This window comes from Dermochelys coriacea, chromosome 1, assembly GCF_009764565.3.
Source record: "Dermochelys coriacea isolate rDerCor1 chromosome 1, rDerCor1.pri.v4, whole genome shotgun sequence".
Classification (NCBI taxonomy): Eukaryota; Metazoa; Chordata; order Testudines; family Dermochelyidae; genus Dermochelys; species Dermochelys coriacea.
In genome coordinates this window covers 31,686,104-31,807,999 of record NC_050068.2, presented here as the reverse complement: position 1 = coordinate 31,807,999, position 121,896 = coordinate 31,686,104, and the positions used below count along the sequence as shown (strand labels likewise).

The 121,896-nt window shown below is 41.5% G+C and overlaps 2 protein-coding genes and 1 long non-coding RNA gene across 3 annotated transcripts; 1 reads left to right on the top strand and 2 right to left on the bottom strand.

Moving 5' to 3' along the window:
- Window positions 1-1,489: 1,489 nt before the first annotated feature.
- Window positions 1,490-73,040, bottom strand: CEP126 (centrosomal protein 126). Its single transcript, XM_038387924.2, is given in 13 exon segments — window positions 1,490-2,132; window positions 5,632-5,675; window positions 5,678-5,695; window positions 10,532-10,741; window positions 11,261-11,348; window positions 13,234-13,358; window positions 14,551-14,709; window positions 17,567-19,754; window positions 44,964-45,162; window positions 49,329-49,440; window positions 53,752-53,897; window positions 66,080-66,199; window positions 72,748-73,040. Coding segments are annotated over 13 exon segments (3,675 nt in total). The 5' UTR covers window positions 72,906-73,040; the 3' UTR covers window positions 1,490-2,024.
- On the bottom strand, window positions 30,679-34,658 carry LOC122457886. The gene is made up of 3 exons (XR_006277587.1): window positions 31,445-34,658; window positions 30,935-31,231; window positions 30,679-30,716 (listed from the first exon to the last, which is right to left on the bottom strand). It is a non-coding gene; the product is annotated as an uncharacterized LOC122457886 (long non-coding RNA).
- A 7,899-nt stretch (window positions 73,041-80,939) lies between the features above and the next one.
- ANGPTL5 (angiopoietin like 5) lies at window positions 80,940-101,408 on the top strand. Its single transcript, XM_038419919.2, is given in 13 exon segments — window positions 80,940-81,734; window positions 81,737-81,792; window positions 83,743-83,890; window positions 84,671-84,774; window positions 85,200-85,293; window positions 85,882-85,982; window positions 91,033-91,156; window positions 97,163-97,304; window positions 97,306-97,346; window positions 100,184-100,291; window positions 100,294-100,326; window positions 100,329-100,340; window positions 100,343-101,408. Coding segments are annotated over 13 exon segments (1,158 nt in total). The 5' UTR covers window positions 80,940-81,694; the 3' UTR covers window positions 100,498-101,408.
- The last annotated feature ends 20,488 nt before the right edge of the window (window positions 101,409-121,896 follow it).

The following is a 121,896-nucleotide window of genomic DNA, read 5'->3' as shown; positions in this document are numbered from 1 at the left end:
CCTGCTAAGTAGACAAAACCGGTCAGACATTTCAGTTGAAAAAGTTTTCCACTGCAAAATGTTACTTTGACAAAACAAAAAATTTAACAGAATTTCTCACAAAAGAAAAAAAATCAAAACAAAAAGTGTTCAGAAACATTTTGAAATTTCATTTCAAAACTTTTTTTTTAATTTTTGTATTTTTATTTTTACATTATTTCATGCCTTAGTAGTAGTAATGCACAAGGTGACATATGTTAGGTCATAACAAGAATAAGTCATTTTGTTCTAATAACTACTGTAGTCATGACATATGACAAAATAGTTAAAATATTTAAAAAATTTTATACTATTTTACTTTTAAAATCATTAACAGTAGCAGCTACTTAGTACAAATCATATCTTACATCCCATTTTCTAGATCCTGTTTGTGTTGTAATGAGTGCTTACTTTCCTTTCTTCTTCAAAGGATCAGTTTCAATAGAACACAAACAGGAATACAAGAAAATAAGACTAAGTTTTGATTTCAATTTAATAGCAGGTGCCTTAATGAATTAAAAATGAAATAGAATATTTTCAATTCTTATGTCAATGACATCTTGTCATATTCTGACATGACCTGACAATGATGACGTGTCATGTTATGCACTACTACTATTACCATGTCATGCAATAATATAAAAATGAAAAAAATCAAAATGAATATTGTACTTTGAAACAATTTCAAAGATTTTAAATCAATTTTTTTTAATTGTCACTTTTGTGGGAAATTCAAATAATATTTGTTTTCACGGAATGAAAAATGTAGGAATATTGAAATTTCCCACGTAAGGGAAATTCTGAGTTTTAACCAGCTCTAATTGGGACATATTGAATCAGTTATAATGCACTATGGTAAATAAGGAAAGGTTGCAATGATGTAAGCTGGACAAATGCAACATACATGCTCTTCAGATTTTAGAGGGGCTTTTGGAACTGTACTAACAGAAACCATGACTAAATTATAACCAATTAAAATTATAGTTTTCACGTTCAAATCTTCAATGGATAAACCTCAAGCTATAGTTAGTTTGCTACCTATAATGTTTTGATCAATTTAAACCTGCTATTCTTTGAATGAGATAGGCCTGGAATAATTTTCCCTAGACATGCACATAAACTGTAGAACCCTGGGAGCCATAGTAGAAAACTGTCTTTATTATGTGAAACTGCTATTTTTCTTCTTTACTTTGTGGCACATACCATATCCATGTAATTGTGAACTACCCTGTGTAAGCTCTGTGTAAACTCAAAAGCTTGTGTCCTTCACCAACAGAAGTTGATAAAGATAAAAGATATTCCTCACCCACCTTCTCTCTCTAATATCCTGGGTCCCAAATAGCTGCATCAGCACTGCATACAACAAAGGTAAGTGTAATACAGTCAAGGAAATTCAGAAATTGGGAAGGTTCCAGCATTTTCGGTAGGAGCAGCTGGAAGATAAACCAAGAGAAGCATGAAGCTGACAGCATGGTCAGTTTTAGGGCCATCAAACAGAATTGTTGACCGAGAGGCATAGACAAGTCTGTAGTAGACTGGAGTGGGGCCATTGGATGAAGGATAAGAGATGCAACATTTACCTGGATTGTTGATAATCAGATCATTTTCTACAACATACCTTTTACAAATGTAACAGAATTTATTAGCAAATCTGGAAAGCCATGAAGATAGGAGATTAGTTTATACATAATCTTAACCTGAGTATCACAATAATCTTTTCCATGTCATTTTAATTAAATATACAATAAAATTACAACCAGCAATAGACTCATTAAAATGAGGTATTTCCATTCTTTTAAAAATGCAATATTTTACAGTAAAGTGCATAATAAAATATCTTAAATGTAAACTAATCAACTGACATTCATTACTTGTTTTACTGTTTACATCTTTACACTGTGGTTGATTTTATAGTGTGTAGTGTTTTGAATACAAGTATACATTATATAAAGAACATGAGGCTGTATTAAAATAAAATCCAGTGAAGCAGCCTTTGTTAGTCCATGTTAGTATCTTCTCTGCAGTCGAGACAGGATATCAGCTGACATACTCCGATACCTTTGCATGGCTAATGGAGGATCCACAGAAGCGGAGGATGCAGATTGCTGAATGTTCTATAACAAATTGAAGAAGAATGCTTTTTATGTGTAACATACTGCGGGGGATACCCAGAGCTGTGAGTTACTGTGTTATCCCTCTGCCTCAGAAAGAGTGAGTTTTGCTGGCTATAGACTGTGTCAGCTGCCTGCTACACCTGTCTGTCTTCTTCCCAGCAAACTCTTCAATGCTCTCCCAACCCAAACCTCGCCTAGCACGTAGCAATCAGTGAACTCCAGCCCCCAAGCTCCTCAGAGATATTTCTCTGCAATGTGCAGTCCTTACACTGTGCATTCACAGAAGATACTAAGTTTGCTGGTCTGTTAAAGAGTCAATCACATCTTATTAATTTAATTGGGGTAAATACAACCCTTCAAACATAGCACTGAATTGGTTTATAGTAAAAGTAAAACAAGTGTACTAACAAAAAAGCATGGATTAAGTGATACCAAATAAAAGAGACAAAGGTAGAGATAGTTACAAGCAAATAAGAGAAAACACACATCTAAAAGTCTAAAACTTAATCTAGCAAGATACAGTCTTTGTTCAAGATGGTTTCTCTGACCCCCAGTCTCCTTTCCAGCCTTATACTGGCTGACCTGGTCAGGACCCATCACAGAGATTAAATCACTTAGTTTCTTTGTCTCCGTAAGGTGAAGGTTCAAGATGAAGTCTCTTTCCGTTCCTTATATCCCCAAAGAGGTTGTTTTTGTCTTAAAAGATGGGGATGCCTCCTGGGGATTCAGTCTTCTGTCTCTTTGGATTGCAGGAACTATGTTAATTCTCTGTCTATCGAGTTCAAGATCAGGATAACACACTTTAGTTTAGCTTGATAGCTTTGTTCACTGCTAATATGCAAATTGAGGGAAACCCACATGACTTTGTCTAGGACAGACCTGTTTATCACCTTCCCCTAGGCTAGGCTCTCTTGTCTTAAACAGGTTCTAGTAACATCATACAGAGGGGATTCATAATTTCACATACAAGATTAACATGCATCTTATAAATAATATTAATGATCAGTGTGTTGCTAGCATTCATATGATACCTCACAAGGCATATTTTGTACAAATATTAATGCAGTAGTGTTTAAGGTGTGAATACAGGGGTGCCTAAGGTCACAATATGACAATTTATATTTTATGGTGTTTAACATAATACCAAAGAAACATCAATTGACAATATCATGTGATCTTCTATTTTCAGCTACATAAAAAAATGTGTCCCTATATCTTGAATTGGAACTTGTGTGTGAAAGGTGCTGAGCCTTTCCTCTGAGGTAATGAATGGCCCCTTCTCTCACTGAAATCCATGGGAATTGAAGAAGACAGAACTCTCCCACAGACTTCCATAGAGCAGGAGTCAGAGTGTAAACTCTTTAAAACAGGGAATATGCCTTATTATATAGTCTGTATACCAAATCACACTAGTATCCCTGGTAATAATCCCTCTGGTGGAGGAGAGGGGAATCTGACTTTTCAAATTCCACACATACTATCATGGCTAGAAGGAATGGAGGCAGTTGAAGTGTGCTGCCTTCTTTTACAGTTTTGCTTCTGGTATTATTGAATCAGTAGGGGTATGAGTGCTTCCAAAGGCACTGCTTTCAGAGATTTTAACTGTTATGCTGTACAACTGGTGCAACTCCCACTAGTGAGAATGTATAGACGTCTCTTGAAGAATGAGTAACTTCTTTCACACCAAATTTTTCTTTACACTCATTACACATTTTGGGGGTAATAGAACTGTGCGAAATATACAGTCGTCTATATTTTTTCTCAATATACATGTAGAGTAAAACAACAGAGAATACTGAATCACGCACAATATTTTTTGAATAACAGTGATAATTTAAAGTGTAAAATCTGTGCTTAAGGTACTCACTAGCCTATACAATCCTATATATACCTGAAACTGGTATTGTATTGGTTATACTATATTAAAAAAACAAAACTAAATAAAACAGGAAATAAAAATACTGAAAAAAAATTAATGCAGATTAGTTGTAGAACATGAAGTGATCTCTGCAGGTCATGAAAATATTTAATTATAGACTCGATTACCCTTCAGGTCACAATACAGCACATCTTTTTTTTCCTTCACATTATTAGGAAAAAATAACTAATGAAGGGCCTTATTTAGCTCAAATGAGCCTGCAAAGCCACTGTTCTTAGGAAACTTTCTAGGCTTTGTGGCAACTGCTCCAGATTCCAGAAGAGGAATGCTACATTATATTCTCACCTAAAGCCAAGGCTGACAGGCCAGATACTCAGCTGGTGTAAATGGATACTTAACGTAGCTCCATTAACTTCAAAGCCTGATATAAAATTCCGACAATACATTTAAAATTTAGGGCATAAAGCTCATTAATTTATTCTGTTAGGCACTGAGGGTCTCAAATCCAGGCCTGCGAGGTTGCTGAGCAAAAACCACTTCTGTGACACTGCAAAGAAGATCAGATGAACGAACTGCACCTAATGCCCAGCTAATGCCCCGCCTGCTAATTCACAGAGTCATGTGACTAGCAGCAGAATACTGGACACCACTGGGTACATAGGCGCTGATTTTTCTTTTTTCTAGTGGATGCCCCACACTGGCTCTGCCCCCAGGGCCCCGGCCCCACCCCCATTCCACCTCTTCCCACCCCGCCCCTCTCCCTGAGACACCCTCCCCTGAGCGCCTCCCACCCACTGCTTGCTCTTTTTTGCCTCCTCCTGCCTTAAGGGCAGTGAGGGAGGGAGGGGCAGAGAGGAAGCCAGTGGCAGGGCAGCCCTGCTCAACAGCTTATGGGCGGGACAAGGCTTGCTCAAAAGCTGAGGGGAGGAGCAGCCCCACTCAACAGCTGAAGGGTGGGGCAGCCCCGCGGAGAGCTGCTGGGAGCATAGGTCAGCAACTGAACAGCTGATTAGTGGCCAGCCAGAGCCACAGAGCAGGCAGCTCTGGCCAGCCCTATGGGTTCTGAGCACCCCCTATCTTTTCTCTGTGGGTGCTTGAGCCCCTGAGCACACCACAAAGTCTATGACTGGGGTGTAAAGTTTCCTGTACCCTGTTTTATCTTTTGTCTGAGCAACTAGTTGCTAGGCCTGTTGCTGCCTAGACCCCTGAGACCAAGTCTCTACTTCTTTGTTGGGCTCCCAATCCTTTTTCCTATCACCATGCCTTGTCCACGCTCCCACTACCAGGCCTTGCTCCTTCTTCCTGGTTCCTGCTTCCTTGCACTGATGCCAACTGCTGACTCCATCTTTGATCCTGGGTGTGACTTCTGACTCTGATTCCAGCTTAATCCTTGGTGTGGCTCTGACCCTTGTCATGGCTTCTGACTTCGGCTTTGATCTTTGGTGTGACTCCTGAGTGCAATCCCAACTCCACCTCTGGCTCTGACCACTAGGTCAGACAGCCCTGTTACAAACACTGTCCCACACAATGGCACTCTGAAATTCTAGCAACTCAGTTAATCCTAAAACAAACTAAAGTCAATAAAGTCTAAGTCAGAAAACAGTAAATCTGAATGCTTACCAAAGGAGAGATTAACTGTAAAACACTTGATGTGGATAGGTTTTGGCAATGGTTTCTTGGACATCTAAAAATAGTACAAAGCTATGATGCAATAATTATATAAAACACCTGCTAGAACAAAAACATGAATAATAGTCAACAAGTCAGTACCAACCTTCCTAAAGACTGGAAAATACAACAATTTAACAAGTTAACTATTTTTCTTTTGGCCTGAGGAAGGTTGAAACATCTACTTTATTGTATTTATAAATTTGGAATTGTAAATTAAACATGTAGCACCTAAAAAGAAATCCAAATCTGAAAAAGAGAAGGCCAGTTCCTCAGAGATGGGATAACAAAAACCAAACCAAACCAAACAAATAAAAAATAGCCCACTCAGAATGGGTTAGCCATTACATGGCCATGTTGAAGGCACACTGTCCTTGTAGTTAATGCCAGATTTATGTTTCTGTAAAACAAAACAATAAAGGAGTTGAGATGGTGAAGGTTTAACAAAATCCTGGCATTTCTGTCAAGAATGCTTTTTTGCCGGCTCTCAAATATAAAGGGAAGGGTAACAACCTTTATGCATGCGGTAACACAAAATCCCTCGTGGCCAGGTGTACTGAATCACTTTACCTGTAAGGGGGTTAAGAAGTTCAAATAACCTGGTTGGCACCTGACCAAAAAGACCAATAAGGAAAGATGATACTTTCAAATCTGGGGGGGAAGTTTTGTTTGTGCTCTCTTTGTTTGTTCCCCCTCCAGATAGAGAGAGAGACCAGGCAGGTAAAACATCTCCTGAAAACCTACCTGAAATGATTCATCTAAGATTACAAAAATTGTAAGTAAGGCAAGGAAATGCGTTAGATTATCTTTTGTTTTAACTTGTCAATTTTCCCTATGCTAAGAGGTAGTGTTTCATTCCTGTTTTGGTACTGGAAAGCAGAGTCAAAAGGGGAATCCTCTGTGTTTAAATCTTTTTATTTACCCTGTAAATTTACCCTGCATCCTGATATTGCAGGTGTGATTCCCGTACTTTATTTTATAAAAAAAAATTCTTCTTTTAAAGAACCTGAGTTGATTTTCAGTGTCCTAAAAACCAAAGGGTTTGTTCTGTGCTTGTATTGTACCAATTGGTTAGTAATATTATTCTCAAGCCTCCCCAGGGAAGGGGATGAAAGGACTTGGGGGGATATTTTGGGGGAAGAGGGACTCCAGGTGACCCTTTCCTGAATTTTTGTGTGAATCACTTGTGGTGGCAGCAATACTGCCCAAGCACAAGGAAAGAAATTTGTGCCTTGGGGAATTTTTTAACCTAAGGCTGGTAAAATATAAGCTTAGGGGGTCTTTCATGTGGGTCCCCACATCTGTACCCCAGAGTTCAGAGTGGGGGAGGGAACCCCAACACCAGATAAACCTGGCCAGAAAGTTGCCACCAGTTTTCTTTCAGATATGGATTTTGACATAGTGATCCATGTCTTTGACACCTCCACAGTGGATTACTGCAACACATTCTATATAGAATTACATCACTTGGAGCTAAGACCACTTGGAAACGTCAGCTGGTGATGGATGCTTGTACCTATACTGCAAAGTGGCTGGATTCTGGCTATAAATTGTCTTGGGATAATTCCTCTTGTGGAGATGACTTCTTTGCTGAAATAAAGCTGGCAGAGTCAACTTCTGCACCAGCCCACCCTCCCCTGCCTCTTTTGTAGGGGGTCCATCGGGGAGGAAAAGGGCATACTGTGGATGGTGCTGGGAGCTGTCAGCTACTTTACCTACCAACAATGTGGGTAGACTCAGAATTAGGGAGCCAGATCTGATGGCCACCCCCCTTGTTGCACCTAGTGGAACTTGGATAAAAGGAGAATTGAGTCCATGGTGTCTAATAAATTTGGAATACAATGTGCAGTAGTTAATTGCACACTAGCAATGTTTTACTTTAGTTTTTGTAATTGTATGGTTTGCAGTCATTACTTTTACATTTCTTTCATTGTTCCCTTAATATTCCTTGTTAGACTTTTCTTTTTACTTTCTAGTTTTCTTAAACTTTTTCCTCCATTTTAATTATCTTCTATCTGTTGCTTTGCTATCTTCTTTAGTTTCACTATCTCCTGTTCCTTTCCTGTCTCTCTTTTTCCTCTACAGTTCATAGATACTAAGGTCAGAAGGGACCATTCTGATCATCTAGTCCGACCTCCTGCACAGCGCAGGCCACAGAATCTCACCCACTCACTCCTACGAAAAACCTCACCTATGTCTGAGCTATTGAAGTTCTCAAATCATGGTTTAAAGACTTCAAGGAGCAGAGAAGCCTCCCTCAAGTCACCCATGCCCCATGCTACAGAGGAAGGCGAAAAACCTCCAGGGCCTCTCCAATCTGCCCTGGAGGAAAATTCCTTCCCAACCCCAAATATGGCAATCAGCTAAACCCTGAGCATATGGGCAAGATTCACCAGCCAGATACTACAGAAAATTCTTTCCTGGGTAACTCAGATCCCATCCATCTAATCATAGAATCATAGAATCATAGAATATCAGGGTTGGAAGGGACCCCAGAAGGTCATCTAGTCCAACCCCCTGCTCAAAGCAGGACCAAGTCCCAGTTAAATCATCCCAGCTAGGGCTTTGTCAAGCCTGACCTTAAAAACCTCTAAGGAAGGAGATTCTACCACCTCCCTAGGTAACGCATTCCAGTGTTTCACCACCCTCTTAGTGAAAAAGTTTTTCCTAATATCCAATCTAAACCTCCCCCATTGCAACTTGAGACCATTACTCCTCGTTCTGTCATCTGCTACCATTGAGAACAGTCTAGAGCCATCCTCTTTGAAACCCCCTTTCAGGTAGTTGAAAGCAGCTATCAAATCCCCCCTCATTCTTCTCTTCTGCAGACTAAACAATCCCAGCTCCCTCAGCCTCTCCTCATAAGTCATGTGCTCTAGACCCCTAATCATTTTCGTTGCCCTTCGTTGTACTCTTTCCAATTTATCCACATCCTTCCTGTAGTGTGGGGCCCAAAACTGGACACAGTACTCCAGATGAGGCCTCACCAGTGTCGAATAGAGGGGAACGATCACGTCCCTCGATCTGCTCGCTATGCCCCTACTTATACAACCCAAAATGCCATTGGCCTTCTTGGCAACAAGGGCACACTGCTGACTCATATCCAGCTTCTCGTCCACTGTCACCCCTAGGTCCTTTTCCGCAGAACTGCTGCCGAGCCATTCGGTCCCTAGTCTGTAGCGGTGCATTGGATTCTTCCATCCTAAGTGCAGGACCCTGCATTTATCCTTATTGAACCTCATTAGATTTCTTTTGGCCCAATCCTCCAATTTGTCTAATATCCCATCTCCGGGGATTAGTCCTATTTACCCTGAATATTTAAAGATCAATTACTTACCAAAATCACATTAACCCATCATACATCTCCTCCATAAACTTATCGAGTAGAATCTTAAAACCAGATAGATCTTTTGCCCCCACTGCTTCCCTTGGAAGGCTATTCCAAAACTTCACTCCTCTGATGGTTAGAAACCTTCGTCTGATTTCAAGTCTAAACTTCCTGGTGGCCAGTTTATACCCATTTGTTCTTGTGTCCACATTGGTGCTGAGCTTAAATAATTCCTCTCCCTCTCCTGTATTTATTCCTCTGATATATTTATAGAGAGCAATCATATCTCCCCTCAACCTTCTTTTAGTTAGGCTAAACAAGCCAAGCTCCTTAAGTCTCCTTTCATAAGACAAGTTTTCCATTCCTCGGATCATCCTAGTAGTCCTTCTCTGTACCTGCTCCAGTTTGAATTCATCCTTTTTAAACATGGGAGACCAGAACTGCACACAGTATTCTAGGTGAGGTCTCACCAGTGCCTTGTATAATGGTACTAAAACCTCCTTATCCCTACTGGAAATGCCTCTCCTGATGCATCCCAAAACCGCATTAGCTTTTTTCACAGCCATATTACATTGGCAGCTCATAGTCATCCTATGATCAACCAATACTCCAAGGTCCTTCTCCTCTTCTGTTACTTCTAATTGATGCGTCCCCAACTTATAACTAAACTTCTTGTTATTAATCCCTAAATGCATAACCTTACACTTCTCACTATTAAATTTCATCCTATTACTATTACTCCAGTTTACAAGGTCATCCAGATCCTCCTGTATAATATCCCGATCCTTCTCCGAATTGGCAATACCTCCCAGCTTTGTATCATCTGCAAACTTTATTAGCACACTCCCACTTTTTGTGCCAAGGTCAGTAATAAAAAGATTAAATAAGATTGGTCCCAAAACCGATCCCTGAGGAACTCCACTGGTAACCTCCCTCCAACCTGACAGTTCGCCTTTCAGTTCATAGAGTACCTTCTTTTCCTTTTTCTGTGTTTCTCATTTAATATCTCCTTCTGCCTAATCCAGAGGATATCATACCAAAACTACCTCTTAAAACAGAGAAGTCTGAACTGCTGTTTTTCTGGGATCAGTGACTCTGTGCTACAGCTAAGCAGATTCCCAGTGGCTGCAAAGTTCCTCTCGTCTGCTTCTACCACTCCTGTGGGAAAGGGGAAATCTGAACTCCTTTTCAGAAGTTGTGTTGATATGTTATTCAGGCTACCATCTCATTTGGGACCAGTGAGCATACACAAGTTTAACGGATTAAAAAAAAAATACAGGGACAAATCCAAAAATCTTACTTAGTTTTCACTCAGGCAAAACTCCCATTGTTTTACATTAGTTTTGTCTGAGTAAGGGTTTTGTACTTACTGTTTGGTAAGTTTACTAAACAGCAAAATGCAACAGGATGGAGAGGATGCACCTATAGGTCTTTATTGCCACATATATATCTATGTTTATATATGTCACTCAAACCATTATTTAAAATTTATTATTATGTTAATAAACTATATATTGTACTTACTCTGCAACCTTTGATTGAGACGATCAAGTGACTGAAGAATCTTCTGTTCTTCTAGTGACAGTGCACTCATGCCTCGTCGCTGGGCCTTGGTAAGCACCATGGTTTGTCTAGGTGGTTGCACTGTTTCCATAACAGCCAGGATTTCACCTTCTGTAACTGAGGTACCTGCTAGATTTTCTGCCAGCAAAAACTGGGCAGTGCTTTCTGAAACTAAAGATTTTACAGAGCTGGTCACAGTCTGAACTTTTTCAAATGAGAATATTTTATAACATCTAGACCTATTGCTCATTTTCATGGATATATTGCACACAAAAATCCACATTAAAACAATATTAATGTCACAAAGTCATGCATTCAAAAGTTAAGAAATACCAGAATTAAGGTTGCCTGTGCTCTTAATATGGAGCAGAGGAAGAGAGCTGGTGGAGGAGCCAGTCCTGCCAGCTTTACATCCAGCTCATAGTGACATACTGTGCCTGTACATGTAGCTGTCATACACTTAAATAAAACACTAGAGACATTTTTTCCCATGATGCTCTTCTAAATCTACCAATCAGATATAAGTGATATTGTGCTGCGCTGTATTAACTTTTAGTGGAAAAATCTTTATTTCCAGCCAACAGACCGTATTTTCTGATTCAGAATCATTGATGCTACAAGGCAACAGCTGATGTACAGTGCAACTATTTTATCTATAACAAAGAATGGAACTGAAATGAACTACTGTACCTTCATCAGAATTAGGGATGCCACTCACAGTTTGCACTGGCTCAAATGCACATTGAAATGGACTTAGCTGGACAGTATGTACTGTATTCTGTAAAAATTGATCACTATCAGAATAATTTTTAAATATTATTTAAAATCTTAACATTTCTGGAGCTTTTTAATGTTTTAGTTAAATAAGAGTTTATGTTACTGAAGTTTACCGGCTGTGTATTTTCAAGTTCAAAAGCTACTGTATTTTGAAAAATATGAGAAAATAAAGCTTTTTTAAAGCACACAAAAATGTCTATGTACACCTTTGTCTATATTGTGGTTGCTAAGCAACAGCCTGCGCGGGAGAAGTGTGGAGAGGATCCACAGTAGCAAGAGACCTTAGAGGCATTCTGATTGACTTTTTTCAGAGTAGCAGCTGTCTTAGTCTGTATTCGCAAAAAAGAAAAGGAGTACTTGTGGCACCTTAGAGACTAACAAATTTATTTGAGCATAACCGATGAAGTGAGCTGTAGTTCATGAAAGCTTATGCTCACATAAATTTGTTAGTCTCTAAGGTGCCACAAGTACTCCTTTTATTTTTTGGTTGACTTTTGTTTTACACTTTTAGTAGATTTAAATAGAAATTTCGGTAGGAACACTGAGGGTTCAAAAGTCCTTGACAGATACCCTTTTATATTCCTTCAAAATCTTCTCTATTTAAGGCTAAATAAGCATAGTCTTTGTAGTATCTCATATGTAAATTTTTCCATACCTCTAACCATCTTCACTGGATCTCTTTGATTTACGCTATTGCATTAATAGTTGCTGGCAATGATGGTGAAATTCACCATTGTGCAAAGGACCAGCAAGAAACCTTAAATCCCACATAAGCCCTCAAAACAGGAGTTAAATAGGAATTAAGGTCTGAATAAGCCTCATACTGGCTCTCCAAACAGGGCTGAATTTCATTTTGAATGAATACGGTTGTGAAAAATTACTATGATTCAAAATATGTTCCTAGATATTCAACAAAAAGTGTTCATATGAAAGTTATTTACAAAGCTTCTTAGATGTTGTATTAGTGCTATATACAAACAAGAAATTCCTGTACTAACATAGTTTGGTATTTTTATAGTCTCTTTATTGTCATCATTAGCAATTTTAAAATCAAGATTAGATGTTTTTTCTAATTGATAGCATTTATAGGAATTATTTTAGTGACGCTCTACAACCTGTGTTTTGCAGGAGGTTAAACTAGATAATCACAACAGTCCCTTCTGGTCTTAGAATCTATTAATCTCTCCCGAACGTGCATTTTGTAAAATCCTCAAATGACTGATTTTGTTTTTATTAACACTAATTCATTTATTTTACAAATATTAAAAAACAAGGAGCCCAGTGACTATTAGACATTTTATTTAAAAGTTCTAATCAAAACTTTGAGCATTTTTATATGCCTATATTTGTAATGTATTTAACTCTGAAATCAATGACAAGTAGGCTAGTGCAAGGAACAGCATCCATGATGTCAACCATATCAGATTACCTTAAACTACATCGGATTCCAGTAAGATGTCACTACCACTACAAGTTTTTACAGCTACAGCAATATTTAATTCTGCTATGTATACTTTATATGTATAAAATGATGAAAACAAAATGTTTTGATGCAAAGGAAACATTTATATTTGGAATAAACAATGATGATTAATGAATCTCATAACCGCTGTATGCCTTCTATAAAAATATTTGGTAACATTTAGTTTATGAATTTCTGGTGACTGGTTTATAGAAACAAAACCCCCAAAGAAAATAATACATTTGTTGTAAGGGTAGATAAAGTATTTTACTGTGACAATCGTTAAAAATTATTGAGAATGTGCAGAGAAACTGTTTTTATGTTTGCAGGAATGTTGGACAAGTATACAGCAGTAGGAGACTATTATTCTGTGATAACCTTTGACTGACATTTTCAGTTCAACGTTCCTGAAACTGATATTTACCTGTGCATGATGAGTGGGTCTCCTTCCTGCAGAGGTTACAATTTGTCTTCTCTGTTCTAAAAGATCTCTACGTTTATTTTCACTATTGTCGGAAATTTGTTTTAGTCTTATAACAGGAACAGCACCTAAAATGAGAAACAAAAAAACAACCAGTATGTAAAGGCATGCTAAATACAGAGGTGCAAAGATTATTGGCACTTTGATATTACAGTAGAACCTCAGAGTTAGGGACACCTCGGGAATGGAGATTGTAACTCTGAAATGCTCGTAACTCTGAACAAAACATTATGGTTGTTCTTTCAAAAGTTTACAACTGAACATTGACTTAATACAGCTTTGAAACCACTATGCAGAAGAAAAATGCTGTTTCCCCTCCCCTTTTTTTAAGTCTAACACAGTACCGTACTGTATTTGTTTTTGTCTCTGCTGCTGCCCGATTGTGTACTTCTGGTTCCAAATGAGGTGTGTGGTTAACTGGTTAATTCTGTTGTTCATAACTCTGAGGTTCTACTGTATAGTGACTGATCCTCTATAAATATGTAAAGGCTGATGAAAATTGAATAGTTAGCTAACTTCTGAGTTACCTTTGTGATACAGCAACGTTTAATGACATGCCAAACAATAATTCCATTTTGTAAGATAGGCAACTTTTAGGAAATAGCCTTAGGACCTGACTATCCAGGGTAATCAGCGCTTCCTACTAAGGGCTGCATGGTCTCAGCTCCCATTTGATTCAATGCTAATTAACAGAATTCAGCACATTGTAGGGGATGCTCACTAGTTCACAGAATTGAATTCACTTGACTAAGTTTCATCCCATGAGATTTTACTACCACTGCGGTACATATTAGAGCTCCTAGCTATATTTGTTTTTGCTTTGCTAATTTATGAATATTTGTATTCATTTTAATGTTTTTAAAACAAAAAACACTGCAGCAATTTTCTTCCGATACATAAGCTTAAACTAGATACTATACTGCAAATTTAATTCAGTTTTCGTCTGTGTTTTAATACATTTTTAAAACTCAGCCTCTAACCTACACCTGAGGGAAACATAAATCCACACATGGAATTTGCAGGTGAAAATCAGGAACTTGTATACCCAAACAGATACATGCTATGCTAATTTTGTACTTACAGTTACTTGATGTGAAAATGGGGGTTCTGCGTGTGCAATTATATATGTGCTTGACCATTTTTTGGGTGTACAATTTGGTAAGGTTTTGAAAATTTGCCCAAGAATGTCTTTTGGTGCTTTTAACAGCATTTTCTCTGTTTTTTTTACTAAAGCAATATCTAACATATAAGCTCTCTTACCATTTGATGATGAAGAGAAAAATCCATTCATTCTAGCTGATTTAAAACTGGTCAAAAGGTTGCCATCATCAATAGTAACATGGGATATGTTCGCTTTAGTAGGTTGCAAATTAGTGCTAGAGGAATTATTGTAATGAGCATCGTAATGTTGGAAATCACCTGAAAGGAAACTGAATGTAATGAAGTTGTATTCATTATATACTGAGGAACATTAACAATTTTAAAATGCTGAATTATTAATCAAGTAATACATTTCTGAAAAACAGTCAGTTAGAAGTGAGCTTCTTGATCTGCACCAAGATTAGTTTCATTGGTAAGTAAGCCAAGATGTATTTAGATCTATGAAGTAACTATGGACTAAAGTTTTAGTGAGACTTACCCAACACGGTAATAGAATATGTTAGGACTTGATCCTTCAAGGTGTTGAGGACTCTATCCTGATATAGCAAAGCACGTATGCAAGTGAGCATGTGAGTTAGTCCCACTGACATCAGGGGTACCATTCCAGTGCTTACTGTTAAGTATATGTTTAGTGCTTTGTTGGATAAGGGCTAGAGTGCTTAGCATTATGCAGGATCAAACCCTTAGGGAATACTATGCCCTTGGTCAGTAAATACACCACTTGATGCTTGCAGCTCCATTTAAAACAAGACCCTCATAGCTGATCATTTTGTTTCTGGAAATTAACATTTTGCTCCCTGACTGCCCTCCCTATTTTGTTTTTCTTTAATATATAGTAGGTTGTATGTTGGGGCAAATAATATTTTTTGTTTTCTAAGCTGCTCACACACACTGCTGAACTTCAGGATATTGTTGCAGCACTATATGTCACTGAAGAAGAACGAGTGCAGGATTTGCTCTCTCTTGGAAAGAACTTTAGGACAAGGATTGTGTCTTCTCATATGCTTGTACAGTGCCGAGAAAATTTTGGGCACTACTGTAATATAAATAATAAGTCACTAAAACCAAATTTGGGTATTTAATATAAATAATCTGACTTAAAGAATACAATAGACATAATGAATAGATACTGAAAGAATACCACTGCTGATTTTCAAAGAAAAGGGAATGTCTCCATTTATCCCTCCAGTACATAGGTATGTATGGGGGAGGAGGGCAGAGGAAGAAGTTTAAAATATTTGCATGTGATGCTTAAAATCTGTCTCTAAAAGTTACACTGCTCAGTTGTATGAAGACCCAGAAGGGTAGAGAAACAAACTCCTCTCTCTTCCTGCATCTTTTTAATACAAAATATATTCAAAGCACTCTGCTCTTCCCCAAAGTAGTTTTTGAGACACACAGTGTACTGTGACAAAGTTCCTCCTCTACCTTGGTGGGGTCTTGCACTTATTGGCAGATTTACTTGCCTTGGAGCTTCATGGCAGCCCTCAGTTTAGCCCTTTTCATGAGCCCACAGTCCAGGTCAACTCTTCCTGTGTCTGACCAGGAGTTGGGAGGTTTGGGGGGAACCTGGGCCCACCCTCTACTCCAGGTTCCAGCCCAGGGCCCTGTGGAATAGCAGCTGTTTAGAGTGCCTCCTGGAACAGCTGTGCAACAGCTACAACTCCCTGGGCTACTTCCCCATGGCCTCCTCCCAACACCTTCTTTATCCTCACCATAGGACCTTCCTCCTGGGGTCTGATAATGCTTGTACATCTCAATCCCCCAACAGCGTGTGTTCTCACTGTCAGCTACCTCTTGCTCCCAGCTCCTTACACACGCACCACAAACTGAAGTGAGCTCCTTTCTAAACCCAGATGCCCTGATTAGCCTGCCTTAATTGATTCTAGCAGCTTCTTGATTGGCTGCAGGTGTTCTAATCAGCCTGTCTGTATTAATTGTCTCCAGAAGGTTCCTGATTGTTCTGGAACCTTCCCTGTTACCTTACCAGGGAAAAGGGACCTACTTAACCTGGGGCTAATATCTGCCTTCTATTACCCTCCTGTAGCCATCCAGTCCGACCCTGTCACAGTATGTACTGTAAATAAAGTGGCCCAATTATAAAGGACATGGAAGCTCTTTATTTTAATAGAAGGGGGCTCTGCACCAGCCTGAGTGATCCTTAGGATGGTCACAACAGTATGATAGGAGGCACAGAATGGCTGCTGGTACATAAAGTGGAGTTGGTGCGGTCATGGACTCTGCCACTGGAAGAGGTTGTAAGGATGGAAAACCACACAGCAGCTCAGCTGGGCACAGTGTGGGGACACAGGATTCCATTACTGCTCCAAGGCATAGAACTTGGCTAGAGTACAAAGGGGTTACTTGGAAAGCATTTGTAAATATAAATTAATCAGTCTGAAACATGCTTTCAAAGTTAATTAGCAAGAAGATATGATTTATTCTTTTAAATTTTCTTGTGCATCTTTTGCTCTGTCTTGCCCATGGTTATTTCTACAGTAATGTTCCCAGAAAACAGTTTTGTAAAGCATGTAAAGATTCTAGAAATTCACTCTGATACAAATATTTGCCAGCACAGTGACATAGGGCTGTTAGAAATTTCTTCCACTTTCTTTACTCTATTAACATGGACAACTTTCTTTGAAACATTCCCTGTGTTAGTGAGACTTAGAGTCTTCGCAATACCAAATATTTACAGAGCAGTCACTTTAAAAACATGGCAGATTTATGGCTCTTTCATGAGATCCTGTCAAAAAACATTTTCCCAGATGACAGAGTCCTGCCAGCTGATAGTGGCTGGCAGGTGGTAAGCTATAGTTTACCATGTAAAACTCACTCATTTTACTGTTAACTTGTTCTCTGCCTTCCTCCTCCCACATGTATTTGTTTCATCCACTTGTCTTTGGGGCAGGGATTTTCTTTTATTTAATGCTTGTAATGTACCCAAGAAAATGGGGCCATCATCTCTGACTGGGGCCTCTAGGAGATAATAGATAATGACAAAAGTAGAAACTCTTCAAACTGCTGTGTGAAAGGTGAAAACAGTATTTGTAACTGAATGCAAGAGCCTGTTATTTTAAAACCCCTATTTTGAAAAAACAAGAATGGTTCTTACCAGCAGCATAATCCTTTTGAGCTAGGACACTATGCACACCCTGCCACAAAAGATTTATTTCTTCATCAGTTGGTGTATGATCAAGGCGTAGTCCATTTTCTGCACATACAGGTTTCCTTTTGGTACCAGTTATCAAGCTGTCTTGCAGGGCAATTGTCTGAATATTATTTACAGTATAATTTGTCTTTTCCAAAGGCTCACTTGGAGATACATTGTAGGAAGGTGGGGGTGCCAATGTCACAGTGACCAAGTCAGAACTGCAAGTAATACTCTTATTATTTTCTATAGTGGTTCTATTTAAAACCTGATCTGCTGGCAAAAGGCGTCTTGCATTTACATAGTTACCATTTGTAGTGTTGGATTGAAGTTTGGAAGAATTTACTGGTTGACATGTAGTGTCTGCTACATTTTGATCAGTCCTGTTGTTTAGTACAGGTTTAGGTGGTGGATGAGGTACAATGATTTTATCCTGAGCTTGTATAAACTTATGAACTTCACTAGCAGACTGTGGTCGGATTATACAGCCCTTTCTATTCTTAGATGTAAAACTTGACTGGGTTTTGGCAGATCTTGGTCTTCTGATTATCTTTGTCTTACCTTTATGCAGATTACCTTTCTGAATTTTAGAGTCACCACTATATGCAGGGGGTTTACTTTCATCACCCTTTGATGCCATCCAAGCTTGTTTAGCAAAGTGGTAACCTATAGATACAAAAGAACGCAGAGGCATACAGTCTCTTTCTGAGCCTCCAGCAGCAACAATTTTTGTGGATATCAAGGGATAATCCTGGTGATTTTCTGTGCAGACAGAATTTGGGGTACAAGCGGGAATACTTCTTAAATTATTGTTAGCAGGATTGAGTTTACTTTGAACATAAGATGGCTGCAACTGTGCCTGAGATATTCCTCTGGTGTTCTTTTCTGAACACTTTTCATCATCTTCTACTATTATTTTGCCAATTTCATCAAACCATCTGAGTTTCTTATTACTCTTTTGATTTTCTGCATCTTTCCTGTTTATTTTTGCCAATTCTAGACTGTCTCTGATAGAAGATGCAATTTGATTCCCAAAGCAGATCCTTTGGTTCATAACCACGGCTTTGAAACAAACATTTTCATATTTAGATTCTTTCTTTAAAATGCTTTTGGGCAATATCACTCCCTTTCGCTCATGCATGTTATTTCTCAGGTATCTGTGATGTTCAGACAAGTCACAATTAAATTTTGCATTGGACAAGGGTGACCTGGCTTCAGCCACATTTCCCTTTTCTTCTTTTTTGTTCTCTTCTTGATCAGCGTTGCACAAAATGGAAGCATTAGATATGTCTTGAAATAAAAATGATCCCTGATTAATACCTTTAAAATTTTTAATGTTTTCATCTTTTGTTTCTGACAAATTGTCTAGATCATCAGTACATGGCACTGTATTTGTATTTTTGCCCTTTTGTAAAGGATTAGCTGAGAAGGTACTGTTGTGAACACCAGCTGAATTCCATTGTCTTGGAGGTAAGATTGCAGGTGTTGCCATAGGCTGATTTGAAGTTTGTACTGATGAGGTGGTTCTTCTCTGTTGGGTAAGTTCAGAACTCTGCTCCTGTACAGAATCTGGAACTCCTTCTCTTGCAGTAGGATTAGAGATGGCCCAGGCTTTGCTGGATTTGAACACAGGGCTATCAGTGGCTAATGAACTCTCTCTACTAACCATTCCAGAAGATGGAACTTTCAACATATTGTTTTTTTCCTCTTTCTTATTTTGCATAAAAGTATATGGACTGTTTACAAAGGTTATTTGATTATCAGAAGTACATATCTCTGTTCTTTTTTTTGTTCCACTAGGAACAAATGATTTCTGTTTTGTATTGTGTACATTTTCAGCAGGAATTAGAACATTTTGTTTAGCTAAAGTGTCATGAAAAGGAGTGTTTGACTGGCTATTTTGGGTATTTAAATTTATCAGCCAATTATTTACATGCTGATTTTTAGAAAAAGCTAGTTCAGGTGTATCAAGGAAGCTCTTATTTGTAGACTGTGATTTTTGTAAATTGTAGAGTATAGAGTCATCCCACTGTGTAGTCAAAGATGTTTCACTAGGTGTTGTATAATTTTCATTTTGTTCTCCTGCCTCAAGACTGTCCAGGCTTGATGGGCTGTCATAATTTGTTATTTGGTTGACTTCTTGGTGAAAATTCTGAAACACAGAAGTAAAACAGGACTGCTTACATTCATAATATGCTATTGTATTGATTAGTACAGTTTTGTTCTTTTATATTAAAGCTTAGGTTAAAATCAGATAAATACTACTACACTTTCGCTAGAGTAACTGAAGTTATTTTCACTCTTATGTTCACAGCATCGTCAATTGATATCATTTATTACATTTATTACAAAAGAAAAGAATGAACTTTTGAGATCACATTCTAAGGAAACAGATGTATAATTCAAGGATTTTATTTCTGTGTTCTTATGTCAGTTCTTCAAGAGCAGAATTAAAAAAATATATTGGTGTAGTCATGGATCTATAGCCACTCCCTTAGCACCCAGGGAAGTTTTGAGGATAAGACACAAAGAGCATCCTGGAGATCTGGGCTTTATGGCATTCAAGGGACAATACGCATAGGTTTCCTAAATCCTGTTGCCATCCATGCAGTGAAATCACAATAGTTCTGCTGTGGTCAGGGACATCTACATCTGTGGGGTTGTGGGGCTTTAAAATTTTTAGTCTCCTGCACTGAACTGCTCTCATTTTGTTGACACACAAATTACATTACTTTCCAGCAAGATGGTTACTATCAGGACTAAGCAGTGAAATGCCAACAATTAGGCATTTTTATTTTTAAAGATATTTTATAGTCAATACATGGTGAGAATTGCAGCTCCCATGTGAACTTTCAAACTGGTCCACTTAATAAAACAGATGCATGTTATTTTAAATATTCAAGCCCTGATTCTCCACCATGTCTATGCACTATGCTGCCCCTGACAACTTTCACCTGGTACAGGGTTCCCCTACATGAAGGGAATGCTATACTTGCTATCTTCATTTAGTGGACAGGAGAATCCAATAATCATTTTTTTTCACAGTTTGCAATGAAATTCACCTTAAAAGTTTATTGCTAATACCAAATATCTGACGGTAAACCCTCATCACTTCTAATCCTCTGTAATTTTACCGGTTTCAGAGTAGCAGCCGTGTTAGTCTGTATTCGCAAAAAGAAAAGGAGTACTTGTGGCACCTTAGAGACTAAGCTTTCGTGAGATACAGCTCACTTCATCGGATGCATTTGTTAGTCTCTAAGGTGCCACAAGTACTCCTTTTCTTTTTGTAATTTTACCGTCTCTGCAGAGGTAGATAATTGGGTTGTGAATCAGGAACCATAACAGAAAAAAAACATAGCTTCTAACTTTTAGTATACTGTACTATATTTATGAGGAAATTGTTACTTAAGCTACCTTTCCATCCCCTTTACACTTCCGCAACAGCACAAAGAAGATGGAGTCAGGCCATGGCTATAACTCAAACTGGAATTTGTGCATAATATTGGAATGAATGCCCTTATCCTTATGCAAAGTGTCATGAGATCTTTTCTAAATACTAGGGGTTACAACTCAACCACCTATGATCTTATACAACGTTCATCACAAGAGTATCTTAACACAACACATTTTAAAAGAAATACATAGCATCTCGATTTCTTTCTTTTTGTCTCTCAGGAGAAAGGAAATTACATCACATCCAAAAGCATACAGTAGTGCAGTGCCATTCACTTCCCCAAAACACCTTAGTGAGACACTAACACAATAATATCTCAGAGGAAGGAGTGGCACCTACTGAATCATCAAAGTCATCTCTTTCAATACTTAGGTGTTCGGTGGATCTCTTTCATTCCAGTACTGCCCCAGCCTGAACATACCATTAGATATCATAAATTATGTATCATTACACAAGGCAGTATGTCTGAAACTGTACACAAACAATGAAAGAAAAATTGCATTTCAATTATTTTCCTATTTTCTCTCCATTTCTTTGTTATAGTTGTAATGCACTGCCTCAACGCTGTAGACTAGACAACTTATTTCAGAATCTAACGTGAATTAAATTTAGGGTTGCCAACCTTCTAATTGCAGAAAACCGAACACTCTTCCCCCGTCCTCCTGCCCCTTCCCTAAGGTCCCGCCCCTACTCACTCCATCCCCTCCTTTCTCTGTCGTTTGCTCTTCCCCATCCTCACTCACTCGCTTATTTTCACTGGACTGGGGCAGGGGGTTGAGGTGTGGGAGGGGGTGAGAGCTCTGAGGTGGGGCCAGGCATGAGAGGTTTGGGGTGTAGAAGAGGGTTCCAGGAGTGGTTCAGAGTGTGAAAGAGGGCTCTGGGCTGAGGCAGGAGTGTGGGAGGGAGTACGGGCTCTGGGCTGGAGGTGCGGGCTCCAGGATGGGGCCAGAAATGAGGGGCTCAGTGTGTGGGAGGGGGTGCAGGCTCCAAGAGGGAGTTTGGGTTCGGGAGGGGGATCAGGGCTTGATCGGTGGGTTGCGATGTGGAAGGGGGCGAGGGGTGCAGACTCTGGGTGGCTCTTACCTCAGGTGGCTACCGAGAAGCAGCAATATGTCCCTCCAGCTCCTGGAGGAGGGGCAACCAGGGGGCTCTGTGGGCTGTCCCTGCCCGCAGGCGCCGTCCCCACAGCTCTCATTGACCGCAGTTCCCAACCAATGGGAGCTGCGGAGCCAGCGCTTGGGGTGGGGGCAGCACGTGGAGCCCCCATAGCTATCCCTCTCTCTAGAAGCCAGAGGGATATGCCGGCCGCTTCTGGGAGTGGGGCAGGGAGCCTGCCAGCTCTGCTGCTCTGGCAGCACAGCCAACCGATCTTTTAATGGCTTGGTCAGCAGTGCTGACCAGAGCCACCAGGGTCCATTTTCGACCGGGTGTTTCAGTCGAAAACCGGATACCTGGCAACCCTAATTACATTCTGGTGAAAAAAATAGTAGGGGATACATTAAGAATAATAGTGCAAGCACTATTTTTTTTTTGGCTTGTCACTTTAAAGGGAAACATTTGCAAATTGGAAGAAACAGGATTAACTGTGGTAAGAATTATATCTCCTTTAACAATTATGTTGAAAGAGCTGAATTTCTGAAGGCTTATTAAAGAAACCACACACAAAAAAATCTGTTAATAAATAAGTACATCTTTCCCCAGCAGAATGCTATTTATTTTAATATTGTTATTGTTAAACTACAATATTGCATATTTTAAAGTTCAACGATTTTCAATTGCAAAATAAAAATTTTGAGACCCCTTTTGAAACAAAAGTATCTTGAAAGACTTTTTATGGTTGAATTAAACCTTATCTTACACTAAATGTTCAGATGCAGGCTTATATTATAGTTATTATCTGAGATGAAACCAAATACAAGAACAGCGAACCAAGTGTAGGCAAAGATCCCTTTAGGGAACATTTTCAAACTAAGACTATGCAAGCTGGTGTCTTTCTAGTAAAAGAGAATATATAGTTACTTATTAACCTTTCCTTTTAGCTAAATTATATTTTAACCTCTATTTGAGCTTTGCAGCTGAAGAAAGAAGGGAAAAAATTCCTCTCTAAATTTTCTACATAAGACCACACCTTGGGATTAGCTGTAGTGTTTCTAGCTAGTAAAAATGTACAAGAAATCAAGGACCTCATTCTTATTCTCATTTATATCCAGTCTCCACCTAAAGATAAGTAAAGCTGTATTTCTAAACTGATTTAGTTAAACGGAGGCAGAACTTTCTGTGGACTCTGCTATATCAGAAAAGGATTACTTGTGGCACCTTAGAGACTAACACATTTATTTGAGCATAAGCTTTCATGAGCTACAGCTCACTTCATCGGATGCATTCAGTGGAAAATACAGTGTGGAGATTTATATACGTAGAGAACATGAAACAATGGGTGTTACCATATACATTGTAATGAGAGTAATCACTTAAGTTGAGCTATTACCAACAGGAGAGCGGGGAACCTTTCGTAGTGATAATCAAGGTGGGCCATTTCCAGCAGTTGACAAGAACGTCTGAGGAACACTGGGGGGTGGGGGAAATAAACAAGGGGAAATAGTTTTACTTTTTTCCCCTTGTTTGTTCTGCCCAAAAATAACTTAATGCATCTTCTCTTTCTTATATACAAGTAGGCTTGGGAGAATTGGATTTTTTAAAAAATAATTTTGATGGATAGTATTAATTGTTTGAAGCATTTTCCTTGAGTTAAATTTTCACAACGGCAGAAAAATATGGGGGGGGGGAGAAATCAGACAATAATTATTTAATGACAATAGACAGCGAGACTCAAAAAGTTAAAGCTTTATAACCATTAAAACACTAGTTGTCAATATGTCAAAATATACAAAATAAATATTGGTAAATCAAACTCAAGTTCTCAAGCAGCATTATTCTTACTTTGCCCATCTGCAAAATTCAATGATCATTAGTGGAAATATTTTTTGTAAGTTTGTGTATGTCTGATGAAATCAAAGTTTACCAGTATTAACCAATAAAAACCTAATCCTTCCAAGCCTACGTATAAGCAACTTAGAAGTACAAAAACAGAATGTGAAAATATAAAAAAAAAAGAGAGACTGACTTAATATTTATTTTGATATTTGGAAAAGACATCTCGCAGTGGGGAAAAGTTTGATTTCAACTACAGCATTTTTCCTCTGAATAATTTCTACTAAGGTGAAACCAAATATTCAATCCCCATCATGTATGTTCTGGGACTGAGAATTTCATTAACAGTACTCAAATCCTAAATTCTTTTCTGTCTGGTTTGGAATTGAAAGAATCCAGTGTCCTTCCAGCCACTTTCTCATTTTTGTACTACTGATTATATAAGTAGGATGGCAACAAATACTAAAGGTTGGGTTTTAAAAAGCACCTATGTGAGGTAGGTGCATAACTCTCATTGAATGTTAATGGGACTTAAGTGCTTTTGAAAATTTTACCCCAAACCTAGATGTTTTCCCAGCTGTCACAAACACTGATATCCTGATGCTTCTGAATTGATCAGAGATTTGAAAGGCTTTGCTCAGACCCAGCAATTCATCTTCTACATCTCAGTTATCAGTATGCTTTTTATATTCGCTTTGCTAATACCCTTTGTGGAATATATTTAATCATGACAGTGTGTGATGTATATGCAAGTCTCAGAGGCAATGCCCCACTATAATTTAAATCTCACTTCAAAGACGACTGCCAGTAGTTTTAGACACTGTTACTATTAAACTCCATTGGTGTCCCCAGGAGTCATTCTGTGGCTCATGCTATTTGCTATTTACATATAACCATTTTCACAGTTATGCGAATTATTGATGTCTGAGGAGGTAAGGTAGTCTGTTTGTTGTCCCTGTGGGATAAGACCTGCTATTGGAAATGGCTGTGAATTTCCAGAAGCACAATATATTATCCAACATTTTAATATTTATCCATTTGTTTAAATTTAGCTTCATAACTTAAATATGCATTTCAGATGGAACCCTTAGGGAAAAGTCCTACAGAACAAGATGAAATAAATACAAGTCTTACAGAAATGTTTCTAAAATCCTATAACCCTGTCAAATCTGGTAGAGAACAATATCTCTCATAAAGGTTTTTGGAATTACACATAGCACATATAGTAACACCTATGGTTAAGGCTGCATAAAACTTCACATTATAAGACCAGAGGGGAGGCAGAGGGGCAGGAGTTGTGGAGTGGATAGGATAAAAGCAGATGCAGGGGGCAATGTAACTGAGTAAAAGATTGGGATGGGAGCACGAGTTGGACAGAGCCAGGACATGTAGAAAGAGGGGAAAGGATAGCAGCTGGGAGTTCGCCTGGAGTGAGCCCAGTGAGGCTTACATCTTGCCAACGTCTCTGAGGAAGCTCATAGTAGGTAGGTGATATGGAAGGGGGGGGGTTCAGCTGTTGTGACCTGCACTGGATGTGCCATGTTTGTCTTTCTTCCACAGGACAGAAGCGACTTTGTCTGTACAAAGTGCAAGCTGGTCTCCATATTGGAAGAGAAGATTGAAGGTCTGGAGCAACAGGTAACGACCCTGCGTTGTATACAAGAGACTGAGGATTTTCTGGACCAAACTCAGGATAGGCTTCTAGGGGCACAAAGCTCTAAAGATATAGAGCAGGTTGCACAGAGGAGCCAAGAGGCCAGTGAAGAAGCTTGGCAACATGTGACCTCCAGAAGAGGTAAGCGGAATGTCCGGGTTCCAGTAACACAGACACAGGTAACTAACCGCTTTCATGTTCTCTCCACAGGTACCATTGCGGAGAGTGGACCAGATGATATGTCTGGGGGGAGAAAGCAGAAGGAGACTCCGCTGGTTGGGAGGCATGAGATGCGATGTCCTGAGGTTGGGGGTTCCACGACCACCACTCCCAAGAGGAGAAGGCGGGTGGTGGTGGTCGGGGACTCTCTCCTCCGGGGGACTGAGTCATCTATCTGCCGCCCTGACCGGGAAAACCGAGAAGTCTGCTGCTTGCCAGGGGCTAAGATTCGTGATGTGACGGAGAGACTGCCGAGACTCATCAAGCCCTCGGATCGCTACCCCTTCCTGCTTCTCCACGTGGGCACCAATGATACTGCCAAGAATGACCTTGAGCGGATCACTGCGGACTACGTGGCTCTGGGAAGAAGGATAAAGGAGTTGGAGGCGCAAGTGGTGTTCTCGTCCATCCTCCCCGTGGAAGGAAAAGGCCTGGGTAGGGACCGTCGAATCGTGGAGGTCAACGAATGGCTACGCAGGTGGTGTCGGAGAGAAGGCTTTGGATTCTTTGACCATGGGATGGTGTTCCATGAAGGAGGAGTGCTGGGCAGAGACGGGCTCCATCTTACGAAGAGAGGGAAGAACATCTTTGCCAGCAGGCTGGCTAACCTAGTGAGGAGGGCTTTAAACTAGGTTCACCGGGGGAAGGAGACCAAAGCCCTGAGGTAAGTGGGAAAGCGGGATACCGGGAGGAAGCACAGGCAGGAATGTCTGTGAGGGGAGGGCTCCTGCCTCATACTGGGAATGAGGGGCGATCAACAGGTTATCTCAAGTGCTTATATACAAATGCACAAAGCCTTGGAAACAAGCAGGGAGAACTGGAGGTCCTGGTGATGTCAAGGAATTATGACGTGATTGGAATAACAGAGACTTGGTGGGATAACTCACATGACTGGAGTACAGTCATGGATGGTTATAAACTGTTCAGGAAGGACAGGCAGGGCAGAAAAGGTGGGGGAGTAGCACTATATGTAAGGGAGCAGTATGACTGCTCAGAGCTCCGGTACGAAACTGTGGAAAAACCTGAGTGTCTCTGGATTAAGTTTAGAAGTGTGTGCAACAAGAGTGATGTCATGGTGGGAGTCTGCTATAGACCACCGGACCAGGGGGATGAGGTGGATGAGGCTTTCTTCCAGCAACTCACGGAAGCTACTAGATCGCATGCCCTGATTCTCATGGGTGACTTTAATTTTCCTGATATCTGCTGGGAGAGCAATACAGCGGTGCATAGACAATCCAGGAAGTTTTTGGAAAGCGTAGGGGACAATTTCCTGGTGCAAGTGCTAGGGGAGCCAACTAGGGGGAGCGCTTTTCTTGACCTGCTGCTCACAAACCGGGTAGAATTAGTGGGGGAAGCAAAAGTGGATGGGAATCTGGGAGGCAGTGACCATGAGTTGGTTGAGTTCAGGATCCTGACGCAGGGAAGAAAGGTAAGCAGCAGGATACGGACCCTGGACTTCAGGAAAGCAGACTTTGACTCCCTCAGGGAACAGATGGCCAGGATCCCCTGGGGGACTAACATGAAAGGGAAGGGAGTCCAGGAGAGCTGGCTGTATTTCAAGGAATCCCTGTTGAGGTTACAGGGACAAACCATCCCGATGAGTCGAAAGAATAGTAAATATGGCAGGCGACCAGCTTGGCTTAATGGTGAAATCCTAGCGGATCTTAAACGTAAAAAAGAAGCTTACAAGAAGTGGAAGGTTGGACATATGACCAGGGAAGAGTATAAAAATATTGCTCGGGCATGTAGGAAAGATATCAGGAGGGCCAAATCGCACCTGGAGCTGCAGCTAGCAAGAGATGTCAAGAGTAACAAGAAGGGTTTCTTCAGGTATGTTGGCAACAAGAAGAAAGCCAAGGAAAGTGTGGGCCCCTTACTGAATGAGGGAGGCAAGCTAGTGACAGAGGATGTGGAAAAAGCTAATGTACTCAATGCTTTTTTTGCCTCTGTTTTCACTAACAAGGTCAGCTCCCAGACTGCTGTGCTGGGCATCACAAAATGGGGAAGAGATGGCCAGCCCTCTGTAGAGATAGAGGTGGTTAGGGACTATTTAGAAAAGCTGGACGTGCACAAGTCCATGGGGCCGGACGAATTGCATCCGAGAGTGCTGAAGGAATTGGCGGCTGTGATTGCAGAGCCCTTGGCCATTATCTTTGAAAACTCGTGGCGAACGGGGGAAGTCCCGGATGACTGGAAAAAGGCTAATGTAGTGCCCATCTTTAAAAAAGGGAAGAAGGAGGATCCTGGGAATTACAGGCCAGTCAGCCTCACCTCAGTCCCTGGAAAAATCATGGAGCAGGTCCTCAAAGAATCAATCCTGAAGCACTTAGAGGAGAGGAAAGTGATCAGGAACAGTCAGCATGGATTCACCAAGGGAAGGTCATGCCTGACTAATCTAATCGCCTTTTATGATGAGATTACTGGTTCTGTGGATGAAGGGAAAGCAGTGGATGTATTGTTTCTTGACTTTAGCAAAGCTTTTGACACGGTCTCCCACAGCATTCTTGTCAGCAAGTTAAGGAAGTATGGGCCGGATGAATGCACTATAAGGTGGGTAGAAAGCTGGCTAGATTGTCGGGCTCAACGGGTAGTGATCAATGGCTCCATGTCTAGTTGGCAGCCGGTGTCAAGTGGAGTGCCCCAGGGGTCGGTCCTGGGGCCCGTTTTGTTCAATATCTTCATAAATGATCTGGAGGATGGTGTGGATTGCACTCTCAGCAAATTTGCGGATGATACTAAACTGGGAGGAGTGGTAGATACGCTGGAGGGGAGGGATAGGATACAGAAGGACCTAGACAAATTGGAGGATTGGGCCAAAAGAAATCTAATGAGGTTCAATAAGGATAAGTGCAGGGTCCTGCACTTAGGATGGAAGAATCCAATGCACCGCTACAGACTAGGGACCGAATGGCTCGGCAGCAGTTCTGCGGAAAAGGACCTAGGGGTGACAGTGGATGAGAAGCTGGATATGAGTCAGCAGTGTGCCCTTGTTGCCAAGAAGGCCAATGGCATTTTGGGATGTATAAGTAGGGGCATAGCGAGCAGATCGAGGGACGTGATCGTTCCCCTCTATTCGACACTGGTGAGGCCTCATCTGGAGTACTGTGTCCAGTTTTGGGCCCCACACTACAAGAAGGATGTGGATAAATTGGAAAGAGTACAGCGAAGGGCAACAAAAATGATTAGGGGTCTAGAGCACATGACTTATGAGGAGAGGCTGAGGGAGCTGGGATTGTTTAGTCTGCAGAAGAGAAGAATGAGGGGGGATTTGATAGCTGCTTTCAACTACCTGAAAGGGGGTTTCAAAGAGGATGGCTCTAGACTGTTCTCAATGGTAGCAGATGACAGAACGAGGAGTAATGGTCTCAAGTTGCAATGGGGGAGGTTTAGATTGGATATTAGGAAAAACTTTTTCACTAAGAGGGTGGTGAAACACTGGAATGCGTTACCTAGGGAGGTGGTAGAATCTCCTTCCTTAGAGGTTTTTAAGGTCAGGCTTGACAAAGCCCTGGCTAGGATGATTTAACTGGGACTTGGTCCTGCTTTGAGCAGGGGGTTGGACTAGATGACCTTCTGGGGTCCCTTCCAACCCTGATATTCTATGATTCTATGATTCTATGACAGGACAGGATCTGTGGATGGGTGGGATGAGAGCATGACACAGACACATTTTTTTGTTCTACAAATAAAAGCACCCAACTCATATTTTAGAATCAGTAGTCTCACCTTTCTAATGCAATGGATGTGCTCTCTTTCCCCTGCTGTGGCAGCCCCCAAGCTAGGGCTGAGAAGGAGTGGGGGTCTTTCTCTCTCTCCCTTGCCACAGCAGCCCCCAAACTGGGGCTGGAAAGAAGGGCCATCTCTCCCCAGCAGCCGCAGCCCTGGAGCTGGGGAAAGTCGCCTCTTTCTCTGTCCCACGCAGCCCTGCATGTCCAAAATTCTCCACCCCCTCTTCTCATTCAATTGCCCCCTCCCATCTACCCCTTATTCCCCCAAGGCCACCACCTGACCTTACATGTGTGTCTTCTCCAGGATCCAGGCACCTAATTAGTGGAGTTTGAGAACCTCTGATATGGATGATAATGGCACTGTACTTCTACTAGATTCTCCATTAGCTCAAGTGGTGGAAGATTATGCTATGGATCTAAAGAAGCCAACCTTGCTAATGAGCCATAGTCACAATATGGGTCCACATGAAGACATTTATTTATTTATTTCAATTATGGAAAAATTTTAGGAAATCACATTAAATAAACTATATTAAAAGAACATTAATGTTGCAAAGTCAAGCACTCAAAAGTTAGGAAAAGCCAGAATTAAGGTTCCTTTGGAACCTTGATTTGGCTCTCTTGTGTGTATGTAATACTATACAGCAGAAGTTCTCAAACTGTGGTCTGCGGACCAGCAGTGGTCCATAAGCTGCATTCAGGTAGAAGAGAAAGAGGCGACTTTCCCCAGCTCCAGGGCTGTGGCTGCCAGGGAGAGACAGCCCTCCTTCCCAGCCTCAGCTCTGTGGCTGCTGTGGCAGGGGAGATATCCCCCTCCTTCCCAGCCCCAGCTTGAGGAAGGTAAAGACTATTGATATTAAAATATGAGTTGTGTGCTTTTATTTGTAGAACAAAAAAAACATTACGTTTTTTTAATATAGGACTTTTATCCAAAGTGCTTTGCAATAGTTAGCTAATGGTACAAACAACATCTGGAAAGATCATTTAAGTGGTCTGCCGAGACCCTCAGCAATTTTCAAGTGGTCCATGGAAAAAAAAAGTTTGAGAACCACTGCTATACAGTTTAAAAACAGAATCACATACTACTTTTTCAACAGAATCCTTGCCTCATTCAGTGCACAGCACGTACTGTACAGGGAATGAGAGTACTTGTGGCACCTTAGAGACTAACAAATTTATTAGAGCATAAGCTCTCGTGAGCTACAGCTCACTTCATCGGATGCATTTGGTGGAAAAAACCTAGCTCACGAAAGCTTATGCTCTAATAAATTTGTTAGTCTCTAAGGTGCCACAAGTACTCCTTTTCTTTTTGCGAATACAGACTAACACGGCTGCTACTCTGAAACCTGTACAGGGAATGAATCATGTGTGTGTAGAGAATGAGGTTATTGTCTGTAGGACCCCAGCGTCATTAGTTGCAAAAGTTGGAAGATGTGTGGTAAATGAGATAGGGAACAAAAAGTCTTAAGGTGTTTGAATTCTGCCCGGGAGAATTAGATCCCATCCTTGCCTTTGCCAGAATTATTATGTCACATGAAGCAAAAATTTCTGAGATGGCTACTGTGTGTTTCTCATTTTCTGGGCACCCAACGTGAGAAACCTGGTGTCTGATTTGCAGAAATGTGGAGTACACACAACTGCAACTGAGATCCAATGAAGAAAAGGAGTACTTGTGGCACCTTAGAGACTAACAAATTTATTAGAGCGTAAGCTTTCGTGAGCTACAGCTCACTTCATCGGTTGCATGATGTAGCTCATGAAAGCTTATGCTCTAATAAATTTGTTAGTCTCTAAGGTGCCACAAGTACTCCTTTTCTTTTTGCAAATACAGACTAACACAGCTGCTACTCTAAAACCTGAGATCCAATGGAAGCTCTACCCTGAACATTAGAAGTGCTGTAAAAACAATAAGTACTCAGAAAAATTACATCCTAGACTTCTCAAATTGGACAAAAATAGTTAACACTTTTGACAATTCTGATTTTAATCTTTGGGCCTCGGTTCCTAATGTGTAATATTGATTACACCTCACAGGAGTGTAATGAAGAAAAAATAATTAATGTATGTAAAGGACTAAGATACTATGATGAGAACACCATAGTAAAGTCCACAAGCAAATTAATAATTCTGTATTCAGTGCATAGTTTGGATGATGTGCTTTAAAAAAGTTTGCAATTATGTAATTGAAGACTGTATCATAATCCATATGGCATGGGCAACCTTAATTCTGATGTTCCCTAACTTTTAACTATCCTTCTGAATGCATCTCTTTATAAAATTACTGTCTCCCAACACAACCACTTCACCAAGCAAACACAACTATTAGTGCTGGGGAAATAATCATCTGGTAAATGGGAGTGTGCAGAAAAGCAAAAGGGATGAGGTGGTGATGCACAGTTAAAGTTGTGTTCATGGTAGTTGTAATGGTAAGGTGTGTACTTGTGGGTGGAAGAGTAGACGGTTATGTACTGTTAGGTGTCTTAACTTCTCATTTCCTTACTTTTGTGGTTTGTGCCAGGCATGTTATACGTATAGCAACCCTAACTTCTTCACAACAAAGTGCTTTTAGGTATTAATTAATTGGTGAAGCAGATTCCTTTCATTTGTGGTTTGCTATGTTGTGGCCCCTACCCTCATAAGTATCTGCTAAAGTGGACCGCTGTATCTATGCAAGGTGCCCTTGAAACCACAAACCCAGATTGCCAGATCTTGAATGAAGGTGTAATTCCATTCTATAGATCAAGAAAACACATGTGCTTGGAAGCAATTATAATTTCACTTATATTAGAATACTCTGACAAATACACTGGCAGCTATATTTTAATTTAATTGGGCAGCTATATTTACTTTGATAAGAGTTATAGCTAATATAAAGTTTACTTTAGTGTCACTTGGAATAGAAAAATAATCTGGATTATGTTGCTATATTGCAGGACTGAATGAGAGCCAACAAAAACTTGAGGTCATTGACTTTGCTAAGAGGAAACTTAATATAGAGGTCACCTGATTCTGTCATATGATCAACACATTCAATTTTAGCTATTAGCTTTAACCTATAAAAATGGCCATTTATGTAAATGTAATTCTTCATCAAAATTAAACTTGATTTCTATGCAAATTCCATGTACTCCTTAACAGTCCTTTTAAGAACCTGTTTTCCCTAATTAGCCCAAGAAACTATACAACTTCTTAGAAAGACAAGGTAGATGAGAAAATATCTTTTAATAGTAATATTAATAAATTAAAATTAATGTAATATTTAATATTTAGTCCAATACAAGTTATTACCTCACCCACTGCGTCTCTCTAATATCTTGGGACCAATATGGCTACATCAATACTGCAAACATACAACTTTTTGACAGGCTGACAAACAGTATAGAATGGAATGCTTTTTTTTTTAAATCTCAGTCACGTCTAGATGTCTGAACAAGGCAGCATGATAGAACATGCACTGAAGATGCAACTGACGATGCAGGTCAACTCCATCCACAATAATGCAAAGGTACTGCAAAAATGAATCCATTTTCCCAATGAATTCCATTAATTACCTTTAACATTTTAGTTTTGAAGAAGTATAGTTCAATTCTGCAAATACGCAGGAGAAACTTTGCTAATGCAGTCAATGGTCAACTCAAAGAGATGCCAGCAAGGTTACCCACATGCATAAGTGTCTGCAGGATTGGTCTTCTCAAGGTTGTATTTATTAACTCATCGTGAAATAAAAACAAAACACGTTTTTTCATTATTTCCCATATGTTTAATGCAATTAAATTTATATAGGTGTAGCACAGATCAGGTACTATTTTTTCTACAGGTTTCTGCCTTGTTCAGTAAATGGGGATTTAATTACTCAGTTTTTCTTTCTATTCCCCTCATTCAATGTGTGGACCACACCTTTATGCACACCATCCAAGCCTGAGTTGAATGCAAAATTACTGATTTCCTAAAGGGTGTTTTTATGATGCTCTCACAATTATATCTACTTCACAAACATTAATGAATTTATCTTCATAACATCTCTGAGTGGCATGGTATTATCTTAATTTTATAGCTCGCAACCCTGAGACACAGAGCGTTAAAGACCAAAAGTGTCCACTAATTTTGGATGCCCAAATTGAGACACCTTGGGCCTGGTTTTTCAGAATACTTAGCATTTTTATGGCACTGTGTGTGTTCCAACACAGAGCCAATGGAGTTCAGTTGCAGCTGTGAGTGTTCTGAGCACCAGAAAATCTCATGTGGAGCACCAGAAAAAATGAGGAAAACACAATTAGCGGCCAATTGTAAACATTTCGGTTTAAGAAACTTAACCATTGAAGTCTGTGGCAGAGACAAAGACAGGATCCAATTAATCAGAGTGACATAAATTTCCTGAACTATGGGGCCACTCCTATTTTTCCTGCAATCCCCTGCCTAATCCACTACACACCATCCAACTTCTGCAACGAATGAGGCAGGGTCCTGCAGACCATTCACTATGTACACATTTGATTGATTTCCAAGCCCCAGCCATCCTGTGCACTGAATGAGGCAGGGATCATGTGGAAAAAATAGTTTGTATTCATGTAATTGAAGTCTTTCTCATACATAATGCATATGCACAATCCTTAATTCTGGTATTTTCTAATTTTTGAGTGCTTCAATTGCCACCTACCATTCTTTTAACATAAATTACATTAAAATAAAATTTCTATATTTTAGTTAGTTTTTATTTTATCTACGTCATTAGGGAATGCACCATTACATACACAGCACAGACCTTTTCCATTTGAAGTAGTAGCCTATCATCCTCTCTGTGGACCACACTTTGCCACTGGGTTTCACAGCTATTTGCCACCAGCAGAGTAATGTAGACACTCAGGACTCTTGGGTTCAATTCATGGTCTCTGAGCGTGCTCTTTTTGTTTTTAGACCCCTTTGCCCAGGCTGTCTTTCCTCCTCTGCTCCTTTACACCCCGAATCTCCTTTCCAACCTCCTATAATTCCAGTTCTTCCCTCTTTCCCTTCTGCTGTCTCTTATGCTTTATTTCCCTGCTCCCATTCTCCCTGTTCCCCTCACCTCCTGCATTACTCACTCCTCTGCAGTCCAGTCACTGTTTCCTCCTCCTCTTGCACACTGCCTGGATTCGGCCCCAGCAGCATGAGCACTGAGAGCATGGGAGAGAAGTTACTCTCAGTTACTGTGCTCACATTAAAGTGTCCTCTGGCTGCCAAAAAGAGCAGTTGCAGGGAAAAGCCTGCTCAGCCTCTGCACTGGAGCATGCTATTACAGACGGAATATTTGGCGAATTCAACTGCCAAACTAAAGATTTCCGTAGAAAGGAACATTTACGAGTTTCTACCAATTTTAACACGTGTCCTCAAAGCAAGTGCGAACTGACAATTTTTAGAGGCTTATAACATGGACAGATTTTATGTGGACTGCAAAAGATACATTCCTGATACCTGGGCAACCTCCTTTCCAAGTTTCAAGTCCCCGCTAAAAAATTTGGCAGTGCTCGTTTATCTCAACTAAATGGCTGTAAGAATTTTTTAATGTGGGCAAAACAATGCATCTTCCCCCAATCTCATTCTTAGAAATGGCTGAACTGTTATAATAGAAACTTTCCAAAAAGTTCAGCCAGGCCTGGAACATTTCAGCACAAATAATTTAATAATCTTGGGTAATGGTGAATGGACCACTGCAAAATGCAGATTTATTTCTGGAACAATATTCATCTTTAGGGATAAAAATAGGAAACAAACACTGAATATTAGGGGCTAAAAGGAACTTTATTGCCCTGTAAGAAAGAAAATTAAATTTTAGGAATCTGAACCTGATCTTCTTTGAGAAGATAAGATTTTTTAGACAAAGGAAATGCAGTGGATCTAATTTACCTCTATTTCAGTAAGGCATTTGATACAGTTCCATATGGGGAATTATTAGCTAAATTGGAAAAGATGGGGATCAATATGAAAATTGAAAGGTGGATGAGGAACTGGTTAAAGGGGAGACTACAATGGGTCATGCTGAAAGATGAACTGTCAGGCTGGAAGGAGGTTACTAGTAGAGTTCCTCAGGGATCGGTTTTGGGACCAATCTTTTTATTACTGACCTTGGCACAAAAAGCTTGAATGTGCTAATAAAGTTTGCGGATGACACAAAGCTGCGACGTATTGCCAATACAGAGAAGGACTGGGATATGATACAGGAAGATCTGGATGACCTTGTAAACTGGAGTAATAGTAACAGGATGAAATTTAATAGTGAGACGTGCAAAGTCATGCATTTAGGGATTAATAACAAGAATTTTTGTTATAAACTGGTGACACATCACTTGGAAGTAACAGAGGAGGAGAAGGACCTTGGAGTATTGGTTGATCACAGGATGACTATGAGCTGCCAATGTATATGGCGGTGAAAAAAGCTAATGCGGTCCTGGCATGCATCAGGTGAGGTACTTCCAGTAGAGATAAGGAGGTGTTAATAGTGTTATACCAGGCACTGGGGAGACTTCATCTGGAATATTGTGTGCAGTTCTGGTCTCCCATGTTTAAGAAAGATGAATTCAAACTGGAACAGGTACAGAGAAGGGCTACTAGGATGATCCGAGGAATGGAAAATCTGTCTTATGAAAGGAGACTCAAAGAGCTTGGCTTGTTTAGCCTAACCAAAAGAAGGCTGAGGGGAGATATGATTGCTCTCTATAAATATATCACAGGGTAAATACCACGGAGGGAGAAGAATTATTTAAGCTCAGCACCAATGTGGACACAAGAACAAATGGATATAAACTGGCCATCAGGAAGTTTAGACTTGCAATTAGACGAAGGTTTCTAACCATCAGAGGAGTGAAGTTCTGGAACAGCCTTCTAAGGGAAGCAGTGGGGGCAAAAGACATCTGGCATTCAGACTAATCTTGATAATTTTATGGAAGGGATGATATGATGGAATAGCCTAATTTTGGCAATTTACTGATCCTCAACTATTAGCAGTAGATATGCCCAATGACCTGTGATGAGATGTTATATGGGGTGGGATCTGAGTTACTACAGAGAATTCTTTCCTGGGTGTCTGGCTGGTGAGTCTTGCTCACATGCACAGGGTTTAGCTGATCGCCATATTTGGGGTCTGGAAGGAATTTTCCTCCAGGGCAGATTGGCAGAGGCCCTGGGGGTTTTTCGCCTTCCTCTGCAGCGTGCAGTATGGGTCACTTGCTGGAGGATTCTCTGCACCTCAAAGTCTTTAAACCACGATCTGAGGATTTCAATCGCTCAGACGTAGGTTAGAGGTTTGTTACAGGAGTCGGTGGGTGAGATTCTGCGGCCTGCGTTGTGCAGGAGGTCAGACTAGATGATCATAATAGTCCCTTCTGATCTTAAAGTCTATGATTCTATGATAATCCTGTTAAGCCTATAAAAACAGAAACAAAAAGAAACATCCTTTATGAATGGAAAGGGGGAAGTCAACAGTGTGAGAACAAAGTGTGGTTTTGGCCTCCTTGACTTCCAGTGAAACTCACTCCACTCCACTTTAAGAATGTTCCCTCCATCAGACAGCTTCTGTTGAACACCTCTGTGAAGACTGCAAAACGCAGCTCTGTTTACCTGTTAGCATCAATGCCACAGACATCACAATATGGTGCTCAGCTGCATGTCACCTGTGCTGAGATATCAATGGACAAAGATTCTGACTAATGCATCTAGAGATTCCATGGCTCTGACCATTGTCAGTGTCAGACAGTGTTTCACTGAATCAGGGTTGATTCAAACCTAGGACTCCGATGGAGCAATTTTCTAGAAGGAAAACATCAGGTCTATCAATAGGGCCTGTTGTCACCAAGAATGTGAATTTAGGCATAAAATTTTTCAGATGTGCCTAAATGACTCAGAAATCTAAGCCTGATATTCAAAAGTTACTTAGGAGCCTACCTACCTAGTTTCTATTGATTTTCAATTAGCCTTAGGTTTTAAGTTCCGAAGTGATTTTTGAAATTGACTTAGGCAACATTGAAAATTTTACCCCAGCCTAAGGGTATAGATGTTCCTAAAGCTGGAATAACTGAATCCTGGAGGGGGGGATGGGGTAGGGGGATTGGGAACCAATATCAGGAGCTAAGCAGTCACAGATTCAGAAGTAATGAATCAGCATCAAGAACAACCAGTAGAGTATACCTACACAGTACAGCCTTGAGGCATTCTGGCAATAGTTTGGTCATGCTGGCCATTTTTATGGCTGAATCTCAAATACAAGGCCTGTTCCATCTGACTTGTGACATCAACGATAGTTCTGGCACAAAGACTTGATAGCCACTATGGGATTTCAACTCTGGCTGCTTTGAGGGTAGTCACCTTAGAAGATTTCTAGGCAAGTTCCATGTCAGAGGTAGGAGAAGAATCAGAAGAGATGAAGAGAGCTTTTGGGTGCTTTTCTGGACCTGTTAGCTCCCAGTATTTCATAGATCAGCTATCATGAGGCAGAGTACATGAGTTGCTTGTGCAGACCGTCATGATACAAAGCATGGTTGTACACTTTTAAAGACATTGCAACATTTCTTTATCTGGAACACAGGGGAAGTGAGGGGAAAATGGAAAAATGCTCCAGGGCGCAATGAAAAAAATGTGATGACTGCTGCATTAGTTAGAGTTCTGAAGCTAATGCTTGGGAACCAAGGATGGCCTGGCGAGGATGTGGGCAATGAAGCTTGAAGTTTTTCAATGACACACGTGTCAAGGTGAGTTTTAGGTACACAATGATGCTCAAAAATGTCAAGAACCTTATCATTGCAAATATGACAGCTTGGGAGATCGAGTAGGGAATGCAATCGTCCCAAAGATGGTTCATATGGGCCCAAAGCTGCCGAGTGCATTGAGGATCGAGCTGGACGATCATTATTTGTTTCAAAGGGAGTGAAAAGAGAACAAAAAATGCCACTGTGATTGATACAAGAGGCTCACAACTTCCCCAGGAGTCGATACCTATATGGAAATCATCACATATCTTTTTTTTTTTAAATGAAAGAACTGACAGACTTGTTAGAAGATTAAGCAGGGATTAATAGTGATATATAACATAATTATAGTGTTATACTGCTTTAATGCCTTGCGTTGAGTCAGGGCAATCAGCAAGTCATGGACCCAATTGTCAACCGCAGACCGAACAGATCTGAACTTTTGAATCCTCGGGGCAGGTCAAGATTCTCCCTGCTGGATCTAATAGTCAACAGTCCTACTTTGTCTAGGTACATATAGACCACATCAGCACAGTAATAACAGTTACTAACCTGTTCTGTAACTGTTGTTCTTCAAGATGTGTTGCACATGCCCATTCCATTTCAGGTATGTGCACGCCCAGTGCACTAGTGTCAGAGATTTTTCCCTTAACAGTACCTGTTGGAATGGCGCATGCGCTGTCTGCTGTCTCGTGCTGCAGTATGATGGTATAAAGGGCAGAGCTGTCCCCACTCGGTCACCTCTTATGAAGAGACTTAGATACAGAGGAAAAAGAAGGTGCATCATGGAATGGACATGTGCAACACATCTGGAAGAACAACAGTTACGGAGCAGATTAGTACCTGTTTTTTGTTCTTCAAGTGATTGCACAGGTCAAATAGCCTTGCAATCCCCCCCACAGCCCTCTTTTGGGTCGGAACCCCCAGGGTTATACCACCATGACATTTCAGCTGTAAATACTGAAACCATGACATGGATGATTTTTAAAATCCTATGACCATGAAATTGACCAAAATGGACCGGGAATTTGGTAGAGCCCTAATTATGAGTGCACAGTCCTGTTTGATTTTTAACAATACTGGGTAGGAGTGGAACTGGAGGGTATGCATATATGAGATTGTCTTTCCAGGGCAACAGGAAAGCATCTGTCAGAGACCCTGCACTTTGACTTGCTTGTGAACAAAACAGACAACACTTCCTGTTGTGCTGGGTTGAAAACAGGTCTATATGGTAAATGGCCCAGACTTGGACAAGGTATCTCACTGTATCTGGCTGAAGAGTCAACTTATGGTGACTGGTGAAAAATCTGCTCAATACATACAAAAATGATGGAGCAGGTCCTCAAGGAATCAATTCTGAAGCACTTAGAGGAGAGGAAAGTGATCAGGAACAGTCAGCATGGATTCACCAAGGGTAATCTAATTGCCTTCTATGACGAGATAACTGGCTCTGTGGATGAGGGGAAAGCAGTGGACGTGTTATTCCTCGACTTTAGCAAAGCTTTTGACATGGTTTCCCACAGTATTCTTGCCAGCAAGTTAAAGAAATATGGGCTGGATGAATAGATTATAAGGTGGATAGAAATCTGGCTAGATTGTCGGGCTCATCCGGTAGTGATCAATGGCTCCACGTCTAGTTGGCAGCCGGTATCAAGCGGAGTGACCAAAGGGTCAGTCCTGGGGCTGGTTTTGTTCAATATCTTCATTAATGATCTGGAGAATGGTGTGGATTGCACCCTCAGCAAGTTTGCAGGTGACACTAAACTGGGAGGAGAGGTTGATACGCTGGAGGGTAGGGATAGGATACAGAGGGACCTAGACAAATTAGAGGATTGGGCCAAAAGAAATCTGATGAGATTCAACAAGGACAAGTGCAGAGTCCTGCATTTAGGAAAGAAGAATCCCATGCACCACTCTAGACTAGGGACCGAATGGCTAGGCAGCAGTTCTGCAGAAAAGGACCTAGGGGTTACAGTGGATGAGAAGCTGGCTATGAGTCAACAGTGTGCTGTTGTTGCCAAGAAGGCCAATGGCATTTTGGGCTATATAAGCAGGGGCGTTGCCAGCAGATCGAGGGACGTGATCGTTCCCCTCTATTTGACATTGGTGAGGCCTCATCTGGAGTACTGTGTCCAGTTTTGGGCCCCATACTACAAGAGGGATGTGAAAAAATTGGAAAGCGTCCAGCGGAGGGCAACAAAAATGATTAGGGGACTGGAATACATGACTTATGAGGAGAGGCTGAGGGAACTGGGATTGTTTAGTCTGTGGAAGAGAAGAATGAGGGGGGATTTGATAGCTGCTTTCAACTACCTGAAAGGGGGTTCCAAAGAGGATGGATCTAGACTGTTCTCAGTGGTAGCAGATGACAGAACAAGGAGTAATGGTCTCATGTTGCAGTGGGGGAGGTCTAGGTTGGATATTAGGAAAAACTTTTTCACTACGAGGGTGGTGAAGCACTGGAATGGGTCACCTAGGGAGGTGGTGGAATCTCCTTCCTTTTGAGGTTTTTAAGGTCAGGCTTGACAAAGCTCTGGCTGGGATGATTTAGTTGGGGATTGGTCCTGCTTTGAGCAGGGGGCTGGACTAGATGACCTCCTGAGGTCCCTTCCAACCCTGTTATTCTATGATTCTATGATGTTCCAGACAGTTCTGGACACCTGGAAGAAGGCAGGCTTCAAGTGGACTGAGCTGATAAAGCCAAACTCCCAAAGCAGTACTGTATACAAGGAAATAGTGTGTAGGGACAAAATCAGGAAAGCCAAGGCAAAGAATGAGTTACAGCTGCCAAAAAAAGTTAGAGAAGGAGTTCTTCAAATACGTAAGACAAAAAAGAAAGATCAGGGACGGAGTGGGTCCACTGGTCAATGCAGGTGAGCTGATAACAGAAGATGATAGCTTGGCGGTAGCAGAACAGTTGAGAAGGATCTGGGAGTTGTGGTGGATCACAACCTCAACATGAGTCAGCAATGTGATACTGTTGCAAAAAAAAAAAAAAAAAAAAAAAAACGCAAATGCAATTTTAGGTTGCATTAACAGGTATAGTATGGAAGTCACAGGAGATGATAGTACTGCTCTACTGAGTGCTGGTTGAGCCTCAGCTGGAGTACTGTTTCAGCAATGTATAGAAAGGATGTTGAGAAACTGGAAAGGATCCAGAGGCAAGCAACGAAGATGATCAAAGGGATGTAATGCAAACCATATGAGCAAAGGCTGAAGGAACCAGGTATATTTAGTTTGGAAAAGAGGAGATTAAGGGGAGACATGATTGTAGACTTCAAATACTTGAAAGGCTGCCATAAAAAAAAAGAGGGAGAAAAGTTGTTCTTTCTTGCCACCCAGGGCAGAACAAGAGACAATGGGTTCAAAATAGGGCTGCCGATTAATCGCAGTTAACTCACTCAATTAACTCAAAAAATTAATCGCCATTAATCAATTTTACTCGCACTGTTAAACGATAGAATACCAACTGAAAATTATATATTTTGGATGTTTTTCTACATTTTCATATACCGTATATACTCGTTCATTAGCCCATTCATTTATAACCCCCCCCCCAAGATGGACAGGTAAAAAATAGTAAAAACTGTATGACCCTTTCATAAGCCGATCCTATATTTCAGAGGTTGGCAAACTTTGGCTCCTGGCCCGCCAGGGTAAGCCGCTGGCGAGTTGGGACGTTTTGTTTACCTGGAGCATCTGCAGGCATGGAGCCCCTCAGCTCCCTGTGGCTGCCGGTTCGCCATTCACAGCTCCCATTGGCTGGGAACAGCGAACCGCAGCCACAGGGAGCCGAGGGGTTCCATCCTGCAGATGGTCCAGGTAAACAAAACAACAATGTATTATATATTCAATTCAATGATTTCATAGAAATCATCAAATTTTGGTGTAGACCCATTTATAAACTGACCCCCGCTCTTTGATGCATCACTTTTTTACCAAAAATATTTGGCTTATGAATGAGTATATACGGTATATTGTATTCTGTGTTGTAACTGAAATCAAAGTGTATATTTTTTATTACACATATTTGCACTGTAAAAATTATAAAATAAATAGTATTTTTCAGTTCACCTCATACAAGTACTGTAGTGCAATCTCTTTGTAGTGAAAGTGCAATTTACAAATGTAGGTTTTTCTTTGTTACATAACTGCACTCAAAGACAAAACAATGTAAAACTTTAGAGCCTACCAAGTCCACTCAGTCCTCAGTCTTGTTCAGCCAATTGCTAAGTCAAATAAGTTTGTTTACATTTACAGGAGATAATGCTGCAGTCGTCTTATTTACAATGTCACCTGAAAGTGAGAACAGGAGTTCGCGTGGCACTTTTGTAGCCGACATTGCAAGGTATTTATGTGCCAGATATGCTAAACATTCGTATGCCCCTGCATGCTTTGGCCACCATTCCAGAGGACATGCGTCCATGCTGATCACGCTGTTGAAAAAAAAAAAAAAAGCGTTTTTATTAAATTTGTGACTGCACTTGGGAGAGAATTGTATGTCTCCTGCTCTGTTTTACCGCATTCTGCCATATATTTTATGTTATAGCAGTCTCAGATGATGACCCAGCACATGTTCGTTTAAAGAACACTTTCACTGCAGATTTCACAAAACGGAAAGAAGGTACCAATGTGAGATTTCTAAAGACAGCTGCAGTACTCAACCCAAGATTTACGAATCTGAAGTGCCTTCCAAAATCTGAGAGGGATGAGGTGTGGAGCATGCTTTCAGAAATCTTAAAAGAGCAGGACTCCGATGCGGAAACTACATAACCCGAACCACCAAAAAAGAAAATGAAACTTCTGCTGGTGGCATCTGACTCAGATAATGAAAATGAACATGCGTTGGTCCGCACTGCTTTGGATTATTATGGAGAAGAATCCATCATCAGCATGGACAAATGGAATGATGGTTGAAAGGACATATGAATCTTTAGCACATCTGGCATGTAAATATCTTGCGACATCGACTACAACAGTGGCATGCGAATGCCTGTTCCAGGTATTCCAGGTCCTGACTGAAAAAGGAGTTTGGGAAGGGTCGCAAGGTTATTTGAGAGTGGTTGCGGTATTGCCACCCTTACTTCTGTGCTGCCTTCAGAGCTGGGCAGACAGAGAGCGGCAGCTGCTTACTGAGGGCCCAGCTCTGCAGGCGACAGTGCAGCAGTAAGGGTGGCAATACCATACCATGCCATCCTTACTTCTGCACTGCAGCTTGCGGCTGCTCTGCCTTCAGAGCTGGGCTCCTGGGCAGCAGCTGCCACTCTCCAGCTGCCCAGCTCTGAAGGCAGCCCCACTGTCAGCAGCAGTGTAGAAGTAAGGCTAGCAGTACCACAACACCCCCTATAATAACCTTGCAACCCCCCCAATGCCTTTTTCAGTAAGGACCCCTACAATTGCAATACCATGAAAATTCAGATTTAAATAGCTGAAATCATGAAATTTATTATTTTTAAATACCTATGACCATGAAATTGACAAAAATGGACCGTGAATTTGGTAGGGCCCTACTCATCAAGCAAGGAGCAGAAACCCAAGGCTGGCTGAGGTGGTGCTTCCCCCAATTCCTTCAAAGAGTATATCAGTACTGAGTGAGATATCTCTTGAACCAGCAGAGAAATTGGCACGAAGAGACTCAGAAGATCATATGCCATGGCATATGCCTCAGGTTTTGACAGCACTGATACATTCTCTTGCACTGATGAATAAGATGGTGCTCCCTTACAGATTGGTCTCAACAGCACCACCTGAAGTGTTGTCTGCACCAGGGAGTGTCTGCTTCCAACCTTGTTTGTTGGACATTGGTGCCAAAGACCTCAATCTCCTGAATGACAGTTCCCTTGATGCAGTATACTGGCTTTTTCTTCGGTTCTGAAGAAGGAGATTGACACAGATTCCGCCATGTCAGGAGGAGTGCTCCTAACCAAAGCAGAAGTGTTCTATGTCCTCCCCAAGCAGGAAGGTTCCAAGGGTGGGGGCAGGACTGCCTCCATAAGAAAGTGCTTTATAGTTTGACCTCCCTGTATTTTTAGTCCTGGACTTAAAGTCCCTGTACATTTGGCACCTTCCCCTGATGTCAGCTTCTACAAGACACTTCAGGCACCTGGAGTGCAGGTTACTGAACTGCAACAGCTTCTTGCATTCATCACAAGGTTTGAAGAACAGGGACTGAGGCATGCCCTGGCATCAGGCAACAGTACCCAGAACCAGCGAGAACTGAAGAATACACTAAATACAATGGTAAAATAGGAAACCTACTAGGTAAAATACTACACTAAGACTATTAACAAGTACCAAATATATTCAACGGGAAAGAGTAGGAAAGAGGGAAACTCTCACAGTAGCAAAGTAGTACACTGCCACAGCCATCATGAGCAGTAAGAAGGAACTGGGGGGGCTGAGGGGCATGGGCGGATCTCTCCTTTATATCATTGTGCAGCAGCACAAAGGAGCAGACTGTGCACATGCTTTCCTGACTGGTACCATGAAGGGAAAATCTGATACTATTAGTATACTGGGCAGGCACACACCTAAAGTTGAGTGGACATGTGCAATCACTTGAAACAGAATCAGATTGTCAGGATGACAGCTGCCTATCTGACTTTTCATTTTTAGTAAGACACTTAAGAAACATTTAGTGAATAACTTCAAAGAATCCTACCGCCACACTGCTGAGATGCTGTTCTTCAAGGAGTCGCTGCATTTCTTCCAGATTTTGCTGGAACAGAAGTTGGTCACTATCCAAGTTTGTTCCACTGTTTTCTTGGATCATTTTATCATAGCCACCATTTGTGGAGATCTGCTTCCGATGTAAGAAGCTATTTTTAAATGCTGATGAATCAGAGGGAGAATCTGTAGTTCTTGGTGTGAGAAAATAAAAATTAAGCCAAAAATAACTAAACTATGGATTTCTTGATCTAACTATATACTTTACAATACATAGCTTTTAAAATAAGAAATATACTGAAGTGCATGGCAAGAATATAATATCTCCCAAATAAAGGCAACATAATATATACCTAATTCCTGGTAGGGCTGATATCCCCACCGATTATTAAGGCTGCACAGTTGCTTATAGCTTTGTCAAACTTTAACCATTTGTGCTGAAATTTTTCATGCTTAATGACTGCCTCAGGATGATTTTTTTTTTTTTTGGAAAGCTTCTGCCAAAATGGTTCAGCCTTTTCCAAGAAGGAGTCTAGGGTTTCTTTTTGCCCAGGTTAAAAAATACTGGTGATATTTTCTTTGAGAAACTCTAGTGTCCCCATGCCTTGGAAGAGGGATTTGAATTTGACATAGGGTGGAGGAGAGCTTTGTGTCAGGGATGTGGCTTTGCCATCCCACAAAAATTCACCCAAATTTGGCCAAGTTATCATAAGCCTTTGAAAAACTGGAGTTCACAAATGCTCAGTAGAGACTTGCTAGGGCTTTGCAACTGAACTCCCCAAAGATAATGTGTACATTGTACATGCTCCAGCCCATGGTTAAGCAAGATTTTCCCTGCAATCGTAGCTCTGGGCTGCAGCAGGCTGGGTCCCGGCACTGAAAAAGACAACAGGAAGCCTGTTTCTCCTGTCCTCCCAATGACCCCTGCTGGGCCCCAAACAGCGGGGAGGAGGAAGCTGCTTCATTTGAATGCAGAGAAGACAAAAACCAGACTAGGGGTGGGAATGGGGGAGTACATTAGGATAGAGAGCCAAGGAGGGACAGCTGGGATTGGAGGCTAGTGGGGAAAGAGGAAAAATGGGACTGGGAGTTGGGATGGAGGAAGACTGAGACCGGTTTGGCAAGGAGACTGGGAGAAGACACTATGACTGGAAGCCACGGAAGGAAACAGGTGGGAGATACCTGGGAGCCAGTGAATCGGGTGGAGTGGAAGACTGACGTCAAATGAGGAATTGACTGGCAGGGGTGGGGAGGAATGGGACTCAGAATCGGTGGTGCAGGGGGAAGGAGCAGGTAGTAGAGACAGCTTGGAGGAGGACTCATGGTGCATGAGAACTGGGATTGGCTGGGCAAAGACTGAGACACAAACACAATGGGGGGCAGGGACACACTGAGACTGGATGAGGAGTCAGGGAGGAAAACTGGAAGTCACTGAGGACAGGAAATGTGGGCAGGGGTGACAGAGAGAGAGAGAGAGAGAGAGAGATTGGGTGAGGAGCCGGGAGGGTATTTGGTCTGGTTGGGCAGGACATTGAGAACAAGAAACTGTGGGGGAGGGACAGGGAATGACGGGGCAATGAGACTGGGATGAGAAGCCTATGGAGTGGAGTGGAGAAATGACAGAACTGGGACAGGGGCAGGTAAAAGGGGGAGGGGCAGAGAGGATCATGCTTGGGGGGATTGGGCAGTAGAGTCTGTGCTGCCCTCTAAAACACAAACTCCTCTACAGCCTGGAATAGAACCAAAGGTTCCTGAGCCTCACCTTTCCTCTGCTGTCAGAAAATCATAGAAAAATCATAGAAGGTTATGGTTGGAAGACATCTCAGGAGGTCATCTAGTCCTACCCCTACTCAAAGTAGAACCAATCCCAACAAAAAGAAAAGCAGTACTTGTGGCACCTTAGAGACTAACAAATTTATTAGAGCATAAGCTTTCGTGAGCTACAGCTCACTTCATCGGATGCATTTGGTGGAAAAAACAGAGGAGAGATTTATATACCACACAGAGAACATGAAACAATGGGTTTATCATACACACTGTAAGGAGAGTGATCTCTAGGGTGCCACAAGTACTGCTTTTCTTTTTGCGAATACAGACTAACACGGCTGCTACTCTGAATCCCAACAAAATCATCCCAGCCAGGGCTTTGTTAAGCTGGGCCTAAAACCTCTAAAAATGGAGATTTCACCATCTCCCTAGGTAACCCATTCCAGTGCTTCACCACCCTCCTAGTGAAATCCAGGAAGTGTTCCATTCCCCTCTAGTGCTGGTCCACAGAGAGGACGACAGCCTACTACTGTTATCAGTTAGCCACTTAATTCAAGTGGGAAAAGTCTATGCAGTGGATATAAAGATTCCAGCCTTTCTGATGATCCATGTGGGTGTCAATATGGCGTCACACTATAGAGTTTCTATTTTTTCAGATTGCTTTTTTCAAAAAGAACCTAGGAAATCACACACAATAACTATATTCAAAGAACATTAAGATTGCAAAATCAAGCACTCATAAATTAGGAAATGTCAGATTAAAGTTGACTATGCAACCTTAATTCAGCTCCGTTGTTTTGTACATATTAGGATACAGTCTTTAATTAAAAAGAAAAGGAGAACTTGTGGCATCTTAGAGACTAAACAAATTTATTTGAGCATAAACTTTCGTGAGCTACAGCTCACTTCATCAGATGCATGTCTTTAATTACATGATCACATGCTATTTTTTATAGAAGTTGGAAAGTATATAGTGGATGAGGCAGAAGATTTCAGAAAGAGAAAGGATGGTCTCAGAATTAAAGCAGTTGAATGCTTTCCTGGCGAACTGACTCTGCCACAGAGTTCCTGTGTGATGCTGGGCAAGTCACTTAAACAAAACATTTCACGTGGGGTCAATAATTATGTGTTTCTCATTTTCTGGGTGCCCATCTTGATACACTGGGAATCTGATTTGCAGAAATGCTGTGCACTCTCAGCTGCAACTGAAGTCGATGGGAGCTGTGCTTTGACTACAGTAAGTACCGTACAATGCTAAGTACTCTGAAAAATCAGGTCTTAAGTGCTTCAAATACAAAATGAATAGATAGTCTCGACCTTAATCTTTGTACCTTAGTTCTCCATACATGAAATTGGAATAATACTGCTCATATCATATCTTCTTGTGCTTCAGCAATCCTGGGTAGAGCTGGGTGAAATTTTTTCAGATAATAGTTTATTCACTGAAAAATGCAATTTTGGATGACCCAGAATTGTTCACTAATATGTGTTGAGTTCGCTGAATAGCTTTGACCAAACTGAAATTGCAATGTTTCAGAATGGTCAAAATAAAATATTTTGTTTCAACCCAACTTGAAATTGTTATTATGAATGACCACAAAACGTTACTGGGAATGACAATGAATAGGCAGTGGGACAGGAAAAAATAGAGAGAGAGTGAGAGAGAGAGAGAGAGAGAGACTCTATACCCTAGTGGTTAGGGCACTCATTTAGTATCTGGGAAACCCAAGGTCAAGTCTGTGCTCCAGTGACTATTTAATTATTTATATCAAGTGGAAGAGTTTCAACAGGAAAAATTACAAAAGACCAATGCCACATATATCCCATAGCCCAGCGGCTAAGACACTCTCTTGAAACATGGGATATCAAAGTTCAAATTCCTTCTTTACATCAGGTAGGAGGAAAGCAGGGGAATTAAACCTGGATCTCCCACATCTCAGGGCTTTGTCAAACTGGGCTGTAAAACCTCTAAAAATAGAGTTTCCTAACCACTGGGCTAACACTCATAAGGAGGGTTCCACCTCCTTCTCCTCCTCATTCCTGCTGTTTGTAAAGCTATTCCTCCTTTGCTTTTGTTAAAATGCCCAAAATTGAAACAAAAAATTACAAGTTGGGCTGAAACAAAATGTTTCATTTTGATGAGACTTGAAATTTTTTCAACGTTTCAATTCAACCCAAAATGAAACCTTTTTTAAAAAATTTTTTGGAACTGCCCAGAAACAAAGAAAATTCATTATTCATCCCATTCTAATCCTCGGATGGGAGAATGGCTTTTGGCAGCCACTGCAACTGGTTCAGGCCAGAACAGTCCCGAGGCTGCTCTAACTGATGCTGGGCATTGAACTAGCTCCCAGGATTAGGGGAGTGCAAAGGTTTGCCTCCTTTCCTCTGCTTTTGTGCCATGTAGACAACAAACAATTTAAGGATATGACACAACATTTTCATTTTAATTGTACTCATAGCAGCATTTTTTGCCACTAGATAAGTTTCCCAAAATTTCCAGAAGAGTAGTGTTAATTATTTGCTGTATAATGCAATGCATTAACTAAGTAATTTAGTTTCTAAACACAATAGAATAAATAGAAATGTTTACCTGCAGCTACTTTTGTGCCTATTAGATGATGATAAATATAACCTTGATGTTAAAACTGATCCTTGAATTTGTTCAAGGGCCTCTTCTAATCGAGGAGCTGGTTTTCTCTGGACTATATGGGTTAAAGGGAAAGACATCATCAGGAAACATTCTATAAAACTTTATCATAAAACGTTTTGGCCAAAATTTTCAAATTTGGATACCTAAAGTCAGACTAACAATAAACAGAAATGGTTTGATCATCACTGGGAGCTGGGGTTTCTCAGTACCGCTGAAGACAAAAACCAGGCCATTTCTATTTAGATGCCTAAATATGGATTATTCAGGAGCCTGATCTGAATTTGACAATTTTGGCATTTGTCTTTAGTCTGTATTGCTAAAAGAAATATGCAATATACCACTCTTTTTTTTTTTTGTTGTTTTAGCCAAACCATATTATACAAGCTGATAAATGACTGAATAATTCTGTCCAGTATTTTCCCAGGATGAATTATGGCCTACTTCCCACATCATAGGTAGTAGTAAAGGAAGAGAAAGATGCTCCACAGAACTGCTACATTTCCCTTTGTGCAGGTGGGGGAACAGGGGACTTTCTCCACCTCCTTAACAAGCTAGGTGGTGTAGCTATTGACCACTGGCACCATTTATTCCTGCCTCGAAGCAGCAGGGAAACCACAAGAGTGTTTGCAAAAACAACTATGAGTCCTTGTGGCACCTTAGAGACTAACAGATTTATTTGGGCATAACCTTTTGTGTGCTAAAACCCACTTCATCAGATGCATGGAGTGAAAAATACAGAAAGCAGTATAAATATTACAGCACGTGAAAAGATGGGAGTTGCCTTACCAAATGGGGGGGGGTCAGTGATAATGAGGCTAATTCAATTAAGGTGGAAGTGGCCTATTCTCAACAGTTGACAAGAAGGAGTGAATATCAAAGAAGGAAAATTACTTTTGTAGTGTTAATAAGGCCAATGCAATCAAGGTGGACATTGCCAATTTCCAACAGTTGACAAGAAGGTGTGAGTATCAGCAGAGGGGAAAATTACTTTTTGTAGTGACCCATCCACTCCCAGTCTTTATTCAGGTCTTATTTGATGGTGTCCAGTTTGCAGCCTGACTCTCACTTTGGGCTCATGGCAAAGCCATGATTAAGTCCTAAAGTAGTACCATCGTTTTTTGTACTTTGATATTTGATCTTAAAGTCAGAGACATTAACTCACAGTTGATGCTGCTGCATTTGTGACAACAAATCTAACAAAAGATTATTTAAGTGATATACCACTTTTGGGGCTATGGCTATACTACACAATTTTTTTTGTTCAATACAGACGCACTCTTTGGCTGGATTAGAGTGCCCCCAATCCACTACTGCTTTCAGCTGGCTGTCTTGATAATACCATAGAATATTTGGAACAGCTAGTCCACCCTGTTTAATGAATCTGTACAAAGTATCTACTCTCACTCTTGGTTTTTTCTTATTCCATATACATTCTAACAGCATCCTCAGTATTCCTGCTACAGTTTTATCTAGGATAAACACAAAGATTTTAAAATAAGAAAGATATCCTTGTCTGAATATTCATTTTGACTGTGGCTATTCTTCCCAATCAAGAAACTGCATACTTTTTTCATTTGCTGAAGTAGTGGTTTGACATTTAACTCACAGAGTTCTTCTAGGTTGTCTGAGATTTGAATTGCCAAGTATCTTACAGAATTTGTACCCAAATGTTTTCTGGAGGAGTGACTTTTCAGAGTCTGGCAAACTGAAAGCTAACATTTGAGATCTGACGTAGTTTACTTTAAATCCAGATGCTTTCCCAAAGTCCTGGATTTCTTTATAAACTCATTTTAGGGAAATATTTGGTTTAGATAAAAATAATATAATACCATGTGCATGTAATACTATTTTCTAATGTGTTTCTGAACGTTTTAATCCCATGATAGATCCATTGTTCCTTATTCTCTGTGCAAAAGGCTTGATAACCAGTGCACGAAAAGTAAAGGAGACAATGGACATCCCTGCTTAGTCCGTCTGTGTAATTCGAAAAGGGGAGATTTAACTCCATTAACTTCCACAGCTGTTTTGGGCCGGTGTAAAGACAACTTATCTCTTTAATGAACTGGGGGCCAAAGTCCTTATGGGCTAAGTTCCCTCTAAGCTGTGCAGAAGGATATCAAGGGCTGTGCAGGTGTGCAGCAGGGAGAGGCACCTCTCCCCCAGCCCCGGGCTGCTGCAGCAAGAAAGGGCTGGGGGTACTCCTCTCTCCTCCACGCAGCCGCAGGGCACCCTGCACTCCAAACCCCTCATCCCCGACCCCACCCCAGAGAAGGCACCCTTAGAGCCCTCACCCTCCCATACCCCAACCCTCTGCCCCAATCCTTAGCCCCCTCCCACACCCCAAACCCCTCATTCCCGGCCCCAATCCAGAGCCCGTACCCGCAGCCAGAACCTTCACCATGCCCGCACCATAACCCTCTGCGCAGCCCTAAGCCCCCTCTCTCCACCCCTGCCACACATCAACTCCATATTGGTGCACATAACAAAATTCATTCCGCACATGGATGTAAAAAATTAAAGGAAACATTGCTTATGGGACAGGACTTGAAAAAGGAAGTTCCACCCTATTCTATCAAAGGCTTTCTCTGCATCTAGTAATAACAAGAGAACTGGATCTTTTTTGATCTTGTACTATGGATGATTCCAAGTACTCTCCAAATATTGTCTGACATTTGTCTCTCCTTAATCCAGTTTGAGCTGGATTTATATAAACCGAGTTGATTACAGTTTATGTTTTATTATTGTACAGATTGACAGAGCCAGAAGAGTACCCAGAAGTCACCTACTATAGGACAGGCCCAACAAAGAAAACAACAGAACGCCACTAGCCATCACCTTCAGCCCCCAACTAAAACCTCTCCAACGCATCATCAAGGATCTACAACCTATCCTGAAGGACGAGCCATCACTCTCTCAGATCTTGGGAGACAGACCAGTCCTTGCTTACAGACAGCCCCCCAATCTGAAGCAAATACTCACCAGCAACCACATACCACACAACAGAATCATTAACCTAGGAACCTATCCTTGCAACAAAGCCCGTTGCCAACTCTGTCCACATATCTATTCAGGGGACACCATCATAGGGCCTAATCACATCAGCCACACTATCAGAGGCTCGTTCACCTGCGCATCTACCAATGTGATATATGCCATCATGTGCCAGCAATGCCCCTCTGCCATGTACATTGGCCAAACTGGACAGTCTCTACGTAAAAGAATGAATGGACACAAATCAGACGTCAAGAATTATAACATTCAAAAACCAGTTGGAGAACACTTCAATCTCTCTGGTCACTCGATCACAGACCTAAGAGTGGCTATACTTCAACAAAAAAGCTTCAAAAACAGACTCCAACGAGAGACTGCTGAATTGGAATTAATTTGCAAACTGGATACAATTAACTTAGGCTTGAATAGAGACTGGGAATGGATGAGTCATGACACAAAGTAAAACTATTTCCCCATGGTATTTCTCCCCCCCACCCCACCCCCCACTGTTCCTCTGATATTCTTGTTAACTGCTGGAATTAGCCTACCTTGCTTGTCACCATGAAAGGTTTTCCTCCTCCCCCCCCCCCCCCGCTGCTGGTGATGGCTTATCTTAAGTGATCACTCTCCTTACAGTGTGTATGATAAACCCATTGTTTCATGGGGTGTGTGTGTGTGTGTGGGTGTGTATATAGAAATCTCTCCTCTGTTTTTTCCACCAAATGCATCCGATGAAGTGAGCTGTAGCTCACGAAAGCTTATGCTTAAATAAATTTGTTAGTCTCTAAGGTGCCACAAGTACTCCTTTTCTTTTTGCGAATACAGACTAACACGGCTGCTACTCTGAAACCATTTGTTTTATATGTAACCGTATCTGTTTCTATCATTATCCCTTTTCACTAACTCTTAAATCTTAGCCTTTAGACAAGAAACATGTTTGCTTTCACTATAAATATACCTCAGTGCTGCGAGGTTACATTGGGACTGATCCTCAGCTAAATCAAACAGGCTGGTGTGTGCACTGTTCCTTTAGAAGATAATTTATCTGGTAATTTCTGTGAGTATCCAGTGGTTAAGGGAACACTGGACACTGCAAGAGAACACTTTAAGGTGGCTCAGGGATTGGGGTACATCTATTGTTAACCTGCAATAAAAAGTGAGGGCTAGCACTGCTCTGAGGAGATTGTTTGGGTAGCTGACAGACTGATGGTGTCAGGGACCTGACTCTAAGTTTAGCATAAGCAAATCTTCCTATCACTGGAGGCAGAAGGATAACAAGTTGACTCTCAGTCCTGGGCACTTTGAGGAAGCATTCTACTGACAAATACATACAATATGAGGATTCACTACATTGTGGGATGAATTTCCAAACCTATTCTCCTGCGCTGGGAAAAAGGGAGATGAGCACGCTGGAACTTTTCAGTTGCTTCTTGAAGTTTCAGTTTCCTTTGTTTCAGGATCTGTTCTCTAAATCTTAGTTCTTTTTCTTCTTCTGCCTTCTGTTTTTCCTCAAGTGCTCTATTTAAAAAGTAAAAATAACAGGATAGCTTATTTTTCTGATGAACATAACCCATCACACAGGAATTATAATGACACTCAGAGAAATGCCTTCATAAAACTATTTGCATAATATTATAATATCCTGTTTAGTTTAAAAGTTTACTTCTCGACAGATTGCAGTGCCACACAAACTTCAGAGTAACAGGAATATGAGGGTTCAGTTGAGAATATTTTTAAAATTGGACAATATCCTACAAGTGCCAAGAAGATGGGTCATATCACAATCCTTTTATTTGCTAACTTTGGTAAGAAGATCTGACTCTCCCTTATGAAAGGAATATATGAATTGCCAAGCAGATTAGACCAGTATCTGGTCTCTGACAGTGGTCAGTACCAAATGCTAAACAAGGAAGAGTTATGTAACAAAGCATATCTTGCCTATAATACCCTTTGCTGGCCAAGTGTGGCATTGCGGGTGCTCCCTGTCTCAGTATCCCATGTCATCAATAAGTTTAATGAAGCTTTACATGGGGAACAATCCCTTTCTGAGGGGTCTAGTTTATGAACCACAGACACAGAGAAAATACAAACCTAGGGCCCTAGACACCATTTGACCCTTCCTCTGTCCACTGTGTAAGAGTGATTAAGACTCAAATGGGAGTCTTGTTACACACCACAGATCTGAAGTCACTGATAATCTAGGTCTAAGCATTAGACCTGCTTTGGGACAGCGTCTCTGATGTAAGAGACTGTCGACTGTGCACTTTTTTGATGGCTGGACTTAAGAACCTGAGGGAAAAGGGGTGGGTCTTTTGCTCATCGTTTATGTTTATGAACCTTGTTTATGGCGTTTTCCCAAATTAATGCTGGGTTACTTCCCTCCTTTTGTTAAAAGTTTCTTTTCTACGCTCAGACTCTGTGCTTGTGAGAGTGGAAATATTGCCTCTTCAAGGCGCCCAGGGGGTGATATGTAATTGTCCCAGTCTACTGGGTGGGGTTTGAGCCTGTTTTGTGTCGTATTGTTGAAAAGGAACCCCTAGATATTGAACCCAGCCCTTGTTGCTCCCAACTCCAACAGGCAAAAAGGTTACACAAATATTCCTGCAAAAGTGACCACAATGATTACATTTTTGAACTCTGTGGCTAAGGGATCACAGTGACCAGAAGCTCATCTTCCAGTTAAAATCCCCAGGATGTTTAGTCTAAATTCCCATTGAAATTGATGAGGACTTCTGCTTAAAAACAATGTCATGAAATGGCCCCCAATAACTAACAGCAGGTGTGTCTATGCCGAAAAATAATTTGTAATCCAAATATGTCAAATAAATACTGGATCCACTACTAGATGGATATGATAACTGCCTTCTACTTGCTTGAGACAGTAAATAATTGAGTGATTCAAGTGAAATGTGCCCAGATCTGAATATAACCTACTGGAAAAGGAAGACGTACAAGAAAACTATAGTAAATTTAGATTTGAATTTAGGCCACCTAAAAACCAGTTACAACATAAAAGTCCTATCATAAAAGGTTTCAGAGTAGCAGCCGTGTTAGTCTGTATTCGCAAAAAGAAAAAGGAGTACTTGTGGCACCTTAGAGAATAACAAATTTATTTGAGCATAAGCTTTCATGAGCTACAGCTCACTTAATCGGATGCATTTGGTGGAAAAAACAGAGGAGAGATTTATATACACACACAGAGAACATGAAACAATGGGTTTATCATACACACTGTAAGGAGAGTGATCACTTAAGATCAGCCATCACCAGCAGCAGGGCGGGGGGGAAAAAGGAGGAAAACCTTTCATGGTGACAAGCAAGGTAGGCTAATTCCAGCAGTTAACAAGAATATCAGAGGAACAGTGGGGGGTGGGGTGGGAGGGAGAAATACCATGGGGAAATAGTTTTACTTTGTGTCATGACTCATCCATTCCCAGTCTCTATTCAAGCCTAAGTTAATTGTATCCAGTTTGCAAATTAATTCCAATTCAGCAGTCTCTCGTTGGAGTCTGTTTTTGAAGCTTTTTTGTTGAAGGATAGCCACTCTTAGGTCTGTGATCGAGTGACCAGAGAGATTGAAGTGTTCTCCAACTGGTTTTTGAATGTTATAATTCTTGACGTCTGATTTGTGTCCATTCATTCTTTTACGTAGAGACTGTCCAGTTTGGCCAATGTACATGGCAGAGGGGCATTGCTGGCACATGATGGCATATATCACATTGGTAGATGCGCAGGTGAACGAGCCTCTGATTGTGTGGCTGATGTGATTAGGCCCTATGATGGTATCCCCTGAACAGATATGTGGGCAGAGTTGGCAACGGGCTTCGTTGCAAGGATAGGTTCCTGGGTTAGTGGTTCTGTTGTGTGGTGTGTGGTTGCTGGTGAGTATTTGCTTCAGATTGGGGGGCTGTCTGTAAGCAAGGACTGGTCTGTCTCCCAAGATCTGTGAGAGTGATGGCTCGTCCTTCAGGATAGGTTGTAGATCCCTGATGATGCGTTGGAGAGGTTTTAGTTGGGGGCTGAAGGTGATGGCTAGTGGTGTTCTGTTGTTTTCTTTGTTGGGCCTGTCCTGTAGTAGGTGACTTCTGGGTACTCTTCTGGCTCTGTCAATCTGTTTCTTCACTTCAGCAGGTGGGTATTGTAGTTGTAGGAATGCATGATAGAGATCTTGTAGGTGTTTGTCTCTGTCTGAGGGGTTGGAGCAAATGCGGTTATATCGTAGCGCTTGGCTGTAGACAATGGATCGAGTGGTACGATCTGGATGAAAGCTAGAGGCATGTAGGTAGGAATAGCGGGCAGTAGGTTTCCGATATAGGGTGGTGTTTATGTGACCATCGCTTATTACTCGCACAGATACAGACAGACATCATCTTCCTCTCCAAATGCAAACAGATGGACATCATACCGAAAGGACTGAAGGTAAAAAATCCATTACAATCTACATACCACACAGACTATGCTGACAGCTTGTGCCACACACTCTCAAAGAAACTGCGGAACCACCCGATCAACATCCTCTACAGCAAACAGGGAAAGATTAAGAATGAGCTCTCAAAACTGGATACTCTCATAAAGAGCCAACCTTCCACACAAACTTCCTCGTGGCTGGACTTTACAAAAACTAGACAAGCCATTTACAAAACACACTTTGCTTCTCTACAAAAGAAAAAGGACACTAAGCTATCTAAACTACTATATGCCACAAGGGGCCACAACAATGGTTCCCGTAACCCACCCAGCAATATTGTTAATCTATCCAACTATACTCTTAGCCCAGCAGAAGAATCTGTCCTATCTCGGGGCCTCTCCTTTTGCCCCTCCACCCCCACGAACATGATACAGTTCTGTGGTGACCTAGAATCCTATTTTCGACATCTCAGACTCAAGGAATATTTCCAACACACCTCTGACCAACATATTAACCCACAGAGACCTTCCTGCCAACACTACAAAAAGAAGGATTCTGGGTGGACTCCTCCTGAAGGTCGAAACAGCAGCCTGGATTTCTACATAGGAGTGCTTCCGCCGACGTGCACGAGCTGAAATTGTGGGAAAGCAGCATCGCTTACCCCATAACCTCAGCCATGCAGAACACAGTGCCATCCACAGCCTCAGAAACAACTCTGACATTATAATCAAAAAGGCTGACAAAGGAGGTGCTGTCGTCATCATGAATAGGTCGGAGTATGAACAAAAGGCTACTAGGCAGCTCTCCAACACCACTTTCTACAAGCCATTACCCTCTGATCCCACTGAGAGTTACCAAAAGAAACTACAGCATTTGCTCAAGAAACTCCCTGAAAAAGCACAAGAACAAATCTGCACAGACACACCCCTAGAACCCCGACCTGGGGTATTCTATCTGCTACCCAAGATCCATAAACCCGGAAATCCTGGATGCCCCATCATCTCAGGCATTGGCACCCTGACAGCAGGATTGTCTGGCTATGTAGACTCCCTCCTCAGGCCCTTCGTTATCAGCACTCCCAGCTATCTTCGAGACACCACTGACTTCCTCAGGAAACTACAATCCATTGGTGATCTTCCTAAAAACACCATCCTAGCCACTATGGATGTAGAAGCCCTCTACACCAACATTCCACACAAAGATGGACTACAAGCTGTCAGGAACAGTATCCCCGATACTGTCACGGCTAACCTGGTGGCTGAACTTTGTGACTTTGTCCTCACCCATAACTATTTCACATTTGGTGACAATGTATACCTTCAAATCAGCGGCACTGCGATGGGTACCCGCATGGCCCCACAGTATGCCAACATTTTTATGGCTGACTTAGAACAACGCTTCCTCAGCTCTCGTCCCCTAATGCCCCTACTCTACTTGCGCTACATTGATGACATCTTCATCATCTGGACCCATGGAAAAGAAGCTCTTGAGGAATTCCACCATGATTTCAACAATTTCCATCCCACCATCAACCTCAGCCTGGACCAGTCCACACAAGATATCCACTTCCTGGACACTACGGTGCTAATAAGCGATGGTCACATAAACACCACCCTATATCGGAAACCTACTGACTGCTATTCCTACCTACATGCCTCTAGCTTTCATCCAGATCATACCACTCGATCCATCGTCTACAGCCAAGCGCTACGATATAACCGCATTTGCTCCAACCCCTCAGACAGAGACAAACACCTACAAGATCTCTATCATGCATTCCTACAACTACAATACCCACCTGCTGAAGTGAAGAAACAGATTGACAGAGCCAGAAGAGTACCCAGAAGTCACCTACTACAGGACAGGCCCAACAAAGAAAACAACAGAACGCCACTAGCCATCACCTTCAGCCCCCAACTAAAACCTCTCCAACGCATCATCAAGGATCTACAACCTATCCTGAAGGACGAGCCATCACTCTCACAGATCTTGGGAGACAGGCCAGTCCTTGCTTACAGACAGCCCCCCAATCTGAAGCAAATACTCACCAGCAACCACACACCACACAACAGAACCACTAACCCAGGAACCTATCCTTGCAATAAAGCCCGTTGCCAACTCTGTCCACATATCTATTCAGGGGATACCATCATAGGGCCTAATCACATCAGCCACACTATCAGAGGCTCGTTCACCTGCGCATCTACCAATGTGATATATGCCATCATGTGCCAGCAATGCCCCTCTGCCATGTACATTGGCCAAACTGGACAGTCTCTACGTAAAAGAATGAATAGACACAAATCAGACGTCAAGAATTATAACATTCAAAAACCAGTTGGAGAACACTTCAATCTCTCTGGTCTCTCGATCACAGACCTAAGAGTGGCTATACTTCAACGAAAAAGCTTCAAAAACAGACTCCAAGGAGAGACTGCTGAATTGGAATTAATTTGCAAACTGGATACAATTAACTTAGGCTTGAATAGAGACTGGGAATGGATGAGTCATGACACAAAGTAAAACTATTTCCCCATGGTATTTCTCCCTCCCACCCCACCCCCCACTGTTCCTCTGATATTCTTGTTAACTGCTGGAATTAGCCTACCTTGCTTGTCACCATGAAAGGTTTTCCTCCTTTCCCCCCCCCTGCTGCTGGTGATGGCTGATCTTAAGTGATCACTCTCCTTACAGTGTGTATGATAAACCCATTGTTTCATGTTCTCTCTCTCTCTCTGTGTGTGTGTGTGTGTGTGTGTGTGTGTGTGTATAAATCTCTCCTCTGTTTTTTCCACCAAGTGCATCCGATGAAGTGAGCTGTAGCTCACGAAAGCTTATGCTCTAATAAATTTGTTAGTCTCTAAGGTGCCACAAGTACTCCTTTTCTTTCTTCTATCATAAAAGGTCTTTCCTACACTCCTTTCTCAAGCTAAATTCTATTGACCTCATTGGCAATTATGATTACATAAGGAGTATGCAATCAGTCCATTTGTCTCATTGAAGGGTAACAACATTCTCTAGTGATTAAAGGAAGGTATTGGGAATCAGGACTTCTGGTTTCCATTCTCAACTCTGTCAATGGCTTGCTATGTGACTGTGAGCAAGCAACTTAGCCAAAATTTTGATGTTGCTTTTGTTTTGAATGCTGAAATTGAGACACTTAAGATCTGATTTTCAGAGATCCTGAACATCCCAAAATACAATGGAAGTCAATGAGAGCTGGAGGAACTCAGCACTTCTGAAAATCAGGCCCTTGGTGTACCAAACTGAGCTCTCAAAAGTTACTAAAAATTGTGAACACTTGGTGGCATGGGGGGCCTAATGGGAGAACATTTCTGTGACTCAATTAACCTTTCTATAAAACTGGACTATTTACATAACTGACAGAGATGGTTTGAGGCTTAATTAATGCTGTCAGATTCTCAAATGGAAGTGCAAAGTATTATTATATTTGTTGTTTGTTTTACTATTTATAAAACAAGGACATTATGAGGTATGTTTTATTATATTATACCAATGACCTTTTTACTAAGCAATAAAGGTTATTTTCATACAAACACCTGAAGTCATTTGTACTTTATACCTCCAAAATAAACAACTAACATTGTATGAAGATGGTGTCAATAGAAGCTATGTCTAAGACCATCCCAAATGACATAGTTAATGGGGGCGGGGAGGGGGGCATTATAGCTTTCTAGGCACCCAACCCATTCAGGTAGTGAATATTGGATAAAAAACAGACAGACCTACTCAGCCTAAAAAAAGTTTTTTAAAAACAACTCTCCAGGCAGCAAACCAAAGTTTGCTTGATCTACAAATTCATATGCTGGATCTGTCTTTTGTATAGATAATGGGAAATCCTACAACCCTCCAGCTGGAGTATGTGGCTCAAAGAGGAAGAGGGCAAGTTCTACGTAGCCTTGGGACTGTTTATGTTTAAAAACTGCTATGGAGTATGGTGTAACATAGCTCTTCCATACTCCTGAGCACTGTGAAGGAGTTGGGAGGGGCTCCTGCCTGCTATTGCTGGAGAATTTATGAATTTTAGAATGGCAATTTATACAAAAAATAGTTCAGACCCACCTCCGAGAGCAGCCGTGCAGGGGAAGACCAAGTCCTGTCCTCCCCAGCCCGGCTAGGACTAGTAGCTAGGAGCCCCCAGCTGGGGCACTCCCAGCAGCATGAGATCGGACCCACCTCCACCTCCAGGAACCTCCTGCGCTGCAGAAAGCTCCGCGGTTGCTGCCTTTAGAGCCAAGAATTTGGTAGGTCCCTAAATATAAATAAATAACAAGTATGTGGGGACAAAATTAGAAAGGCCAAAGCCCAAGGCATAAAATTAGATTAAACTAGCTAGAGACAAAGGGTAACAAGAAAACATTGTACAAATATATTAGAAGCAAGAGGAAGAGCAAGGACTGGGTAGGCCCCTTTCTCAATGAGAGGAGAAAGACAGACAATAACAGAAAATGTAGAAATGGCAGAAATGCTAAATGACTTTTTTGTTTCAGTTTTCACCAAAAAGGCTAGTAACGATTGGATAGCTAACAGAGAATGCCAGTGAAAGTGAGGTAGGATCAGAGGCTAAAATAGGGAAAGAACAATTTAAAAATTCCTTAGACAAGTTAGATGTCTTCAAGTCACCAGGGCCTGAGGCAATACATCCTAGCTCAAGGAGCTGATGGAAGAGATATCTGAGCCATTAGCAATTATCTTTAAAAAGTCATGGAAAATGGGAGAGATTCCAGAGGACTGGAAAAGGGCAAATATAGTACCAACCTATAAAAAGGGAAATAAAGACAACCCGGGGAATTACAGACCAGTCAGCTTAACTTCAATACCTGGAAAGATAATGGAGCAAATAATTAAACAATCAATTTGCAAACATCTAGAAGCTAATAAGGTGATAAGTAACAGTCAGCATGGATTTGTCAAGAACAAATTGTGTCAAATCAACCTTATAGCTTTCTTTGACAGGGTAACAAGCCTTTTGGATGGGGGGAAGTAGTAGATGTGGAATATCTTGACTTTAGTGAGTCTTTTGATACTGTCTCGCATAAACAAACTAGGGAAATACAGCCAAGATGATCATCAGTTGGTAAGAGCAAAAAGGACAAATTCCCACTTTTGCTAAAAAAGTCAGGACAGCCAGGACAGGGCTTAAAACAGGGACTGTCCTGTCCAAAAACTGGATGTATGGTCACCCTACCTACGAGCGAAGACTGAAATAATTGGGTTTGTTTAGTCTGGAGAAAGAGAAGAAGTCAGAGAGGGGACATGATAACAGTTTTAGAGTACATAAAATGTTGTTACAAAGAGGAGGGAGAAAAATGTTCTTCTTAACCTCTGACGATAGGACAAGAAGAAATGGGCTTAAATTGAAGCAAGGGCGGGTTAGGTTGGATGTTATGAAAAATTTCATATCAGGGTAGTTAAGCACTGGAATGAATTGCCTAGGGCAGTGGTTCCCAAACTTGTTCCGCCACTTGTGCAGGGAAAGCCCCTGGTGAGCTGGGCCGGTTTGTTTACCTGCTGCGTCTGCAGGTTCAGCCGATCGCGGCTCCCAGTGACCGCAGTTCGCTGCTCCAGGCCAATGGGAGCTGCTGAAGCGGCGCGGGCCGAGGGACGTACTAGCTGCCGCTTCCAGCAGCTCCCATTGGCCTGGAGCAGCGAACTGCAGTCACTGGGAGCCGCGATCGGCCAAACCTGCAGACGCAGCAGGTAAACAAACTGGCTCAGCCCGCCAGGGGCTTTCCCTGAACAAGCGGCGGAACACGTTTGGGAACCACGGGCCTAGGAAGGTTGTGGAATTTCCATCATCCTATATTTTTAAGAGCAGGTTAGACAAACACCAGACACGGATGGTCTACATAATACTAGTCGTGCCATGAATGCAGGGGACTGGACTAGCTGATCTCTCAAGGTCCCTTCCAATTCTATGATTTTATGAAAAAGTGGGAGTAACAGAAGCATTTCCATACTTTTATTGTTTTAACATAAGTTTTTCTGTCTTCTGTAAACAATCCAGTGAAGCAGCAATTTCTGCAATAGCTGCCAAAGTGTTTATAGCAAATTTGAAATCTAATGCTTTAAAAGGTCCTGCTTTGAGCAGGGGGTTGGACTAGATGACCTTCTGGGGTCCCTTCCAACCCTGATATTCTATGATTCTATGATATTCTATGAAAAGGTTTAACCTACAATGCACTGCCCAGACATTACGTGGAAATGTATCACTGAAATTAAAAACAGTAGATTGAGCAGAAGGTGGAAATATTTCCTGGTTAATTTTATGAAATTATACAAGCAGGTGATGGATGGTATACTCCTATGTAAACTAAACACTTGTTACTACTTGGATTGAGAATGAAGTGTAAAAAAAGACTTATACCAATTACCTCCGCTTATGCAACGTGCATGAAAACAGCCTGTTTAAGGGGGTGATATTTGCAAACTATCTTAGGCATGGTCTACGCTACAAAGTTAGGTTAAGCTAAGTACATTGCTCAGGACTGTGAAAAATGTCATGCCCCGTGCACCACAGTAAAGCTCATGAAAGCTCTGGTGTAGGCATCACGAGGTCAATGGAAGAATTCTACCTACCGCCTCTCAGAGAGGTGGATTTACCATAACAATGGAAGAACCCTTTTGATCACTGTAGCAAGTGTCTACACAACAGTGCTACAGTGGCACAGCTGCAGCAGTGATCTAGCATTTCTAGTGTAGACATACCTTGGAGGTAGACATCTGAGGCCCAATTTTCCAGTGCCATGCACTTTGTGTGGTTATTTAAACTAATGCAAAGTGATTACAAAGTGAATGTAAAAACACTGACAGATGAGAAAGTTAGTATTTTACACCCATTTTGCACTACTGGAGATGACTACTATAAGGTGCAGAGCAATGAAAAATCAGCCCCAATTTTTTTGTAGTTTTAAAAATGTCTAAAAAATGTGAAAGCATTACATTCTGTAAACCATACATCTCTGGAACTGAACTGCCTTTCATGTTGTATCTACAACAATGACATTGACAGCTTGGGGGACAGCATTTATTAGACAATCAATGCTACAGAGCCAGCAGAGGGGGCACAGACCTTGTTTGTATTCTGCAATACATTACCTTTAAAAAAATTTCAATGGAATTATAGGTTTAAAAAGTGAATACAGAATTGGAGAGAGCATATACTACCCAGATTGCAGTAGGCAGATTTACTACCCAGATTTCAAAGTAGTTCAGATATTGGCCATAAGCCAGTTGATTGTAAATTTTACTAAATATGGCCCCTTCTATGAATAATAAAGACAACTACATAAGGAGACTAGAGGCAATTTTCCAACTCCAACCACTAATTTGAATACTGTACATCAGGCATGTGTTTCATACTTTTGTGTTCATCATTTGACTGAACACACATAGCACATTATATGATAGCTTTATATATGACTTTAAAAAGAAAATTCTCACTGTGAATTTTCAGAAATTAAGAAATACTATGCAGAATCAATAGACATGGAAAAGTTTGAAAACAAAAGGCTCAAACCTGCAAGCCTTCTATATACAGAATTCTCATTGCCTTCAAAAACAGTTCTCCATACACTCAGAGACTGGGGCTCAAAATTTGTCATATAATTTGCATTTCAAGTGTATGCTGGTAATAGTTACTGTGTTGCTAAAACGTGATTGTAAAAATGTTAGGCCACATGTTCCCCTCCACCAGAGAACATAACAACACAAAAAGGCAGAGAAGGTAGAACAACATCTCTGCTACATTCTGTAGGCCCAAACAGCATAGGGATCTTACTGCTATTAGGAGCAGGAAGGAGGTAGAGCTGGGTGCTTTGCAGTATGCTCCCGTCAGGTCCACACGGATCTATTTTTTTTAAATCAGAAATAAATGTGAAGTTATAGCTAGTGGTACCAAGAGTAATTTCTGTTACATACATGCAAACCCCTCAGGGAGGAATTTTGGTGCATCCACTTGGCAGTGTGGGTCCAGTATGCTACCAAGGAGCAGGGGGAGCCCAGATAGCAACACAGAGGCTGCCACATTCATATGATTACTCATGTCCTTTGTAGGTGTTCTGAAATCCCCATGGATTTCATAACATCCCCAAATTTTACAGGCCTAACCCAATGACCCACTCATGAGGAGGTAAACCACATCCCTCTCCATGGAACAGCCAGGAAGAAAGAATAAGTTAAAATTAAAGGAGCTTCCTAGTCCCTACATTATTTTTCCCACAAAGAGGAGCAGTAGCTCTTTTCAATTTTCTATATTTCACAATTTATTCACGCTGAGAACTTTACAACTTTCAGACTGCTAAGCAGAACAAAACAGGTAGTTTCCCTTTCATCTTCCAATTGTTAGGAGAAGACCTCTCACAACACACTTACAGTTCAACTACTGATAAATTATATCTCAGGTGCCATACAAATAATCAATTATTTATTCTATATACATTATACCTACATTATTTAACTAATAATTTTACCTGGATCATAATCTAGAAACACAGCATATTCCTTAAGGCTACTATTATAATGGAATTCTTATGGAAGTGCATTTAATATCTACATGAATACCAATTTAATGACAGTAGTCCACTATAAATACAGATTTCTAGAGTCTGTGTTACATTAAGAGTATAATATATTTCAGGATTAATAAACTAATGTACAGTGTACACCTCAAATGAATAGCAGTAACAACAGTAATGTAATAAAACTAAGCAAAATACCTTATCTTGCCATTGTGATTTAGTTTATTATTCTTTTCAAAGATCATCAGTCAAAATGTTGTGTTTGATGATTTTTAGCCAACTGTCATGTTTTTGCATACAACATGTATTAGGAGAGGTAGACAATTCAGAGTTGCCATTTAAAATACCCACAAGATGACTGTTACAAATAAAATAAAAAGGGTTCAATCCTGTATTTGAGGCAAATTCAAAGCTCCCACAAAGCCAATGAGAGTTTTGAGAACACAAGGAATACAGATGGGGCCCAGCAGATGAAGAAATATTGCTAAAGGAAGGTAATTCTGATCAACAAAGCTAATTAAAGAAAAAAGTTTCCATAATAATGAGAAACTCTGAAGAAGACTCACACTTTTCTTTTCATATTTTGGGTGTCCTATAACAACAAACTAATCCTTGATTCCTCTGGAATGGAGCTGTGCTACTATTTAGATCCATAGATTTTTTTTAGACAAACAAATATCTAACAACTTAACTAAGTCCTCATAAAACAAAATACAAACAACCCCCCCCAACCAAATCCTATAATTACTTACTTTCTTCTTCTGTTTGTCTCTATACAATGTTTTCGTGCCCGACTCCTACATATTTTTTGATCCTCTAATAATGCTTCACGCTCTTCTTCTAAATCTCTCTCAAGAAGAAATTTCAAAGTTCTGACCATGGCATTATGTTAAGGAGAACAGAAAACGTATCTGAAATCCTTGAAATTCCTACGCAGTATTCTTATTAAGTTTTAGAATGAATACAAAAGAGTTTGTAGTCTTAGGCACATATTTAAAATTGGACTTTTCATGGGCATAGTAGCCTCCTTGCATTGATCCTTACGCATGATTGGAGCTTTACGTAGTTTTTTGAGAAAGTGTAAACTTTATCCATGAGCAACTAAAAGATGATGATTCCTCAAACTAATACACAATGGCTCCTTATCACAAATATATACTTTTAAATAAAGGTACTGCCTTAATGTATATACCCTAAGAACGTAACTCCATCACTTAGTTTCTATGACCATATCAAACCACTCAGGCTTTGCACTCTGGCTTTATGATGTTACCACATGGAATTACAACTTTATTATGCAGAGTTGAAGATACATCATAGCTTATTATCTGAAGTAGCTACCAGACTGCAAGGTTATCAAAAGGAAAATATTTCTTAAAATAACATTAAAAAACTCCATAAATGGTCATTGTTTAATCTGTAATTTAATGAGTAATCCCAACTCAAAATTCTTTGATATTCTTGCTTAAAATACATATCTACACAGTAAATGTCACTCTGGATCCAATATTTGCCTTAGTATTGTGTCCATTACTTTCCTGGGGCACCAATACACACACATGAATGTTTTATTTAATATAATCTGTTTAAGGAATTCGTAAAGTGCCTGTCATTATAATACCTAGGCCTGGGATTTTCAAAGCAGCCCAAGGGATTGAAGCACCCCAACCTCCATTAAAATTCAATGGGAGTTGAGTGCCTGACCACATTAGGATAGGTTTCAGAGTAGCAGCCATATTAGTCTGTATTCGCAAAATGAAAAGGAGGACTTTTCTGCAACTAGGGTTTTTGATTTCAAAAGGGCTGACTTTCAAAAATTAAGGAAATTAGTTAGGGAAGTGGATTGGACTGAAGAATTTATGGATCTAAAGGTAGAGGAGGCCAGGGATTACTTTAAATCAAAGCTGCAGAAGCTATCAGAAGCCTGTATCCCAAGAAAGGGGAAAAAAATCATAGGCAGGAGTTGTAGACCAAGCTGGATGAGCAAGCATCTTAGAGAGGTGATTAAGAAGAAGCAGAAAGCATACAGGGAGTGGAAGATGGGAGGGATCAGCAAGGAAGCTACCTAATTGAGATCAGAACATGTAGGGATAAAGTGAGACAGGCTAAAAGTCGAGTAGAGTTGGACCTTGCAAAGGGAATTAAAACCAATAGTAAAAGGTTCTATAGCCATATAAATAAGAAGAAAACTAAGAAAGAAGAAGTGCGGCCGCTTAACACTGAGGATTGAGTGGAGGTTAAAGATAATCTAGGCATGGCCCAATATCTAAACAAATACTTTGCCTCAGTCTTAATAAGGCTAAAGAGGATCTTGGGGATAATGGTAGCATGACAATGGGAATGAGGATATAGAGGTAGATATTACCATATCTGAGGTAGAAGCGAAACTGAACAGCTTAATGGGGCTAAATCGGGGGGCCCAGATAATCTTCATCCAAGAATATTAAAGAATTGGCACCTGAAATTGCAGCCCATTAGCAAGAATTTTAATGAATCTGTAAACTCAGGAGTAGTGCCGAATGATTGGAGAATTGCTAATATAGTTCCTATTTTTAAGAAAGGGAAAAAAGTGATCCGGGTAACTACAGGCCAGTTAGTTTGACATCTGTAGTATGCAAGGTCCTGGAAAAAATTTTGGAGAAGAAATTAGTTAAGGACATTGAAGTCAATGGTAAATGGACAAAATACAACATGGTTTTACAAAAGGTAGATCGTGCCAAACCAACCTAATCTCCTTTTTTGAAAAAGTAACAGATTTTTTAGATAAAGGAAATGCAGTGGATCTAATATACCTAGATTTCAGTAAGGCATTTGATACCGTGCAACATGGGGAATTATTAGTTAAATGGAGAAAGATGGGGATCAATATGAACATCAAAAGGTGGATAAGGAATTGGTTAAAGGGGAGACTGCAACGGGTCCTACTGAAAGGCGAACTGTCAGGTTGTAGGGAGGTTACCAGTGAGTTCCTCAGGGATCTGTTTTGGGACCACTCTTATTTAATTTTTTTATTACTGACCTTGGCACAAAAAGTGGGAGTGTGCTAATAAAGTTTGCAGATGATACAAAGCTGGGAGGTATTGCCAATTCGGAGAAGGATCGGGATTTTATACAGGAGGATCTGGATGACCTTGTAAACTGGAGTAATAGTAATAGGATGAAATTTAATAGTGAGAAGTGTAAGGTTATGCATTTAGGGATTAATAACAAGAATTTTAGTTATAAATTGAGGCCGCATCATTAGAAGTAACGGAAGAGGAGAAGGACCTTGGAGTATTGGTTGATCATAGGATGACTATGAGCTGCCAATGTGATATGGCTGTGAAAAAAGCTAATGCGGTTTTCGGATGCATCAGGAGAGGCATTTCCAGTAGGGATAAGGAGGTTTAGTACTACTATACAAGGCACTGGTGAGACCTCACCTAGGAATACTGTGTGCAGTTCTGGTCTCCCATGTTTAAAAAGGATGAATTCAACTGGAGCAAGTACAGAGAAGGGCTACTAGGATGATCGAGGAATGGAAAACTTGTCTTATGAAAGGAGACTTAAGGAGCTTGGCTTGTTTAGCCTAACTAAAAGAAGGTTGAGGGGAGATACGATTGCTCTCTATAAATATATCAGAGGGATAGGAATTATTTTAGCTCGGCACCAATGTGGACACAAGAACAAATGGGTATAAACTAGCCACCAGGAAGTTTAGACTTGAAATCAGACGAAGGTTTTTAACCATCAGAGGAGTGAAGTTTTGGAATAGCCTTCCAAGGGAAGCAGTGGGGGCAAAAGATCTATCTGGTTTTAAGATTCTACTTGATAAGTTTATGGAGGAGATGGTATGATGGGATAATGGGATTTTGATAAGTAATTGATCTTTAAATATTCAGGGTAAATAGAACTAATCCCCTGAGATGGGATATTAGATGGATGGGATCTGAGTTACCCAGGAAAGAATTTTCTGTAGTATCTGGCTGTGAATCTTTGCCCATATGCTGAGGGTTTAGCTGATTGCCACATTTGGGGTCGGGAAGGAATTTTCCTCCAGGGCAGATTGGAGAGGCCCTGGAGGTTTTTTGCCTTCCTCTATAGCATGGGGCATGGGTGACTTGAGGGAGGCTTCTCTGCTCCTTGAAGTCTTTAAACCATGATTTAAAGGACTTCAATAGCTCAGACATGGGTGAGGTTTTTCATAGGAGTGCGTGGGTGAGATTCTGTGGCCTGCGCTGTGCAGGAGGAGGAGGAGAGAACACGAAACAATGGGTATTACCATATACACTGTAACCAGAGTGATCACTTAAGGTGAGCTATTACCAGCAGGAGAGCGGGGGGAAAAAACCTTTTGTAGTGATAATCAAGGTGGGCCATTTCCAGCAGTTGACAAGGAAGTCTGAGGAACAGTAGGGGGTGGGGGGGCAAACATGGGGAAATAGTTTTACTTTGTGTAATGACTCATCCACTCCCAGTCTTTATTTAAGCCTAAGTTAATTGTATCCAGTTTGCAAACTAATTCCAGTTCAGCAGTCTCTCGTTGGAGTCTGTTTTTGAAGTTTTTTTGTTGAAGGATAGCCACTCTTAGGTCTGAATCGAGTGACCAGAGAGATTGAAGTGTTCTCCAACTGGTTTTTGAATGTTATAATTCTTGACGTCTGATTTGTATCCATTTACTCTTTTACCTGGTGGCTGAACTTGTGTGACTTGTCCTCACCCATAACTATTTCACATTTGGGGACAATGTATACCTTCAAATCAGAGGCACTGCTATGGGTACCTGAATGGCCCCACAGTATGCTAACATTTTAGGCTGACTTAGAACAACGCTTCCTCAGCTCTCGTCCCCTAATGCCCCTACTCTACTTGTGCTACATTGACGGACTCCATCATCTGGACCCATGGAAAAGAAGCCCTTGAGGAATTCCACCATGATTTCAACAATTTCCATTCCACCATCAACCTCAGCCTGAACCAGTCCACACAAGAGATCCACTTCCTGGACACCATGGTACTAATAAGCGATGGTCCATAAACACCACCCTATACCGGAAACCTACTGACTGCTCTTCCTACCTACATGCCTCTAGCTTTCATCCAGACCACACCATACGATCTATTGTCTACAGCCAAGTCTATGATACAACCGCATTTGCTCCAACCCCTCAGACACAGACAAACACCTACAAGATCTCTATCAAGCATTCTTACAACTGCAATTCCCACCTGCTGAAGAGAAGAAAGATTGACAGAGCCAGAAGAGTACCCAGAAGTCACCTAATACAGGACAGGCCCAATAAAGAAAATAACAGAATGCCACTAGCCATCACCTTCAGCCCCCAACTAAAACCTCTCCAACGCATCATCAACGCACCTATCCTGAAGGACGACCCATCACTCTCACAGATCTTGGGAGACAGGCCAATCCTTGCTTACAGACAGCCCCTCAACCAGAAGCAAATATTTACCAGCAACCACACACCACACAACAGAATCATAACCCAGGAAACCTATCCTTGCAACAAAGCCTGTTGCCAACTGTGCCCACATATCTATTCAGGGGACACCATCATAGGGCCTAACCACATCAGCCACACTATCAGAGGCTCGTTCACCTGCACATCTACCAATGTGATATATATCATCATGTGCCAGCAATGACCCTCTGCCATGTACATTGGTCAAACTGGACAGTCTCTATGCAAAGAATAAATGGACACAAATCAGACATCAAGAATTATAACATTCAAAAAACCAGTTGGAGAACACTTCAATCTCTCTGGTCACTCAATTACAGACCTAAAAGTGGCTATCCTTCAACAAAAAAACTTCAGAACAGACTCCAACGAGAGACTGCCTGAATTGGAATTAATTTGCAAACTGGATACAATTAACTTAGGCTTGAATAGAGACTGGGAGTGGATGGGTCATGACACCAAGTAAAACTATTTCCCCATGTTTATCCCTCCCCCCACTGTTCCTCAGACTTTCTTGTCAACTGCTGGAAATGGCCCACCTTGATTATCACTACAAAAGGTTCGCCCCCCCCCCGCTCTCCTGCTGGTAATAGCTCACCTTAAGTGATCACTATGGTTAAAGTGTGTACGGTAAAACCCACTGTTTCACGTTCTCTGGGTATATAAATCTCCCCATTGTATTTTCCACTGAATGCATCCGATGAAGTGAGCTGTAGCTCACGAAAGCTTATGCTCAAATAAATTTGTTAGTCTCTTAGGTGCCACAAGTCCTCCTTTTCCTTTGACCACATTAGGCCTCTTTGAAAGTCCTAGCTGTCAGTTTTAAATATAATCTTTGTATTTTGGATCATGAAATGTTTGGATCAGAAAGTAAGTGTTTTTCTTTGCTTATTCAAAACCAAGCAAGTCACTACTTAACAAATAATAATAATAATAGTATCTAATCAGATACTGCCCATATGCTTAGATATTACAGCAATGGGTGCAGCAGACATACAGTGATTAGGCACACAGGTTATATAGACAGCAGGGAAACAAATACATAGGCTAGACATTTCTGGTAGTTGCCAATTACTGTACTACCACTGGTACAGTAGCACCAAGGGTAGCAATAGTGGGAGCAAAAGTGCCCACAGAGCACAGGCTCTGTTATTGCTATGTTGTCTAATCAGAGTAAGTCTCGCTGACACAGTAGTAAAAATACTGCTGAGCATGAGTGCCCTGTCTACACTAGGACTCCCATCATTTCCACCACAGGTAAAGATGAATCAAACTGTGCAAGTGAGGTATGTCCCCAAGATATCTACTGTATGCAAGACTAGAGAAAGTTCAAACCAAACTAAACCCAAATGGTTTTAGGTACTGTTTTATTCTCCTTGATGTAAAAAGAGACTTTTTTTTATGCCCATGTACCTTGCTGTAACATCCAATATCTTGCTGCAAGATGATCAGATGGTTCCTTCTAGCTTTAGAATCCAAGAAACCCCATATTGCCACCACTCGGGGGGGCACCACAGGGGACTGGGTACCTTGGGTATCCTGACAATAGTGTAAGCAGGCCCCTCCTGTAAAACCACTGGGGAGGATACGCCCATCCATTGGACAGACCCCACCCACCTCTAAACATGAGGGCAGTTGAGCAATCCTGAGTGCCACCCCATCCCTGGGGTGGCTGTCCCAGCTATTCCTAAGGCAGCCACCTCTTGGGACTAATGAATCAAGCCTCTCCCGCGTATCCCCAGTGAGTCATGCCATGGGGCCTTTCCTCCTATCTCCAGCCTCCTTCCTCAAGGGGCCCTTTCCATGCACCTCTTCCTCCTTCTTCCCCAGACAGCCCGTCGCCGGGGCCTGTCTCCTCCAACATCCCCCCGCGGGAGGGGGGGGGGCGCCCGTCCGGGGGGCCCGTCAGCCCTCCCCCCGCAGAGCTCGCCGTGGCCACGGCCCGGACCCGCGAAGGATACCCGCACGCGCTGCCCGCGAAGGTGCCGGCGTGGCTCTGGAGGGCGCTGTCCGGCTCTGGGCGGAAGAGGCTTCTCCAGCCGGGGCCGCCCGGGGCAGCAGAGCCCGGCTCCCCCTGCGCGGGGCTGACGCCCCCCGCGGCCCGCACGCCGGGCTCCATTCAGCCCCGCCGGGCCGCCCCCCTGCCAGTTCCTGCCTCCGGCCCGCTCGGTCCCTCACACGCAGGTCAGTGGGCGGGGGCGCCACGGCTCCGGGGCTCGGCCGCCCCGCCGCCATCTTGGCAACCAGAGACGCCGCTTCCTTCGCGACGGAAACCAGGGCCGACGCGAGGGGAGGAGGAGGAGACGGGGCGGAGCCTGGGAAGGGGGCGGGGCCTGGGGCAGGGCGGGGGAAGGGCTGGGAGACAGAGTGGGGTAGAGGTCGGGCCTAGAAGCAGAAGGGGCTGGGGTGAGAATTGTAGGGAGAAGCCGGGGGCGGGGGGGGGGAATGTCGCTAACCTGTTCAAAACCCTTAAACAACCAAGAAATGAGTTTTTTTTTTTAAATATACACATTTGGGGTTCTTCTTATTTGCTGTCTCGTTTTTGAGCATTTAAGGGATCATGTTTTCTAAGAAAACTACTTCTTTTTAAAAAAACCGAAAGGTGAATATCTCATGTAATCAGGAGACTCTTGGAGCTGGGGCTTTACAGAAACACCCACCATGATCAGTCTAGTGATAACATTGTGAGAGCTGGTCATACTGGGACACCTTTATGGGTAAATCATGTGATCAGTTTTGCAAACTCTCACAATTTTATCAGAAGTCTTGTGATGTTTGGAGTTCTTCTTAAAGTCCCAGCTCCATGACTTGTATCTGGTAAGACTGTCTGCTTGTGTAACCCACACACCTCTTTGGTGTGGTGCTCTGTCCCATCTAGTAGCACCGAGAGCACTTAGAGATTAATGTGTCTGCTCTACAGCCTTAGCTAAGAAGGGTCATGTGGCTTTTAGCTCATGCAGTAGATGCTCATGCACTAATCTCCAGAGATCCCAACTTTGATCCCACCCGCCGACAACCGGGGCTGTCGGTGTTAAAAGTGGGGGCTTGTCTGGGATTTCAACAGGGAAGTCTCCGATGCTCGGCAATGCTTCCTCAGCTAGGAGAAGTATGTAACCCACACACCTCCTGGGTGCGTTTAGTGGCACCGAGACCACTTAGAGATTAATGAGTCTGCTCTACAGCCTTAGCTAAGGGCCATGTGACTTTTAGCTCATGCAGTAGAGGTTCATGCATTTAGGTCCACCAGTCCTAGATTCAATCCCACCCCCACCAATGATCCCATCACTTGCTTGCTTTCTGCAAGTTTCTAGCTTTCGTGTTTGCCGAGAAAAGCTGGAAAACCTGAGTGCACCTTGAAAAATAGAAGAATATCCAAAAGATACTCCTATCCTGAAGATCCTGTCCTAAAGATTAGAAAACAATTTCATGATTTTAATCCAATCTCATAATTCTTTGAAGCATGAACTCATTTTTGAATGCTTGGAGTTGGCAGTACTGATGTTGTTTCAAATGGGCCTTTTATTGGCTCAGAATCATGATATGGAGAACAATACTCATTGCTGCACTTTGCTCCCTTTTGGAGGCATTTGGGAGGATTTTGTATTCCTTTCGTTCCCTCCACACAGTACAGCACTTGGCATATAGACACTGCTCATCAGCAGGCAGGACAGCTAAGCTAGTGATGTGGCAGCACAGGGTGTTAACATGCTTAACTGAGAATGTTTACATGCTTTTAGAATAATAATAATTTTTTTTCTCTCAAAAGTAAATAGCATTATGGGGATTCTATGTTTGTTGTCTCAACTATTTCCATATTGTTCTTAATTTATGATAAAAGGATGTAATTTTCTACCTGTCTACAAACTAAGGCTGGATTCTTTGCTCATCTTGTTACTGAAAATAAAGATTTTGCAGCTCAAAACATGCTTCAGCGAGCCTATTGCCGTCAGTGGGTTTGCACAGATAAAATGATTTACTAAGGTAATCAGTTACGTTTGTTGATGATGCAGAACATGAAATAGAATTCAGCTCACTTTCTGCTAGCTGTGCTAACTTTGCAATGCTAAATGAATAGACAGCAATGAACAATTATATTTGTAATTACAGTATGCAGTTATAACACAATACAAAAAGGGAGCAGCTGTGTGGAAAAACATACTGTTTGTTCCGTTATTTTCAGAGAAGAACTGCAATTTAAGCAATAAGACAGAACAGGGTGTGTAATACTGGGATATTGCCATACCTTGGATGAGATGTCAGCACAAGGCCAAATGCCCCGGTGATTTCCTGGCAAGGCACTTCTTGGCAGCTATGTTTGTTTTAAACCACTTCTTTCTTTCATAATGTGCAGCTGTTCTGTGGCTGAGCTAATGAGAATAAAAATAATACTTTGCATTTGAGTTCTTTTTTCAACAGTGCTGTACAGGGCTCACCATACTTTCTGAGGTAGGCATTATTATCACCATTTTACAAATGGGAAAACTTAAGCTCAAAAAGTTAAGAGACTTGCTTAAAAGTACCCAGCGTATAAATGTCAGAGCTGAGATGAGACTCCAAGAATCCTCGTTCTCAGTCCCCAATGCTAAACACCAGCGCAATAGTCACCTTGTATGCTTTACACCAGTACAAAATAGGTATAAAGCATTAACGAAACAGAACAGTAATGTTTCACATCCACTTTTAAGTTGGGCATATTGTCACAATTCAGGGCAACTGCACCTGTATTTCACCTCAGTGTTCCACTCTCAGGCTTCCAGCTTCCCAGCCGTTGCTTTTCTGGGAGGAGTCCTATGTCTTTCTCCCTTCTGAATGGAGTATTGCCAAGCTGCACAGTTCCCTGCCTTCACTGGGTCATGTCCAACACAGGCAGGTTTACCAAGGCCATCTGCTTGCTTTCTCTTCAGAGACAGTTAATAGGTGTAATTGGTACAGTTATAAGGCACCACACAGTTCTTTCTCTGAATGCCTATTTTATTCTTCAGGTAAAAGCATTACAGAGAAAACATATTAAAAACAATTAAAGATCCTACATGCATGCTAATAAGCTCACCAGAGTTCAACTTAATATGGATTCTGGCAAGTGCAGTCTTTCAACCCCAAACCCAAGGGGATTCTTTGCAGTTACCAGTTCATCAGAGCTTCAGCTCAGAACAAGCATACAGTCTTATGAGGCCTCAGTAGGCCCAGTGCTTCCACCCTATCATAAGGATTGGGGCCCTCAGTGGACCTGGAATCATTTCCATTTGATTTATCAGGAAGAAGGCCATGAGACAGTTTAAAACCAGACTATTTATCCAAAAAACATTTCTTTGCTTGTTGGTCCCTGGAGAATCCAGTTTGAACTAGTATATGTTCACCTTTCTAGGGATGTGGCTTCAAAGGGCTGATAATGGAGGAAGTACATTATCACCTCCCTCCCTACTAGAGAACATATACAATTGTATTTTTAATACAATATACCCCAAAAGATATTAATCCTAATTCAATAAAGTTTAACGTAAATCAATAAAATAGGGTTACCATATTTGAACATTCAAAAAAGAGGACACTCCACGGGGGTGGAATTTGCTCGTACCCCACGCCCCGCCCCAACTCCATCCCTTCCCCTAAGTCCCCGCCCCAACTCCGCCCCCTCCCTGCCCCATTGGACCCCTTCCCCAAATCCCCGCTCTGGCCCCGCCACCTCCCCGAGCATGTCGCTTTCCCCCTCCTCCCCTCCCTCCCAGCCGTGTGAAACAGGTGTTTCGCGGTGCAAGGGCTGGGAGCTAGGGGGAAAAAGCAGGCACTGTCTCAAGTAATCAACATTCACTTTCTTTCTCGAATGATCAACTCTTCTTTGGGGAAAAATAATAATGGCAAAATCCTGGACGTTTTTAGATATTTAAAAATTCCTCCTGGATGGTGATTTAAGAACCAAAAAGCTGCACATGTCGGGGAAAATACGAACATATGGTAACCCTACAATAAAATGTATCTTAATTCCTTAAGGTTTGTCCAGGTTACTACAGGATATTGTCAATCTGTCACATATTTTGTCAAATCCTGTCTCTTTAAATGTGAGAGCAATGCCCCATACCAGTACAAAGCCTCTTTTTGTGGTACTTTCAGTTTTGCAGCCAGAACAATTAAGTGAGCAAAGCAGACATCTGTGTTTCTATCAGCTCCCCCTGTGTCCGTCTATCTCTTTCTCTGCTCGGTCTAAATGTATCATCTTGCAACACAGGATTTCTATCCCACTGCTGTCTCTGCCTGAAGAACAAGAAAAAGTAAGCAAGTAATACTATATAAAAAGGGTGAAATTTCACCTAGAGGCGCAAGATGACAGACTGCTGCTTTTTACACCTGGGACAGTATGAGCCAGATAGCTAGAGAGGGGAAGTGGGCAATTAAAGATAGAACAAGGGATAAGGGTACTGCAATTACTACCAGAGCTGTTCAAACACAAAAGCTGTGAAGAGAAAGTAAGCAGACCACATAATTGATTGACCACATGCAAGCAGGCAGAGAGAGAAACAGCTTAGCCTGCACTGAGGATCTATAGCTAGCAGAGGCAGTCCAGGTACAGCTCAAGGAAGAATTCTGAAATCTGCAGTGTGGCACGCAGCCAGAAAAGGAAGAATGAGTACAGACAGTGCAGTAACAACAAAACACTTTCCTGTGGCACAGAATACATCCAGGAGGAAGTCCAACAGGAGAGCAGAGAAAATGGCAACTTTTATGGGCACTGTTGGTGAATTCCACCACAGCTGCAAATCATGGGTGGTGTACCTTGAATATTGTGAGTAATTTGTAACCTGCAACACCATTCTAGATGGATAAAGAGTTTGAAGTTTGATGACAATTATGGGACTGAAGGCATATGGCCTGTTGTGTGACCTATTGTCTATTGTGCTTGGAACTGTCACGTATGCTGAAGCTACTGCAGCAATGCAGGAACATGTCCCTCTCTGCTGGATCCAAATATAACATTTGTGACTCAATAAAGTGTAATACTGAATAGCCCCTGTTTACTTCTTGCTTCTGTGAGGTATCTCCACTTATGATTTGACCCACAATCCATTTCTTTAATCCATATATTTATTGTTGTTTGATAACGGGCATTCTTTCAGAAAAGCTTTATTAGACATTAATCAACATGTTTCATCTGAACAGAGTTGTTAATGGGGCTGTAGAACAGTCTGGCTAGAACCCTAAAACTATCTTGAAATCTGGGAAAATTCAAGTTCTAATCCTATCCATAAAAAAATCAGTTTTAATCTGTGAATATTCACAGACCTGAACTGACAAAATTTGCACATCCCAAGCCTCCTGGGAAACGGCCATCCCAGCCTGCAGGACCCCCAGCTTATGTCTTCTGGGCCTTCCCTTCCTACTTCCTAATGGCTTGGATGCCCCCTTGTAGAGGGTCTTCAGGGTCTCCCACAGGTGGCTGCTCCCACATCGATTAGCTTTGGTGGGGGGGGAGCGGAGGAGCACTCTCACCAAAATCCATATAGTTCTTCAGGGATAGGAAGCAGCCTAATCCCAGCTCTCTACAAACAGAAGGAATAGGGAAATACTCCCAATCTTCCTGCAGTAGCTATAATATCAAAATCTCTGAATATTGCATCTGCATTGAGCATGCTTTCCAGTACTCTGAATCAGCCACATAGACTAGCCCCAAACCCCGTCTGGGACAAGACAAAATGGATTGTCTTTTAATTCTGGCAGTTCTTAACTACTGAATCCTTTACTTTGCAACTTCGTTTCACAGATAGATTCCAAGGCCAGAAGGGACCACTATGGTCATCTAGTCTGACCTCCTGTATAACACAGGCTACAGAACTTCCCCAAAATAATTCCTAGAGCATATCTCTTAGAACAGGGATTGGCAACCTTTGGCACACAGCCCACCTGGGTAAGCCCCTGGTGAGCCGGGCCGGTTAGTTTACCTGCCGTGTTCACAGGTTCGGCCCATCAGAGCTCCCACTGGCTGCAGTTCACCACTCCAGGCCAATGGGGGCTGCGGGAAGCGGCGTCTCAGCCGAACCTGTGGATGCGGCAGGTAAACAAACCGGCCCGGCCTGCCAGGGGGCTTACCCTGACGGGCTGTGTGCCAAATGTTGCCAATCCCTGTTTTAGAAAATCATCTAATCTTGGTTTAAAATTGCCACCAATGGAGAATCCACCACAACCCCGGTAAACTGTTCCAATGGTTAATTACCCTCAGTATTAAAAATGTATGCCTTAAATCCATTCTGACCTTATCTAACTTCAACTTCCAGACACTTCCATCACTTTAATGATATATTAATTAACTTCAAATTTTGTATGTAACATGTTATAAATATCAGACATCTTTCATATATATATATACATATATATATGTTTGTAATACATATTTTCCAATAAACCTGTCTCCAAGAATCCATTGGAACTTAGTCAACTCTCTTATTAAATAGTGAATTTAAGTTATGGGTCAGTACTTCAATACTTTTCTGTCCCAATGAAGTCAGTGGAAGTTTTGCCTGGTTGAGAGCAAAGATGAAGGCCTAAGTCCTTGTAGATTGTGGTTTTTCAACAAGCCTTGAGTAACAGGTAGCTTTGCTGCTGCAAGAGCAGACCAGTCTGGTTCCCCCTTTCTCCCTGGGGAAGTAATCTGTTGCAGCCCTTTACCTTGTGTATCTTACTTGTCTCTATGCTCCAGCTCAGCGATGGTGACTGGTGCTTGGAGTGGGGGGTAGAGTAAAGGCTCTGCCTACTTCCTCTCTACTTCTCATCCACGTGTACAGAAGAAGGAGCAGACATTGATGTCTCCCTCCACACATTCTACTCCTGGGGAAATTCTGCACCAAAAATTAAAAATTCTGTGCACAATATTTTAAAAATCTGCATTTTTATTTGTCAAATTAACACTATATAATCACGCCAATTTCAATTATTTTGGTAATTTATTTCAAATACCTATCAGCAACTATACAATACAGACACAAAAAAATTCCTCCAGGAGTAGAGAATTAAGGAAACATCTACGACAACCCAGTTCCTATTTCTCTGCCCCCTCCCTCCAGAGCCCAGCAGCGGGGCCAGACACCCACACCCACTCCCTTCAGAGCTCAACTGTGGGGCACCCCCAATCCCAGATACGCACGTCCCCTTCACCTATCCCTCAGAGACCAGCTACCGGGCGCCCTCTAGCCCAGACACCCGCACCTCCTCCCCCCAGACCCCAGCTGTAGTCCCCCTGCCCAGACACTTGCACTCCGTACCCCCCAGAGATCCAGAGGGAGAAACAGCCTGATTCTGGGTCCCAGGCTTGTGTGGCGATTCCTGCATGCCACCTCTTTCCTTCAGGGCTCCCTCCCCCTCCCCGGCAGTGTGCTCTGCCAGGTCCAGCAGCCCCTAGTGGCAGTCAGCAGTTCTGCAGCTCATTTCTGTGGAGGAAAAGCAAATTCTGTGCAAAACCCATTCATTTCTGTGCAAATTCTGCATGTGCCAGTGGCACAGAATTCCCGCAGGAGTAACATTCTCTGTAATTAGCTGGTGCAGCGGAGTAAGACAGTCTTTCACCCCCTTACTTTCCTGTGTGAGCATGTCCTGTGGGGCACAATTTAGCTCTGTAAACCATGAGCAAGTAAGTTATTGGTGCTCTTATTAGATATTATTGTATCTTACTGATACTGTTACAGGGATGTTATGATGCCTGTTAAAACAAATTAGGGTCTGATTTTGAGAGATGTTGAGCATCCACAGCTGCTGTTGACTTGAGTTAGAATTATAGATTCTCCTGTCAGAATCAGGCCACATACAGTATATTTTTGCTTTTCATGCTGAAAAAAAATCATTGGTACAAAATGGGATTTTTTAATAGCTATTTTCAAACCTTACTGCAGTCAGGGTTACTACAGCATATATCAATTGCTCATTAGCCATGAGACTCTCTTAATACAATACCTCAGGCTGGGGATTTTCATGTATTGAACCATATCATACCAAATATCAATCCTCACGTGTACCTGGATCACATGAAAATAGTCAAGTGGATCTTCACTAAACTTTCAAAAACAGTTCAGCTTTGAGGTGAAATCAAGCATGAGGAATTTCAGGCCCAAATTGTACTGTTCTATATAAAAGATGTAATACAAGGCTTATAATTGGGGATTTATTGTTTAGGTGCTTAGTTTTCCTATTTTTCAGATTTTTACGCATATCTACTGGGAAATTTTTTAGGAATAAAAATTGTTTTCCTTGAATTATTTTAAAAACTAGTCCATTTGAAGTTCCTTTAGTTTTGGAGATGCGTTGTCACTGAGTTTGAGGGATCTTTAAAGTCTATTAGTCCCCTCTATAAGCAATTTTCAATATAGCACAAATAGTAAGTTTTTATAAAAAGCCAATCTCAGATTTTTAACTGCAGTACATTTTTATCAGTTTTAATTTAAAACCAGAAAACCTACATACTGTATTCTGAAACTGCCTCCTTAACCATAGATATAGCACTGCTAGTGCAAAAATATGGACAGTTTTTTCTAGGTTAAAGATTTATAACAGGATTTAAGCACTAATTAATCATTTTTTCTTTCAACCAGTCCAGCCAACTAAACACAAATAAACATATCTGAAGGGCAACATTTCCCAAGATCGGTCACAATCCTATTACAGTGTAAATGTTAATAGATTAGTTGTGTATTGCAGGTACTAAGTAGTAATTGCTTTTAGGGTCAAAACACTGTTTTAAGTGCAGTATATCAATCTTCTAGTCTATGAATAAAATGTGTTTTGTTAAATCCAGGCATAAAAGGACTAATGTGCTGGCTGCTGTTTGTGCTGTACACATTCCCAAATACTTGACTCAGGACTTCATAGTGAACAAGCCTTTCCACAGAAATTTGAAACCCGTTTAAGTGTTTGCATTTCTTCAAGTAAAAGATGATCGAGTTTAGTGGAACTTCATTGATCTGTCTAAATATCATTTTTTCTTTGGGGGTGAGACTGTGCTAGGTAATGTCAGACCCTGTTCTACTAAGGTAAGGTTTTCAATTACATTGATTTGATAAGATAGTTAATGCAACTGAATAGAGGTTCTGAACAGTGAGTGATGCTTTTAAAATGTAGATTGTTTTACCCTCGATGGACTATGATGTATAGAAAAGTTAAATTTCCTCAGAGAAAGAAAAAACTCTGTTAAAATGGCAGCAACAAAGTTAGTTCATTAACAGTGGAACACAGAGACATTCCTCTTAAGGAGTGTTATCTGAGTTTTGAATTTTTGGGCCAGTTTCTGATTTCATTTACATGATCCAGAGTAACTCCATTTGCTTTACTAGAATTATACGTATTTATACCTGTATAATTGAGATCAGAATCTGACCCTTTGTCTTTTAATAATTGTTTGCTTTTGTTTTTATATAAATACTGGTTAAAATAATAGATTGACCCTGTGTAATTGAACATGGATGTTGGTTAATTCCAATAGCGTGGTTGGTAGTCAGGATGAAACCCTGGACCGAAACTCTATTTCAAGTGGTTTGGTTTTAACTGTTACATAAAATTTCCTGCTTCACTTTGTGATTATTTTAAACTAAGAGAGTAGAATCTGCAGTTCAAGAAAGATACAAATGTATCTACACAGGAGACACAAGATACAACTAGCAATTCAAGAGATTTTCTAAATTCTGTCAGTTCACAATCTTTTGTAATTTTTGCTTTCACTTTTAAAAATGAAAAACAGGTGCCAAAGAAAAACTTATTCAGTTTTATGCCACTGCTGTCCTAGTGCCAAAGGGAGGAATCTGGAGCAGGAAGGGAGAACTAAATATGCTGTAGAAATATTCAGGAATAAATTAAGTTTTCCTTTTAAAATCCTAATACTTTAAGAGTTATGCTTCAGTTTGAACAACACAATAGACAATCACTATGCAGTGTTGTAACAAAACAATAACATTTTAACAACAACAATCTTTAGAGGGCAAAAAACGAATCTGGAGAAAACTTTTGGAAAGTCAATTGCATGTTGTCCTTTCTGCAAGGCAGAAACTAGTTCTGAGTTTTTACCTTTATTGTTACAAGTAACACCCATCGTTATCAGAGCCCAGAGGGATCAGAGAGAATATGTTTTCAATGTGTTTACTTTGACAGAACTTTATAAATAATCAGTTCCCCCTGTTGATGGTGTGGGTTTCACACAGCAACAGGGGAATGAAAAACATTTTAAAAGTGTGAAAATGTTAATATAGAACCACAGTGGGGGCAGTGCCTTGAAACTGTTTTTGACCCCCTTCTTTCTTTAGAATTGGCTAGATTTCAAGTTTATAGTGTCCATTTAAACTTTCTGCTCCAGGGGAATTAAAGACATTTTGCTTATGTGGTATTTGATTGTAAATATGAGCTGACTATGTCGGTATAGTTTATTGACTTCTTAGCTGGGTAGAGTTATGCATGTATGTCAGTATTTGCCAGGTCGGGGTCTACCTGATGAATTTGTACTATGTATTAGTGGGAGAGTGGGACTACAATCATGAATAATAAGGGATAAGCCTGAAGACCTGCTTCTTCACCACAACATAAATAATTTTGTTTAGAAGCAGGGCTTGACCCTGCTAACAAGGACTACTGGATGTGATACTGCTAGGCTTAGAGCTTGCTGTCATAAGCAGTCCCATTAGAGTCAATGGGACTGCTCGCAATATAGCATTTGCGAGTTCAGGCCTTAGGTTAACAATGCCAGGAGGTGGAAGTAGCTCACCAGCCAGTTCTTAGGAGCCTTTTAAGATTGTTTTTAAAAGTCTAACTTCTGGCTCAATCCTCTGAGGGGCTGCTGAGCAGGAAACACTCAACAGTACCTTGCAGGACTGGGCTCAAACCTCTGTGGTCTTTGATTTGAATTACTAGCTGGCAATTATTGTCTTTAATTTTTAAGAAGAGGATACAAAGGCAAATTCAAAATATAATCTGTCTTCCATTATTTGGTATAACAGGGTACACCCAATGGCAGTGCTGTGCAAACACCACCCAAGACTGCAGAGAAAAATATATCAACAGCTATTTCAAAACAAAAGGAACAATGCCTTGTGCCATGTGATATTCAAGCTAAAATGTTACGAGGAGAAAAACATTATATGTGCAGTATGTATTCATTAAGAAAAGTCTTTGGGTCAGCAACAAACTCACCTATGCTCTATGTACCTATAATAAACTTTATTTACTTTGATTCTTCCCAAGCACATGGGCCAGCACCACACCTAGCGACTCAGTTTGGGCACCATGCAGAGGATTTACTGATGGGCATAAAAGGGCTGAGACAGTGGTTATCCTTTGTGCAGATACCCAGGTGGAAGAGGACTCTTTGTGCTCTCTCCCCTGCCTTGTCAATCCCCGCAGAGCCTGCTGCAATCTGCCATAGAATATTCTAACAGGTCTCATACCTTTTCTCTGCCTCTTTTAACATGCATTATTCATCTTCATTCTGTCTTACATTTAGGTCTATTGGCTTGTGAGCAAAGCCCAGAAGCATGAGTGATGGTAGATGAGCAAAAGATTTGAAGCTATGGTGACAAAAAACCTTAGATATCTGTCTTTTACTTGCATTTGTACTTTTAAAGTATCATTCACAGTATCACCTAAGAATGCTGTAAGAGGCTGAGATTTATCCTTGTGCAGAAAGCCTTTCTGTGGGGACAGATCTTCCGCAGAGTCAGCACAACTCCACTGAAGTCAATGGGGCTATACCAAATCATGTCACCTGAAGGCCTAGTCCAAAGCCAATGCACCACTTATGTCTCACTTAAGCACTCTAAAATAAGTCTGCAGTGTTCACTTAAACTTCATAAATAAACATGAAGTTTATACAGCTTAACATGGTTTTACAGTTTAAATATTATAGTGGGTGACAATATCTCTTTTTAGGAAATTTGCAGAACTCTCTTGTTGAATATGCAAGAAGTACAAAAAAACTGGTAAGAAATATGATGGATGACCAACAATCTTCTTTGGATTATCTTTCTAATCAGGTACTAATTTTTTTTCATAATATGAAAATTTCTTTTCACTTAGGTCACACATTAATAGTTATTGGGTTACTTTGGTATTTATGGCATGTAAAATGCTGCCATTCTTCTTTTATAGTGTCTAACAACCACTGTGCACTCACTTTGCACAGATATAAGGCTCCAGCCCAAGTCCCATTGAAGTCCTTTGAAAAATTTCTCTTGACTTAAGTGGCAGTTGGATCCAGTCCTAAATGATTGCTCAAATACAAGGCAGTGGAAAATCAGGCACTCAGCATGGCCTACGGATATGTAAAGTGTGCATCACCCTGCATCATAGAAATGAACTACAGAACATTTGTATAAGGGAAGGAGCAAGTCATAAGTATTCAAATCTCAGTGCTCCAGTCTGAGTGTATTTAAACTCTTGTTTACTTCTAAACTTACAGGTGAGTGAACTTATGAACAGGGTCCTTCTTTTGAATGCAGAAGTTTTGAGAAAACATTTGGATCCACTTCCTTACAAAGCAGTTCAGTCTCATGGTAAGGACTTTTCTTGTCTAACCTTTACATCTTTTCTCTTTATCTTTATATGTATCCTGATAAGGAAACGAGAAAAGCAAGTCAAGAAGATATGGGATTTTAATAGCTACTCATAAATATACTGCATAAGCTTTGGAAAACTTATGAACTGTTTTAAAATCTTAATTTTGCAACAGTACTTTGGATTCTTTTTAAAGAAAATTTATGCCAGATGGATAATATTTGTAGAAAATATCAGGTTTGCTGTCACACAGGTGCTGTGTCCCTTCTGAACTGGGGATGCAGGGTTGTTCAGCACCATACAAAATCCTGCTAGTTATGGTTAGAAAGATCAACTGCACGTAATGCTTTTTTGTGTGGAAACTTCCTTTTTCTCTATTCTCTGCCTATATCTGACCTTATTACATTCCAGAAAATACACATTTTCAAAATAAATCTCTGATAAAAGATAATTTTATAATTTACTTGACAGCTAAATTTAATTTGAGATCATTCATACATTTACAGCTAAGTGCCTTCCTTTTGTCGCAATCTGTATTTGTTATTACAATGTTTAACCTAAATTATATTGAATAATTTGTTCTCTAGGACTGGATTGCACCGATATTAAAGATACCATAGGTTCAGTTGCAAAAACTCCCAGCGGTCTGTACATAATCCATCCAGAAGGATCAAATTACCCCTATGAGGTAATAAAATTATCTCACATATTGGGCATACTTTACTGGAAAATATGTATTTAGAATATGTTTAATAATTTTAAAGTATTTTCCTTGGATATTTCTCATTGTGTGAATAAGAATTATATTAAGAGCCATCTAAGTGGCTCTGCCATAATTACAATTTTGAAATCTTTCCCAGTTCCTGCAAAGAAATATAATCTCTGATACAGGACCATATTCTCTCTTTTCATATACAATGAAAACCACCTGGAAGAAGACTTTAGATACTTTATATGGCCATCAGCATCAATAGCTGAGTGCTTCATAACACGCCTTGTATGCAATAAGAAAAGGACTACTTGTGGCACCTTAGAGACTAACAAATTTATTTGAGCATAAGCTTTCGTGAGCTACAGCTCACTTCATCGAATGCATCCGATGAAGTGAGCTGTAGCTCACAAAAGCTTATGCTAAAATAAATTTGTTAGTCTCTAAGGTGCCACAAGTACTCCTTTTCTTTTTGCAAATACAGACTAACACGGCTGCTACTCTGAAACTTGTATGCAATGTTGTTGTAGCTGTGTCAGTCCCAGGATATTAGAGGCAAAGTGGATGAGGTAATTCTTTAATTGAACCAACTTCTGTTCGTGAGAGAGACAAGCTTTTGAGTTTACATAGTACTCTTTCACCAACAGATGTTGGTCCAATAAAGATATTACCTCACCGACTTTGTTGCCCTCATAACACACCTGTGAGGTGGGGGAAAGTGCAATTCTCCCTATTTTACAGGTGGGGAACTGAGGCACAGAGATGCTAAGTAACTTGCATAAGGTCTCTCAGAAATCTATGGTAGAGCAGAACCGGATCTTGAACATTCTATGCTAGTGCCACCAACCAATGAATCATCCTTCTTCTCTATAAAACTCCACAGCATTCAGTGAGTGGAAAAGCCATTGCTTTTTTGCTCTCCTCTTATGAGTTTGAATAAAAGGGCCATAGAAGGGCCATGGAACATGACTAGACAATGGCACACACCTGCACAAAGACTAATGAACTGAAAGAAATTCTGTCCCCGCACCCATAGATGTCAGGGCATTTTCTTGTGATCTTTATTCCCTTTGTTAGTTTCTCAAAATTGACAGAGATGCTCTCTTGCAACATGGACACTGGGTTCCTCACTGTGGCTACATAATACTTCATTATCTAAGAGCAGGGTACAGGAGTAGAGAAAGAGCTAATGCTGCATTAAGCTATGTGGCCTTTTGCTAGAAAATTTAGGGCTTCTTTACTTGGGAGCATATAGGGCTGTGGTTTCCTAGCTGCACTGTCCTTTCCCCGCAGCAATGTGAATTTTAAAACCCTCATCAGTGCCCTGAAGCCTATGTATGGTTGGGTATGCAATGCAAACAGCTGTCCCAATCCACATGTTTACACACTTTTGCTCTCCTCTGTGTCAGCGAGGGAGGTAGTGGGAGAGGAGGATAACGATCTTAGTTCTGATTCTGACCACAAAGTCCAGGTAAATTGGAACTTGCAGAACCCAAACGACAGACTAAATTCTTATTTTTTAAAAAAATATTCAATGTCCAATGTTTTTCTTTTGTTTCTGCTTCTGAGTGCTCTGTTTGCAGAAGTCCATATATGTTAGCTGCGATTTGACATTGCATCTACAGGCCTTTCCACTTTAATTTTGCATATACATGTCTGGGATAGTCAGTTACTGGAAGAAGAATGGAGGACAAAACAAATACTACAGTATAATGCTTAATTATAGATACTTCTCTGTTGTAACAAAACAGGGATGGGGAAGCAGGTAGAAACATCCCATCCATCCTAGCCAATTGGTATCTGTAATGGGGTATATAAACTGCACACTGGGATGGAAGGTGTTGAAGGACAATACTTGGTCCAGCTACCCCTGCCCCTCCAACCTTGCAGAACATACTCCAACTGGAGACAGGGTTGAAAAGGGAACAACCCAGCTCAGAAGGCTGGAGAGGAGTACAGACCTACGCTGCAGACTCGTGCCAAAAGGGGCTAGAGGTGCCAGGACTGTATGAGCCTGGTTGGGGCTGACAGTTTGGTTTCCTTTTTCTTTTTCCTTATCTGGGACCAGAAACGGAGGGAGAAGTGGTAGGAAACAGCCCATGGAGGATAACTCAAAAAGTCCCCCCCCCCACCTACGGGGGCCAATGCTACTGACCCTCCTAGGGCCCTGGGTTGGAGTTCGGTGGAGTGGGTGGGCTGGTGTCCCCTACCACTACCCCATGACTGAGTGGATGCTAACTACTAGGCCACCCAGCCCATTGAAGACCCTACTGTTGTATCCCACAAAATAGTCACAAAACTCGGAGCCCAAACCCATAGTCCTGTGCAGACAAAACTGTCATATATGGCGAAATCTAATGAAAGGGCTAAAGGAGGACCTTGGGAGCCTTCAAAAGTAGCAGACATTTGGTTCTTCTGAGCAGGGGAGTCCAAGCTGCAGACACTACACAGCGTATCTGGGTTCCACCTGATACTGAAGAACTTTGTCCTTCAGTAGTTCTCTCAACACAATGTAGGGGATAGGGCTTAAGAAAAAAAAATCTATCCAGAATCACCAGCCCATTCTATCCATGGAAGTGGACTGGAGAGGCCACAGATGCTACTAAAGCAGAGGTAGTGTCCACAGAGGCAATTGCGTTAGTGCTCCATAGATTTTTGCAAGGAGGATTCTCTCTGTCCCAATTCCAGGCAGACTCACTGCACAAAACTCATATATTTCAGGCTCTCATATATTTCAGGCTTTCTTCAGGAGTCAGGATTTGGTTCTGAAGTAGAGGGTTCCAGCTGAGAAAACTATTCATGCCTTTTCCAGAATGCAGTGTTTACTGGAGGAGATGTAACTATTACCTCTCAGTGAGAAAAGAGATTGCTCAGTCCATTTGCTGTAACTTTTGGCTTCAAGTGGTTAAATTATTACCCATTTCAAAGCATAGTGCAAACCCTTCTGAAATGAAAAAATTCTTTTCACTTCAAAAGCATTTTGACACTTTTCTACATGTGGTGCTTACTGCCAATGTCTGAAGATGTGGGAGACATCAAGTGGGAGATTCCTTAAAATATTGACAGAGTGAGGAGACAAAGGAAAAAATAGTCATGAATTAATTATAACCATGAAGGAACAATAAATAATGAGAACAAAACCTTCACTTACAGAAAGGTATCTCATTTCATGTTTAATAGATGCCACACAGATCTGAATGCAATCATGCTTACAGGATCTCCCTGAAAATGTCCAAAAGTATGGGTTTCAGAGTAGCAGCCGTGTTAGTCTGTTTTCGCAAAAAGAAAAGGAGTACTTGTGGCACCTTAGAGACTAACAAATTTATTAGAGCATAAGCTTAAGTGAGCTGTAGCTCATGAAAGCTTATGCTCTAATAAATTTGTTAGTCTAAGGTGCCCAAGTACTCCTTTTCTTTTAAAAGTATGGGTGTGTATCTTATCAAAGAATGATATTAAAGGGAAAAGACTTTAATGTAAAACCGCCTATCTGATAAGGCATAAAAAGAGCAAAAGACAAACATGTGTTTGTAATTAAAGCTTAAATATAGAAGAACAAAAGACTCAAGAAATTAAGACAAACCAGTAGACAAAATAACTAATAATTCATTTCTAAGGCTTGACTCATAGTCAAGAGCTGTGGAAGGCTTGTAAAACATAACTAAATGAAAAAATTACAAAAAAAACAGTATGTCCCAGTAAAAAAAAATACCAAAGCCAGCATGACAGTATTAATTTCAGTAACCAATTATCCAACAACAATAAACAAAAAGCCCCTCAAACAGGAACTAAAATAGAAAACAAAATATCTTTAGTCTTCTCACAGTTTTGGGGTGACTGTATGTTGTCTCCCTCCTGTGGTCTGCTCTAGGAATGCCATTAAGTTCTCTGGCCATCACCTCTCTATGGGTAGGAACTGTATCCCTCTCTCTTCAGACTGCGGTTTTTAGGCTGCCCCGTAGTTCATTGTGATTCTCCCAACAAGCAGGTCTGACTTGCTCTAGCCCCTGCATTGTGCTTTCTTTCCACGGGTTAGGGCCAGCTCAAAGCATCCAGGGGGATTGGTCCTGCTTTGAGCAGGGGATTGGACTACATGTCCTCCTGAGGTCCCTTCCAACCCTGATATTCTATGTGATACTCCCTACTGGGGAATGTGATCTGACATGCATTGGCTCTAGTTCTAACACACCCCAAAGCATAAATTTTACTAAGGTCCCAATACAGCAAAAAACTTTAAGCATGTGAGTAGTCCCATGGCATTCAATGGGACTACACACTTGCGTATGTTAAGCATGTACTTAAGTGCTTGATTGGATCAAGATCTATTTTATGCACAGTTTTCCATCCCACTAGAGGTGAATTAGTGTGATTCTGATGTGTCTGAAAAGAAGCTCTTTCTTTACTTCCTATATCTGGTGAGTCCTTCAGTTAGGAGCCTGTGTTTCCCATGCATAACAACATACTGGAAAGGAAAAAAGAATCTCAGATAAGAAGTGGTTCAGAATACTAAATTAAGAGGATCAGTAGGAAGCAAAGGAGAAAAATGCACAAAATGGTGATGAAATATTTGTTGCCTTTAATGTCTTTTTTCAAGTTTGTTCTGCTGAAGTAGAAATGTAATACTGAATATTCTTGCACATATATGTAATACATATCCACTGCAAATATTTCCAATTCAAAAACGGAGATAAATACAAACGTAGTAGAATGTTTATTGGTGTGTGGTCTGTGTCTACATACATACTTCCCCACACATCTGATAATTATTATTCATACATATATGAAGGTGGTTCCACTAGTTCAGTAATTCTCTGATCAAGCCTTTCAATCAATTAACAGGCAATATAGAAAATTCTTATAACATTATTGGTTCCAGTCATCATCTTAGAGTACTTTTGCTGATACATTTTAAAGGGATGATTTTGGAAAATTCTGAATGTCCTGCTTTTTAAAAGTTATTTTCCATGTTGCAGCTGCATCAGTAAGTGGCTCATCAGAGGATATTCTCTAGCCATTCACCTTTCTTTTCTAGGTTTTGTGTGATATGGATTTTAAAGGAGGTGGATGGACTGTGATTCAGAAAAGAACCGACGGGGTAATTGACTTCCAAAGAAATTGGTGGTCAGAATACTTGGATGGATTTGGAGATCTTTCAGGTACCAATTTAATATGTTCAAGAGATAAATGTTCTACATTTTCCAGATTCTAAGTATATTTCTTATTGTAAAAAAAAAAAAAAAAAAAAAAGGGCTTTGGACCCAATCATGATTTCCTAATGCTGATGACACTCCTATGATGACCCTACCTGGGATGCAATCTAGAACTGGGGTACCACTGAATCCTCTGTCTCACCAGCATGGGTGCCCTCTCACACTGTGCCACTGGGACAAGCTGCAGATCACTCCAAGTTCTGCACTCGCACAAACCTTTACACAGGCAGGGACCCACCCAGTTGCAGTTACATGAAGGCTTTTCCTCAGCTCCACAGCTTAGGACTCCAGAGCTGTACTGTCTTGCCCTCGTCAAAAGCCTGACCAGTATAAATTTATTACCCAGTCTGACCCTCCCTCAATGTGGAGAGGAATGTGTAAAAGCCTTGTTAACTTAGCTGAGGTTTTTCCCCAAGCACTTCACTCAAACCACACTGTTTTTATATAAATATAAATAGATTTTAAGTGATTATAAGTGATAGGTATACAGATCAAAGAAGATCACCTAGAAAATAAACAAAAACAATCTAAATTCTCTAACCTGGATAGGATTTGAATCAAACAGTGTCTTACCCTGTTAGATAGTACAAACATCCCACTAAGCTTCCATACAGAGGCAGGCTTAGGGCCCCCCTTCCCCAGTTCAGTCTTTGTTCCTGAGGCCTTTTCAGGTGCTGTGTTGTAAGAGGAGTGAAGCCAATTCCTGATGTCACTTCCCCCTTTTATATATTCTTCCAACTTGCTGGAAAGATCCTTTGCTGTGACATATGTCTCACAGTCTCCCTTGGGTATGTACTATCTCTGAGAGTTTGTATTGTATGCCAGTGGTGGATTTAGAGTTAGCGAGGCCCTGTGCGCAGCTTCATTTTCGCCTCCCCCCCGGGACCCAGCCAAAAAAAAGAACATTCTCTCTTATCTCCCCCCGTTTTTCATTCTTTTTTCCTTCACCTTCCTGCTATATTATAAGTAATAGGAAGTAAATGAAAATAAAATGAGGTATCTTGATTGTTTTTGTAGTCTAACTTTTTTTCCCACAGAACACTTGAAAATTGCTAAGGGTCTCGGCAGACTGCTTAATGATCTTCCCAAATGTTGTTTGTACCATTAGCTAACTATTGTCAAGTGCTTTGGATAAGAGTGCTTTATAAAAAAACAAAAAACAAAAAAACAACTTACTAACCTTTCCTCGCTCCACCAGAATGGAGTTCTTGGACCTCAGTTTGAGAACTTCTGGTCTATATGAAAACTTTAATTTGCATTATGCTAATTTTAAAAATGTGTAAAATAAAAAGTTAGATGATACATGAATGGAAAAATAAAAGTTAACTTCCTCTGAAGAAAACTTATTCAATTTGAAAAAAAAATTATTCAAATAGCTTTTTTTCTACACTTTCTTTACAAAATCATCAATTAAGTCATTGTAAGTAATATTTTGTAAAGACACATTTTCAATTGTCAATATTACCGAACTTGTCAAATGTTCCTGACTCATCATATTTCAAATAATTTTTAATTCATTTCAATACAGAAAAAGAATGTTCACTAGAAGCATTTGTGACCAGTATTGTTAAAAATATTTTCAGAATGGTTTCTATATTTGGAAAGGTTGCCTGCAAACTGTCACGTTCAAGTCTATACAAATCAGCTGGCGATCTCAAAGCACAGACCTCAACATTTTCAATAAAATGAATGAAGTGTTTCACTTTATCTTCAAAATGATTTGTGACTGTGTCCTCTGGGTAGAATTCACTTAATTTCTTACTGTAGTGGCTTTTAGCATTTTCATCCATACTTCTGTCAAAAAACATGCAAAATAAAACAGTTTTTTTTAGAGATTCATCTCTACTCTGCAATTGCACTATTATTGTGTCACAAATAACATTGACGTCTCAACGATGATCTTTTTTTCCCTTTTAAATTGATTTAATTATCTCTAGTTTCATCGAAAAATAACTTCCTGTTTTTTTTTTACACTTCTCATCAGATATATCAGAGGAACCTATATTTCTGTTCTGCTTTCACCAAGCTATCGTAATTTCAAACTACTATGACAAAACTTTTAACTAAGGCTAACAATTGTGCAGCATTCAATCAATTTGTATCAACCTTTTGCAGCAATTTGCTGATGGCATTAATTGTTTGAAGTAAATGGTTCCACAAAAGACTAAAAACAGCAATATCATACTTTTCAAACTTTTCTGCTAAGGATTTTGCTTCAGTTTTCATACATGTTTTTTCAGAATTTGGTGTGACTATGTTTAATAAAGTTTTCTTTATATCATCATAGCTCATTTTCAAAGCCAAAACAGCATCTGCATGTGCAGACCACCTGGTGTCACAAATTCTTTTGACTGTCAAATGTTTTCCATTTGCCTGCTCCAAGAATGATTGTAGCATACTCCACCGATGCGTGGCAACCGAAAAAAAAGGCGTACACATTATGAACAAAGTCAAAGAAATGTGTAGCTGCCTCACAAGATTCGGCTGCAGCATTGCAGATTAAATTTAAGGAATGGCTGGAACATGGTATGAATAAAGCAGATGGGCTTTGATTGTTCAGTCTTGCCTGTAGACCTGAATATTTTCCTGCCATGTTAGCGGCGTTATCAAAGCTCTGCCCATGACAATGTTTGATGTCCAAACCTAAATTTGCAATGATTTCCAAAACAGTTGTCTATCATTCAGAAGTGTGGGATTTTAGTGGGAAAACAAAGAAATCACTCTACAACTTCACCATTGCCGGTCACATATCTTAAAATTAATGTTAATTGGTCTACATGACTCACATCTGGTGTTGAATCAACTATTATGGAATAGTACGTGGCATTCTTTACCTCATCAGTGAATTGGTTTCTGAACTGCTCTGCCATTATAGTTATGAGTTCATTGTAGGTTTGGTGCATTAAAAAGTTGGTCTTCCCTGAGCCACAATACTGATAATTTTTCAAATGTTCTTTGAGAAAATCATCACATTTACGAAGATATTCAAGACAGGTTAAAAAGTTATCTTTTTGATTTGACAGCGATGACTCAATTCCAAAGACGATAGCAGTTTGATCGTGGCAACAACACGTCTCAGCACTTTCCTCCAATAAGCACACTCCTTTTCAAACTGAGCCGATAACACAGAATCAGTTCTTCCAGATAATTTACACCTTTGAACAAACTTACACATAGCATTAAATGAGCTTTGGGAGTTTCATGATCAGCAATATGTCTTACAATGTTTCTCCAATTAGAGTGCCCGTTGACAAATGTTTGCTTTCCTTTACTATGGTTAGGGAATAATTTGCAAACATAACAGTAGATTGCCTTAGTGGTTTCTGAAAAAATCAACCAATTTCTCATTTCTGTCATCCCATTTTTCTTCATCCTCAGAAAATGGGACTCATGAAGACCTCTAAATTGCTTTTGTCCTCCAACCTCATACTCTTTTCTCAAATTTTCCATAGTACCTACATTTTTTGGTTTTTTTCTAAGAAATATTCTGTCATACCCAATGAAACAGATTTTAGCCATAATGCAATGTCTTCAGGGAAGGTTTCTTCCCTTACTTCAACAAAATTACCAATATTTTGTAGTTCCATTGTCACTTCAGAGTCCACTTGTTCAACTTTTGCAGTCTCGTGGTATCCCCATGACTCGGCAAGTGATCAGATAATTCAGATGCTTCCTCGCCCATACTTTCTGATGAATGTCCACTATTCAATACTTTAAGCTTTTAAAATAAGATGACAAACTGTCTTTTAGCTTAGCTTTGTCTTCTTGCCTCACCTTCTTTTTTTGCGTTTTTGACTGCCAGATTCATAGTGTCACTTCATTATTGCTAAAAAACTGACCTTGATTTTAGGCAGATTAAAAATGTCTGAAAGATCCAGGGCGTAGCCACAGGTGGTCCTGGGTGGGCTGTGGACCACCCAATTACGTTTAACGCCAGTTGCACTGGAATATTTTTAATAGTGGAGGTACTGAAAGCCAGACCCCTGTCCACCCCAGGCACAGGTCCAGATCTGGGCGTGGGCTGTGGGGCAGCAGCGAAGCCCTTAGAGGTCTGGGTGTGGGGCAGCAGCCAGGACCCCAGGCGCCCCGGAGGCAGTGCATGAGCAGAGCAACCATGGGGCTGGAGAAGGAGACACCAAGATCTTCATGGCTGAGGACAGCTTCGGGCACCCCGGCAGCCCTGTGCTGGCCAGCCTGGAGAAGCAGGCAGAGACCCGTGTAGGATGAACAGCCACCTGAAGATGAGTGGCGGGGGCACAGCTCCATCTGCAGCCCCTGAGCACCCCACTGTCTCCGCATGCTGATCTCTGCTCACCTCCCTTGACAGCTGGGTCTTGCGAAGTAGGCGGCTGCCTATCCCCCTTAGCCGTCACGGTCGCGCTGCAGCCCCAGTGGGTGGGCTTGGGCACCTCCCTGTCTCCCCAGGTGCCCAGGTGGTTCTGTGCTCTTAACAATATGTTTAATATAAGTGGTGTGGGGCGGCAGCCGGGACCCCATGTGCGGGGCGGCAGCAGAGCCCCGCATAAAATGTGGGGGTGCTGCAGCACCCTCCACAGCTCTTGTTCCTGCGCTTAAGTTTTGGCGCCCCCTGTCATTGGGGGCCCCGTGCCATGGCATGGTATTTTTTGGGGTAAATCCTCTCCTGTTGTACACAGTTCTTGAGGTAATCCTTGAGAGTGTTTGTATTCTCCTCAGTGAGACAGCCATGTTGTTTGGCCTTTATATTGTTGTACCTGAAAGGCTGCTTGTGGGTGTTCCCAACCTCACAACATGTTTCAGTGACACATACATAGCGAACCTTCATAGCTTCATATACAGTGAGAGCACATACAACTTAACAGGATATAATGTTCAACAGATTAAGACTTCTAAAAGGATACCTCACAAGGCCTACTTTGTATAAAATATATCACAATTATGTTAATATGGTGAATTTGGGTGCAGAGTGTCTCTTTGGGGCACACACTGTCACAACTCCCACTGAATTCCATGGGATTTTAGCTGCAAAAGGGCTGGAGGATCAAATGTATTCCCCCCACACATTAATTTCGTACTTAAAAAGGTTCTACTTTTTGCTCATACTCCAGTTTTTTTCTCCTGAAGCAGAGCCCAGGCCTTGTAAAATTTCATCCCAATAGCTGCAAGTTTCTGAAAGTTGTGAGCAAATGAAAAGATCAGAAAATGAAAAGATCTCTAAGGACAGATCCTTCAGAGGAGTACCAGGTCTTGTTAAAGGCAGGAAAGCTCACAATTTTTCAGCTTCAGAAACAATCAAACCCATGCTGGCCAAGCTTTCATGGTTTGAAGCTCATAAATGCATCAAACCTCAAACATGTTCTCATCAAGAGGGTTTGAGATTTGATGCTGCTCTAACATTTAACAATGTTACTTTTCAGGTTGACACTGGATTATGTGTGGCCAAACAGACAATCCACCCGATTTTTTGTACACCTGCAATGTATACTGAGGACAGTTCTTGCTTATTATATATATAAGCTGTCACTGAGCCCATGTCTACACTATTGGCTAAATGGGCACTGCTGTGATCGATGCAGCAGTGTCGATTTAGCGGGTCTGGTGAAGACACACTAAGTTGATAGGAAAGCGCTCTCCCGTCGATGTCTGTACTTCACCTCCCCGAGAGGCGGAAGCTATGTCGATGGGAGTGCATCTGAACTAGCGTAAATTAGGTCAACTAACTGCATTAGTGTAGACCAGCCCTAAGTAAGGACATGTGTGCAGGAGAATCCAGTTCATACATTTTCATGATGAACTAGAGAACTTTCTTCTCCTTCCTAAGCCTTTTAAGTAAGTATGTTCCTTTCAACCAGCACAATATTCATTATTTTTGGTCCAGGAAGGGAAATAGAGTGGGGAAAATGGAAGAGATAATTTGCTTTTATAGATATTTTTTACAAAATTTATTTGATTTATATTTTCTTTATTTCACAGGGGACTTTTGGCTTGGACTAAGGAAAGTCTTTCTTATATTAAACCAGAAAACAACAAGCTTTATGCTTTATGTGGGTTTGGAATCTGAAGATGACACATATGCCTATGCATCTTATGACAACTTTTGGCTAGAGGATGAAACGTTCCTTTAAAATCCATTTAGGGCGTTATTCAGGAACTGCTGGTAAGATCACACTCCTAAGTATTAAAATAAGTCTGTCTAAAAAAGGTGGAGATGATGAAATATTTAGTTAGGATAATATGAAAAATGTCCATTTCTAATTTGTGTTTTTCTATAAAATAAATTATTTCTGCCCATGATGAATTTTAAAGCTGTGAAAGTGAGTGACTGTTAATGCTATGGTGATTGGTTGGACCAAGGTTTATTTTTTATGTAGGCATAATCCCTCCCATCCCACCCTGTCAAGGTTCCTTCCCCACTCTGAACTCTAGGGTACAGATGTGGGGACCTGCATGAAAACCTCCTAAGCTTATTTTTACCAGCTTAGGTTAAAACTTCCCCAAGGTACAAACTATTTTACCTTTTGCCCTGGTACTTTATCGCTGCCACCACCAAACGTCTAACAGATATAACCAGGAAAGAGCCCGTTTGGAAATGTCTTTCCCCCCAAAATCCTCCCAAACCCTACACCCCTTTCCTGGGAAGGTTTGATAAAAATCCTCACCAATTTGCATAGGTGAGCCCAATTTGCATAGGTGACCCAAACCCTTGGATCTTAAGAACAATGAAAAAGATTCTTAAAAGAAGAATTTTAATAGAAAAAGTAAAAGAATCACCTCTGTAAAATCAGGATGGTAAATATCTTACAGGGTAATTAGAGTCAAATCATAGAGAATCCCTCTAGGCAAAACCTTAAGTTACAAAAAGACACAAAAACAGGAATCTGCATTCCATTCAGCACAGCTTATTTTCTCAGCCATTTAAAGAAATCAGAATCTAACGCATATCTAGCTAGATTACTTACTAAGTTCTAAGACTCCATTCCTGTTCTGTCCCCGGCAAAAGCATCACACAGACAGAGAGAGAGAGGCTTTGTTTCTCCCTCCCCCCAGCTTTTGAAAGCTCATTGGTCATTTGGTCAGGTGCCAACGAGGTTATCCTAGCTTCTTAACCCTTTACAGATGAGAGTTTTTCCTCTAGCCAGGAGGGATTTTAAAGGTGTTTACCCTTTCCCTTTATTTATGACACACCCAAGAAGGAATTTGAGTAAATTCAAGTTAAGTGTGAGATATATAATGCAATAAAGGTCTGATTCTTTCGCTGCTCTGGGCCTGAACTAAAGCCTACTGAAGTCAGTGAGAGTCTTTCAGATGTTAGTCACGTTGTTTAATGGATTACTGGAAGATGCTTCGATGCCATGCTGATGAGGGTGAAAAAACTGAAATAGAGGAAATCAAGCCCAGAGTATGCAGAACTTCCATTGATATCACTGGCAGTTCTGTAAAAGTAGTAGATGAAATCACAACTTAAGTACTTGTATCAAAGAAGAGTTAAGGCAATTCCAAATGGCTAAAGGTATTTCAATTTTCTATTAACAATCCTACAGTACACTTCATCTTATTTCAAACCTTTTTTTCTCCCCCTCACATTTACTAAAACATATCAGTATTCCTCCAAAACTATACTGATGGGCTCACTTCTCTTCACACTTTGTCTCTCTTGGTAGCCAGCAGTAGACAGTCCTTTGTCTTATTTAATGATGTAGTAATATTTCCTGGTTAAAGTACAGGACTGGTAGTCAAGAACTCCTGTGTTGTAATGAGCACAGTTTTCAGATTGACTCTCTCTGGGGCCCGAAGCCACTCACAATGGACCAGATTTTGAAAGTGATCTCATATTTTAGATTCCAATTTGAATCAGTCCTCACCTGGAGCTGTGGTTTCTCAGAACTCTGAAAACCAGGCTTTAGCTGTCTAAAAATGGGCACTCAAAATTAGAGGCCACCACTGAAAATCTGAATCACAACCTCTTTTTTCTGACAGGTTTCAGAGTAGCAGCCGTGTTAGTCTGTGTTCGCAAAAGAAAAGGAGTACTTGTGGCACCTTAGAGACTAACAAATTTATTTGAGCATAAGCTTTCGTGAGCTACAGCTCACTTCATCGGATGCATTCAGTGGAAAATACAGTGGGGAGATTTATATACGTAGAGAACATGAAACATGAAACAATACACACTGTAACAAGAGTGATCACTTAAGGCGAGCTATTACCAGCAGGAGAGCGGGGGGGGGGGACTTTTGTAGTGATAGTTAAGGTGGGTCATTTGTCATTACACAAAGTAAAACTGTTTCCCCTTGTTTATTCCCCCTCTCCCCCACACTGTTCCTCAGACGTTCTTGTCAACTACTGGAAATGGCCCACCTTGATTATCACTACAAAAGGTTCCCCCCCCCGCCCCGCTCTCCTGCTGGTAATAGCTCTCCTTAAGTGATCACTCTGGTTACAGTATGTATGATAACACCCATTGTTTCATGTTCTCTATGTATATAAATCTCCCACTGTATTTTCCACTGAAAATCCGATGAAGTGAGCTGTAGCTCACGAAAGCTTATGCTCAAATAAATCTGTTAGTCTCTAAGGTGCCACAAGTACTCCTTTTCTTTTTTCAGTTTCCCCATCTTTTGTTTCTATCTTTCAGGACAGAAAGTTCTAGATTACATGCATGCTAAGTACTTATTGTTAGAAAGCCACATTAAAGTCACAATCTGTTCTGACTCTTTTCAAGTTCTCCAGCACTTCTCAGTATCCCTCCTGGTTTCAGTAATAACTATTTCTTTCTCTCCCTCTGTCTCCAACACGTAACTCTCCCTCTCCTCCTCTCTCTCACACACAATTGTGGTGTCATGCCACAACACGTCACCCTGGATGTTTGAAGAAATGCAGCTTTCTAACAAATGAGGATAAAAAAGGCAATTTATGCATTAATTAGAGGGCTTTGTTTTTGTACAAAATAATTATCTTAACGTCTATGGCAGTTTCTTTCTGGTCTGTTTCACTCAGGTGATGCATTTCGAGGATACAGAAAGGAAGATAACCAGAATGCAATGCCCTTCAGCACATTTGATGTAGATAATGATGGATGCAACCCAGTATGCTATATCCAAGAGCAGTCGTGAAGAGCTGCAGTAATTTCAGTGATAACACTGCTGGTGGTTCAATCATGTGGCCTTGCAAATCTCAATGGTGTTCATCGTTTCACAGGAAAGTTTCTTGCAACAGGGATTCATTGGGATACATGGGCAGAGAATAATAAACCAATCAGAATTAAATCAGTTTCAATGAAAAGAAGAACCTATAATCCGTATTTCAAATAGTAGCCTATTAAGATAGAATTATAGCTCTTCTAGCAATTATACTGGTTGATATATCAGCATAATCTTAAAGCCTCTCACTTGTAGTTAATCCAGTCTTATGAATTATTTTAACTATTTACATGCAGTACTTCTTTTTTAACTGCACTTTTCAGCACTACTTAATCAATTTTATTTCCATTATGAAATTATGCCTGATGATATTATACTACTGTATGTCAGTATAGCTCAGTGGGTTAGCACCCTCACCTCTGAATGAGAAGGTCCTACGTATAATATAATCGTATGAGCACAAGAGCTTTTCGCATTCCTTAATGTCTATTCAGCTCCCTCTTATGAAATTTCTCAGAAACTGGTGGCAGCATTTTAAAACACACATCTTAGCATTTCACATTTTTTAAAAATAATAAAATGACAGTTATGCTGATTTTCGAAATTAGTTTTCTGCATACCTGAGTTACCAAGAAACAATCAGAAAAAAAAGTATTTCAGTAAAATGCAGCAAAACACATTTGTCATTAAGATAATTTAGAAAAATAAACTATTTCCTTTATCTGGCATAAATTTCCAGACTCCTGCAATCCTTATTTAAGCAAGACTCTCATGGACTTCAATAGAAGCCCCATTAGGGTTAACAAGTGAGTCCTTAGTATGTAAAACAGATTTAGGGCTTTTTAATGGCCTAAATTATGAATTCACTAAAAATGAATGCATGTATGACATGCATGATCACCAACAGAACTTGTAGGAATTTCAAAATGTCTTTGAAATTGTAATTTTTGGAACTATGGACCTGATCTTGCATCTCTCAATCTATAGAAGTGCCTGTTATATTAAGTAATCTGGATTGTTTGTTTTTTTTCTGTCAGTAAAAATGCAGGGCTATCAATAAAAATATGAATTTGTCAGAGCAATTGTTGTTTCAGAGTCTGGCATCCTTGTTGCACAAAGTACATGTCCCTGTTTCATCCATCTTTTGTTCAGTTTTAGTCAGGAGTAACTGTCATAAGCAATGTTGTAAACCTAAGAAGGGTGTTCATGGGCCACATTTTCCACAACCTTGCACCCAGGGTTATCATTTACATCTGTAAAAGTGAGTGTAAAACAGTGGTTCTCAAAGCCAGTCCGCTGCTTGTGCAGGGAAGGCCCTTCTGGGCCGGACCGGTTTGTTTACCTGCTGGGTCTGCAGGTTTGGCCGATCGTGGCTCCCACTGGCTGCGGTTCACTGCTCCAGGCCAATGGGGACTGCGGGAAGCAGCGCGGGCCGAGGGATGTGCTGGCCGCCCTTCCCGCAGCCCCCATTGGCCTGGAGCAGTGAACCGCGGCCAGTGGGAGCTACAATCAGCCAAATCTGCAGACCCAGCAGGTAAACAAACCGGTCCAGTCTGGCAGGGGCTTTCCCTGCACAAGCGGCGGATCAGCTTTGAGAACCACTAGTGTAAAACACGATCAGTTCAGAAAGAACATGTTTTACACTTTCTTTCCACAGATATAGATAACTACACAGGGGGTTAGGCGGAGGGAAATCAGGCACTATAAGTGTAGAGAGTCACATCTAAATGCCAGTCATCTTCAATACATTTTTAATCCTAACCTTACAGTGGATTCTGATCTCAGTTACACTAGTCACCTGTCACACTGTATAAACACAAAACTGAAGGACAAGTATAAGACAAGTGACAACAGGTGTAGACAGACAGATGGGGGAACATAAAAATCAATGAGACAGTATTGGTCAGCACATCAGCTGTCTAACTGATGTCAAGTTTTTTGTAGACAACATGGCAAAAGAGAGATTTGAGGAGTGATTTGAAGGAGGGCAATGAGTGTGGCCCAATGGCTGGAGTCAATAGGTCTCCCCTTAACTGCAGGGGAGTGTGGACTAATGGCTGGAGTCAATAGGGCTTCCCTTGTCTGCAGGGAAGAGTGGCCCAATAGCTAGAGTCAATAGGGCTTCCTTTGTCTGCAGGGAAGCATGGCCCAATGGCTGGAGTCAATACAACCACCCTCAACTATAGGGTTGTGTGGCCTAGTAGCAGGAGTCAATATAATCACCCTTGGAGGCAGGGTAGGGTAGCCTAATGGCCAGAGTCAATATAGCAATCCTCGGAGGCAGGGTAGGGTGGCCTAGTGGCCGGTGCCTAAGGGCCATCATCAGGGGGGTGGCAGCCCTGGAGTGGGACCCGGGCCCACCCAACTCCCTCGGCCCCAACCCAGGGCCCTGACAGTGTCGGAGCACTCCGCCATTGGATCAGCCGGGAATCCCACTGAAACACGCTGACCTCATGGGGGTGGGAGGTTCCACTCCCTCACCATCCCTGGCTCACTTCCTACCTGCTTTCCTGCAGCAGTGGTCCATAGGGTATTGGGTCCTCCAGGCTCCTCAGCACTGGACGCTTCCTGGGGTTCCGATAGCGGCAGGTCTCTGGTCCAGGTCTCAGGCTCTTCAGCTCCCATTGGTAAAGGCTGTAATGGTTCCTGAGCTGGAGCCCCTAAAGCATCCTTCCTCCTCAGCAGACCCCCCCAGACTGAGATATGCTGTTCCCTTTTATACTGCATCAGCAGCTGGAGCATGCCTAGCAGGGTCGAGGGGGTGTGACTTCAGCTGCTGAGAGTGTTGCATTAACCCCTTCTGCTCCAGTGCGGGGCCAGTCCTCCCTGTCACAGAACTTTCTAATTGTCAAGTTAGTTAAGCACTGGAACAAATTACCTAGGGAGACTGCAGAATCTCCATCTGGGAGATTTTTAAGAACAGGTTGGACAAACATCTGTCAGGGATGATCTAGATAATACTTAGTCCTGCCTTAGTGCAGGGAACTGAACTAGATGACCTATCAAGGGATCTTCCAGTCCTACATTTCTATGATTCTATGTAGGGGTGACCAGTAGCAGGAACATCTTGCTGGCATAGATTGCTGGATCTTCTCCATAGGATTGGAACGGTACCTTTCTTTTCCATTCTGGTACCTTGAAAAACACTATGTTCTCCAAATGTTGGCCAGTTTTTAAAGAAGAAATTGCAGTCTGGTGACATAGCCCCTGAAAGGAACTACTCCACCCCCACTTTTGAGATAGTATGGCCATCTTCTTCTTCTTCCCTTATGCTGCTTTTCCTCGTGAGAGTCGTGGCAGCAGCAAGGAGAGAAGGAAGGACCAGACCTCCCTTTCCTCTGCAACAGGTTCCACCTCCTCCTAGGGTATTCCCCAGCATTCCCAGGCCAGCCAGGAGATATCATCCCTCCATTGTGTTCTGGGTTGGCCTCGGGGCCTCTGCCCAGTGGGACATGCCTGGTAGAGTTCCAAAGGAAGCCTCTTGGGGGAATCCTTATCAGGTACCCAAATCACTTCAGCTGGTGCCTCTCAATCCAGAGGAGTAGTGGCTTTACTCCAAGGCCCCCCGTATAGCCGAGCTCCTCACCCTGTCTTGGAGAGTAAGCCCAGCTACCCTGCAGAGAAACCTCATTTCCACCGCTTGTACCCACTATCTCGTCCTTTCAGTCATTACCCAAAGTTCATGACCATAGGTGAGGATGGGGCTGTAGACTGATCTGTAAACTGAGAGCTTTGTCCAAGAACTCAGCTCCCACTTCAACACCACTTGGCACAGTCACTGCCATCACTGCCACACCAATCTGCCAGTTGATCTCACTCTCACGCTTACATTCACTCATGAACAGGATCCCTAGAAACTTGAACTTCTTCCACTAAGGGCCACTGCTCCCCCTTACCTGGAGAGAACAGCCCAATTTCTTCCAGGAGACGACCATGACCTCTGATTTGGAGATGCTTATTCTCATCTCAGCCACTTCATACTTGGCAGAGAAATGTTCAAGTGCGTATTACAGACCACAGTCTGAAGAAGCAAGAAAGGCAACATCATCTGCAAACAGCAGAGATGCCACCTCTGAGTCCCTGTGTCAGATGCACTCCACAGTTCGGCTGTGCCTTGATAGCCTGTCCATGATAATAACAAATAGGAGTGGGGACAAGATGCATCCTTGGCAGAGTCCAACGCCCTCCTTGAATGAACTCGATTCAATGCCAAGTATACAAACACAATTTTCACTCTGAGAATAGAGGGACTGGATAGTACGCAAAAGCAGCATCGACACCTCATACTCCCACAGCACTTCCCACAAGACATCTCAGGAAACATGATTATATGCCTTCTTCAGGTCTACAAAACAAAGGTAGACCAGAGTAGCAAAATTCCATGACCCCTTGAATATCTGTGAGAGAACAAAGAACAGAATCCACATTTTTCCTCCTGAATCCGAAGTTCAACTGACGGGCATAGCCTCCTCTCCAGCATCATGGCATAGGCTTTGCCAGGTATACTGAGGAGTATGATCCCCCTATAAATGGAATACACACTCTGGTCTCCTTTCTTAAAGATTGGGACCATCATCCCAGTCCAGAAGTACTGCACCCACCTTCCACGTAACGTTTAAGAGATGCGTTAACCACAACACCCCAGCATTGTCCAGTGATTTCAACATCTCTGGGCTAATCTCATCCATTACTGCTGCCTTTACTGCCATAGCAACCTCAACAACAGAAATAGAGTCATTCTCACCAGAGGTTTCCCATTCTGCCTCTTGAAAGGAGGGCATGTCCACCTGTAACAGAGTCCAGGACCACCCCTCTTCCTGGGGCCTGCTTGCTTGCCCCCAATAAGGCTCAGAGAGACTTCAGGGTTGTGCAACACCCATGTCTTTATTTACCTGCAGTTATCCCACCACCAGTGTTATCTATTTACAAGCTTTACAGGATTATTCAACTCTTTCACAGGCAGAGTCGGCCTTTAGCTAGGAGGCCTCCAGTACCCTCCTGACTGACTTCTCCCTGGCTGCCCCCTGGCTTCTGGCTCCCTCCAGCCTTTCTAGCCCTTGGCTTGTCAGGCCAGCAGATGTTGCCAGTCCTCAGGCCGGCATCAGGCCTTTTCCATTAGCCCCAATCCGTTTCCCCTGAATAGGAGCTGACTAGGCAGGGACTAATTAGGTGCTTTTGCACCAGCACCCTGCACACCACCGGATTGAGGAGTTCCTCAAAGTGCTTCGTTCCACTTCTCAACAAGCTCTTCAGTCGCGATCATGTTTCACTTGCTGAGGAAAAGCCTGGGCAACGTGCTGCTGACCCCTCCTAAGGCACCGATCGTTTGCCAGAACACCTTTGAGGCCATCCAGTAGTGATTTCCATGGTCTTTCCAAACTCCTCCTAAGCCCAGGCTTTTGCTTCAACAACTGCCCAGAACCACAGCCCTCTTAGATTCATAGATTCATAGATACTAAGGTCAGAAGGGACCACTCTGATCATCTAGTCCGACCTCCTGCACAGCGCAGGCCACAGAATGTCACCCACCCACTACTATGAAAAACCTCACCCATGTCTGAGCTATTGAAGTCCTCAAATCATGGTTCAAAACTTCAAGGAGCAGAGAAGCCTCCCTCCAGTCAACCATGCCCCATGCTACAGAGGAAGGCAAAAAAACCTCCAGGGCCTCTCCAATCTGCCCTGGAGGAAAACTCCCTCCCGACCCCAAACATGGCAATCAGCCAAACCCTGAGCACATGGGCAAGATTCACCAGCCAGATACCCAGGAAAGAGTTTTCTATAGTAAATCAGATCCCATCCATCTAATATCCCATCTCAGGGGATTTGGCCTATTTACCCTGAATATTTAAAGATCAATTACTTACCAAAATCCCATTATCCCATCATACCATTTCCTCCATAAACTTATCGAGTAGAATCTTAAAACCAGATAGATCTTTTGCCCCCACTGCTTCCCTTGGAAGGTTATTCCAAAACTTCACTCCTCTGATGGTTAAAAACCTTCGTCTGATTTCAAGTCTAAACTTCCTGGTGGCCAGTTTATACCCATTTGTTCTTGTGTCCACATTGGTGCTGAGCTTAAATGATTCCTCTCCCTCTCCTATATATCCCTCTGATATATTAATAGAGAGCAATCATATCTCCCCTCAACCTTCTTTTAGTTAGGCTAAACAAGCCCAGCTCCTTAAGTCTCCTTTCATAAGACAAGTTTTCCATTCCTCGGATCATCCTAGTAGCCCTTCTCTGTACCTGCTCCAGTTTGAATTCATCCTTTTTAAACATGGGAGACCAGAACTGCACACAGTATTCTAGGTGAGGTCTCACCAGTGCCTTGTATAACGGTACTAAAACCTCCTTATCCCTACTGGAAATGCCTCTCCTGATGCATCCCAAAACCGCATTAGCTTTTTTCACAGCCATATCACATTGGCAGCTCATAGTCATCCTATGATCAACCAATACTTCAAGGTCCTTCTCCTTTTCCGTTACTTCTAATTGATGCATCCCCAACTTATAACTAAAATTTGTTATTAATCCCTAAATGCATAACCTTACACTTCTCACTATTAAATTTCATCCTATTACTATTACTCCAGTTTACAAGGTCATCCAGATCCTCCTGTATAATATCCCGATCCTTCTCCGAATTGGCAATACCTCCCAGCTTTGTATCATCTGCAAACTTTATTAGCACACTCCCACTTTTTGTGCCAAGGTCAGTAACAAAAAGATTAAATAAGATTGGTCCCAAAACCGATCCCTGAGGAACTCCACTGGTAACCTCCCTCCAACCTGACAGTTCGCCTTTCAGTAGGACCCGTTGCAGTCTCCCCTTTAACCAATTCCTTATCCACCTTCTGATGTTCATATTGATCCCCATCTTCTCCAATTTAACTAATAATTCCCCATGTGGCACGGTATCAAATGCCTTACTGAAATCTAGGTAAATTAGATCCACTGCATTTCCTTTATCTAAAAAATCTGTTACTTTTTCAAAAAAGGAGATTAGGTTGGTTTGGCACGATCTACCTTTTGTAAAACCATGTTGTATTTTGTCCCATTACCATTGACTTCAATGTCCTTAACTAATTTCTCCTTCAAAATTTTTTCCAGGACCTTGCATACTACAGATGTCAAACTAACTGGCCTGTAGTTACCCGGATCACTTTTTTCCTTTCTTAAAAATAGGAACTATATTAGCAATTCTCCAATCATTCGGTACTATTCCTGAGTTTACAGATTCATTAAAAATTCTTGCTAATGGGCTTGCAATTTCAGGTGCCAATTCCTTTAATATTCTTGGATGAAGATTATCTGGGCCCCCCGATTTAGCCCCTTTAAGCTGTTTCAGTTTCGCTTCTACCTCTGATATGGTAATATCTACCTCTATATCCTCCTTCCCATTTGTCATGCTACCATTATCCCCAAGATCCTCTTTAGCCTTATTAAAGACTGAGGCAAAGTATTTGTTTAGATATTGGGCCATGCCTAGATTATCTTTAACCTCCGCTCCATCCTCAGTGTTAAGCGGCCGCACTTCTTCTTTCTTAGTTTTTCTTATTTATATGGCTATAGAACCTTTTACTATTGGTTTTAATTCCCTTTGCAAGGTCCAACTCTACTCAACTTTTACTCTCTTACTTTATCCCTACATCTTCTGACCTCAATTAGGTAGCTTTCCTTGCTGATCCCTCCCATCTTCCACTCCCTGTATGCTTTCTGCTTCTTCATAATCACCTCTCTAAGATGCTTGCTCATCCAGCTTGGTCTACTACTCCTTCCTATGAATTTTTTCCCCTTTCTTGCGATACAGGCTTCCGATAGCTTCTGCAGTTTTGATTTAAAGTAATCCCAGGCCTCCTCTACCTTTAGATCCATAAGTTCTTCAGTCCAATCCACTTCCCTAACTAATTTCCTTAATTTTTGAAAGTCAGCCCTTTTGAAATCAAAAACCCTAGTTGCAGATTTATTTTTGTTAATCCTTCCATTTAGTTTGAACTGAATTAGCTCATGATCACTTGAGCCAAGATTGTCCCCTACAACCATTTCTTCTATGAGGTCCTCGCTACTCACCAAAATTAAATCTAAAATGGCATCCCCTCTAGTCGGTTCAGCAACTACTTGATGAAGGAATCTATCAGCTATCGCATCTAGGAAAATCTGAGCCCTATTATTATTACTAGCACTGGTCCTCCAGTCTATATCTGGGAAGTTATAGTCTCCCATGATCACACAGTTTCCATTAGTATTTACTTGATTAAAGACATTAAAAAGGGCTCTATCCATATCCAAATTAGATCCCAGAGGTCTATACACCCCAAGCACTATCGTAGGAGAGGCTTTACTACTTTTCTTCCCCAATGTAATTTTTGCCCAGACGGACTCTGTCTTATCCATTGCATCGCTTCTTATTTCTTTACATTCTAACTCATCATTGATATACAATGCTACTCCACCCCCTTTACCTTTGTTTCTGTCTTTCCTCTTAGCCAGCCAGTACCTCTCAACCTTATCAGGAGTCCTGTTTACGAGAATTTCTTGGAAGGCCTCCTTTGACTTGACAGTTTCCCTTACCATTAGTATCTACCAGTGAATAACACTTCTTTATTGACTTTCTCCACACCAGTCAAGATTTTATTGACATCTATGATATCCCCTCTTAGTTGTCTTTTTTTCCAAGCTGAAAAGTCCCAATCTTTTTAATCTCTCCTCATACGGAAGCTGTTCCATACCTCTAATAATTTTTGTTGCCTTTGTCTGTACAGTTTTCAATTCTATATCTTTTTTTAGATGGGGTGACCAGAAATGCACACAGTATTCAAGGTGTGGGCATACCATAGATTTATACAGAGGCATTAATAATTTCTTATCATCTATCCCTTTTCTAATGGTTCTAATGTTGGCTTTTTTGACTGCTGCTGCACATTAAGTGGATGTTTTCAGAGAACTATCCACAATGACTTCAAGATCTCTTTCTTGAGGGGTAACTGCTAATTTAGACCCCATCATTTTGTTTGTAGGATAATTTATCAGCTTCTTCCAAAGGAAAAAAAATAATGCTACAGTTGTCTTTGAATTGGCAGGACCTTTGGCTCCAGAGAGGGAAATCATTCCACCAGAAGGGCAGGACATCACCACAGAGGCAGATGGAGAAGGACCCTGGAGACCTGCACATTGTTGTGGACAACAGAAATCAGGAGCAGTTTGAGTTCCTTAGGGTTATGAGGATTGGGCTCTTCAGCAGGAAGAGATGCTGGTGAACTGGTTCATGGAGCAGGAGGCATGCCTTAGAGCAGGGGAGCATGCCCTAATGGAAAGGCTCATAGAATTAGTGGACGAATTAGTTCAGGGCTCACATGCTGTCATGTTCACTGCACCTCTCCGTGAACCCCAGCCCTGCCTCCTCCTCCTCCATTGCTGGTTAGGGTGGTTAGCAGAAACCACCCTAAAAGTCAACATGGTTTCTGTAAAGGGAAATCATGTCTTACTAATCTATTAGAGTTCTTTGAATGGGTCACAAACATGTGGACAAGGGGGATCCAGTGGACACAGTATACTTAGATTTCCAGAAAGCCTTTGACAAGTTTGCAGAGATACTAAACTGCTCAAGATAGTTAAGACCAAAGCAGTCTGTGAAGAACTTCAAAAAGATCTCACAAAACTAAGTGATTGGGCAACAAAATGGCAAATGAAATTTAATGTAGATAAATGTAAAATAATGCACAGTGGAAAAAATAATCCCAACTATACATTCAATATGATGGGGGCTAATTTAGCTACAACTAATCAGGAGAAAGATCTTGGACTCATTGTGAATAGTTCTCTGAAGATGTCCATGCAGTGTGTAGTGGCAGTCAAAAAAGCAAACAGGATGTTAGGAATCATTAAAAAAGGGATAGAGAATAAGATGGAGAATATTTTTTGCTCTTTATTAAAAGAGAACTGGATAAATTCATGGAGGTTAAGTCATTAATGGTTTTAGCCAGGATGGGTAAGGAATGGTGTCCCCTAGCCTCTGTTTGTCAGAGGGTGGAGATGGATGCCCTCTGGGGCACCTGGCATTGGCCACTGTCGGTAGATAGGACTGGGCTGGATAGAGCTTTGGTCTGACCCAGTTTGGCCATTCTTATGTTCTTAACATTAACATTGGGCCATATTTCACCAATTTAGTCCCATTATGTTTTGTTGGTTTACATTTCTTTTTTAAAATATTCCAATATACCTTTCACATAGTACTTTGAATAAATATTATAGTTTCTTTGACTTGTGTGTGGAATCCCCTTTCTAAGTATGATGAATGTAAGATGTTTTCAGGTTTGGGATTTACAGCAAATGAAGAGCAATGGTGTAAGTCTCTGGTGCCATCATACTGCGAACCTTTCTGTCTGTCCATGCTACAGCCCTACCCCTCAGGTTAAGAAATATCTGAAGTCCCAAGGATACATGGGAGGGATGGGGAAAGTACAGTTAGTGTTACGTGCTTACAGAAAGCAATACTTGTTCTAAAAGCAGCTGAATTCACAACCCTGGAAGTGGGTAGATAAACATTTTTATGGCTCGTTTCACATACAGAAAAATGAAACACAATCAAATATCAATACAGGCCTCTGATACTAACCCTCATTTTTGCATTCCCCCCCTCAAAAACCTTTGACCAGTTCAGCCTTGGGATTAGTGCTCCGTAAAAGTTGCTAAGTGCAGCTAGCATTACTGAAAAACAACAGTTAAAAAAATAGAATGAATGCACGCCCCAAAAGCAAATGTTGAGAAGGTCGTTAGAAGAGATTGAGAGCTCTCAATAGCAGAGATTTGCAAACAAGTGAGAACAGTTATGACACAGCCTGGCACAATGACCGCAATAGACTTGGCCGCCACGCTCAGCAGCACAAATCCCACCCTAAGGTAATAGTAGAGGCCATGTGAATTGTCACAGGAATGAACAGCTAATGACCATCATCTTCAGGGAACTGTAGCCTATAGGGCTAGCTGCTTGCTTACTTCTATATATTTTTCTTATGGGTTTGATTTTTTGTTCTATTACAATAGGTTTATATATTTTATTAGAGTATTTTTGGCTGTAACAAAAGTAACCTGCAGGCTAGATCCTGTATGTTGAGCTACGGCAAGTTAGCATACATATGTTCGAGATCTTTAGCGTAGATAGGTGATAATGAGCTAAAACATAAAGTACATCTCAAGGGTCCTTGCAAACTCTGTGTACCCTGATTCTGGGACAAGAACATTATTATCTTCTGATCAGAGTAATTGGTGAGCCTATAACCATATTATATGAACAATAATGTTAAGCTCCTAAAAACAATCAACAGAACAAAACCCTCATACAGCTATGTAGCCCCACATGGATATGCCAATGCCACCCTATGTGCTTTTCCAGTAGCGGCACAGGATGTGAACGTGTTCCTCAGCACAGAGAGATGCCACCCTCTGCTTCCCTGCTGTTCAATGGCGTGTGACTATGGCATCCCTGATTTCCCATGCCTGCTGGGAACCAGGACCACCATGCATGTAGGTGGGATCCAGCTACCTATACACAGTTTGTAAGCCATACTTGTCCTATGCCAAATTGGGACGCAAACCTTCCCTTTATCCTCACAAACATTATGGAGTGCACAGCAAGTGATAATTATGTCAATGGTGTTGGCCATACTGGCATCCAGATGGGTGCCCAGGCAAGAACCAATGAGATTTCAGCCCACCCTACATGCATTCCATGGCCATTCTACAGCTACTGAGTTTGTAATTGAAATTCCCTTTTTTCCAGGGTCATTTATTTGGAATATGGTTTGTGAAGGAGTAAACTAACTTTAGAATGAACAACAAAGGGTTAAGAAGCTGCTCTGGGCTTAGGCAGCTCCGCCCTGCCATACCTGCTGGACACAGGCTGGAGGAGGAGCTTTAAAGGGGAGCAGAGCAGCTCACTTGTTGGCAGACCGGGGAAGAGAACAGACCTCCAACCCTCAGCTTATGAGCAAAAGGCTGACTGAAAGCAGGAGTTGCAGATGACTGCTTCTCAAAGGCCCCTCCATGAGGGGAGGAAGGACCAGATTCTGTTGCATCCTGGTAAGGAATCATTCCCCTCTATTTCCTATGAACTCAGGTTTTTTGTATTCATTCCCTTTGCATTTTGTTTGTGGACAACACTGTAAGGGGAGACTTTAAAGTGACCTGGCTAGAGGACAAGGAAGAGGGAGGAGAAGTGGCCATTAGCAGAAGACATCCGTTGGGAGAGAGTTGCTATGCCCTGACTGGCCAAAAGGAGGCTCCAGCACTGAGTCAACTCCTTCACAACATGTGGAGAATTCAGGCATCCTTCCACCCTAGGGAGGGGACAGGACTGAATGACCCTGATGGTAGAATACCTAGACCTAAGGGTATCGGTTGGTAGGACAGGCAACATGGGTCTAGAGCGACTTCTCCAGTGTCTGACTGAATGGGGGTTTGCTTATTATGCGGATGCCCAGGTCATTGGTATTATGGAGTGTGGTTATGGACAGGTGTGGACCACTGAAAGGCACGCCCATAAGTGAACCCCAGCTAATGTAACTGTCCCTGTTTGGATAAATGGAACAGAGGTGATGGGCCTGATGTATTTGGGACCTGAGCAGACCCTGGACCAGCACGACCTGGTCCCAAACCCTGAGAGCCCTAGAGAGACTATTTTCTGAAGTGTATTCACTGAGATGTCAAACCTTTTCCCAGTGCATATGTGCAATTGACTGTAGGGGAAAATACAAAGTTCCTTGTAGTGGGCCAGGCCTCAACACTAGCCTAGCCCTTATCTTGCATTGGGATTGGGAGCATTTATCTGAGGTACTGAGGGGATTTAAAACAGCCCTAGAGTTCCCAAAGGGATAAACTGAAGGGACCCTGGGAGTCAGGGTCTCAAACCTGAGACACTGGCAGGTATAGGTGAGCAACTGGATCCTGGAGAGGGAGGATCTGGCCAATGAGAAGTTCCCTCAGAAGGTTCACCTAAAAATGAAATGGTGGTCCCCCTCCCCCAAGGGAACATCCTAATTAGAGTTACTAACATCACCAAGGATCAGAGGGAGGATGAACCTTGATCTGGGCTTATGACCACTGCCAGTGGCTAATGGGTGGGTGATAGCTCCACAGCGAGCAGAGCAGTACCTCGGTTTGAATTCCAGGAAAAATGACTGTACTGGGTGGAGAAAGACTGACAGATGGGGGAATTTCGGTCACACCTCCTCGTTCCCGGGCCTCATAGGCGCAAGGTCACTGGCTCATGTTATCCCCTCTGTGGGCCACCTTGTTCACCGAGAAGACCCTGACCAGGATTCTGCGCCACTTCTAATGGGGTACAATGCCACATGACCACCAAGGACCAGCACAATAGCCTTTTTGGACCCCCTGGGCATATCCACTAGCCTCAGGGTACCTTGTCCAAGGGCTCCTGGTCAGTGGCATCTGAGCCCAGGCGGCTGATAGCCTCAGCCAGCCTCCCTGCTCCAAAGGTGATGAAGGGATTTCAGTTACAGCATCTTCACTGGCACAGACCCCTGCCCCTATGGTGGAACAGGGGATCATTGACCCGGAACAGCAGGTCGAGCAGGAGGTCCCCAGACCAACAGGCCCAGGATGACCCGGTTCCCCTGCCTGCATCCTCGTCCCTCTTCGCCAGACGAGGCGGTGGGTAGCGGGAACTTTCGGTCTCAGGACCACCACCCATAGATAGTCGTGCCCACCAGGACCTACTCCACAAAGTGGCGGTGCAACATGGGCAAGCCGAAGAGGTGGTGGAACAGGAGGACCCAGTGGTAGACATTTTGGCCCCAGAAGGTCCATCCCGAGTGGCACTGCCACTCATTTGGACCATTCAAAACAACACCAAAATTGTGTGGCAGACCCCAGCTTCTATCCTGCCGATGGCCAAGGGAATAGAACGCAAATACTTCATTTTCTCCAAGGGTTATGAGTATCTATACTCCCACCCTCAGCCCTGCTCCTTGGTGGTGTCTGCAGTAATGAACATGATAGGCAGCGGCAGCAGAGACCCACACCTAAGTCCAAGGACTCCTAAAAAAGTGACCTTTTTGGTAGAAATGGTCTACTCTACGAGAGGCCTATAGCGCAGGATTGCCATCAGCTGGCAGTCCTGAGCAGATACTAATTTTAAGTCATGGAACTCCATGCTCAATTTAAGGAGCTAATACCACCGTAGCCCAGGGATGAGTCTGGGGCCATTGTGGAGGAGGGCAAGATTGCATGTGGGTCTGTGACTAGGACTCCCTGGTGATCGCTTCACCTATACTCATTGCCACTCACCCATCACCACAGGACGTTTATGGGTAGAGGTGGGGAAAAGTCTTCCTGTGAAGAAGCATGCTCGATGAGTAGTTTAATGTGGGGGAGCTGTTGCGCACCAACAACCACAAAATTGTGGCGGAAGAGGCCCCTATGTCCAGTGGCAAGGAGATCCAAGATGACCGGGGGTGTCTCCTCCATTGCAGCCTTCGTCCGCCTTTGTAGACATTGAGAGGTGATCCTGTTCACCTGCCTGTTCTGCCATTGAGGTCTTGTACTGGGCTGTGTTGTGCTGGGCTGCATTTTGTCTGGTACCCTGCCTTTGAGCTTACTGCCATGGGTGACCCTACCAGGAGTACAGGACTCCAGATGGCATTGCTCTTAGGGTCTCAAGTATACGGAAGCTTCTCCACCATGTCAAGGTGGCCAGCCCAAGGAGAAGTTATCCCTAGTAGACATTGTTTAACATCCTCTTTGGTTATTCATGCACTAGAAAGTAATACCTCACTTTCCTGTGATAAAAAACATCATCCTGCTTCTTTCCAAATACAGAACAGAAATATGTATTGAACACTTCTCCCTTCTATGTAACATTATTAACAATTTTACCATCTCTATCTATGGGCCTATACCACTGCTAGGATTTCTTTTGTTCCTGATGTACTAAAAACTCCATTTATTGTTTTCGTCATGTCAGCCATGAATTTTTCTGTCTTTAGCTTATCTTATTCATTTCCTACACCTCATAAGTTGTATTCCTTGCTATGTATTCCCCTGTATTCCATTTGCTGTATATATTTTTTTATTTCTAATTGCTGCCTTAACTTTGCCACTGTACCAGGATGCGCTTTTAGCCAAAGTTGCCTCATTCTTGATTGTTTTCAGAGTAGCAGCCGTGTTAGTCTGTATTCGCAAAAAGAAAAGGAGTACTTAGATACTAAGATACTAAGGTCAGAAGGGACCATTCTAGATCATCTAGTCCGACCTCCTGCACAGCGCAGGCCACAGAATCTCACCCACCCACTCCTATGAAAACTTCACCTATGTCTGAGCTATGAAGTCCTTAAATCATGGTTTAAAGACTTCAGGAGCAGAGAAGCCTCCCTTAAGTCACCCATGCCCCATGCTACAGAGGAAGGCGAAAACCTCCAGGGCCTCTCCAATCTGCCCTGGAGGAAAATTCCTTCCGACCCCAATATGGCAATCAGCTAAACCCTGAGCATATGGGCAAGATTCACCAGCCAGATACTACAGAAAATTCTTTCCTGGGTAACTCAGATCCCATCCATCTAATATCCCATCTCAGGGGATTAGTCCTATTTACCCTGATATTTAAAGATCAATTACTTACCAAAATCCCATTATCCCATCATACCATTTCCTCCATAAACTATCAAGTAGAATCTTAAAACCAGATAGATCTTTTGCCCCCACTGCTTCCCTTGGAAGGCTATTCCAAAACTTCACTCCTCTGATGGTTAAAAACCTTCGTCTGATTTCAAGTCTAATTTCCTGGTGGCCAGTTTATACCCATTTGTTCTGTGTCCACATTGGTGCCGAGCTTAAATAATTCCTCTCCCTCTCCTGTATTTATCCCTCTGATATATTTATAGAGAGCAATCATATCTCCTCTCAACCTTCTTTTATTTAGGCTAAACAAGCCAAGCTCCTTAAGTCTCCTTTTATAAGACAAGTTTTCCATTCCTCGGATCATCCTAGTAGCCCTTCTCTGTACCTGTTCCAGTTTGAATTCATCCTTTTAAACATGGGAGACCAGAACTGCACACAGTATTCTAGGTGAGGTCTCACCAGTGCCTTGTATAATGGTACTAAAACCTCCTTATTCCTACTGGAAATGCCTCTCCTGATGCATCGAAAACCGCATTAGCTTTTTTCACAGCCATATTACATTGGCAGCTCATAGTCATCCTATGATAAACAATACTCCAAGGTCCTTCTCCTCTTCCGTACTTCTAATTGATGCGTCCCAACCTTATAACTAAAATTCTTGTTATTAATCCATAAATGCATAACCTTACACTTCTCCTATAAATTTCATCCTATTACTATTACTCCAGTTTACAAGGTCATCCAGATCCTCCTGTATAATATCCCGATCCTTCTCCGAATTGGCAATACCTCCCAGCTTTGTATCATCTGCAAACGTTATTAGCACACTCCCACTTTTTGTGCCAAGGTCAGTAATAAAAAGATAAATAAGATTGGTCCCAAAACCGATCCCTGAGGAACTCCACTGGTAACCTCCCTCCAACCTGACAGTTCGCCTTTCAGTAGGACCCGTTGCAGTCTCCCCTTTAACCAATTCCTATCCACCTTTTGATGTTCATATTGATCCCCATCTTCTCCAATTTAACTAATACTTCCCCATGTGGCACGGTATCACATGCCTTACTGAAAACTAGGTAAATTAGATCACCTGCATTTCCTTTATCTAAAAAATCTGTTACCTTTTCAAAAAGGAGATTAGGTTGGTTTGGCACGATCTACCTTTTGTAAAACCATGTTGTATTTTGTCCCATTTACCATTGACTTCAATGTCCTTAACTAATTTCTCCAAATTTTTTCCAGGACCTGCATACTACAGATGTCAAACTAACTGGCCTGTAGTTACCCGGATCACTTTTTTCCCTTTCTTAAAAATAGGAACTATATTAGCAATTCTCCAATCATTCGGCACTACTCCTGAGTTTACAGATTCATTAAAAATTCCTTGCTAATGGGCTTGCAATTTCATGTGCCAATTCCTTTAATATTCTTGGATGAAGATTATCTGGGCCCCCCGATTTCGTCCCATTAAGCTGTTTCAGTTCGCTTCTACCCTCAGATATGGTAATATCTACCTCTATATCCTCATTCCCATTTGTCATGCTACCATTATCCCTAAGATCCTCTTTAGCCTTATTAAGACTGAGGCAAAGTATTTGTTTAGATATTGGGCCATGCCTAGATTATCTTTAACTCCCACTCCATTCCTCAGTGTTAAGCGGCCCCACTTCTTCTTAGTTTTCTTCTTATTTATATGGCTATAGAACCTTTTACTATTGGTTTTAATTCCCTTTGCAAGGTCCAACTCTACTCGACTTTTAGCCTGTCTCACTTTATTCCCTACATGTTCTGACCTCAATTAGGTAGCTTTCCTTGCTGATCCCTCCCATATTCAACTCCCTGTATGCTTTCTGCTTCTTCTTAATCACCTCTCTAAGATGCTGCTCATCCAGCTTGTTCTACAACTCTTTCCTATGATATTTTTCCCCTTTCTTGGGATACAGGCTTCCGATAGCTTCTGCAGCTTTGATTTAAAGTATTCCCAGGCCTCCTCTACCTTTAGATCCATAAGTTCTTCAGTCCAATCACTTCCCTAACTAATTTCCTTAATTTTTGAAAGTCCGCCCTTTTGAATCAAAAACCCTAGTTGCAGATTTATTTTTGTTAATCCTTCCATTTAGTTTGAACGGAATTAGCTCATGATCACTTGAGCCAAGATTGTCCCCGACAACCATTTCTTCTATGAGGTCCTCGCTACTCACCAAAATTAAATCTAAAATGGCATCCTCTCTAGTCGGTTCAGCAACTACTTGATGAAGGAATCCATCAGCTATCGCATCTAGGAAAATCTGAGCCCTATTATTACTAGCACTGGTCCTCCAGTCTATATCTGGGAAGTTAAAGTCTCCCATGATCACGCAGTTTCCATTAGTATTTACTTGATTAAAGACATTAAAAGGGCTCTATCCATATCCAAATTAGATCCGGAGGTCTATAGCACACCCCAAGCACTATCGTAGGAGAGGCTTTACTAGTTTTCTCCCCAATGTAATTTTTGCCCGACGGACTCTGTCTTATCCATTGCATCGCTTCTTATTTCTTTACATTCTACCTCATCATTGATATACAATGCTACTCCACCACCTTTACCTTTGTTTCTGTCTTTCCTAAAGAGCACATACCCTTCAATACCTGTAGTGCAGTCATGACTACTATTCCACCATGTTTCTGTTATCCCTAGAATATCTGGTTTCACTTCCTGCACCAGTAGCTCTAGTTCCTCCATTTTGTTACCTAGGCTCCTCGCATTGGTGTATAAACATCTTAATTTTTGCTGTTTGGCCTCGCTCACATTTTGTACCCTATTAGGCACAGTCATGTCTACAGCCAGTATAACCTATTAGACTAGTATCCACACCGCCCTCGCTCCTTATATATATTCTCCTACCCACGGCTGTATCCTTTCTTACTTCGTCTTCTTCCCTCTCAATGCTAAAATCTGGCGTGGAGATTTCCTGGACATCTCCCAACCATCTCCCCCTAATTCCTAGTTTAAAGCTCTCTTTATCAGTTGTGCCAGCCTTGATCCTAGAAGTCTATTTCCTTTCCTACCAGATGAAGTCCATCCCGAGAGAACTGTCCTCTGCCTGTGAATGCCTCCCAGTGGCCATACATCCCAAAGCCCTCCTTATAGCACCACTGCCTAAGCCATCTGTTTACAGTCATAATCTTGTCACACCTTTGTTGCCCTCTCTAGGAACAGGAAGGACCCCCCTAAAGATCACTGAGCCTCAATTTCCTTAAGTGTCTTCCCCAGCCTAGCATAGTCTCCCTTAATACTTGCCAGCGAGAATCTAGCCGTATCATTTGTTCCCACATGAAGGATAATTAGGGGATTCTTTCCCGCTCCCTTTGGGATCCTTTTCAACTCAGGTCTACATCCCGTATCTTAGCACCCGGAAGACAGCACACCCTTCTATTCTCTGGATCAGCTCTAGTTACAGGCCTGTCTATCTTCTCAATAAAGAGTCCCCTGATCACATAGACCTGCCTTTTCCTGGTGATGGTGCTATTGTCCAGTCTCTCTCCTGTTCCCTCTGGCTGCAAGTTCTTTCCATTCCTATTTTCCCTTATAATCCTCTTCAACCCATCCTGTATCCTCCTGGGGCTCATATTTGGTGTAGTCTCCCTTGACTCTTCTGCTTTTCCTATAGAACTAGCCTCTCTTCTCTTCTTTCCTTACCCTTCCACCTTCACCAAGTACCTGCTGAGCCCCTTCTTCATTTTCCAACTCTGCAAACCTATTCCTAAGCTCTGTTTCTCCTTCACTAGCCCGTCTTTTCCTCTGCCTGGTTCTTTTAGTCACATGCTTCCACTGACCACTTTCCTCACCCAGTCTCCCCTCAAAATTCCCCAGCCCTGCTTCCAATCCGTGAGTCTGAGCTTGTTCCCTTCAGATACCTCATATCTTTTGCTCCATCATCTGCTCAAACCCTCCTAAACTCAACGAGACTTTCCACCTGCATCTCCAAACCTCGGATCTTTTCCTCCATCAGCTCTATCAGATGGCATTTCATGCAGAAAAACTCTTACCGGTGGCACTTAGAGACTAACAAATTATTTGAGCATAAGCTTTCGTGAGCTACCAGCTCGCTTCATCGGATGCATCCGGATGAAGCGAGCTGTAGCTCACGAAGTTTATTCTTGATTGTGATATTGTGGCTTTTGGCCATCTAATGGACTCTCTTAAGGGACTCCAATTTTCATTCTCATTTTTCTGACTAAATATTTCCTCCCAGTCTGTTTTGCTCATAGTTTTCCTCAATTTGGGAATTAGCCCTTATGAAGCACAAGGACATATATTACTGCTTGGGACTATGAGAACATAATGATAGCATAAGAGAAATGAGCGATTCTAAATGAGATGCATTCTAAATATTCTTGGCCTGTTTTTTCTTGCACTTATCTAAAATGGAGAAATAAGGGGCACAAAACTATTCCAGCGTTTTGTATTCAATATTTTAAAGGATGGCTAATAACCATACCCAATTTTGGTAGCCAGATTTTAAAGCCAGTGACCAAATGGTCCATCAGCCCACTTACTGATTTGTTTCTCCTGAGCAGAAAGTAAAATACATTTCTAGGCTATGACACATTCAGGGAAACAGCTTTAATGTTCCAAATCAAATGAAGCTTGGTAATGATATTTAATATCTGTTCCAGGAACAACCGTCCAGACTATAAAAATCACCTTTAAAGGACATATAGTTTGTTCTGCTATGAACAAATGGAATTAAACTGGTAAATCTCCCTTTGGTGAATGCAAAGGTTTGACCCAATTTATGCATGATTCAGTTATATAAAAAATGACAACGGGGGATTCCATAGCAACTAGGTAGCTTGAATATATCTGACGTGGCAGTTGTAGCATTCAGTGTGTGTTAAACATCTGGAAATAACAGTATAATCAAAGCCATTTCATTTTCCACTTAGGAAAGCTTCTAACTGGACAGTAAAATGTTTGCAAACTTACTTAGATTTCTAGCGTTTTTTCTTTGCTGTAAATTCAGACATTATAAAATAATTTTGAATTATCCAATGTATTCCATTAGAGTGAATTTACATTTAAGACTTTATTAATGGCCTGTATGTTTATATTATGCTGGATGAAGGAACAGATTCATAAAGTAATGCAATGAAGGTGGGCAAATTATACTGAGACTTTATTATTTTTGCACAATGTTGTATAGTAAACTTACCTGTAGATTATGAAGTGTTATAAAAGAACTACAGTTGTAAAGATAAATTAACAAATACATTTTGTGATGCGGAATTCTTGATATTTAAAATTTTTTTTTATTTGGTTAGTCAATAATTTGCACCCAGTTACCAGTTATGCAATGTCATTTAATGACCGTCTAATGTAATGTATTATTCATCATTATTCATCATTAATAAATTCATTATTATTAAAGTAGCATGCAGAGGTCCTAATCAAATTGGGGGCCGCTATTGTGCTGGGTACTATATAAAGACACAGTAAGAGAAAATCCCTGCTCTGAAGAGCTTGTAATCTAAAAAGTATAATGTCAGGGCACAGAGGGCCTGAGGATGCCCCTCAGATTGTTTCAAGTGCAGATGAGAAGTTACACTGAGAGAAACTTGACCTGACATTTCTTTTCTGTTGCTCCTCCAGATCTTTTCCGGTTTGTCTGACAATGCATTGACTCAAAAGCCACACACACAGCTAACAGTGAGGTGAAAGGGATTTCCCCACTTTGTGATCCTGTCTGCCCTCCATGTTACAGAGGAGGCACAAGATGCAACATGGCTTAATAACACTTGGAGATAATGGTAAAATGGGGGGCTTGGTAGTTAGCACATCCTGAACTAATCACTACTCCCAATCTCCCAGAAGAGGTGACCAATGGACCTAAATCCAAGGAGTCTGTTCCTGGTTTCCCTTTGATCCTCTGCAGTGGACACAAGAATAAA